At 42.3% G+C, this 128784-nt stretch overlaps 3 protein-coding genes across 3 annotated transcripts; 2 read left to right on the top strand and 1 right to left on the bottom strand.

The window, feature by feature from the left end:
* The first annotated feature begins 9021 nt into the window (after nucleotides 1–9021).
* LOC311143890 (leucine-rich repeat flightless-interacting protein 2-like) lies at nucleotides 9022–106381 on the top strand. The gene is made up of 14 exons (XM_084179760.1): nucleotides 9022–9654; nucleotides 30277–30363; nucleotides 57528–57578; nucleotides 71177–71323; nucleotides 77271–77441; nucleotides 91408–91500; nucleotides 91708–91800; nucleotides 93728–93820; nucleotides 93969–94116; nucleotides 103216–103265; nucleotides 103567–103684; nucleotides 103899–103978; nucleotides 104102–104206; nucleotides 104639–106381. Exons 1-14 carry the CDS (start codon nucleotides 9565–9567, stop codon nucleotides 104762–104764), a joined length of 1452 nt encoding a protein of 483 aa, XP_084035886.1. The 5' UTR covers nucleotides 9022–9564; the 3' UTR covers nucleotides 104765–106381.
* Nucleotides 106382–106721: 340 nt separating this feature from the next.
* Nucleotides 106722–109667, bottom strand: LOC311143392 (tRNA wybutosine-synthesizing protein 5-like; the record flags this gene model as incomplete). Its single annotated transcript, XM_084179226.1, is given in 5 exon segments — nucleotides 106722–107058; nucleotides 107060–107087; nucleotides 107298–107414; nucleotides 107546–107609; nucleotides 109596–109667. Coding segments are annotated over 5 exon segments (618 nt in total).
* Nucleotides 109668–112763: 3096 nt separating this feature from the next.
* LOC311143891 (m-AAA protease-interacting protein 1, mitochondrial-like) lies at nucleotides 112764–117376 on the top strand. The gene is made up of 5 exons (XM_084179761.1): nucleotides 112764–113111; nucleotides 113381–113452; nucleotides 114324–114450; nucleotides 115898–116048; nucleotides 116339–117376. Exons 1-5 carry the CDS (start codon nucleotides 112785–112787, stop codon nucleotides 116415–116417), a joined length of 756 nt encoding a protein of 251 aa, XP_084035887.1. The 5' UTR covers nucleotides 112764–112784; the 3' UTR covers nucleotides 116418–117376.
* The last annotated feature ends 11408 nt before the right edge of the window (nucleotides 117377–128784 follow it).

The following is a 128784-nucleotide window of genomic DNA, read 5'->3' on the forward strand; positions in this document are numbered from 1 at the left end:
AGTCAGCCACCAATTGTACAAGTTCTCCCACTTAAAAAGATGAGAGAGGCCTGTAATTTTCATCATAGGTACACGTCAACTATGACAGACAAATTGAGAAAAAAAATCCAGAAAATCACATTGTAGGATTTTTTATGAATTTATTTGCAAATTATGGTGGAAAATAAGTATTTGGTCACCTACAAACAAGCAAGATTTCTGGCTCTCACAGACCTGTAACTTCTTCTTTAAGAGGCTCCTCTGTCCTCCACTCGTTACCTGTATTAATGGCACCTGTTTGAATTTGTTATCAGTATAAAAGACACCTGTCCACAACCTCAAACAGTCACACTCCAAACTCCACTATGGCCAAGACCAAAGAGCTGTCAAAGGACACCAGAAACAAAATTGTAGACCTGCACCAGGCTGGGAAGACTGAATCTGCAATAGGTAAGCAGCTTGGTTTGAAGAAATCAACTGTGGGAGCAATTATTAGGAAATGGAAGACATACAAGACCACTGATAATCTCCCTCGATCTGGGGCTCCACGCAAGATCTCACCCCGTGGGGTCAAAATGATCACAAAGACGGTGAGCAAAAATCCCAGAACCACACGGGGGGACCTAGTGAATGACCTGCAGAGAGCTGGGACCAAAGTAACAAAGCCTACCATCAGTAACACACTACGCCGCCAGGGACTCAAGTCCTGCAGTGCAGACGTGTCCCCCTGCTTAAGCCAGTACATGTCCAGGCCCGTCTGAAGTTTGCTAGAGTGCATTTGGATGATCCAGAAGAGGATTGGGAGAATGTCATATGGTCTGATGAAACCAAAATAGAACTTTTTGGTAAAAACTCAACTCGTCGTGTTTGGAGGACAAAGAATGCTGAGTTGCATCCAAAGAACACCATACCTACTGTGAAGCATGGGGGTGGAAACATCATGCTTTGGGGCTGTTTTTCTGCAAAGGGACCAGGACGACTGATCCGTGTAAAGGAAAGAATGAATGGGGCCATGTATCGTGAGATTTTGAGTGAAAACCTCCTTCCATCAGCAAGGGCATTGAAGATGAAACGTGGCTGGGTCTTTCAGCATGACAATGATCCCAAACACACCGCCCGGGCAACGAAGGAGTGGCTTCGTAAGAAGCATTTCAAGGTCCTGGAGTGGCCTAGCCAGTCTCCAGATCTCAACCCCATAGAAAATATTTGGAGGGAGTTGAAAGTCTGTGTTGCCCAGCGACAGCCCCAAAACATCACTGCTCTAGAGGAGATCTGCATGGAGGAATGGGCCAAAATACCAGCAACAGTGTATGAAAACCTTGTGAAGATTTACAGAAAACGTTTGACCTGTGTCATTGCCAACAAAGGGTATATAACAAAGTATTGAGAAACTTTTGTTATTGACCAAATACTTATTTTCCACCATAATTTGCAAATAAATTCATTAAAAATCCTACAATGTGATTTTCTGTATTTTTTTCCTCATTTTGTCTGTCATAGTTGACGTGTACCTATGATGAAAATTACAGGCCTCTCTCATCTTTTTAAGTGGGAGAACTTGCACAATTGGTGGCTGACTAAATACTTTTTTTTCCCACTGTACTTTGTCAGAGAAGCTGTAACTGGACCGTAACTTATTACTTACTAAAACTGTTGTTACACTGTAAGGTTTTTATTCTAAGATAAATGAAAATGGTCTGTTATATTCCATTATATTCTTAAAATATATGTTGACTGAATATGCCCAAGTGATGTCTCCTAAATTAACAAGTTGATGACGAAGCCATGAAGCCTCCACTACTAAGCACAGATTTAAAAAGAAATACAAATTAAAGTTTAACATATTTTCAATACCTGAGCTATTTAATGGTGTTTTATTTATTACATTTACTTGTGGAATGTTACCGAATACAGTTGAAGTGGGAAGTTTACACACACCTTAGCCAAATTAAACTCAGTTTTTCACAATTCCTGACATTTAATCCTAGTAAAAATTCCATATCTTAGGTCAGTTAGGACCACCACTTTATTTTAAGAATGTGAAATGTCAGAATAATAGTAGAGAAAATTTTTTATTTTAGCTTTTATTTCTTTCATCACATCCCAGTGGGTCAGAAGTTGACATAAACTCAATTAGTATTTGGTATCATTGCCTTTAAATTGTTTAACTTGGGTCAAATGTTTTGGGTAGCCTTCCACAAGCTTCCCACAATAAGTTGGGTGAATTTTGGCCCATTCCTCCTGACAGAGCTGGTGTAACTGAGTCAGGTTTGTAGGCCTCCTTGCTCGCACACGCTTTTTCAGTTCTGCCCACACATTTTCTATACGATTGAGGTCAGGGCTTTGTGATGGCCACTCCAATACCTTGACTTTGTTGTCCTTAAGCCATTTTGCCACAACTTTGGAAGTATGCTTGGGGTCATTGTCCATTTGGAAGACCCATTTGCGACCAAGTTTTAACTTCCTGACTGATGTCTTGAGATGTTGCTTCAATATATCCACATCATTTTCCTTCCTCATGATGCCATCTATTTTGTGAAGTGCACCAGACCCTCCTGCAGCAAAGCACCCCCACAGCATGATGCTGCCACCCCCGTGCTTCACGGTTGAGATGGTGTTCTTCGGCTTGCAAGCGTTCCCCTTTTTCCTCCAAACATAACAATGGTCATTATGGCCAAACAGTTCTATTTTTGTTTAATCAGACCAGAGGACATTTCTCCAAAAAGTACAATCTTTGTCCCCATGTGCAGTTGTAAACCGTAGTCTGGCTTTTTTATGGTTGTTTTGGAGCAGTGGCTTCCTCCTTGCTGAGCGGCCTTTTAGGTTATGTCAATATAGGACTCGTTTTATTGTGGATATAGATACTTTTGTACCTGTTTCCTCCAGCATCTTCACAAGGTCCTTTGCTGTTATTCTGGAATTGATTTGCACTTTTCGCACCAAAGTACGTTCATCTCTAGGAGACAGAACGCGTCTCCTTCCTGAGCGGTATGATGGCTGCGTGGTCCCATGGTGTTTATACATGCGTACTATTGATTGTACAGATAAACGTGGTACCTTCAGGCGTTTGGAAACTGCTCCCAAGGATGAACCAGACTTGTGGAGGTCTACCATTTATTTGGCTGATTTCTTTTGATTTTCCCATGATTTCAAGCAAAGAGGCACTGAGTTTGAAGGTAGGCCTTGAAATACATCCACAGGTACACCTCCAATTGACTCAATTTATGTCAATTAGCCTATCAGAAGCTTCTAAATCCATGACATCATTTTCTGGAATTTTCCAAGCTGTTTAAAGGCACAGTCAATTTAGTGTATGTAAACTTCTGACCCACTGGAATTGTGATACAGTGAATTATAAGTGAATTAATCTGTCTGTAAACAATTGTTGGAAAAATTACTTGTGTCATGCACAAAGTAGATGTCCTAACCGACTTGCCAAAACTATAGTTTGTTAACAAGACATTTGTGGAGTGGTTGATTAACGAGTTTTAATGACTCCAACCTAAGTGTATGTAAACTTCCGACTTCAACTGTAGATAAGAACAATAGAAAGAAAAATCTGGTGGCACTGGTAAAGAGTCTCTTGCCGAGTTTAGGGACTTTAAACATATTCATAGATATTTGCGAGGCATGTCACTTCACCCATCTCTTTGCATAACCCACCACATACACTGTGTTCTAACCACATCTGGATGGATCCATAGCGAATTACTATGGGAATAAATATCACTGAATGACAGAAATATTGGAATAAAGTAGGTTAATGCAATTGAAGGCAACAAATTGTTGCATACTGAAACACCCAAAGTCTTCCAATTGTTATAATAGGATTTGAAGCAATAGCCTACCCGCATGGTCAACTATTTCAGTACCGTTTCGCGCTGCTTTGAGACAAGCATGGGGACTGGTCTTGATAAATAATCAGATTTTTATTTTCACTGAATCTCCGTTTGGGTATTGGTTAGCCTACAATTAGGGTGTGGAAATGTTAGGATTATTTTGCTCTTCACTCACAGTCGCTTAGTAGCCTAGCCCTACCACCCGACCGATCACGTTGTACAGAGACATATTTTCCCGACGGAAACTCTGAGGCCTACATAGGCTACTGTAAAATGCATATTTGTTTTTCTTGGAATAGAAACACCAAAATATTATTCAATTTAATCGAGCTCAATTTCTAACAGTATAAACAGCACAACAAATACAATAATAATTTACAAACAAATTATAATCAATCCCATATAGTCTGTTCTAACAAAAAAAGGTTTTAAAGTCTCTAGTACAGCCAATATTAAAAACAGTCAAATGAATTCAATGGCTTTTGCCGACATGTTGCGATTTATTCATTGTTTAATTATTCAAGGCTCCCTTTGTTATTTTGTTTTATAACTGAAATGCTTGACATGTATAAAGACATGGATGACTTGTATGCTGTGTGATGGCATGCACTAATTAATTAATGATTGATTGATATACAGTATATTGAAGTAGGCCTTTATGCCAATAAGTAAGTTATGCTCAAACAGCTACAGTAAACTGGACTCTTAGGCATACAGCTACATATCATTTCGATAACTTAGCTTCTCAAAGATGCCCTCTGGTGGTCAAACTAGCATTAATGGCAACAATGGCTGACAGTAAAATACTATCACTTCATGCACACCAACATGGCATACCATTCCGCAGCACACTGCAAGCTGTGCTGCAGTATAACACAACTTTTAAAGGAAGAACCACTGTAGGTAGCCCCACTGTTGTTGGACAGTAGTGCTTGTCAAACCAGCATGGTCTCATAGACTAAACGTAACATAGTAAGGGTAAATCTGTAACGCTCAAATTAGTGTGATATGTTACGTTTTGTATGGTTACATAAGAGAGATGGTTACTTAAGGCAAAAATGAAAATAGGGTGGCTGGTCGAGGTGGATGGGTGGACGTATAACGTGAATGTCTAGCAATTCAAAGGTTGCGAGTTCGAATTTCATCACGGACAACTTTAGCATTTTAATTAATTAGCAACTTATCAACTACTTACTACTTTTCAGCTACTTTGCAACTACTCAGCATGTTAGTTAACCCTTCACCTAACCCTAACCTTAACCCATTTAGCTGACCCTTCCCCTTTAACCTAACTCCTAAACTTAACCCTAACCCAGCTAACGTTAGCCATTTAGAAAAGGTTAACCACATAGCTAGAATTTGTAACATATCATACATTTGCAAATTCGTAACATATTGTACGTTTTGCAGGTTCGTAATATATAGTACTTTTTGCAAATTCGTAACATATTGCATGAATTGTAATTCCTAACATATCATACAAAATGGGTGATGGACATCAAGAAATTAATACATACCATACGAAATGTAACATATCATATTAAATGGAGTGTCTCTGATTTAAGTACAGAATAATACGAAATGCTCTGAGACCAGGTTGGTCAAGCGGGAGCTAAAGACACTGTGTTGTGGTGTTGTTGCCGTTCATGCCTGTCCCATTGAGTAGTCCCACAGTTGACAGTGCATATCAGAGCAAAAACCAAGCCATGAAGTCGAAGGAATTGTCCGTAGAGCTCCGAGACAGGATTGCGTCGAGGCACAGAACTGGGGAAGGGTACCAGAAAATGGCACATGACAGCCCGCTATGAGTTTGCCTAAAGGCACCTAAAGGACTCTCAGACCATGAGAAATGAGATTCTCTGGTCTGATGAAACCAAGATTGAACTCTTTGGCCTGAATACCAAGCGTCACGTCTGGATGAAACCTGTCACCATCCCTACAGTGAACCATGGTGGTGGCAACATCATGCTGTGGGGATGTTTTTCAGCGGCAGGGACTGGGAGACTAGTCAGGATCGAGGGAAAGATGAACAGAGCAAAGTACAGAGAGATCCTTGATGAAAACCTGCTCCAGAGCGCTCAGGACCTCAGACTGGGGCGAAGGTTCACCTTCCAACAGGACAACGACCCTAAGCACACAGCCAAGACAACATAGGAGTGGCTTTGGGACAAGTCTCTGAATGTCCTTGAGAGGCCCAGCCAGAGCCCGGACTTGAACCCGATCGAACATCTCTGGAGAGACCTGAAAATAGCTGTGCAGCGACACTCCCCATCCAACCTGACAGAGCTTGAGAGGCTCTGCAGAGAACAATGGGAGAAACTCCCAAAATACAGGTGTGCCAAGCTTGTAGCGTCATACCCAAGAAGACTCGAAGCTATATTTGCTGCCAAAGGTGCTTCAACAAAGTACTGAGTAAAGGGTCTGAATACTTGTGATGTGATATTTCCGTTTATTTTTATTTTTATAAATGTGCAAAACTGTATACAAATCTGATTTGCTTTGTCATTATGGGGTATTGTGTGTAGATTGATGAGGGGAAAAAACAATTTAATCAATTTTAGAATACGGCTGTAACGTAACAAAATGTGGAAAAATTCAAGGGGTCTGAATACTTTCAGAATGCACTGTAGTACGACAATGAAGGTTGTTTCAATGTGAAATACAAAAAACAAGTGAGTCAGTTGACTCCCACTGGGAACAGACATCAAGTCAACCTGTTCCCAGTGGGTGGTTACTACTTTATTGTTGATTATACAAAACAAAAACGTGTACACAACCATCAGCAAATATCATACACTTGCATGTCCTGCAGGAATTAATGGCCTGGTTGTTTTATGTGGTTTGTTATGAAAGATTTAGGTAAAACCTAATATTGGCCTGAAGGAAAATGTGTGGTTTTACCCTGCAAAACAGGTATGGTGATATTGGATTGGAATTATATCAAAACCATTAAACAAAAAACCCTATTTTTGATAGTGTATTGAAACAAGTCCTCTACAACTAAGAACACGTTTTTAATGGTTTTTAATTCAACCCTGTGTCTATTCAGTGAAGTCTCTCAAGTCTAGATATCTCTCAGGTTCCTTGCAAGACATGTGACCAACACCAGAGGGAGGCATTGCTTGTAGGCCAAGTAGATTTATGAGCCAAACGTTTTGAGAGATTTCCAAGTTTATGGACAGTGTTCCAGATTCCAAAAACTTTAACTACACTTCTAAATATGTTATTGTCTGGGTTTTATTACTTCTATGATCAAGTCAATGAGTTTAATGGACTTCCTATAGTGATAATAGTCAAATAAGGCAACATGGACTCAACCATTACTCAATAGAATTTAAAGGGATACTTCAGGATTTTGGCAATGATTTTGGCATTTTTAATTCTCTGTGTCCAGTATGAAATAAGTTAGAGGTAGTTTTGCGAGCTAATGCTAACTAACGTTAGCAATTGCGCTAGCGCTAGTTAGCAGCTTCCTTCATACTGCACAGAGATATACATTATTTATCAATCAGTTCATCTGGGCTGCAGTTGAGAGGGTCAAAAGCTTCAAGTTCCTCGGCGTGCACATCCCTGACAACCTGAAACGGTCCCTTCACACAGACAGCATAGTGAGGAAGGTGCAACAGCACCTCTTCAACCTCAGGAGGCTGACGAAATTAATCTTGGCCCCTAAGACCCCACAAACTTCTACAGATGCACAATTGAAAGCGTCCTGTCGGGCTGTGTCACTGCCTGGTACGGTAATTGCAACGTCTGCAACCGCAGGACTCTCTAGAGGCTGGTGCAGTCAGCCCAACGATTCACCAGGAGCACACTGCCTGCCCTTCAGGACATCTACAGCACCTGGTGTAAAGGAAGGCCAAGAAGATCATCAAGGATCTTAGGCAGCCAAGCCACGGCCTGTTCACCCCGCTTCCATCTAGAAGGCGGAGACAGTTCAGGTCCATCAAAGCTGGGACCGAGAGACTGAGAAACAGCTTCACCACTAGCTTCACCAGTACCCTGCCCTGATCCTTAGTCACTGTTCTAGACAGTTACCAACCGATACTCTATCCTGCACCTTATTGACTGCTGCCCTATGTACATAGAGTCATTGAACACTGGTCACTTTAATAATCTTTACATACTGTTTCACCCACTTTATATGTATATACTGTAATCTTGTCATGGCTCATTCTATAGAATTTGTAATTTTTCTGGATTATGTCTGTATTTGTTTTATTTATTGCTAGGTATTACTGCACGGTTGGAGCTAGAAACACAAGCATTTCGCTGCACCTGCGATAACATCTGAAAATCTGTGTACACAACCAATAAATGTTGATTTGATTGATTTGATATGACTGGGGAAGTAGATACAGGGCCTCATTGCCAAATTCCTGAAGTATCCTTTTAAATTACAATGTTACCATATTTTGTTTATGGCTAGTCTACAATCTGAATATTACTTGAAAAGCACATTATATAATTCCAAATAAATACAAATAGGCCTACCCCAATCACTGTTAAGATACTTCATAGGAAATGTATTGAATGAACATGGAGGGGGAAAAAATATACTAATGTTCTATAGAACATCATTTTCACAACAAATTGGCACTTTTGAACATAAGTGGATCAAATATAATGTTATTGTTGTGAAATATGCATAGCCATTAGTCATAGTCTACGCCTTTAAGAAGTACACGATAAGGTTTGTTTTTAGCGCTAGAAGCTCATCATTAAAAATAGTGGAGGGGTGTGAGAGAGTGCGATAGTCCCATATCCCTCGCCCAAATGGCAATTTGTTGACTGCCTGCATGAGCCCCAGAACATTTATTTAAATTTTTTCGCTCATGGCGTCATCCGAGACTGACTCAACTTTAAAGTCGCTACATGGTCAATCTATGTCTGCACTGGCCATGCACCATTTACGGTGATACGGACTCTGCAGAAGTCAGGGAATTCACACTTATCGCGTTTCGCGAGGAAGCGCAGAGCTGTTGTGAAGGAAGTTGTCAAGACAGTGAGTTTGTGTTTATAAAGGACATCCCGCCCTCACCAACCGTCAACCAATCATGTCAATGCGGAGCTATACGGAGCCCTCCACATTGTCACAACATTCGAGAGGTCACGGCGATGTGGTACGAAGATTGATTTGGCCTCTGGAGGCTCCGCTATTGCGTCACACCCGTCATACGAAGCCTCAGACCACTTTTCGGATCAAGCATCTATTTGCTTTAAAGCCTATTTTGACAGCATTGCGTCTCTGTCCAAGCTGTTCACCAAGTGGATTTATAAAGAGACAATTAAAAATAAGTTAGATTTTTAGTATTTGTATATCTTTTTCTTCTTACATAGCCTCTTAAATTATTTTGATTCCATATCTGAATAGATATATTTGCAGTCAAATTATCTTTATGATGCGTGTTTACCAGGTTTTCAACTATTTGTGAATTCCTCTGGGCAGCTCACGTGTTACAAATGTGCGGATTCGATACAAAGGACTGCAACATTTGTTACAAAGTTGCAATTTAGCTTTTGGATAGAAACCTCACAGGAAGAGGTCTTGAAGGCGGATGTAACCCAATGACCAATGTCGCGAGCGGTAACGAACGGTTTGCCAAGTCATTTGTGATTTGACAAATGTTCCTCCCAACATTGTGACAGGCTAGTTGTACTTTCTTTCCTTGAGACGTGCTTTGGATTTCTCTTCAACATTCAACGAATTGGACCAGTAGCCTAATTACCGGGCAGAATCCAAGACATGGGGACTCAGGGCACCGGACGTAAAAGAAATCCCAATAAGGACAGGTCGACGGCCGAGGATGATGCCCTTAATCTCATCGCAAGAGAGGTATGCCTTTTATATTAGAAAACTATACGGAAGGCAACTGGAAGTAGTGGATATTTCACACAGTTATTGCTTCACCTTTGGCATATATGGTAAAGTCAGTAGAACCAATGTCCACTTGACAGTTCGTATTATTTCACCCTCATCTTGTTCCCTCCCCTTTCACCCAGCTGGCAGGAATATATTTTGGCTGCACATTCAGTGCCTTCAGAAAGTATTCATACCGCTTGATTTATTCCACATTTTCTTGTGTTACAGCCTAAATTCAAAATTGATTAAATCGTTTTTTTCCCCCACACCTATCTACAGACAATACCCCATTTAGATATTTTTGCAAATGTATTAAATGAAATACATAAATATCAAATTTACATAAGTATTCACACCCCTTTGCTATGACACTCTAAATTGAGCTCAGGTGCATCCAATGTCCTATGATCATCCTTGAGATGTTGCTACAACTTGATTGGAGTCCACCTGTGGCCAATTGAGTTACAGTTACAGTTCATATAAGGAAATCAGTCAATTATAAATAAATTCATTAGGCCCTAATCTATTGATTTCAATTGACTGGGCAGGGGCATAGGCCCACCCACTGGGGAGCCAGGCCCAGCCAATCAGAATGAGTTTTTCCCCACATAAGGGCTTTATTACAGACAGAAATACTCTTCAGTTTCATCAGCTGTCCGGGTGGCTGGTCTCAGACGATCTCGCAGGTGAAGAAGCCGGAAGTGGAGGTCTTGGGCTGGCGTGGTTACACGTGGTCTGCGGTTGTGAGGCCGGTTGGACGCACTGGCAAATTCTCTAAAACGACATTGGAGGCAGCTTATGGTAAAACAAAAATGAAATTATCTGGCAACAGCTCTGGTGGACATTCCTGCAGTCAGAATTCCAATTGCACGCTCCCTCAACTTGAGACATCTGTGGCATTGTGTTGTGACAAAAATTCACATTTTAGAGTGGCCTTTTATTGTCCCCAGCACAAGGTGCACAGGTGTAATGATCATGCTGTTTAATCATCTTCTTGATATGCCACACCTGTCAGGTAGATGGATTATCTTGGCAAAGGAGAAATGCTCACTAACAGGGGAGTAAACAAGCCTTTTGTGCATATGGAACATTTCTTGGATCTTTTATTTCAGCTCATGAAACATGGGACCAACACTTTACATGGTGTGTTTATATTTTTGTTCAGTATAGAAACACACCTGTTTATATAAGGTTCCACAGTTGACAGTGCATGTCAGAGCAGAAACGAAGTCCAAGGAACTGCCCGTAGATCCCCGAGTTAGAATTGTGTTGAGGCATATATCTGGGGAAAGGTATAAAACACTTTCTACAGTGGTTGCCATCATTGGGAAATGGAAAAAAATATGGAACTACCCAGACTCTGCCTAGAGCTGGCCGTCCGACCAAACTGAGCAACCGGGCAAGAAGGAACCCAATGACCACTCTGACAGAACTACAGAGTTCCTTAGCTGAGATGGGAGAACCTGCCAGAAGGACTTCAGTCTCTACAACACTTCACCAATCTGGGCTTTATGGGAGAGAAGCCACTCCTGAGAAAAAGGCACGTGACAGCACGCCTGGAGTTTGCAAAACGGCATGTGAAAGAGTCTGAGATCATAAGGCAAAAGATTATGTGGTCTGATGAGACACACATCTTACTATTTGGCCTGAATGCAAAGTGCTATGTCTGGAGAAAACCAGGCACAGCTCATCACCTGTCTAACACCATCCCTACCATGAAGCATGGTGGTGGCAGCATCATGCTATGGGGATGCTTTTCAGCGGCAGGGACTGAGAGACTGGTAAGGATAGAGGGAACAGTGAATGGAGCCAAATTCAGGCAACTCCTTAATGAGAACCTGCTTCAGTGCAAACGACCTTAGACTGGAGCGAAGATTTACGTTCCAACAGGACAATGACCCCAAGCATACAGCCAAAGCTATGCTGGAATGGCTTCAGAATAATAATGTGAAAGTCCTTGAGTGTCCCAGCCAAACCCCAGACTTGAATCCCATTGAAAATCTGTGGAAAGTCTTGTAGATTGCTTTTCACCGTCGCTCCCCATCTAACTTAGCAGAGTTTAAGAAAATCTGCAAGGAAGAATGGGAAAACATTCCCAAATCCAGATGTGCAAAGCTGATACAGACGTACCCAAGATGACTCAAAACTGTAATCAAAGGTGCTTCTACAAAATATTGACTCGGGCGTGAATACTTATCTAAATGAGATTTCTGTATTTAATTTTCAATACATTTGCAAAAGTTTCTAAAAACATGTTTTCACTTTGTCATTAATGGGTAATGTGTGTAGATGGGTGAGAATTTAAAAAAAATCAATTTTGAATTCAGGCTCTAAGAACAAAATGTGACATAAGTCAAGGGGTATGAATACTTTCTGAAGGCACAGTATGTGTACAAGGAAATAAAGTATAGCCTACAATATGCCTCAAAAGTTAACATTTCCTCCTCATACTACATTGGTTTGCTTTCCTCTAGCAGTCTTGCCAAATTATGGGTTTGTTAGTTCACAGTTCAGGGTTGCCTTGGATGCAAATTGAAATGGTGCCAGACAAGTGCCCAACATAAAGAACAAAATGGGGTCTATGAATGACTGAGTCAGTGGCTAACGCTAATAACTGTATACCGTAATTTTCAGACTATAAGCCGCGCCTTTTTTCCCATTTTTCGACCCTGCGGCTTATATAACGGTGCGGCTAATCTATGGATTTTTACAGCTAACGGCCACTAGAAGACCTCCTAAATCTATGGATTTTACAGGTTACAGTCCACCAACTTTAACTCTATGGGCTCTATGACCGGTCCGCGCCCCTCACCTTTAAGCGGCGGGCTCCAGCAGGAAAAGCTGGAGGCCGGAAAAGAGTGAGACAGACAGCGAGCAAAAGTAAAAGTGGAACCGAGAGTGGTACGAGAGACAGAACGAGAGCAAGACAGACAGACATTACGAGAGCGAGACAGTTTGTCTCTTTCCCGACAATCCCCTCTGTGCACGAACCCTTACATATGGTAATTAAACATTAAAACACCTGCGGCTTATAGTCCAGTGCGGCTTATAGTGCGGAAAATACGGTAGTTTTAGTCCTGCTTTTGTGCACAAAATCACTGAGATGTTTAAATTCCCCTTGATGGATGTAGACTAGGCTACATATTCTAGGATCAGGTGGCATTGATCACAACTATCCTATTTGTGGCCATGTTAATGAAAGTGTAATAAGAAGTTAGTGCTAGATGTGTTAACCTGTGAGAATCCCTTCAGAGTAAGGTTTAGTCTTGGCAGCAGTTACATGCGGTCATTGGCTGTTGGTTCTGACAGGCGCTGAAGTCATGTTGTGAATGGCTCACTCACTCTTCCTGGTGGACCCGCACTTTGTCTCTTTATGTTAAATTCAAAAGAAACTCTGATCCAGCACACTGGTGATATCGATGCCCTGATGAAGGTCTATCGAGACTGAAACGTTGGTAATAGATCCATTAGATCTGTGGAACCTCAAGATCTCCAGTGTGCTGGAGTTTCTTTTCATTTTAACATTCCATTTTCTCCATGCACCGTAATATGATAGATGTGCGAGGTATAGGCCTACGTTCTTTAATCAGTCCCTTTGTGTTGTCATACCTCTCAACTCTTTGTTAGCTTTAAATGTACGTTTTTAATTTCTTAAATTGACAGTGCTTGACAGAAATGTAGTGTGCCTTGGCTACATGAATGCTCTGCATGAAGTGTGATGCCTCATGCCACTGATTTTGTGAGGGGGCACTGCTTTCACATTTCAACAATCTCTGGGTCTTCAAGACCTCTCTGTGTGACGCACACAGGCTGAATCTAGCACTTGAAATGCAGTCCCATATGGTAGGGTATCCACAAACTCTGCCCAGAGTTGGTGAAAACACGCTTTGGTGATGAAATTTCACTTCCTTATGTTATACAATACATTTTACTAAGACAAATATGATTCTTCATGTTCTGAATTATTCAGTGGGGTCTTCCTCTAACATATCATTAACATTATATTCAAAAAGTCGGATTTCGTAACCTAATACATCCGATAATAAGCACCGAGCTCTTGCAGAAACTTTAGAGGATTTTACATGTTGTGGTGGTCGTGACAGGAGCTTTGAAAATAAAAACCTTGCAGTACATCTTAAGACACTGTTTTGGTAATACAGCTCAGGCAGTTTTAGAAGTACATGACTGGAGGGTGTACTACTTCACCAGTGTGCTCCCTCTAATAGAATGGGACCTGCAATGCACAACGGTAGGAACACCACTGTTGAATAGAAGGAAGTGTGGTCTGTTCAGACTCATACCGGATGTTGCATCAACTTTTCATCTCACCTCACACACCAGACTCTCACTCTAGTGACTGCTGCTTCATCATTACCCTTGCCAAGTCGGTAGCAGTTGGCTATTTGAATGTTATACTTTTCCGGTATCAAGTTAGCAGACTGCTATTTACTTTGCAGTCTGGGGGTATTTTGTCTTGGTTTACACATTCCTGCAGTTTTAGTAATTGTTGCTTGCTCTAGTCCATGTGCAGTGGGCAGAATGTGCTGTAGTTGGTGTAGTCTGCTAGTTGTTTTTAGGGTTTGATAAATACCGTTTGTCAAGGGGCAGTTCCCTACAGCTGCCCTTGCACATTTCCTGAGGTATAGTTTGGTTAAAAAAAACTGTCATTGGACAGTTTGCTGTTGTCGTTGGAAGGTAGCTTGGTGTAGCTTCAGGACAGTTAGCTAAAGGCAGTATACTGTAACTGCTATACATAGTCAGTAAAGAGAAAATACTGTTCCTTTTTAAGTGCAGATAGTGTCCCCCACTGGCAGCCCTCTGACAGGATGGTATGTCAGTCCTGATGAGCTGGCCGATTCTGCTTTAAAAAGGGCTTTAAATATAGAAAGACCGTTAAAGATCAGCTGTTACTGCACACTGCGTTCAGATTGGGTCAGTCGCGGGGGCTAGGGGTCTAATGGCAGAAGTCTGTAGCTAACTGGTCCACCTGGAAATGACCACTCCATGGAAAAGTCATGGCTAATGGCTCTTCGGTAATAGAGCCTTTTTTAAGTGCAGGTTTCGAGGCATCAGGTGCTTGAGCTGTTGAGGTGGTTCAACTGTGTTTTCTTTCTTCACGGTTGTTGTGCAGAGCAATAACATGGGTGCCACCGTGTGCTGTGATCACCTTCCGTTCAATGTAGCCTATTCTGCGGTCAACTAATTTCTTGACCGCAACGTCACCCTGTAAAACTTACACAGGGACCTTGGTTAGACATCAAGTACTAGCCTAATTTGATTAGTTTCCAGAGTCCAGACCCTGAATTGAGATTTGAATTTCCTAAATGGGGGGTTTTAGCAAAAGTTACAATTAGTCACATTGTGATCTTGTTTTTATCTGTCTGTATAGGTGTCCTACATCCTGCAGTTGTAGTTAAATAGTAAAAAGTGTGAACATGTTCTGAATCATCTGAAAGCAAGCATGTTGAAAACCTGTCTTACTACTGTCAATGAGGATATGAGGATATATGGATTATGTCTGTAGAAGGCGAAAGCTTTAGTGCAGGTGGAGGTGTGTAGGTTGAATGACCATGGGTACTCCACTGGGGATGTCTTTCTCAGTGATAGTGAGGGAAGATGAAACTATTGAAACCCAGAGAAAGGGTCAAATAAGTTCCCATTCGTCCTGCTGCACCTGCTTGACACTTTCTTTACAAACCGGCATGTCTTGGAGTGCTGTATCATCTTTGCAGGATTACCATTCACGAGAGGGGTGGACAGAAATATAAATGCAGGGCATTCTCTGACCAGGCCAGTCTCGCTGTGTCTGTATCGGCGCTGATGGCCTGTCGAGGATTCCGTTGAAGTTGGTGTGTTTTGTCTGAGTGCGGTCGGGAGACAAGGTAAGCCGCTGATTAAGTTGCTAGGTCAGCGTTAAGTGACAGACCGAGGGGCAGTGGAGCGATGAGGGGGAGAATCAAGTGTTTAGCGAGGATTAGTCTGGGACTCTGAAGCAAGCAGGGGCACAACCCACCGTCTTCCTTAATCTGGCTGTCATCAATGGGACTGGCCAGATAATTGGCAGTCCCACACGTGTGTAGGCTAACCACACAAATGCACGCAGTCAAGTACATATGCACACACAGATAAATGCAGAGATTTATTTCACAACTGCATACACACGGACAATTAGGCTAAATTATAAAACAATGAGCTGTCATTTCACTCCTGTTTGAACTCCAGCATTTCCAAATCCATTAGTTAAGCTAAAAAGTATGCCAAATAAAGAAGCAGACTGAGGCTCACACAAACATGCAGATGCAAACGTTAATACTTCTAACATTTCCTCCATATGTTGAGACATGGATGAGTGGGTTTGGTTAGCCTAACCTGCTCTGACCCCGAAAAGGGAAGTCTCCATATATGAAGGCACTGTGCTTTGGCATCCTCTTGGTGACATCACACACAAGGCCCGTAGAGATTGTTATCACAAACACATTCCTGTTTATTTGCTTCTACTGGGCTCCCTCCAAATCCGGGGAGCACAGTTCATTGGTCAAAATCTCTGAATTATGATTGGTTTGTAGGAAGGAAGAAAAGACATGTCAAGAATAAACAGGACTGTCAGTGCTGTAGAGGTAATTGTGTCATATTGCCTAATCAATCCCCTCATCATTACAAGCAAAGGCATGTGAAAAATTGACTTGCCGCACACAATATCTGATAGGTTGAATTTGATCTCTATGTAGGACAAGGATTTTAAGATGAGGGAAGATTATTTTATGAGCATGGCTTATTTCTATTACAGCATATTGGATGACTGTCATTCATATTCCATTTACCCAGCTCAATGTAACATCGATAGGTTTAAGCTACTACATGATACTAACATTTTCCCAATACCGCCTTGCACACTCTTGCCTGCATCTAGCTGATCTAGGGTGTACTCCACAGTTGCAAATGAGAGTTGATATTGGACAAATTCAGGTATGTTTGTCCCCGTTTTGTTTAAGAAATGTTTTTTAACAGAATCGGCAGAATGAATACACCCCTGATCACATGCAAAAACAGTTCACTTTCATAGCAGCCACATAAAAACAGCATGATCACTTTGCTCTTTGTATATATAATTCCTTCTTGCAACTATCTACACACTCTCCTCCTCTCACCTTTTCCCTTCACATTGTGGACTTCAGTGCACAACACATCAGCTGTCTGTCATGACCGCTAACACAGCCTAGATTGTTGTCACGTCATAGTCAACATAGCTAGCTACTAGAACTAACACGTTAGTAAACCCGCTACAATCATGCAGTACAGTGTACAGTCAGAAAGCAGTTTAGCAGTTACAGCGGCGGGCCCCGGTGGCAATAAATTAATAAAACCAAAAGCTTACTTTGACTTGGAAGAGTTCCAGTGTTGGATAGCCATAACCAGCTAGCTAACATAGCATCCCCTCTGTTTGAGTAGACTAAACTAGCTAGCTGTATTCAATAGCGAAGTGAAAGTTTAAAAAAAATACAACCAAATATAGATCTCTCGTGGTTGCTTCTTAATTTGTTCAAAACTGTTCAACTATTGTATTTCAACTACTCACAACATGTTATGCACTGCAGTGCTAGCTAGCTGTAGCTTATGCTTTCAGTACTAGATTCATTATCTGATCCTTTGATTGGGTAGACAACATGTCAGTTCAGGCTGCAAGAGCTTTGATAGGTTGGAGGACGTCCTCCGGAAGTTGTCATAATTACTGTGTAAGTCTATGGAAGGGAGTGAGAACTATGAGCCTCCTAGGTTTTGTATTGAAGTCAATGTACTCAGAGGACAGAAGCTAGCTGTCCTCCAGCTACACCATGGTGCTACCCTACAGAGGGCTTCTGAGGCTACTGTAGACCTTCATTGCGAAACAGTGTGTTTTAATCAATTATTTGGTGGAGTGAATATATTTAGTATAGTTTTATCTAAAAAGGAAAAGCTTTTTTTGTTTCACTATTTTTATTTTTATGAAATTCACTGAGGATGGTCCTCCCCTTCCTCCTCTGAGGAGCCTCCACTGGATTATACAGTGCATTCGGAAAGTATTCAGACCCCTTGACCTTTTTCCACATTTTATGTTACAGCCTTATTCAAAAATTGATTAAATACACATGTATCCTCATCAATCTACACACAAAAACAGAAACACCTTATGTACATATGTATTCAGACACTTTGCTATGAGACTCGAAATTTAGCTCAGGTGCATCCTGTTTCCATTGATCATCCTTGAGATGTTACTACAACTTGATTAGAGTCCACCTGTGGTAAATTCAATTGATTCGACATGATTTGGAAAGGCACACACCTGTCTATATAAGGCCCCACAGTTGACAGTGCATGTCAGAGCAAAAACCAAACCATGAGGTCGAAGGAACTGTCCGTAGAGCTCCGAGACAGGATTGTGTCGAGGCACAGATCTGGAGAAGTGTACCAAAAAATTTATGCAGCATTGAAGGTCCCTAAGAACACAGTGGCCTCCATCATTCCTAAATGGAAGAAGTTTGGAACCACCAAGACTCTTCATAGAGCTGGCCGCCCGGCCAAACTGAGCAATCAGGGGAGAAAGTCCTTGGTCAGTGAGGTGACCAAGAACACAATGGTCACTCTGACAGAGCTCTAAAGTTCCTCTGTGGAGATGGTTGTCCTTCTGTAAGGTTGTCCCATCTCTGCAGCACTCCACCAATCAGGCCTTTAAGGTAGAGTGGCCAGACGGAAGCCACTCCTCAGTAAAAGGCACATGACAGCCCGCTTGGAGTTTGCCAGAAGGCACCTAAAGACTCTCAGACCATGAGAAACAAGATTCTCTGGTCTGATGAAACCAAGATTGAACTCTTTGGCCTGAATGCCAAGTGTCACGTCTGGAGGAAACCTGGCACCATCCCTATGGTGAAGCATGGTGGTGGCAGCATTATGCTGTGGGGATGTTTGTCAGCGGCTGGGAGACTATTCAGGATCATGGGAAAGATGAACGGAGCAAAGTACAGAGAAATACTTGATGAAAACCTGCTCCAGAGCACTCAGGACCTCAGACTGGGGCGAATGTTCACTTTCCAACAGGACAACGACCCTAAGCACACAGCCAAGACAACGCAGGAGTGGCTTCGGGACAAGTCTCTGAATGTCCTTGAGTGGCTCAGACAGAGCCCAGACTTGAACCCGATCCAACATCTCTGGAGAGACCTGAAAATAGCTGTGCAGCGACGCTCCCCGTCCATCCTGACAGAGCTTGAGAGGATCTGCAGAGAAGAATGGGAGAAACTCGCCAAATACAGGTGTGCCCACCTTGTAGCGTCATACCCAAGAAGACTCAAGGCTGTAATTGCTGCCAAAGGTGCTTCAACAAAGTACTGAGTAAAGGGTCTGAATACTAATAAAAATGTGATATTTCAGTATTTTATTTTTAATAAATTCGCAAACATTTCTTCAAACCTGTTTTTGCTTTGTCATTATGGGGTATTTTGTGTAGATTGATGAGGGGGGGAAAAAACAATTTAATCAAAAGGCTGTAACATAACAAAATGTGGAAAAAGTCTAGGGGTCTGAATACTTTCTGAATGCAAATAGTTATACACAGTACATTTAGAGAAAACCAGAAGAAAATATAAAGGTGATTGTCACGCTACATTATTTAATTCTGAGTTTATCTCTGTATGCGTGGTGTTTTGGTAGCCTAGATGTTGTGGTTTACATTCCTGGCTGTTGACTGCGGTTGAAACATTGAGGATGGTAATAGCCTAGATTGCAAACTGCCTAAAAAGTGCCATTATTTTGGTAACAAATTGTTCAAGGTTGCCTTGGTTGCCTTGGTGATAAGCCTGTTTTGATGATAAGTGGAATGCATTTCCATCTCTTGTTTTGTGGTTTGATTGGCACGCTCCTCCTCCACCAAGTTGCACAAAAACACTTGTAAAAAGAAGCAAATCACTAGTGAGGGGAACGCCTATAACCGGGTGACATTACGGATCATCCCACCCCACCTAACATCAAATTTCCTATTTTTTATGTCCCTTTTATGCATCTCTAAGCTTGTTTCCCAATATCAGATATATTTGTTCCTTTGCCTATGTCAAATTATGAGAGGTTTACCACTGTGCAGCCCATTATCCATATTCCTCCACAATTTGCCCTCTGAGTCTGACTTAATCCTCAAACAACATTGCCTCCTAATTTCCTGCCGCTCACCTTTCCACCCTCTTTCCACCATCTCTCCACCTACGTAACTCCATGCCGTACCAACACAATGTCTGTCCATCAAAATCACTTACTGTACACAGGATAGGGTGGGAGATTCAGCGCGTAAGTTCATTCACACCAAAAAGTTCAGTGGTTAGCAGTACACTACAACAGTGTTTCCCAACCTGGGGTACTAGGAAGATCCACCGTAGCTTTTAGTACCATATTTGAGTAACTTCCTGTGTGGATAGATACTTCATACTTCGGCGACTTACCCCAACATGCAGTTGTAGGGAGTGGTGCAATATAAGCTGCTACTGCCTTAAATCTAATGCCACTGTGTCTTTCCTCCCTACCTTGAGATGAAAGGCCAGACAGAGTTATTTTGTTTCTCCTCAGGGAGGCCTGTACTGTGTGACAAAAAAACAACAAAAAAACATCTGGACAACCTTCCCAGAATGATTTTAAACTTAGTGACGCTCGTCTTGATCGCAGCCCCTTCCACAGTAGCCACAACCGCTTTTCTACCATATATATATCTATCTATCACTACAGAGTTCCAAACTGCCTCTGGAAGCAACATCAGTGTGTCCACTTTGTTCAGATGTCGAAATTAAGTGGCCTACCTTATTTCTCAGAATGAGAACGAGTTGCCAATGTCTTATATAATTGTTTTATGCTTATTGCACATTTTATAAAACACAGACTAGACAGCTAGTATAACAGTCTTTGGCTAAAATGCTTTTAGCGGTACTTGGTACTGAAATGCCGCGCGCAACAAACTGCATTAATTTTCCAGAGTCAATGTTCATTGAAACGCTCGTTTTAGTAGTGTCTGCTCGTTTTAGTAGTGTCTGCTCTGTTCATTTTAGTAGTGTCTGCTCTGCTCGTTTTAGTAGTGTCTGCTCTGTTCATTTTAGTAGTGTCTTGCTCTGCTTGTTTTAGTAGTGTCTGCTCTGTTCGTTTTAGTAGTGTCTGCTCTGCTCGTTTTAGTAGTGTCTGCTCTGCGCTTAATTTGAGTAGTTGTGACATAAAAAGGGTATCGTTAGAAAGGTTCTTCTCCTCTATTACAATATTACAATGTGTTTCGGCGTCCATATGACAGATTCTGTTGGACCAAACCACAAAAACAAATAGCGAGTTTAAACCGCTTTCAGAAAGGAAAAAGTGATCTCATCTTTGTTGTGGCAGGGGGAAGGGATCTGGGTGTGTCCTTTTGTTGATGCATGTTTCAAGTGGCTTGTAAGTTCCACACAATTAGACTGATGGGATATCATGAGTTGTATATCTTACACTGTTTTTAAAAATAATTCCCCTACAAAGGTATGTTTTCATCCATATAATTAATTATTTGACTGTGACGAAACCGTGAGAGAATATCGTTTTTTTTTTACCTCTGTGCTCAGTGACTGGGATTTAGTTTAGGAATATCCCGGAATTCAATCATGTTGTGTACTCTGGCTCTGTTTTTCCAAGCAGGCTGGTTCTCTTATCTTGCCACGTCTCTACGCAGGCCTATTTTGGTCATTTAAAAAGGTTAGCTTGTGGAAACAAGGAGTAGTTTTACCCAACACTGCTCTTTGTCTGGTTGTGACACTGTCTCTTGGTTAGTGTTTAGTCATAATTTTTAATCTTGATTTTCGGTTTCAATTTTGTATTTTATTTTATTATATGCATTATGTGGGTTGAATGCTGTAACAACACAGAATAAAACAATTAAGACAAGTCCCATGATGGTGACTGCCCATTACTGCTTATCACTTATTAACCATCATTTATTATCATTACTTTAATAAAATATTTCAGTTGTGTATATTACCTAAGTTTTATTTGATGACTTTATTATTTCATTCCAAGTCATCTTCTCAACTCTATAGAGCTGCTGCCTATGCTGTCTGACAAAATCACTATTTTAGTAGTTCTTCAAAGTAAATAAGGCATACTTTTACGGCTGCTAAATATCAACTACCAATCACTTAACTCATGTATTTTCAGGTAGAGATACCTCACGAAGCAACAGCTGCTCTCTATATCACTTCACAATCACGCATTTTTCTGTCTCTTCTGTAGCAGGCCTAAATGAAACACAGACCAGACAAGTAAATATGCAATGGATTATGGTCATTGTAGTTAATTGCCAGGTTTTATGTGCACAACTATGGATAATATTGTCCTGTTGGAAACTACAACTCCCTACTACATCGCACAGTTCAGGCTGGATCTGATTTATCTCTAGAGTGCAAGGTGCGCATTGAGCTCACAGAAAAAAACGAAGGGCTCTGCACTCTCTAAGAACTGTCAGCCAAGGGATCAGAGTGACACCCCTGCCCTAGAACCAGGAGACAGTTGCTGTGACACATGCAAGGCACTGAAGGCAGCGAGGCCTCATTTAAGAGCCATGGTGTCTGCTGGTTTTGCTGATCCCTCTTCGCAATCTAGTATTGATTTGATGTGGTGTCACCCACCACCACCAGGTTATGAATTGTTGATCAGACGTTAAGGATAAAAGCTAGTGTCATTGACCTTTCCACCTCTGCACATGCTCATATCTTTCACCTACTCGACCTCATGTTTTTTTCAGATCCCCTCGGAAGTGCAGCATGTTTAAGTGCATCCTATCTTAGATGCTCTCCATGCAAACTTGAACCCGTCGGCAATACCATCGGCATGCACTTTGGCTCTTACTTCTGACACCAAACATAGATAATTCTGGGGACAGGCAAGGTTAAGGTTCCTGCAGCACTTTGTTAAACGGCACAGAGGTGTGTGTCAGCGTCACCCACTTTTGATGCAGTGCGATGAACTAACTGGGTCACCAGAGGACAGTCACACCATTTGAAATCCAACTAAATTAGAGCGTTTTTGATAGAACTCGGGTCCATCTAGGTCTTAAAGAATAGCTGTGCAGGAGAGGAGGAGCAGAAGGAATGTCCCCCTCTCACGGACGTTATGGTATATAGTTATTTATTCTACCTGCTATGTGATGCAGGTTTTGTTGTATAGGTGTGTGTGGTCTACAGTGCACTGCAGGCCTTTGTATTTGTGCATAAACATGAAAGCCCAACAGAAAGATTGGGTGGGAGCATGTTGTTCTTTCTGAATAATATAGGAAAGGGTCTGTCACTATGACCGAGGTTGCAAGACCAAACTACTTTGGCAGCTTTCTAACTTCCTTCCTCTAATTGTTACACTACTTGAATAAACAATTAGTGTTTCAGCTAGATGTAAACCAGCTTGTTTCAGCTGTTCCTTTTACCCAGATGTGAACTTGCGATATTATTACCTTCACTTCAGGGACATCAACTACCACTTCTCTCTATGCTGATTGACTGATGTGACTGGGTGTGTAGCCGGGTGGGGTTAGCGTAATGCTTTGAGGTAATGACTATAAATGCTATTGCTATAGGCTAATGGCTGCATATAGTGCATTTATGGCTGCACTGACTGGGTTTTGACAAAGATGACGGGGTCAGTTGTTCCTCGACCAGCGGCACCAGCTGTTTCCAGGATCAAAGGTCATAGCTGGCTATTTCTGCTATTACCAACAACAGCAAAAATAATCTGAAATATATATATATATATATATATATATATATATATATATATATATATATACATACATACATACATACATACATACATACATACATACATACATACATACATACAGTGGGGAAAAAAAGTATTTAGTCAGCCACCAATTGTGCAAGTTCTCCCACTTAAAAATATGAGAGAGGCCTGTAATTTTCATCATAGGTACACGTCAACTATGACAGACAAAATGAGGAAAAAAAATCCAGAAAATCACATTGTAGGATTTTTAATGAATTTATTTGCAAATTATGGTGGAAAATAAGTATTTGGTCACCTACAAACAAGCAAGATTTCTGGCTCTCACAGACCTGTAACTTCTTCTTTAAGAGGCTCCTCTGTCCTCCACTCGTTACCTGTATTAATGGCACCTGTTTGAACTTGTTATCAGTATAAAAGACACCTGTCCACAACCTCAAACAGTCACACTCCAAACTCCACTATGGCCAAGACCAAAGAGCTGTCAAAGGACACCAGAAACAAAATTGTAGACCTGCACCAGGCTGGGAAGACTGAATATGCAATAGGTAAGCAGCTTGGTTTGAAGAAATCAACTGTGGGAGCAATTATTAGGAAATGGAAGACATACAAGACCACTGATAATCTCCCTCGATCTGGGGCTCCACGCAAGATCTCACCCTGTGGGGTCAAAATGATCACAAGAACGGTGAGCAAAAATCCCAGAACCACACGGGGGGACCTAGTGAATGACCTGCAGAGAGCTGGGACCAAAGTAACAAAGCCTACCATCAGTAACACACTACGCTGCCAGGGACTCAAATCCTGCAGTACAGACGTGTTCCCCTGCTTAAGCCAGTACATGTCCAGGCCCGTCTGAAGTTTGCTAGAGTGCATTTGGATGATCCAGAAGAGGATTGGGAGAATGTCAGATGAAACCAAAATATAACTTTTTGGTAAAAACTCAACTCGTCGTGTTTGGAGGACAAAGAATGCTGAGTTGCATCCAAAGGACACCATACCTACTGTGAAGCATGGGGGTGGAAACATCATGCTTTGGGGCTGTTTTTCTGCAAAGGGACCAGGACGACTGATCCGTGTAAAGGAAAGAATGAATGGGGCCATGTATCATGAGATTTTGAGTGAAAACCTCCTTCCATCAGCAAGGGCATTGAAGATGAAACGTGGCTGGGTCTTTCAGCATGACAATGATCCCAAACACACCGCCCGGGCAACGAAGGAGTGGCTTCGTAAGAAGCATTTCAAGGTCCTGGAGTGGCCTAGCCAGTCTCCAGATCTCAACCCCATAGAAAATCTTTGGCGGGAGTTGAAAGTCCGTATTGCCCAGCGACAGCCCCAAAACATCACTGCTCTAGAGGAGATCTGCATGGAGGAATGGGCCAAAATACCAGCAACAGTGTGTGAAAACCTTGTGAAGACTTACAGAAAACGTTTGACCTGTGTCATTGCCAACAAAGGGTATATAACAAAGTATTAAGAAACTTTTGTTATTGACCAAATACTTATTTTCCACCATAATTTGCAAATAAATTCATTAAAAATCCTACAATGTGATTTTCTGGATATTTTTTCCTCATTTTGTCTGTCATAGTTGACGTGTACCTATGATGAAAATTACAGGCCTCTCTCATATTTTTAAGTGGGAGAACTTGCACAATTGGTGGCTGACTAAATACTTTTTTTCCCCACTGTATATATATATATATATATACACACACACAGTGGGGAGAACAAGTATTTGATACACTGCCGATTTTGCAGGTTTTCCTACTTACAAAGCATGTAGATGTCTGTAATTTATATCACAGGTACACTTCAACTGTGAAAGACGGAATCTAAAACAAAAATCCAGAAAATCACATTGTATGATTTTTAAGTATTTAATTTGCATTTTATTGTATGACATAAGTATTTGATACATCAGAAAAGCAGAACTTAATATTTGGTACAGAAACCTTTGTTTGCAATTACAGAGATCATACGTTTCCTGTAGGTCTTGACCAGGTTTCCAGCGATTTTTGAACTTTTACTGTCGAAAAGTGATATGCCAAGTATAAATACAATGAAACACACACACGAAAGGATAAAAAAATATATGTTTTGAGCAAAATAGTGTTTTTTAGACAACTGCAAGCTTAAGCTTAAATGAGTAGGGCATTCAAGGAGCTGGTCTGATGGGAATCCGTGATGTCATTGGCCTCCCTCCTTGCTTGAGGAACAATAGAGAACAAAAGAGGAAAGGCCCCCCACTTGTGCTATGTCATGACTTACCTGGACCACCTATTGAAATGTACCTTTTTGTTAAGTAAATCAGGTGTTAAATGAGGTGAAAGGAGCCTGGAGTTCCACATTAAGCTAATTGATTGCACCCAAATTGTCCATTTTCAATTTATAGGCTTCATAATATTAAATAAATATAGTACCCAACGTCCAATTTGGACCAAACCTCTTCTTAACAATGATTTAAGATGTGAAGAATCCAAATAAATGGTCAAAAACTCACGCATCCCCCAAAACCCACACCAAGCCCACCCCAAAGGCCAGTATTCAGCATCAGTTCTCTTTGTTTGACAAGTAGGATGACGCTGTAGCTTACATTATTCTTAATTCATGGTGATGTTTTTTTCCCCTGCTCAGAGAAATTAGCCATTGAAGTCGCTTGCATTTCCCCCCATAAATTAGTGTAAAAGAACGAATTTTACCCACTAGATGCCGCTGTTACTGCCACACCATTTTATTCATTTTGTTGGTCTCTTGTGATTATTAGCTAAATGGATCACAACATTTTGTTTTGCAACTTTAGGTAGAAAACCAATATCTTTTGCTTATGATGAAAATAATTTGTGTCAAGCCAGTCCTCCATGAAAGCAATTTGGTTTCTCCTTCTCTTAGCAACCTAATGCTTCAACCCAACTCTTCTCGAATAGTCCAACAAATCTAAGAGGGCTATCCCTGTGGTGCAATTCTCATAGACTTTCCCTACATGCCCAAAAATGTGAAACCCTAATAAACCATTACATAGCACTCTTATGTTTTTCAATACAATTATTGGAAAACATCTCTATTGTTGTTTGATTAGTGACATTTACCATTAAATGCAAACCAATACCATTACCATTGCGAAACACTATACAGTCTGTATTTGGGACTTTTACCATTGAAGACCATTAGAGACCATAACATTGAAACCATTAGAACTGCTGTAGCCTAATGGTTTGCTTGTTCACCAGGAATGGTCTAATTAATCCAGACCGCTTTTGAAAGGAATAAACTACACACACGGGCCGTTCCCTGGACACAGATTAAGCCTAAGAGAAGGACATTTTATGTGTATTTGAATTTATTTCATGGAGCACTGGCTTGAATTGTAAGGATGACCACACCATGAGCAAAAGCTATTAGTTTTCTACCCAAAGTTGCAAAGGGTCCATTTAATAAACACAAGCGACCAGCAAAATGGATAAAAGGGTGTGTCAGGAACAGCTGCATCTAGTGGGCAAAACCTGGCACTTTCTCACTAATTTATGGGGGGAAATGCAAGCGACTTCAATGGCTAATTTCTCTGAACAAGAAAAAAATTAAACCTCACCAAATTCACTGAGAATACATTACATAGTATGAATAAACAATACTCCAAGCCGCAGCTTCATACTACTTGTCAAACTGATACTGGCCGTTGGGGTGGGCTTGGTGTGGCTTTTGGGGGGTTCCGTGAGTGGCTTTTGGGGGGTTTGTGGGTGACTTTTGATCATTTATTTGGATCCCCCCCATTACGTCTCAGTCATTTTTAAGAAGTGGTTAGGTCCATATTTGATGTTAGGTATTATATTTCATGAACATAATATGAATCCTATAAATTGAAATAGTCAATTTGGATGTAATCAATTGGCTTAATTTCTCAGTTAAAATGTTCTTTCAAGCATTCCTGCAACATTATTTTGTTATCTTAGAAACAGATAACTACAGAAACCATTTCAGAACAATCTGAGATGGTGGGTGTCATGGCTTGCTGAAATGAAATGGAATGACCCTGTCCTTAGCTTGTGAGCTACTTATGTGGTCGGAGTGGGACTTAAAGGGGATAGGCTAGGCTAATGGTAATGACAACTGCTATACCACAGGGCTCACAGGGGAAAACTGCCCTCGGTGGGATTTTAAGGCTCAAGCTAGCAGGAAATGTCATGCCACTGAGCTCTCTATGTAACTCATACTCTTCCCTGGGAGCTGACGAAAGATCAATGTGGCTTACTGGAGATCGGAGAAGTAAAGGCATTAAAATAGTGTAGTCCTATTAAATTAATGACCACCAATGATCCTGATGAACCCCTACTTGCCTCTTGGCATCGCTACCTGTTGTTCATGGCTGTTTACCACTTATCAGAAAAGGATTTCCCAGAAGTGGGTCTCACTTGGCAGCCTTCCATTTCTCTGGAAAATTATTCTGCGCCAGACGCTTTCAAGCGCAGACTAAGGCGGATGTTCTTGCCGGAATCTAATGTGTACTCCCTGAACTGACATTTACACTCCTCTAACCATTACTATGACATCCACCTTTCCTCAATGGGACTCTGTGGCCTCTGCCAGTGGTGTATGCTGTTACAGAAAAAAGGCTCTGTTCCAATCGAAAATGCATCCTTCCTCCATTCCTTAAAGTAATCCCTGATCTCACATGGTTGAATAGATGAAGGCAGGGCTATCTTTCATTTTACAGTGGCTTGTGAAAGTATTCACCCACCGTGGCATTTTTCCTATTTTGTTGCCTTACAACCTGGAATTAAAATGGAGTTTCTTCAAGTACAGTTGCAAAAACCATCAAGCGCTATGATGAAATTGGCTCTCATGAGGACCACCACAGGAATGGAAGACCCAGAGTTACCTCTGCTGCAGAGGATAAGTTCATTAGAGTTAACTGCACCTCAGATTGCGGCCCAAATAAATGCTTCACAGAGTTCAAGTAACATACACATCTCAACTGTTCAGAAGAGACTGCGTGAATCAGGCCTTCATGGTCGAATTTCTGCAAAGAAACCACTATTAAAGGACACCAATAAGAAGAAAATACTTGTTTGGGCCGAGAAACACAAGAAATGGACATTAGACCGGTGGAAATCTGTCCTTTGGTCTGATGAGTCCAAATTTGAGATTATTGGTTCCATCCGTCGTGTCTTTGTGAGACGCGAAATAGGTGAACGGATGATCTCTGCATGTGTGGTTCACACCATGAAGCATGGAGGAGGAGGTGTGATGGTGTTGAGGTGCTTTGCTGGTGACAGTGTCTGTGATTTATTTAGAATTCAAGGCACACTTAACCAGCATGGTTACCACAGCATTCTGCAGCGATACGCCATCCCATCAGGTTTGCGCTTAGTGGGACTTTCATTTGTTTTTCAACAGGACAATGGGCTATTTGACCAAGAAGGAGAGCGATGGAGTGCTGCATCAGATTGCCTGGCCTCCACAATCACCTGACCTCAACCCAATTGAGATGGTTTGGGATGAGTTGGACCGCAGAATGAAGGAAAAGCAGCCAACAAGTGCTCAGCATATGTGGGAACTCCTTCAAGACTGTTGGAAAAGCATTCCTCATGAAACTGGTTGAGAGAATGCCAAGAGTGTGCAAAACTGTCATCAAGGCAAAGGGTGGCTTTTTGAAGAATCTCAAATATATTTTGATTTGTTTAACACTTTTTGTTGGTTACTACATGATTCCATATGTGTTATTTAATAGTTTTGATGTCTCACTATTATTCTACAATGTAGAAAATAGTAAAAATAAAATAACAACTTGAATTAGTAGGTGTGTCCCAACTTTTGACTGGTACTGTACTTGAACGCAACACACACATCACAACTGCTGCTACCAGACTCTTAGTATACTGCACAATTGAAACGCTTGATCCCCCAATCCCTCCTTCCCCAAAACACATGTAAATACTCTACATGACCAAAAATATGTGGACACCTGCTCGTCAAATATCTCATTACAAAATCATGCGCTTTAATATGGAGTTGGTACCCCCTTTGCTGCTATAACAGCCTGCACTGTTCTGGGAAGGCTTTCCACTAGATGTTGGAACATTGCTGCGGGGACTTGCTTCCATTCAGCCACGAGCATTAGTGATGTCGAGCACTGATGTTAGGTGATTAGTCCTGGCTCGCAGTCGGTGTTTCAATTCATCCCAAAGGTGTTATTTTATTATTTCTAATTGTTGTCGAGAAGGAACCTGCAAGTAAGCATTTAATTGGACGGTGTATACCATGTGTATCCTGTATATACGACTAATAAAATGTCACATAAATATACAAACCGGAATACACTCACATGTAAATATAAACACATTATGTTTTCCATAATAGGCTTCTTAAATAAATTATACTGTAACTCACTTTGATAGTCATTTAGTCAGGTGCTTCTTTTACTCACATATCAGCCTTCCAAATTATATCTTGGTGTTTTAAATGTGGAATACTGCATTTAGAATTATTTTCATAATCAAGGGTTGCATTTTGTCCGTGTTTGCCTTTTGTATGTATTTAAAGACTGAATCATTGTGTGCCATATACTGTACAATATTTCAAAATAAGCAATATTGTGATATTAATGGAAGTCGATGTGGTTAATTTCCCAGCAGTGCATTGCAACATGCTGTAGTCAAACTGTTGGGAACTTGAGCCCTGTCTAGGAAAAGGATATCTGGTCACATGTTCATCCTCTCCATTAATAGATGATGATGGAGTTCATGCTAAACTAACTATCTCTCTCTCATTCTCCCTTGCTCTCTATTCCTCCTCCCTTTCCTTCTCCCTCTGTTTTCATCTTTCTCCCTAACTTAGGCAGAGGCCAGGCTTGCTCTGAAGAGGGTGGCCAGGGCAGAGGCCAGAGAAATCCGTATGAAGGAGCTGGAGAGACAACAGAAAGAGGTATAACTAGAGGGCACTACATTACACCCCAATACACACATAATGTACACACTTATGTTATAGAGCACATAGAACACATGCGCACAAACATGCATGCAAAATAGTATCCATACCTGCAGAACTTGTTCTCAACTGGCTTACCTGGTTAAATAAAGGTGAAATAAAATAAAAAATAAAAAACTTCAACACAACTACAGTTCCAGACGACAGACAAAACCAGACCAGGTGTAGTAAGGTACCTTACAAAGACTTGATCCCAAAATTACACCAAGCTTTAGGCACCATGACCCATGTCACATGACCAAGGAGTCGGGTCGGGAAGCTGTGTCTGTTATTAAAGACAAAAGGCATTTCCTGTGAACAGTGTTTTATTCTTAAACTGAGAGGCTTTTCATCCTGTGCCAGGGTGGGTCCAGAGGTCACCAGTGTTAATGGTGTACCATAATCTCCATTGCACTTTCCTGCACTAGAATGCATAGCTGGGAATTTCTACCAAACAAATTAGTCTACACTCTTAAGTCATAGTGCCTGCAGGCTGACCCCGGTTGCCAGTTGAACTGTGTCTCCTCCGACACATTGGTGCGGCTGGCTTCCGGGTTAAGCTGGCGTGTGTTAAGGAGCGCGTTTAGGCGGGTCATGTTTCGGAGGACGCATGACTCCACCTTCGTCTCTCCTGAGCCCGTTGGGGAGTTGCAGCGATGAGACAAGATTGAAATTGGGGAGAAAGGTGGGTAAAATACAAAAAACACATTTACATAAGTCTTCAAACCCTTTACTTTGAAGCGCCTTTGGCAGCGATTACAATCGATCAATCAAATGTTTTCATTAAGCCCTTTTTACATCAACAGATGTCACAAAGTGCTATACAGAAACCCAGCCTAAAACCCCAAACAGCAAGCAATGCAGATGTAGAAGCACGGTGCCTAGGAAAAACTCAGTAGAAAGGCAGAAACCTAGAGAGGAACCAGGCTCTGAGGCGGGGCCAGTCCCCTTTTGCTGTGCCGGGTGGAGATTATAACAATACATGGCCATTAAGGCCAGATTTTTCTCCAAGATGTTCAAATGTTCATAGATGACCAGCAGGGTCAAATAATAATCACAGTGGTTGTAGAGGTTGAAACAAGTCAGTACATCAGGAGTAAATGTCACTTGGCTTTTCATAGCCGGCCATTTAGATGTTGAAATAGCAGGTGCGGTAGAGAGAGAGAGTTAAAAAAACAGCAGGTCTGGGACAAGGTAGCATGTCCGGTGAACAGGTCAGGGTTCCATAGCCGCAGGCAGAAGAGTTGAAACTGGAGCAGCAGCACGACCAGGTGGACTGGGGACAGCAAGGAGGCATCAGGCCAGGTAGTCCTGAGGCATGGTCCTAGGGCTCAGGTCCTCCAGGAGAGGATGGAGGGAGAGAGAGAGAATTAGAGGGTGCATACTTAAATGCATAAAGGACACCGGATAAGACAGGAGAATAACACCAGATATAACAGTCTGACCCCCAGCCCCCAGGCGCATAGACTATTGCAGCATAGATACTGGAGGGTGAGACGTGGGGATCGGGAGACACTGTGGGCCTGTCCGACGATACCCCCGGACAGGGCCAACCAGGCAGGATATTACACCACCCACTTTGCCAAAGCAAGGCCCCCACACCACCAGAGGGATATCAACAGACCACCTATATCGTGACGTGACTTTCATTAATCTATTGACTGTTATTTATCGAATCAACAAACTATGTTTAATTGTTACCCGATTTAATTGTTACCCGATTTTAAATGAATCATGTAACAATTAACTCATATTTACCTGGAGCTAACCTTGCAGATAGCATTACTGGGTGATCTGAAAAGTCATAGTCAATCGATCAATAATATAATAATACTTTTAGCAAAAATGTTTATTTTTAATTCATAATCTGTAGAAGCAATGAGAATGGAAAGGTTAAGAACTTTTGTAAAACATCACAGTATGGTTGAAATATATATGGCAAATAGAAATCCTATATGGATGGTGTTAAGAGATAGATGGGAGGTGTTGAATGGAGTTGAAGGATGGGACTAATAACAAATAACAACAAATAATAACAAAGATAGCTAATAATGTAAGCATACTGTGTCCATAATAAGTATATAGGTTGTATGTTGGGAGCTTTTGGGAAAGAGCACAGTTAGAAAGATATGGCATATAAAAGCAAACCGGATGGACATCATGAAAATGATCGGAGAGGTTGAGAGTAGAAGAAGTTCAGGAGCAAAAACAAATAAAATATAATTATTGTAAAATTGACTGTGTCCATAAGGTGTAGATAGTACGTATAGGCTGGAAGTAGAGGCCTGGGCATTGTTGTTCACTAATTTACCCCAAGTAGGGAAAGGATGGCGGGGTTGAAAAGTAATAAAGGGGAGTATATATATATATATATATATATATATATATATATATATATATATATATATATATATATATATATATATATATATATATATATATATATATATATATATATATATAAAAACATGGGGGATTGGAAGTGATGCAGACAATTACATTGATGGAAGTTACAATCTATCTGCAATATTAAGCTGATCTACCCCCCCCCCCCCAAAAAAAAAAAGATAAAAAAAGAAAGAAAAAGAATTAACTCATTAGGAATTTGGAACACCACGGAAGAAGTTGTTTAACGAGTTACCATCTCCCGAATTAAACTCTTAGACATATATGTTATATATCGATAACAGTCACTTATTAATCATATCAGTCTCATTCTGAACGTCACATACTCCTTGATATCTACAGGAACCCTAACCTTATTGATGAATCAGCAATACACAAATTGGCATAATTATTTATTTATTAGCTAACTAAATAATAACACAGAATACATACATACTTAATACATGAGAAAGTCCCTAGCGGACTAACAACAGCATGACTGCTTGGTTATCAAAATGGGGGGGGTCAATAGGAGGGAGAGAGGGACAAATAGAGTCAAACTTATTGTACCTACTTTACATGCCAGCTGCAGACTGGTAATGCTATGGTCTAGTGAGTTTCTTCTTCTTGTATAGAGATTGAGAGTTTCAGAGTTTCTCACCATTTCAAATGTGTGGACTAACATCTCACATTTCCTGGTCTTAGAGTGTCAACCATTTGTAACGTTCAGCTCCCGCTGCACGTCGGCTGGTCTGTAGAGGTTCAACCATTTATAACGTGAGCTCGCCCTTCACGTCGGCTGGTCTTTCTCATTCAAAGTTCTAACCATTCTAAACGTGCAGTCGCCACTCTCACGTTTTCTGGTCTGCTTGGAAATGTAGTTTCCAAGGCTTTTTATCCTCGGGTAAAAAGGGGGTGTTCCATCACGCCGACACAATGTCTGTGCTCACTTGGGGCGTTACTGACTGGGCAACAGTTTAAGTATTTTCTCAATACTAAAGATCCAGGGGGAGAGTTCTCTCCTGCTTAAATTTACGACCCAGTGTTAAGGTGTCAAGACGGGCACAGACCCCCCTCTTCTGTGGGTGAGAGGGTCTGTTTTTGTCAGCCATTTGCCTAGCTGATCTGAGTCCTTTGATCCACTGTCAAGAGAGTCATGACACCTACTACCTTGAGACAAGGCTGAGTGTAGCCTCCTCCACTATACAAGCACGAGGGGGGCGACAAACAGGACAGGAAGATCACGTCAGTGACTCAACCCACTCAAGTGACGCACCCCTCCTAGGGCTGGCATGGAAAGCATCAGTAAGCCAGTGACTCAGCCCCCGTAATAGGGTCAGAGGCAGAGAATCCCAATGGAGAGACGGGAACCAGCCAGGCAGAGACAGCAAGGGCAGTTCATCGCACCAGTGTCTTTCCGTTTACCTTCAAACCCCTGGGCCAGACTACACTCAATCATAGGATCTACTGAAGAGATGAGTCTAAAGTAAAGACTTAAAGGTCGAGACCGAGTCTGCGTCTCTCACATGGATAGGCAGACCATTCCATAAAAATGGAGCTCTATAGGAGAAAGCCTTGCCTCCAGCTGTTTGATTAGAAATTCTAGGGACAATAAGGAGGCCTACGTCTTGTGACCGTAGCGTACATGTAGGTATGTACGGCAGGACCAAATCGGAGAGGTAGGTAGGAGCAAGCCCATGTAATGCTTTGTAGGTTAGCAGTAAAACCTTGAAATCAGCCCTAGCCTTAACAGGAAGCCAGTGTAGAGAGGCTAGCACTGGAGTAACATGATCCAATTTTTGGGTTCTAGTCAAGATTCTAGCAGCCGTGTTTAGCACTAACTGAAGTTGATTTAGTACTTGATCCGGGTAGCCGGAGAGTAGAGCATTGCAGTTGTCTAACATAGAAGTGACAAAAGCACGGATAAGCTTTTCTGCATCATGTTTGGACAAAAAGTTTCAAACCATCCACAGAGATGAACTGATATCTTTCTGACAGATGAGATCTAAACCAGGCAAGAACTTGTCCGTGTAGACCAATTAAGGTTTCCAATCTCTCCAAAACAATGTGGTGATCGATGGTGTCAAAAGAAGCACTAAGGTCTAGGAGCACGAGGACAGATGCAGAGCCTTGGTCTGACGCCATTTAAAAGGTCATTTACCACCTTCACAAGTGCAGTCTCTTTGCTATGATGGGGTCTAAAACCAGACAAGTCTTTCATATACATTATTTGTCTTCAGGAAGGCAGTGTGTTGCTGCACAACAGATTTTTCTAAAATGTTTGAGAGGAATGGGAGATTCGATATAGGCCGATAGTTTATTACATTTTCTGGGTCAAGGTTTGGCTTTTTCAAGAGAGGCTTTATTACTGCCACTTTTAGTGAGTTTGGTACACATCCGGTGGATAGGGAGCCATTTATCATGTTCAACATAGGAGGGCCAAGCACAGGAAGTAGCTCTTTCAGTAGTTTAGTTGGAATAGGGTCCAGTATGCAGATTGAAGGTTTAGAGGCCATTTACTATTTTCATGAATGTGTCAAGAGATATAGGATAAAAAAAACTTGAGTGTCCATTGATCCTAGGTCCTGGCAGTTTTGTGCAGACTCAGGACAGCTGAGCTTTGGAGAAATACACAGATTCAAAGAGGAGTCCGTAATTTGCTTTCTAATGATCATGATCTTTTCATCGAAGAAGTTCATGAATTCATCACTGCTGAAGTGAAATATATCCTCTCTTGGGGAATGCTGCTTTTTAGTTAGCTTTGCGACAGTATCAAATAGAAATGTTGAATTGTTATTATTCTCCTCAATTAGCTTGAGTCTTCTTGGGTATGACGCTACAAGCTTGGCACACCTGCATTTGGGGAGTTTCTCACATTCTTCTCTGCAGATTCTCTCAAGCTCTGTCAGGTTGGATGAGGAGTGTCGCAGGACAGTTGCAATTTTCAGGTCTCTCCAGAGATGTTCGATCGGGTTCAAGTCCAGGCATTCAAGGACATTCAGAGACTGGTCCCGAAGCCACTCCTGCGTTGTCTTGGCTGTGTGCTTAGGGTCGTTGTCCTTATGGAAGGTGAACCTTCGCCCCCAGTCTGAGGTTCTGAGCGCTCGGGAGCAGATTTTCATCAAGGATCTCTCTACTTTGCTCTGTTCATCTTTCCCTCAATCCTGACTAGTCTCCCAGTCCCTGCCGCTGAAAAACATCCTCACAGCATGATGCTGCCACCTCTATGCTTCACCGTAGGGATGGTGTTGGCCACGTGATGAGCGGTGCCTAGTTTCTTCCAGACATGACGTTTGGTTGAGTTCTGCAGAGATGGTTGTCCTTCTGGAAGGTTCTCCCATCTCTACAGAGGAACTCTGGAGCTCTGTCAGAGTGACCATCGGGTTCTTGGTCACCTCCCTGACCAAGGCCCTTCTCCCCCGATTGCTCAGTTTGTCTGGGTGGCCAGCTCTAGGAAGAGTCTTGGTGGTTCCAAACTTCTTCCATTTAAGAATGATTGGGGCCACTGTGTTCTTGGGGACCTTCAATGCTGTAGAAATGTTTTGGCACCCTTCCCCAGATCTGTGTCTCGACACAAACCTGTCTTTGAGCTCTACGGCCAATTCCTTTGTTTTTGCACTGTCAACTTTGGGACCTTATATAGACAGGTGTGTGCCTTTCCAAATCATGCCCAATCAATTGAATTTACCACAGGTGGACTCCAAGTTGTAGAAACATCTGAAGAATGATCAATGGAAACAGGATGCACCTGAGCTCAATTTCGAGTCTCCTATCAAATTGTCTGAATACTTATGCAAATAAACTTTGTTTATTTGTAATACATTTGCAAAAAATTATAAAAAACTGTTTTGGCTTTGTCATTATGGGGTATTGTGTGTATATTGATGAGGATTTGTATTTATTTAATCCATTTTAGAATAAAGCTGTAACGTAACAAAATTTTGAAAATATCAAGCAGTCTAAATACTTTCCCAATGCACTGTATGCTCTTTGACCCACTGAGAGAGCATTATGACATCCAGAGGATGTTGCCAGTCAGCAGAGCATCTTTCTTGAGCTGTGCACTAAGCTTATTTTCTGGTGTGTTAGGAGGACAGACCCATTTTCCCAATGATGTATATAAACCCTGGATTGATGATGCTATGTACAGTTGAAGTCGGATGTTTACATACACGTTAGCCAAATACATTTAAACTCAGTTTTTCACAATCCCTGACATTTAATCTGAGTAAAAATTCCCTGTTTTAGGTCAGTTAGGATCACCACTTTATTTTAAGAATGTGAAATGTCAGAATAATAGTAGAGAGAATGATGCTGCCACCCCCGTGCTTCACGGTTGGGATGGTGTTCTTCGGCTTGCAAGCTACCCCTTTGTTCCTCCAAACATAACGATGGTCATTATGGCCAAACAGTTACATTTTTGTTTCATCAGACCAGAGGACATTTCTCCAAAAAGTACGATCTTTGTCCCCATGTGCAGTTGCAAACCATAGTCTGGCTTTTTTATGGCGGTTTTGTAGCAGTGGCTTCTTTCTTGCTGAGCGGCCTTTCAGGTTATGTCGATATAGGACTTGTTTTACTGTGGATATAGATACTTTTGTACCTGTTTCCTCCAGCATCTTCACAAGGCCTTTGCTGTTGTTCTGGGATTGATTTGCACTTCTGCACCAAAGTACGTTAATCTCTAGGAGACAGAACGCGTCTCCTAACTGAGCAGTATGACGGCTGCGTGGTCCCATGGTGTTTATACTTGCGTACTATTGTTTGTACAGATGAACGTGGTCCCTTCAGGCGTTTGGAAATTGCTCCCACGGATGAACCAGACTTGTGGAGGTCTACCATTTTTTTGGCTGATTTCTTTTGATTTTCCCATGATGTCAAGCAAAGAGGCACTGAGTTTGAAGGTAGGCCTTGAAATACATCCACAGGTACACCTTCAATTGACTCAAGTTATGTCAATTAGCCTATCAGAAGCTTCTAAATCCATGACATCATTTTCTGGAATTTTCCAAGCTGTTTAAAGGCACAATCAATTTAGTGTATGTAAACTTCTGACCCACTGGAATTGTGATACAGTGAATTATAAGTGAAATAAATTGTTGGAAAAATGACTTGTGTCATGCACAAGGTAGATGTCCTAACCGACTTGCCAAAACTATAGTTTGTTAAAAAGAAATGTGTGGAGTGGTTGAAAAACGAGTTTTAATGACTCCAACCTAAGTGTATGTAAACTTCCGACTTCAACTGTATTTCAATTAAATGTTTCAAGGACAATGTCACACATATTTAAGTATTATTTGTTGTAGTGGGGACAGTGACATCAATTACCTTAAGTATTTTTATGTTTAGCTCACAAATCATTTAAAAGTATGCGTTAAAGTGTCTGTAATAGAATAAATGTGGCAAAAACGAATGTAGACATTTAATAAATGCAATTCAATAGCTCCCCACAAATGTTTTTTGAATACAGCACCCTTTTATCAGTCATCTAGTGTATATATAAACAAGGCAACAGTGATGCAGTGCCCCCACTTTGGGCCAATTGATATATTGCGTGTAACTAACACATTTCAGTCATTTGTTGTGACCACAGATTATCCATTATATTGACCAGATACTCAAGTGGCCGCTCTAGCAATGAAATGAAATGTCTTTAAAAAATGGAAGGCAGTTGACTCCTCCCGACTGCCTTCTTGTCCGAGTACCAGTCTCTTTAGCTAATCCACTCCCTGTACTCCATGTCATGTTAGCTAAAGAGACTGGTACTCGGACTAGAAGGCAGTCGGGAGGAGTCAAGATCAGGTGGGACCATTCTAGCCAATGAGAAGGCAGATACGCGTGTGAACAGGCACAACTCCGATATAAAGTATTTTTTCTTAAAGTTGCTACTGATCAGTACACTCGTAACAACCTACAGAACTTCTATTCGATCAAATGAGCCATTACATTTTTTGTTAACCAAACTCTTGGTAAAAACGGCACCTGCTGGAGAAAGATTTTTGGGCCAAGTTATCCCTTTCGCTTCGCCTCTTCTTTTCTGGTGTGACTCACAAATGTCAGTTAATTACTAAAGCTCCCTCCTTGTAATTTTGTAAATGCCGGATCTCTATGGCAAGACACATCATTCACCCAAGTTTTGTCAAAATCGGGCCAGTGCTGTCTGAGATATTGCGTGTGACTAACGTACGAACGGATGTAGACCGATCCACAGTCCCCTTCCAGATTTCATCGTGGAGGACAATCATTGCTCTGAAATAAGGTTCACCTGGAAGTCTTAAGCACTTAACCCCCACCTGAGCTTGACCAGTACTTGCACTGGCTGAACTTACCAATTAGCATCACTAGCACACTCGTTCAGTTGTCATATGACCATGGGCACATAAGTAGATTTGTACATTTGACACCTATTCTCTTAAAGCAATGGGGAACTCTCAAGCATGTTGCTTAGGTCCAATAGATGTTCACATTGTGTTCAGAAATTACTGTTGTTTGGGTTGGGGAGGTATTTGGATTGTTTTTATTTTGGCTGAGATTTGTATTTGTAGTGTCTGTAGGTTAGTTTCCCACTGTGAGATTAAGTAATGGCTCTGATTGGACCAAAGGAGATTGCAAGTCCCTCAGAGTCTCAGTAAGTACTCCATCAAGCAGGGCTGGGGTCAATTCCATTTTATTTGTCAAAATTCAATCCATGAAAGGGACATTTCCTATTATAAAATATTGGGTAATTTTCAGTTCATTAATTGAACAGAAAATTACTCTGAATTGGCTGAGTTGAAATGGACCCTATGCTGCCAAGGCTGAGGTTTCAATAGCTGGGTATCCATTTGGTAAATGAGTGACGTATTGTCTGTGAGGGACTAAAGCATTTAATTATGCTACATGCTGCCTGCTAGCTTTGCATCTCTCTTGGTTCTGCAGACTCAAGCCCCTTCTAGATTCATTAAATCACCATTTGGCTCGCTCTCTGCCAATAGAGGCTATAATCTCTAGATTTTGATTGTGTGTTCTGATGTGTTACATATGGGGTGATTGTGTCTTGCTGTGGTTTAGCACCTCTGATCCCTACCTAAGGGAACCTCACCTTTCTTGGGTCACTATTCTTAGACCACATTAATCCTACAGAGAGCTTTACAGTCACTGCTCACTCTCACTCCAACATTGCTACCCTGCACTAAGAAACCCTAGGTTTTTAGCTTAATTTACAGTATGATCATATCTACACTGTGATAGTACACTGAGTGTACGCTTTCCATGACATAGACTGACCAGGTGAATCCAGCTTAAAGTGATGATCCCTTATTGTTGTCACCTGATGTCACCTGTTACATCCACTTCAATCAGTGTAGAAGAAGGGGAGGAGACTGGTTAAAGAAGGATTTTTAAGCCTTGAGACAATTGAGACATTGATTGTGTATGTGTGCCATTCAGAGGGTGAATGGGAAAGACAAAATATTTAAGAGCCTTTGAACAGGGTATGTTAGTAGGTGCCAGGCGCACTGGTTTGAGTGTGTCAAGAGCTGCAACGCTGCAGGGATTTTCATGCTCAACAGTTTCCCGTGTGTATCAAGAATGGTCCACCACCCAAAGGACATCCAGCCAACTTGGCACAACTGTGGAAAGCATTGGAGTCAACATGGGCCAGCATCCCTGGGGAACTCTTTCTACACCTTGTAGAGTTCATGCCCTGATGAATTGAGGCTGTTCTGAGGGCAAAAGGTGGTACAACTCAATATTAGGAAGGTGTTCCTAATGTGTTGAACACTGTGTACATTTGTGAGTTATTTAGTGTACTATGATTTGAGTTTCCAGAGGTGTGGACTCGAGTCACATGACACACATATGATGACTTGAGACTCAACTTGATAGAAAATATAATAACTTGAGACTTGACTTGATCTTGGAACCTCAAGACTCTGGAGTTGACTGACTTGAGACTGATGACTTGACATTTTCTGGGCAGGTTTTGTAACGTTTTGTCTCATTTTGTACCACAGTCTCTGTGGATTACTCTCCACGCAGACAGTATCGCTCTTGCAACAAAAAAAACATGCAACAGATTGGCTAGTGAAACGCACACTTGGCCCACTGATCTGTCAATCAACACAAGTCGGTGAGCTAGCACAGTGAGAATGTTTTGGGGGGGTCACGAGTGTGAAACTGGGAAAAAGTTTTTTTTTTTCATACATATTTTAATAGGCTACATATAGCTTACCAATTATGATTTATATTTATACCTCAGCATTGGCGCGCAAAGGTGGGCACACATATAATTATATCCATTTCAGTAACCAGAAAGCGCTTATTTCATTTTCTCTGGTGTTGCCTGGCAAAAACAGAGTAGCCTACATTTACATTACATTTACGTCATTTAGCAGACGCTCTTATCCAGAGCGACTTACAAATTGGTGCATTCACCCTATAGCCAGTGGGATAACCACTTTACACATTTTTATTTTTATTTATTAAATTTTTATTTATTTTGGGGGGGGGGTAGAAGGATTACTTTATCCTATCCCAGGTATTCCTTAAAGAGGTGGGGTTTCAAATGTCTCCGGAAGGTGGTGAGTGACTCCGCTGTCCTGGCGTCGTGAGGGAGCTTGTTCCACCATTGGGGTGCCAGAGCAGCGAACAGTTTTGACTGGGCTGAGCCTACCTCATATTATCCATATAAAATAGTTTACCAATCTGCTACGGACACATCTTTGCCAGAACAATAGGCTACCTGGTAATTTCATTGATAATTTTCATATTTCAGATAGGCCTAGTTTGGGTGGGTTATAATTACCCGTATATACCTCAGTGGTGGGTACTGGCTATATGTCTAAAGATAGCTGTAACATCGCGCTACCTTCAACATTTTGACATTCCCAGTTGATATTGACTGCTAACATGAATGATTTCAGCTCAGAATGCAGGTTTAAAAGAGTTTATTTCTGTATCTTGCGTTTTTGAAAATGCATCACCGTTTAAGACTATATAATGACAGGCGTAGTGATTGTATGCATGTGTGTGCGAAGGGGGTTGCAAGCTTTGAATCACTCCTTTTTGGGGGTCGCGGGTCAAAAAGTTTGAGAACCACTGGGCTAGCAAACAGTTTGCTGATTTGCTGTACAACAACTATAGGATTTGGTGCAGCGCAAACATCAAATTGTAGCGAAAGAGGATTTCCATAAATATGCAGCACCAAAAATTGTGTGATCAAGAATATTAACTGTTTACTTTGAAAGCTCACCAGCAATGGGGCATCAAGCAACAATTACTAGCATAGGCCTACTGGTCTTTTGGTATGTCAAAATTGCTTGAAATTGATTGTTTGCATTTGGAATTTGTTGTTAAAATGTATTTCATAATCAAAATGTGTTGTAGCCTCAATAAATAGACAAAGATTTGTAGTTGAACAAGTCATTGCATGTAGGCTATATATATATTTTTTTTACTTGACTTGAAAAAACTTGTGACTTGCTGTTAGAATGTACGACTTGGACTTGACTCGAGACTCAACCCGTTCTACTTGCGACTCTGACCTTGTGACTTGAGACTTGCTTGTGACTCAAATAATAGTGACTTAGTCCCACCTCTGTGAGTTTGTCATTATATTTAGCATTTGTCCCATTTAGATGTGAAATATGCCAGCTATGAGACACTCAAAAGACACATGTGGTTGAGCAAATAGCACCGTCCCTGTGTTATGGTAGACATGAGCAGGCACACACCCCCTCCCGTCATACTCACCAGATTAACTGTCAGTGTTCAGATTAGTCTGGTCAGCCTCAAAGTAGCTTAGTGGGCTGTGCTCCTTAGTGAAGCCTCTAGTTGACTATCGGTGGTTTGTTTTGCTGCTCCAACGACGTTGCGTCTGAACAACACGAGCAGAGGGTGGCTATGCTTTCTACTACCATCCAGATGCTAACTTTAGGAGATATCCTTTTCAACCGGAGAAACTCTCAAGCCAGAAGAGTGGAGTACTAGCTGTATCTCTACAGTAGCGCCAACCTGAATCATCAGGTCGTTGTCGTTGTAGTGTCATCTGAGCCTCTGACCTGGGAACTTTCAACCTCCCTGATCCCATCTGCAAGCCAGGCCGTCATCATTGACGACGTCTGTATGGCACACACTAAGTTTGCATCGTGACGGCAGCAGGACGGCCGGGCGGTGGTTGGCGGGGAGGGGGATCCGGGCTGCCCTTAGTGGGCGTCCGGGGACCCCTCCAAATGGAAAGGTGAGCTCGGTATGTTTGAAGCTAGTTGGGACGCGAAGCGGGAGGTACAGTACCTAAGCTTATTGTGTGACTGTAACTCATCTGATTAATACATTTGCACTGAGCGAGGCAAGTTAAATATTTACGTGTTTATATACACTTGAAAAATTAAGTGACGCTTTTCGTTCTTGACGAAAAACGGACACGCTCTCTGTATAGTGATGTAGGTCATTATGTGTTGTACACATTAAAATGTGTCATGCCTAACTTTATCCGCAACATTATATTCCTTTTAGTGCGACTCGAGCCATTTCTTCCACCAGCAGTGCACACACAGTTTCTAAAAGGACGTTTTTGGGGCTTTTATTAATGTATTTTGGTCGCCCCCACAGTGCGGATGGCAGCCTCGGGTAGGACGAAGGGGGAGGGGTGTGTCTCTTTGTTAAGAAAAGCTGGTGCACGATCTCTAATGTTAAGGAAGTCTCAAGTTGTTGCTCACCTGAGTTAGAGTACCTCATGATAAGCTGCAGACCATACTATTTACCGATGCTGGCACTAAGACCGCACTCAACAAGCTGTAGAGGGCTATAGGCAAACACGAAAATGCGATTTTAATGCAGGGAAACTGAAATCTGTTTTACCAAATTTTTACCAGCATGTCACCTGTGCAACTAGCGGCGATAAAACTCTAGGTCACCTTTACTCCACACACAGAAATGCAGACAAGGCTCTCCCTCGCCCTCCCTTTAGCAAATCTGATCATCCTCCTGATTCCTGCTTAGAAGCAAAAACTCAAACAGGAAGTACCAATGACGCGCTCGTTACGGAAGTGGTCCGATGAACCGGATGCTAAGCTACAGGACTGTTTCGCTAGCACAGACTAAAATCTGTTCCGGGATTCATCCAATACCACATAAGTCACCGGCTTCATTAATAAGTGCATCGATGACGTCGTCCCCACAGTGACTGTGCGTACATATCCCAACCAGAAGCCATGGATTACAACCAACATCCGCACCGAGCTAAAGGCTAGAGCTGCCGCTTTCAAGGAGTGGGACACTAATCCGGGCGCTTATAAGACATTTGCATTCCGCCCCAACAGTTCCACAGATGATGCAATCTCTATTGCACTCCACACTGCCCTCTCCCACCTGGACAAGAGGAACGCCTATGCGAGAATGCTGTCCATTGACTACAGCTCAGTGTTCAACACCATCACTAAGCTCAGGACCCTGGGACTGAACATCTCCCTCTGCAACTGGATCCTGGACTTTCTGACAGGCCGCCCCCTAGGTGGTGAGGGTAGACAGCACAGCCACCACGCTGACCCTCAACACTGGGGCCCCTCGGGTGCGTGCTTAGTCCCCTCCTGTACTCCCTGTTCACCCACGACTGCGTACTGCGCACGACTCCAACACCATCATTAAGTTTGCTGAAGACACGACGGTGGTAGGCCTGACCACCGACGACGATGAGACCATCTATAGGGAGGAGGTCAGAAACCTGGCGGTGTGGTGCCAGGACAATAACCACTCCCTCAAGTCAGCAAGACAGGAGTTGATCATGGACTACAGGAAATGGAGGGCCAAGCACGCCCCCATCCACATATACCGGCTGTAGTGGAGCGGGTCGAGAGCTTCAAGTTCCTCTGTATCCACATCACTAAGGTGTTAACATGTTGTTTGCTCTTTTCCAAAAAAAGCTACCAAGGAAAGGTCTGAAAATAGTCCTGTATGTAGCCTTAGAAATAAGGTTAATGAAATCAATAACTTCCTAACATCAGATAACATTCATATATTAGCCAGGACAGCCCACTTGGAGTTTGCCAAAGACACCCAAAGGACTCTCAGACCATGAGAAACAAGATTCTCTGGTCTGATGAAACCAAGATTGAACTCTTTGGCCTGAATGCCAAGCGTCACGTCTGGAGGAAACCTGGCACAATACCTACGGTGAAGCATGGTAGTGGCAGAATCATGCTGTGGGGATGTTTTTCAGCGGCAGGGACTGGGAGACTAGTCAGGATCGAGGCAAAGATGAACGGAGTAAAGTACAGAGAGATCCTTCATGAAAACGTACTCCAGAGCGCTCAGGACCTCATACTGGGGCGAAGGTTCACCTTCCAACAGGACGATAACCTTAAGCACACAACCAAGACAACACAGGAGTGGCTCCGGGACAAGTCTCAATGTCCTTGAGTGACCCAGCCAAAGCCTGGACTTGAACCCAATCTAACATCTCTGGAGAGACCTGAAAATAGCTGTGCAGCATCGCTCCCCATCCAACCTGACAGAGCTTGAGTGGATCTGCAGAGAAGAATGGGAGGAACTCCCCAAATACAGGTGTGCCAAGCTTGTAGCGTCATACCCAAGAAGACTCGAGGCTGTAATCGCTGCCAAAGGTGCTTCAACAAAGTACTGAGTAAAGGGTCTGAATACTTATGTAAATGTGATATTTCTGTTTTTTATTTGTAATACATTTGCAAAAATGTCAAAAAAACTGTTTTTGCTTTGTCATAAGGTATTGTGTTGATTGATTTTTTTTTTATGTATTTATTCATTTAATATTTTTTATAGTCATTTAGCAGACACTCTTATCCAGAGCAACTTACAGGAGCAATTAGGGTTAAGTGCCTTGCTCAAGGGCACATCGACAGATTTTTCACCTAGTCTGCTCGGGGATTAGAACCAGCGACCTTTCGGTTACTGGCACAACGCTTAACCACTAAGCTACCTGCCGCCCCTGATATGGGGGAAAAACAATTTCATCAATTTTAGAATAAGGCTGTAACATAACAAAATGTTGATAAATCAAGGGTTCTGAATACATTCCATAGGCACTGTATATATACCAAAAAATATATGGGAGATTGGAAATCATGCAGAGAATTACATTGATGGAATCTACAGTCTATCTGCACTATTAAAGCTGATCTACCCCCTAAAATAAAAAAAATAAAGTAAAAACACTGACTGACTGGTGGGGTCAAAATGTGGTAGGCCTATGTCTGAACAGCGCAGCTAGTTAATTAAATGAAGAGTTACAGTGGACGAAAGGGTCAGCTCCGCTGATGGTGGAACTGAGAATCACATACCGGCCAAAGCATAGACTGCAGGGCTGAACGCGAGAGAGTGCTGTTAATTCTGCATTAGTGGTGCTGGCAAATGGACAGGCCAGTTAAACGAGAGGGGTAGGGTGTCTTTAGCCCTATTCGTACTAGATACGTTTTACCACGGGAGCTCAGGTAGTGTAATTATGTGCACTAGCACAAATCACCACATCCGTAATTTTAGTCCCGTCCGAATCTGCGATGTCAGTAATTTTTACTTGGCAGGAAGGTTATTAATCCCAGCCCTAAAAACCTACTGTTTTTCAGCAAACTACCAGGTCCTCTGATAATACTTATCCTGTGTGAATTGTCATCCCTGTGTTTTGAGGGATATTACAGAGTTTAACAGGTGGCGCACCCAGTTTGGGTAAGAACATGGGAACAAATGTATGCTTAAAACAAAGTTCTATGCATGTAGCCTACAGATGAATTAACTGTTTTGTCACATATCAACTTTCCTAGTGCCAGTCATCTCTTTTAAAAGATGAAGTGGATGATATTGTGCCAATGAATAAATTGACAAATACATCAGGTAATTAAATGTCTGCATAGCTTACAGTTCATGGTTCTTATTGATATGCATTATTATTTTGACTTTCTCCAAACTGAAGGCCATTAGGCCAATATTAGGCTATCCCTAGACATTTGAAATATCTTTACGCATAGAAGAGCCTCCAGGCTTCCGTCATAACGGTCAATTTTGAATGAGGAAAAAAAATAATTACAGTGTCAGTTTGGTAAAACTAATCCCGTCCGACTCGTCCACTAGAAAAATGGACATGCTGGTGTAATAATTATATAACCGACATTCTATAGCAAAACTAGTCCCGGGTGAATACAGTGGCTTGCGAAAGTATTCAACCCCCTTGGCATTTTTCCTATTTTGTTGCCTTACAACCTGGAATTAAAATAGATTTTTTGGGGGGTTTGTTTGTTTGATTTTGATTTACACAACATGCCTACCACTTTGGAGATGCAAAATATTTTTTATTGTGAAACAAACAAGAAATAAGACAAAAAAACAGAACTTGAGCGTGCATAACTATTCACCCCCCCAAAGTCAATACTTTGTAGAGCCACCTTTTGCCGCAATTACAGCTGCAAGTCTCTTGGGGTATGTCTCTATAAGCTTGGCACATCTAGCCACTGGGATTTTTGCCCATTCTTCAAGGCAAAACTGCTCCAGCTCCTTCAAGTTGGATGGGTTCCGCTGGTGTACAACAATCTTTAAGTCATACCACAGATTCTCAATTGGATTGAAGTCTGGGCTTTGACTAGGCCATTCCAATACATTTAAATGTTTCCCCTTAAACAACTTGAGTGTTGCTTTAGCGGTATGCTTAGGGTCATTGACCTGCTGGAAGGTAAACCTCTGTCCCAGTCTCAAATCTCTGGAAGACTGAAACAGGTTTGCACACAGGTGACACTTAGATTGCACACAGGTGGATTTTATTTAACTAATTATGTAACTTCTGACAGTAATTGGTTGCACCAGATCTTATTTAGGGGCTTCATAGCAAAGGGGTTGAATACATATGCACGCACCACTTTTCCGTTATTCGTTTTTTAGAATTCTTTGAAACAAGTTATTTTTTTATTTTCACTTCACCAATTTGGACTATTTTGTATATGTCCATTACATGAAATCCAAATAAAAATCCATTTAAATTACAGGTTGTAATGCAACAAAATAGGAAAAACACCAAAGGTGATGAATACTTTTGCAAGGCACTGTAGGGCTTTTAACACTAGAACCGCTGGGCTTCTCAGCCTTCAAGTAACCGCTAGAGAACGGTCATCCCCTTTTGCCTTCGTATCATGTATAATGTCACCGGAGGGGTTGGCTGCCGTTTTACGGGCTCCTAACCAACTGTACTATAATATTTTTTTTTTTTTTTGCATTGTTTGGAACAAATTTTGTTTGTAATGTTGCTGCTACCGTCTCTTTATGCCCGGAAAGCGCTTCTGGAAATCAGAACAGCGATTACTCACCTCGAACTGGATGACGTTTTTTTTCTTTAATGAGTCCGACACGAAGGATATACTGCTTTGTCAAGTCAAGGCCCAAATCCCGTCAATCTACGATTAAGACTATCCTACCAACGGCACATTAGAAACGGTAATATCTTATGTTTCACCGAGACGTGGCTGAACGACGACATGGAAAATATAGAGCTGACTGGCTTCTCCGTGTATCGGCAGGACAGAGCAGCTATGTCTGGTAAGACGAGGGGCTGGGGTGTGTGTCTATTTGTCAATAACTGCTGGTGCCCGATGTCTAATATTAAAGAAGTCTTGAGGTATTGCTCGCCTGAGGTAGAATACCTTATGATGAGCTGTAGACCACACTATCTACCAAGAGTTCTCATCTATATTTTTCGTGGCCGTCTATTTACCACCACAAACCGATGCTGGCACTAAGACCGCACTCAATGAGCTGTATAAGGCCCATAAGCAAACAAGAAAATGCTCATCCAGAAGCGGCACTCTTAGTGGCCGGGGCCTTTAATGCAGGCAAACTTAAATCCATTTTACCTAATTTCTACCAGCATGTCACATGTGCAACCAGAGGGGAAAAAAAATCATACAAAGCTCTCCCTCGCCCTCCATTTGGCAAATCTGACCATAATTCTATCCTCCTGATTCCTGCTTACATTCAAAAACTAAAGCAGGAAGTACCAGTGATTCGCTCAATACGGAAGTGGTCAGATGACGTGGATGCTATGCTACAAGACTGTTTTTGCTAGCACAGACTGGAATATGTTCCGGGATTCATACCACCTCAGTCACCGGATTCATGTATCGATGACGTCGTCCCCACAGTGACCGTACGTACATTTCCCAACCAGAAGACATGGATTACAGGCAACATCTGCACCGAGCTAAAGACTAGAGCTGCCGCTTTCAAGGAGCGGGACACTAATCCGGACGCTTATAAGAAATCCCGCTATGCCCTCAGACGAACCATCAAACAGGCAAAGCGTAAATACAGGACTAAGATTGAATCCTACTACACCGACTCTGATGATCGTCGGATGTGGCAAGGCTTGAAAAATATTACGGACTACAAAGGGAATCCCAGCCGCGAGCTGCCCAGTGACGCGAGCCTACCAGACGAGCTAAATGCCTTTTTATGCTTGCTTCAAGGCAAGGAACACTGAAGCATGCATGAGCGCACCAGCTGTTCCGGACAACTGTGTGATCACGCTCTCCGTAGCCGATGTGAGCAAGACCTTTAAACAGGTCAACATTCACAAAGCCGCAGGGCCAGACGGATTACCAGGACGTGTACTCAAAGCATGCGTGGACCAACTGGCAAGTGTCTTCACTGACATTTTCAACCTCTTCCTGACCGAGTCTGTAATACCTACATGTTTCAAACAGACCACATTAGTCACTGTGGCCAGGAAAGCGAAGGTAACCTACCTAAATGATTATTGCCCTGTAGACCTCACGTCGGTAGCCATGAATTGCTTTGAAAGGCTGGTCATGGCTCACATCAATACCGTAGACCCACTCCAAGTTGCTTACCGCCCCAACAGATCCACAGATGATGCAATCTCAATCTCAATCGCACTCCACACTGCCCTTTACCACGTGGACAAAAGGAACACCTAAGTGAGAATGCTGTTCATTGATTACAGCTCAGCGTTCAACACTATAGTGCCCTCAAAGCTCATCACTAAGCTAATTATCCTGGGACTAAACACCTCCCTCTGCAACTGGATCCTGGACTTCCTGATGGGCCGTCCCCAGGTGGTAAGGGTAGGCAACAACACATCTGCCACGCTGATCCTCAACACTGGGGTCCCTCAGGGGGATGTGCTTGGTCCCCTCCTGTACTCCCTGTTTACCCACGACTGCGTGGCCAATCACGACTCCAACACCATCATCAAGTTTGCTGATGACACAACAGTGGTATGCCTGATCACTGACAACGATGAGACAGCCTATAGGGAGGAGGTCAGATACCTTGCAGTGTGGGGCTAGGACAACAACCTCTCCCTCAATGTGAGCAAGACAAAGGAGCTGATCGTGGACTATAGGAAAAGGAGGGCCAAACAGGCCCCCATTAACATCGACAGGGCTGAAGTGGAGCGGGTCGAGAGTTTCAAGTTCCTTGGTGTCCACATCACCAATGAACTGTCATGGTCCAAACACACCAAGAAAGTTGTGAATAGGGCACGACAACATATTTTCCCCCTCAGGAGACTGAAAAGATTTGGCACGGGTCCCCAGATCCTCAAAACGCTCTACAGCTGCACCATCGAGAGCATCCTGACCGGTTGCATCACCGCCTGGCATGGCAATTGCTCGGCATCCGATCATAAGGCGCTACAGAGGGTAGTGAGTATGGCCCAGTGCGTCACTGGGGCGAAGCTTCCTGCCATCCAGGACTTATATAATAGGCGGTGTCTTTGGAAAGCCCAAAAAATTGTGAAAGACTCCAGTCACCGAAGGCATAGACTGTTCTCTCTGCTACCGCACGGCAAGCGGTACCGGAGCGCCAAGTCTAGGACCAAAAGGCTCCTTAACCGCTTCTACCCCCAAGCCATAAGACTGCTGAACAATTAATAAAATGGCCACTATTTACATTGACCCCCACCCCCCTTTGTTTTTACACTGCTGCTACTCGCTGTTTATTATCTAAGCATAGTCACTTTACAAATTACCTTGACTAACCTGTATCCCAGCACATTGACTTTGTATCGGTACCCCCTGTATATAACCTCATTATTGTTATGTAATTTTAGTAAATATTTTCTTAACTCTATTTCTTGAACTGCATTGTTGGTTAAGGGCTTTTAAGTAAGCATTTCACGGTATACAGCGCATGTGACAAATAACATTTGATTAGATTTTTTGATCAAATTCATCTACTGTGTTGTTATTAGGGGTGTGACAACCTAGCTGTATTCGTATCCGTAAATTGACAGTTGATACTCGTGATTAGAAAAAACAGAAGTGTTTTATTATGCCTAAAGCCCTATTTGGACGGGATTTGTTTTACTGGGGGAGGTCAGGTAATGTATTTACTGTATGTGCACAAGCACAAAACACAACATCTGTCATTTTAGTCCCGTCCGAATCTGCCATGGCAGTAACTTTTACATGGTAGGAGAGTTACAATTCCAGCCAGAATAACCTACTGTTTTTTGGCAAACTCCAAAGTCTTCTGATAATATTAATCCCGTGCGAATCGACATCCCTGTGTTTTTGAGAGAAATGTTTGACAGGTGTTGCTCGCAGTTTGAGCAAGAAAACAATAACTGATTCGATAAATTGAACGACGTGCTGCACATAGTCTATATACAAAGGGCCTACATGTATCAACTTTCACAGTGAATGCTTTTGTTTATAGGTTATGCGCAAATTAATTGAACATCGCCAAATGCATCAAAAAATATTGTGCCTAATGCAAGCATTGCTGTTAATAGATTGTGAAACAGCAGACAACTGAGCTAAACGTTTGGAAATGAAACGCATTTTAACTCACATCTGAAGACTGGGGGGCATTTAGGACGTCTTCTACTGCGGATCGCTAAAATATTCTAGTGATTATGATCACACTTCCTCAATTCAAATATTATGGCAACACTATACCAAAGATGGTTTAGAAACTTGGGAACCGAGCTCGAGTTATCAGTGTAGCCTGTTGTCGCCCGGACTTGTTGAAATATCTTCACACCTAGAAAAAAACCTCCAGGCTCCCATCATAACTATCAATTTATATATTTTTTTAAAGACAGAATTACACAGGGCAGTTTGGAAAAAAACGAATCCCGTCCGAATCCCGTCCGAATAACGGACATTTTGGGGTAATAAATACATAACCAATGTTCTCTAGTAATGATAGTCCCGTGCGAATAGGGCTTAAGTAGATGTTGGCAAATACCTATCTCTGCATATTTGGAGCAGCAGGTGCGTGTGTGTGTGTGTGTGACTGCGTCTGTGTGTCCTGTACTCAACTTGCAGCGGGCAGTCAAGGTTGTTGTCACTCAGACTGAATGCACATCAGCGTTTCTTCTTCTTTCCCTACTCTCGCTGTGCTTCTTAGATATTATGCACATTGATAGCTTACTAGCAAACATCCTCACCTATTGATTTATCATAGTAGCAGGCTAACAGGAGGCAGCAGCAATCTAAATGATCAGACCGAAACATGCGATGAGAAGTGATCGGGTGAAATATGAAGCGAGTGAACGGAGATGGCGTCAGGTGAAATATGAAGCGAGTGAACGGAGCAGCAGGATCAATGTACAGCCCACCCTTCTCTTTACACACAGGCAAGCTAGCCAGTTGATTTATTGAGAGCATGGTGCACCTCCCCACTGGTGTGCAGGGAGGAAGAGGAGGACGACACGCTGTTGCCTTGGCTGTCTCCTTGGCAGCAGTAGCTGCTTTATTGGTGTTCAATTCTTCATAATCATTACACTTTTGTTCTAAATTGGATCTCCCTACTCATCATTCAAATGTAAGTCTAAGGTCGCGTGCACGATTATCAGTTTCTATTGCCCATTCATCCATTGACGGTATTCATCCAGTGAGGAGAGAGATGCATTAGTGCCTGGGTACCTCGCCCAGCAGTGCATTTGTCTTGGGCCCCTTGGATTAGGTTTGAAAAAAACAACAGGTAAACAGGCTCTAAATACTTCTGTTTGTGACTTAAAAATTCTGACACCTGCACAATGTAATATGCAACTGTTTAGGAAAAGTCAGGGAAGGAGGAGGACGTTGCTTTCGAAATGGCAGATTTACTTTTTTGTACAAAATCAAACGTCAGGGGGCGTTAGCCTATGGCTGTTCTAGTGTTAAAACCATGAGGAGCATTGTTGGCTTGGTATTGGGGAGAGCTATTTTGTCTCAGCAACCACAGCTGGTAGACTGAGCTCAAAGGTACAGCGTATAGAACAGCTATTTGAAACCGGTTGTTGAACAAGATCGGAAGGAGTATCTCTTGTTTGGTTCGCTTGTTTGCTCACGTAGACGTCCACCAAGACCAGATCAAAAAGTTTGTACAAGTAAACAGGAAGCTATTTAGAAGAGACTCTTCAAACACTTTAAGGAACCGCCCATGGGGAGTTCATCAGACTTCTCTTGGTGATTGCAATTGCTAATGCATTTCATAATCAATTAATTCGTAAGCCTGTAAAAAAAATACTCGGAAAAGCAGAATATAGATTTAAGTTGTCCAAATGGACAAGTAAAAATATCACACCGAAATTATAATATCAATCAATTACTTAGATTAGAATTGCATCAGTGTCTTCTGGATGCGATGTGTTGGACACTTCTCCCAATCTCAGCAGAGCTCATGGGAGTAGAATGATTGTATTGTCTGAAGGACAAGTGGCTAAAAAAGTTAATGTCAAGCCCTGCTTCTATTTTGTGAATGCATCTCGTAGTGTCGTGGGATAGTTTCTTTAGGGCCTGTTTGGTCTCCATCTTTGTCTTTTGGAGTGTGTCTTGGACCATTTGAAGCTCTGGTTGTCTCACCTCAGGTCTATTTGCATTGAAAAATAACTGTATGTACCTGCTAACAAAGATGGCCGGTGCAGTTCTGAGTGAAAACAGTATTTGTCTGTGTACAAAGCTACTGTACCCATTGGTAACACTGACTGAAATACATGTAGTTTTTTTAGGATCTCTTTCTTCAAAGATAATTGAGAATATAGTCGGGCAATATTGGTGAATTATAGCAGAGTGTGTCGACATTGTCGCTGAGAAACAGGCCATGTTTTGGATCTTGTCAAAACATGACTTGACTTCAGACAGTGTCGCCTCTTGGGTGATTGCCTCTTGAAGGGCTCTGTGAGCAGTGGTCATGGGAATAGACACGCCTCAGGTGACACAGGCCATGCTACAGTTGAGATGCCAACACACTGTCACTAACCTCAGGGAGCCACGGACGGAAAGAATCCTGGTTACCCTGGCGACTTCAATCACATGTTCCCTCCCTGAGACCCTCATGTGAACTCTTAAGACTATCCTGGGGTCAGTTACCTTAGGCCTACCACACTTTGTCCATGGCATATTCCAAATTCCATGTCCCTGTCATTTAGCAATAACCTGCCACTGTGTGGACCTTACCCTAATTACTGTACTGCTCTCTCTCCTATGTAGCTTTACATACCATGTACAGCTTTACATTCTCTCTCTATCTCCTTTTTTTCCTTTCTCTCTCCCGGCCTCATCTTTTTTTCTATTTTCTTTCTGTTTACCAATGTCACTACTTGTTATTTTATTATTTCCCTTTGTGTCCCTGGTTCCTCTTCTCCATTGTTCTGGCTGCTTCTCCCGTGGTGTTGATCTATAGAGCTATCAGGTTCAGAAGGTAGGCTTTGTGCTACTTGCTTTTTAATTTATTTCCTGTACTGTTTTTCTACTTTCATTATCATCTTGTAAAAATGTGCTTGCGTTCAAATGCTAAGTAGTAAAAAAAAAAATGTTTTTACTTCAGTTTAGACATGCATTCCCGTATATATGTTAGTTATTTGTTACAGCAATTTCTATGACAATATAAAATCACCATGGTTAAAGCCATGGTTTAGAATACTAAGTACGTATAGCTAGATAATGATGAAAGTTTGATGAGCTGTGAGTGTCCTCCCTCCACCCTTCCTCTCCTCTCCCGCTCTTTCCTCAGAAATATTACGGCTTGGACAGCAAATTGGACAACAAATTGGACAATGTAGACAGTGAATGGGGACACATCACGCAATGGATGGTACAGTCGCCCCACGGTTTTGGGAGTCAATAACAAGAATGAATCTTTGACAAACTACGCATTGCCAAATGAATTAGCTGTACTAACAGTTGTGGAATAATCATTTGTTTTGATTAATGCATTAAGGAAATTTACTTCCACCCATTTTTAATATTCAAAACTGTTAATAATGCCAGAGGCAGTGGTATAATGTCAATGTTGTTAGAGTTGTTAGCCACAGGGCATAGCTGAGATTTAACAATGGGCTTTCCTCTCAAACCTATAAGGCATTTGCTTTTTGTCTTTATCCGAGAGGCTTTTGTGTGCAATATACCTTTTAGCTTAGAAATTCTAGAGCGGATTGTTGATTTTATAAGGCCGCACATCTAATGATAATCCACTTGTTCAGAAAATGTATGTGCATGTTGAATGGGTTTGGATCTGCATGTCCTATCCCTTTCGTGTGGACTGCATGGGCTTTGATTATCCTGTTATCCTGTACTGCCAAGCGATGATCTTATTATTGTACAGTTTTCCTGGAAGGTTTAGATCCACCAGACTGGACATTGTGTGATGTGTCTCTCTTGTCTTATTGTGGTTTTAAAAGACAAATACCAAAATGATGTGAAGGTATTGGATATCAATACAAAGTAACCAACCACAGCATGTAGGAGGGATGAGAACTGCAGTTGCAGGACAGAAGCTAATCGCTGTGTGCGTGTGTGTGTGTGACCATGTTTACAGCTTGAGTGGTTGGGTGACATGATTACTATCCATGGCCATAGTGATGTGTTGAACTGCATGCATGGCTGCCTAGGGAATGGATGCAGTGCACTTGACCATTGAGAATGGTTCACTTTCAAAGGTTAGCAGGAACTTGCCCTTCACTTTCAATTCTCCTCAGTTTAATAGCCACAGTGAGTTGAATTGGAGAAAAAAAGTGAGCATACGTGCTAGAAGTCCTCCTTTGGAATAATTGTGTGTGTTTTTGCATGCAAGTGTGCTCTTGTGAGTTTAAATGTGGGTTCTTGCTGAAACCCCTCTCTGACATGCCTATATGAACATCTAGGTTGACCTTTCTAGGTTTCACCTCCATCATCCCCTCGTCATTTGACCCTTGACATCTCTACCGCTGTCCTCTTTTTCTTTTCATTCCTCCAGGAGGACAGTGAGAGGTACTCTCGCCCCTCACAGAGACATACATTGGTGTGTATTCTTCTCCCCCTCTCCCTTTAAACCTTCCTCTCTCCATCATCTGAAAAAAAGCAGCTTTCATTTCTTTGAACCGTTACTGGAAACCTTAAGAACTCGGGTGCTGGAGAGTCACAATGTCGGCAGGCTTTTGTTGCAGTCAGACACTGATCCACTTGAGTCAAATGATGATCTTAGTATCCTATCAGTCAATACACTCCAATAGTGTTCCAAAATCCAATCCATACTAGCATACTATTTAGTATGGGTTGATCGCCAATACATCGCCTTATATCATGTAGTATGCTAGTAGGCTTGTTGGGATGTATGTCAAGTCATTCATGTCATTCAGTGTGGCCCACTCTGACTCCACTGCCCTGGGCCATTGAGCTGTGTGCTCAGGCACATAATCTGGGCTGGACAGCCAGTCGGGGAGCAGAGAGAAAGAGGTCAAAGGTCACAGTCGTCATTTACAGACCGAGGCGAGAAATCATATATCATTTCTGCAGTGTGTCAATTAACCATGTTAACCACCAGGGTTGGGGTCAATTCCATTTCAATTCAGGAAGTAAACTGAAATTCCAATCTTATTGTGTTTAAAAAAATGAATTGGAATTTCAGTTTACTACTTTAATTGACTGTTTACATTTTAGTCATTTAGCAGACGCTCTTATCCAGAGCGACTTACAGTTAGTGAGTGCATGCATTTTTCTTTCATACTGGCCCCCCGTGGGAATCGAACCCACAACCCTGGCGTTGCAAGCGCCATGCTCTACCAACTGAGCTACACGGGGCCAGTTCATCAACAAAATATTAATTTGATTCATCAGTGATTAACAGCAACTGTTGATGCGCAATAACCCAGATTACCTGGTCTTCATTTCAACCCTCCTATGAATTCTAGTAGTGTTCAAGAGTTAGAGTATGCCCCAAATGGCACCCTATTCCCTATGGCCCCTGGTCAGAAGTAGTGCACTATATTAGGCCGCGGAATAGGGTGTCATTTGGGATGCAACACTAGTGTGTGATGTCCTCCCTACTACCACTTGTAGAACAGCCAAGTGCGTCGTTAGATGCTTTTTTGCCCTCTCGCGTCACTTTATACACAGAAGATCTCCGCTAAACATAGAATCACATGGTTTATCCGTCTCTCTGTGACCACCGATAAATTCAGAACAAAGTTGACTACAAATACAAAGTTGCAAATGTCTTTGCAATTGATGCAAACAAGCGACGTATAAAATGATGCTTCAAATGAAAACCGAGATAACTGCATTAAACAGTAGGCTATAGTTCTATTTCAATCAAATTGAAATATGTTTCATGTTCAATCAATTGAGTTCTATTTTGCTACTTGTAGACTACGGTCTGTAATTTGTCTCAATATATTTCATGATGTGTAGCCTAACATGTGCCCAATGATGTTCCAAATCTAACCACATGCCAATATTAAACATTTTCTTCCAAATACAGATGATGTACTGGAAAATAAAACAAACTACTTATTTCTCCCTTGTTTGTTTCCCACACAGATCTCAGACGATGATGAGCAGATGTCGGTGGGCAGCCGAGGCAGTGTGAGGGTCAGTATCACTCAAACGCCGCCATCTTTATTTTCAAACCAATTGCACAAACTCTAACCCTGTTAGTTAAGAGACTTGAGGTAGAAATTACCCCTAACCTCAGATCCAGGATCAGATTTTGTAGATCCACATCCTAACTGTAACCATTAGGACAGTAAAAAAAACATCTGACCCTGGACCAGTGGTTAGGGGCAATTTCTATTAACTTGCGTAAAGAGGTACGCATGAGTGTTTCCATAGCTGCTCACAAGGGGGTTACAAGTACAACCCATCACTTGGTACTTAAACCCTTGGTGACGATGCTCTTATGTCATTGAGCAATCGGATCTTGATGCAATAGGGGCCTACGGAGGAGTGGTAAGAGCTAACCCTTGCATGCCATAATGGTCCTTTTGTCTGTAACATCGTTTTTACCATTTAAACTCTATTCAGCGCAAGGCAAAGATGGAGTACCAATACATGACAGTCTTCTTAGGAGAAAATGAAGTATACCTGAATCAGGCACCAATCATGCCCCGGTAGTTTTTGCTCTTAGTGACAGCAAAATAGCTTTACAGGAAAACCTACAAATTGTTTGGTTGGCTCATTATTTACATTGTTAACTCAAACCTTCCATCAGTTTGATTTAACTGCTGACGTGATAGTTACTAACAATGTGTTTAATATGTGTTTGGAAGATTGGATAGGTGTGCATTGCTGTGTTGGGTTTGTGTGTGTCTATGTGTGTCACAAACATTTGCATGGAGGACTAATTGTGTTGTTCAGACATAATGGTGTGTTTCTCAATGGAGAAAGTTGGCACGGCTGTGTGATGACACAAAGGCTGACTAATTTACATTTGTGTTCTAAAGTTGAGTTGCATGTTCTATTACCATTTACCGTCAGAACTACTAATGATTGCCCCGCTGAGCCATGTTTTTTAAGTTTTTTTGTGTGTGTAATTTTACCCCCTTTTTCTCCCCAATTTCGTGATATCCAATTAGGATCTTGTCTCATCGCTGCAACTCCCCAACGTGTTCAGGAGAGGTCACGGCCGGTTGTGACATAGCCTGGGATCTAACCCCAGGCTGTAGTGACACCGCAACACTGTGATGCAGTGCCTTAGACCCCTGCACCACTCGGGAGGCCCCTGAGCCATGTGTTTCGATGCTTATTAACTAAACAAGCATTTGTCTTAGGTCATTTTCACACATAGTTTCTTAGCTATAATTTGAATTAGAGTTTGATTATTTGTTACATTGTATTTTTTTTTCATTTGGTCTGGTGGGTTTAACATTGCCAAATGTCAAACAAACTAAAATGCCTAAACAAAACAAGTAATTTGTTTATTGGAGAATAATTATCACGTTAAATCCATCTATGATTATCAAGAAGCATAACTTGTGCGTCCCAAACGTCAGATTACTTTCGCTTTGGTCTTCCAACAACATGTGGGAGGAAACAGCGCAATAGCTGCTCAAACTGTGATGTGAATAGCCTATATTCAGTAGCCTAGATCCCCGGTATAGCCCCAGTCTCCCCTAATCTGCATCGGATGTGCTCATAAATGTGCTGCCACTAAAATAATGTTTGAGGTATCAAGTTATGGTATTGCGTGCATTTCATCAAACGCTCACAGTCAACCAATAATACTGCGTGCCTCTGAATATTTTCCTGTGTTTGGTCTGGACTGCGTTCTCACCTGCAGCGAACCGCACATTTTACATTTTAGTCATTTAGCAGACGCTCTTATCCAGAGCGACTTACAGTTAGTGAGTGCATACAGTGAGGGAAAAAAGTATTTGGTCCCCTGCTGATTATGTACGTTTGCCCACTGACAAAGACATGATCAGTCTATAATTTTAATGGTAGATTTATTTGAACAGTGAGAGAAAGAATAACAACAACAAAAATCCAGAAAAACGCATGTCAAAAATGTTATAAATTGATTTGCATTTTTATGAGGGAAATAAGTATTTGACCCCTCTGCAAAACATTACTTAGTACTTGGTGGCAAAACCCTTGTTGGCAATCACAGAGGTCAGACGTTTCTTGTAGTTGGCCACCAGGTTTGCACACATCTCAGGAGGGATTTTGTCCCACTCCTCTTTGCAGATAATCTCCAAGTCATTAAGGTTTCGAGTCTGACGTTTGGCAACTCGAACCTTCAGCTCCCTCCACAGATTTTCTATGGGATTAAGGTCTGGAGATTAAGGTCTGGGTGCTTCTTCTTGAGCCACTCCTTTGTTGCCTTGGCCGTGTGTTTTGGGTCATTGTCATGCTGGAATACCCATCCACGACCCATTTTCAATGCCCTGGCTGAGGGAAGGAGGTTCTCACCCAAGATTTGACGGTACATGGCCCCGTCCATCGTCCCTTTGATGCAGTGAAGTTGTCCTGTCCCCTTAGCAGAAAAACACCCCCAAAGCATAATGTTTCCACCTACATGTTTGATGGTGGGGATGGTGTTCTTGGGGTCATAGGCAGCATTCCTCCTCCTCCAAACACGGCGAGTTGAGTTGATGCCAAAGAGCTCGATTTTGGTCTCATCTGACCAAATCACTTTCACCCAGTTCACCTCTGAATCATTCAGATGTTCATTGGCAAACTTAAGACGGGCATGTATATGTGTTTTCTTGAGCAGGGGGACCTTGCGGGCACTGCAGGTTTTCAGTCCTTCATGGCGTAGGGTGTTACCAATTGTTTTCTTGGTGACTATGGTCCCAGCTGCCTTGAGATCATTGACAAGATCCTCCCGTGTAGTTCTGGGCTGATTCCTCACCGTTCTCATGATCATTGCAACTCCACGAGGTGAGATCTTGCATGGAGCCCCAGGCCGAGGGAGATTGACAGTTCTTTTGTGTTTCTTCCATTTGCGAAAAATCGCACCAACTGTTGTCACCTTCTCACCAAGCTGCTTGGCAATGGTCTTGTAGCCCATTCCAGCCTTGTGTAGGTATACAATCTTGTCCCTGACATCCTTGGAGAGCTCTTTGGTCTTGGCCATGGTGGAGAGTTTGGAATCTGATTGATTGATTGCTTCTGTGGACAGGTGTTTTATACAGGTAACAAGCTGAGATTAGGAGCACTCCCTTTAAGAGTGTGCTCCTAATCTCAGCTCATTACCTGTATAAAAGACACCTGGGAGCCAGAAATCTTTCTGATAGAGAGGGGGTCAAATACTTATTTCCCTAATTAAAATGCAAATCAATTTATAACATTTTTGAAATGCGTTTTTCTGGATTTTTTTGTTGTTATTCTGTCTCTCGCTGTTCAAATAAACCTGCCATTAAAATTATAGACTGATCATTTCTTTGTCAGTGGGCAAACGTACAAAATCAGCAGGGGATCAAATACTTTTTTCCTTCACTGTACATTTTCATAATGGCCCCCCGTGGGAAACGAACCCATAACCCTGGCGTTGCAAGCGCCATGCTCTGCCAACTGAGCTACACGGTACGAATGGAATTGGACCGAGACCACCCTTTTTGAGCGAACCAGGTGCTTTGTTTTGTGCGCTACAGAGTGCAGATAGAGTATTCACACCAGTCCAAACTAATGGAACTAAGAGGAAAACGCACCAGAGTTCGGAAGAACGCTCCAAACCAATTTGTTGGGAAAGCGTCCTTACAGTAGATGTTTACTTAATCACAATTATGTGTGTACACTAGTTTACATGGATATGCTTCTTAATAAAACCTATTTGAAACAAGCCATTACACTTTGTTATTATCATGGCTTTTCATTATTATTATTCATGTTATTACTTATAAATATTAATCAACAAATTAAGAAATGCCAGGTTGGAGAGGATCTGACACATTTTCGTATTGGCACAACATTAAAGAGTCAAAATAAAGATATATGCCTACCTTTTCCTTGTCTGTTGGCTTTTTTGCATATATATTTTTAATACAGATCCTATTTTGACACACAAAACCAGCCTAAGCTACTGAAAATAGGCATTTTACTAGATTAAATCATGACATCAGCATTTTATTCTTGTTAAAGAGATGGAGTCCAGACAGGCTACTTTAGGAAACGTTCTGATTGGACATATAGGCCTATAGAGAGAATCAGCGAACTCACAGACACACCCCAGTAAAAGCACCCATCAAGCAAAGCCACCAGCTTATGTCAGACACGAGCAAATGTTTATCCTTTCCTTAAAACCTATTTTAAAAAAACAGGCCTACCGTAGACCTTCAGAACGTAGGATATAAGCTAATGAATTGACAAGGAAAGTATGAAGGGGACAGCTATGCTATAGTATGAAGATGAAATTGTCAATCATTAAAATAGGAACTATTATAATTTCAATGGGTGTAGGAAAAAAAACGGACTGTGTTGATTTACTGTGTGAGGTGAAGAAAAGATTACTTAAAAGTCCAGCTGGGCACTTTCCTACATTTGACATTTGCGAGAAGCAGGCCAGTACTTCTACATTTACATTTTTACATTTAAGTCATTTAGCAGACGCTCTTATCCAGAGCGACTTACAGTTTAGTGAGTGCATACATTATTTTTATAATACTGTCCCCCTGTGGGAATCAAACCCACAACCCTGGCGTTGCAAACACCATGCTCTACCAACTGAGCTACATCCCTGCCGGCCATTCCCTCCCCTACCCTGGACGACGCTGGGCCAATTGTGCGCCGCCCCATGGGTCTCCCGGTCACGGCCGGCGACAACAGAGCCTGGATTCGAACCAGGATCTCTAGTGGCACAGCTAGCACTGCAATGCAGTGCCTTAGACCACTGCGCCACTCGGGAGGTCCTTCCTTCTATGTGTGCTCACGCGTGCGCACTGTCAACATTAACAGGACAGAGAAACCAGACACATGCTCATTGCTCACATGGAGCGCGTAAATTATAGTATGAAATAAACCAAAACTTGTTTCTCACAAGTGTAGCAGGTTGTGAACTCTACAAACAATGTTTCCACTCCGAGAATGAGAACGGTAAATTACTGTAATTGATACATGCATTAACACAATTAATGTAACCAAATGACAGGAATTAATGGGAAATTGCCTGTTTTACAAATGGCAGGCTACCACATGGGCATTCATAAAAGGGATGTAGCTCAGTTGGTAGAGCATGGCGTTTGCAATGCCAGGGTTGTGGGTTTGATTCCCAAGGGGGGCCAGTATGAAAAATAAACTAACTGTAAGTCGCTCTGGATAAGAGCGTCTGCTAAATGACTAAAATGTAAAATGTAAATGTAAAATCACCAATGGCCTCATGGTGACATCCCTTAGCAGTTTCCTTCATGTCATGCAGTTTAGAAGGACAACTGTATCTTTGTTGGGTGGTTTAATACATCATTCACAGCATAAATAATAACATAACCATTTTAAAAGAGAAATTCAATGTCTGATTTGTTATTGTTACCATCTACCAATGACTGCCCTTCTTGTAGTTAAATCTATGCTTGAAATCCAATACTTGACTAAGGGACCTTACATATGTAGTATGTATGGGGGACAGAGGAAAGGGGTAGTCAATAAAAAATCATTTATTTATTAGTCCATGTAATTATATTTTTTGTTAAGTCACATTTTTATTCTGAACTAATTTAGGCTTAAACAAAAGGGGTGAATACTATCACAACTGTTTTAGTTATTAGATTTTTTATGAATTTAACATTTTTAGAATTTTCTTTTCACTTTGACATTATAAACTATTTTGTGTAGATCAATGCAAAAAAAATTAACTAAATCAATTTCAATCCCACTTTGTCACGCAACAAAATGTGAAAAAATCCTTAAAATGCCCACTGTATAGGGAATATAATGCCATTTGGGATTCAGACACCGACTCAGCACTATTTTAAGCGCTGTTGTCTGAATCCTCATAGAGAATTATTTTATGGTGAGTAATCATGGAAAATATTGTAGTGCTAAAGTTCTGGAGCGGAGTTGATATGTTGAGTGAGACATAATTCCATAAAGGGAGACTCAAATTGTTAAAACCAAAAAAGGGATAGGTCTAAGCCTAGTTGCGTCAGTTTGGGATTTTCTTGGCTTTTGCACCTGTTTGCTTGTTTGACCCAAATCAATCATAAAGTAACATATGGCTAACATATTGATCAGTTGTTTGGTGATGATGGGAATCAATGAGGCGATTGCAAGGTTTCTTCCTCCGATCTTGCCTTGTTGCACATGTGTTTTTGTATTCTTTCTGTGACATCTGGTACAGTATGTCAGTAATTAGTGGGGGTGGCATGAGGGTAGCGAACAGCCTGATGGCTTTCCCCATGGGCGGAGAGAGCTCCTGACACACACCTTTACCCTCCTGTCCTCTCTTCCTCTCCTCCATCCCCCTCTCCCAGGGCTCCTCCTCCCTTTCACGGGAAAAGGACAAGAAGTCCAAGAAAATGAAAAAAACACAAAGATTGTGATGTATGTAAAAATGATCGAGGTATTCTTGCTCATTTGCGTGTCTTCTGTCCCTTACAAAGCAACAGTTATGACGATGGGTACAGTGCTATATACAGTCGGGTTAGTAGTGTCTTCAACCTGTAGTACCTGGCTAGTCTCCAGCAGGGCAAATGGATGGATGCCAATGGGTAAAAGTGGACATGTTTAATGTTGACTTCAGTTGGAACAAGTTAAATGGTCAGAAATGTGTGTGTTAGGTGCGTACGTTTTGTAAGGGAATTTCAGGATAGTGGGGTTTCCATGCCACACAATTCCATACTGTTTGTTTCCGTATTCCTTATTTCATCAATCCACTGTTTAAATTGACAATAAAAGGTCATTCTTGACCACATTGAACTATTCAAAGATACTTTCTTGTAGTTTCTTGACTGTTCCTTTTGTTCAAATTTGGATTCAGTGAGGGAAGTTATGGTTATGATTTCGCAGACAGAAGGGTGCAATTTTGCATGGTGTGCTCACTGTGCTGTAGTTAGGTGCCCTGCAGTTCATTAGGCTCTCTCTGTCTCTCCTCTTCACCCACTCTCAGAGCTTCAGACTCAGTGATGAGAGCACAAGCAGAGTCTCTCGCTCCTCCAGACTAGACCTGCAGCTGGTGGGTTCCCTCTCTCCCTCTTTTTCCTTTTCCCTATTTCTTTCTTTCATAATTCTGGTAATACAGCCTTAATTTATTCTGCCAATAAAGAACCATTTGAATTTAAATGAATTGATCTGAAGATGGTTAACTCCGCATCTTCCGCTTTGTAAGGAAATTAATTGTGGCAGAAATGTGGTCTGTTTGATAGCAATGTTTTCTTAAATGTTGTTATAGAGTTGTAGACACCAGGGTTTATTTCTCTCTCTCCTCTCCTCACCCACTCTCAGAGCTCCAGACTAACTGATGAGAGCATTAGCAGGGTCTCTCACTCCTCCAGACTAGACCTGCAGCCGGTGGGTGTCGTGTGAATGACTGTGCATTAATACTTTGGTGTTTCCTACAGATGCTGGATCTCACTTCTGACCCCAATTGTATTGTGCGATGTGTGCATCTTACTTCATGCTCACTCCTTCCTCTTCTTCTCTCTTTCTCCGCATGGCTTGTCCACTAACCATCGAGTGATATCTGCAAGTCTGACTCCTCTCACCTTGTGTGTTTTTCTTCCAGTTAATCTGGGTGATTTTTGTTCTTCACTTGTGTTGCTTTAACACTCTCTTTAGAGTAGCCACCTTTAGCTTTAAATAGATATGTTCTCTTGTTCAGCATTTATGCCAAATTCATTTATGCCAGAAGTGTTTGACATGAGTTTGACTTGGCATGACTCGGCATGGTTTCATTCATAATTCTTACAACTTTAGAAATAAACTGTAAACTATGTGAATGTGAAGTTACGGCTGCAGAAATAATGGAAATGGACATACAGTATAGCTCAGTATTTGAATTATTTATTTTATATTTATTTTATACAGTCAATGGTGTCAATCATTTCGTACCCCACTGTATATCATGATGTTGACTAGGAGCATGTTTCCACCTACTTTTGTAGTATTGTTGTGTGGAGTTCCCCTGAATGGGATTGTCATTGGCCAGTTAACTTTTCAACAAAACACATTTGGATGTAGGTTTCTTAGTAATTTCTGTTTCCTCTCTCTTGCTGTGTTGCTTGTTATCTTTCAATCCCACCCCATCTTTCTCTCATTCTAGGCATCCTATGCTTCCTCTGACCTTTACAGCAAAAATGGTCTGTCCTCTCCTAGACAACAACAATTTTCAGGTCTCTCCAGAGATGTTCGATCGCGTTCAAGTCCGGGCTCTGGCTGGGCCACTCAAGGACATTGAGACTTGTCCCGAAGCCACTCCTGTGTTATCTTGGCTGTGTGCTTAGGGTTGTTGTCCAGTTGGAAGGTGAACCTTCGCCTCCAATCTTAGGTCCTGAGCGCTCTGGAGCAGGTTTTCATCAAGTATCTCTCTGTACTTTGCTCCGTTCATCTTTCCCTCAATCCTGACTAGTCTCCCAGTCCCTGCCGCTGAAAAACATCCTCACAGCATGAAGCTGCCACCACCATGCTTCAACGTAGGGATGGTGCCAGGTTTCATCCAGACGTGACGCTTGGCATTCAGGCCAAAGAGCTCAATCTTGTTTCTCATGTTCTGAGAGTCCTTTAGGTGCCTTTTGGCAAACTCCAAGCGGGCTGTCATGTGCCTTTTACTGAGGAGTGGCTTCCATCTGGCCACTGTACCATAAAGGCCTGATTGGTGGAATGCTGCAGGTGGTGGTTGTCCTTCTGGAAGGTTCTTCCATCTCCACAGAGGAACTCTGCAGCTCTGTCAAAGTGACCATCGGGTTCTTGGTCACCTCCCTGACCAAGGCCCTTCTCCCCCGATTGCTCAGTTTAGCCAGCTCTAGGAAGAGTCTTGGTGGTTCCAAACTTCTTCCATTTAAGAATGATGGAGGCCACTGTGTTCTTCGGGACCTTCAATGCTGCAGACATTTTTTGGTACCCTTCCCCAGATCTGTGCCTCAGCGCAATCCTGTCTCGGCGCATCTACGGACAATTCCTTCGACTTCATGGCTTGGTTTTTGCTCTGACATGCACTGTCAACTGTGGGACCTTATGTAGACAGGTGTGTGCCTTTCCAAATCATGTCCAATCAATTGAATTTACCACAGGTGGACTCCAATCAAGTTGTAGAAACATCTCAAGAATGATCAATGCACTGTATATGCCACCTCTAACACAGACTTTGCCTACGGTCACCTAAATACTTTCTTTTCATCACGAGATCTTCTTGAAAATAAACCACTCTGTGGTAAACAAGAAGTTCTGATTGTACTTACTGTATAGTAGCAATCACTTCACTTTTGGCTGTTCCTATTTTACTGGAGAAGTAACTGCGCTGGAGAAGCCCGGCTAGGATTATGTCACTGTGCCGTGTGGACTAGCAAGCATGACTCTGAGAGCACTGCCTCAAAAAATGTAATATTGTTGTGTGTGTGTGTGTGTTTAACATCCGATCCCACAGCTGCAGGGCTCTTAATATGAGGACAGCCTGTACAGTGGGTCTCGAAGGGTCATCGGCTCCAGTTCTCGTGTAAGACTCCCATTTGGGCAATTCCATGGTAACAGAATTGTGCCGAGACTCCGATTTTTCACTTAAAATGTATGCCAAACAAAAAACATTGATTTCAAAGTTTAACAAACCATACAACTCTAAGGACTACCTTGAACAATTTACACTGAACATTTCACAAAACACATTTACTGGAAGAACTGTGCAAATGCAAAGTTTGGTAACAGAATTTTGGTAAAAACTCACTCTGTTTTTTTTTTGTCCACGTCTACACTAAGTGAAGTGGATTTACACCCGTTAACGGAATTGTGGTAACGGAATTTCATCATGGGTCCCTGATCTGTACTACACAGAAATACATAATTATGGATATGAATGTCATTCTCTTCATGGTGATGTGTCTTAAGTAGGTACACAAAGGTATAAATATGTAATGTCTCCCTTTGCATATTTGGGTATTATTCTACACACTAGCTATTATTTTAATGAGCTCTGCCCCCAAACAATACCAAATTTGGTTGGACCGGACCAAAGCTGAACCAATCATAGACTTCTATGTTTCACAAGTTTGGACATCAAAGTACAGTACTGTACAGCTACAGAAGAGTAGAGTACATTATAGTGTACTTAACTAGTGTGCTCTACTGTGTACTGTACTGAACTCTACTGTACCTAACTATACTCTACTTTTATTTGATGTGCTGTACTCTACTGTACTGTGCTCTCCAAACTTGTGAACGCAACTGTGGTTTGTGACTACTATGATTTCCCATTGTAGCCAATTCCATAGCATAAATTCAATTAAGATTTTCGAGTTTTAATCACTTAATAATTGTTTTCAGTAAAAACACTAACTAATTGATAGGTCTACCTTTACTTGTTACTTCTATGAACTTTCATTATCCTCTCTCCTCATGAGGGAGAGAAATTTAAAAATATCTTAAAGATATGTTGGTTTTTGGTAATGGAATTTCAAGGCAATGTTTCTTAAACGTACAGAAGGCAGAAAAAGTTATCCATTAGTTGTGATGTAATTGAATAACCGTGATGTAATTGAATAACCGACGGTTATGGATGAACACCGTCATGAAAATAAAATGACAGTCCGTTTAAATAGGGCTACAGTATTTTTTATAATTTTTTATTAACTTTATTTTCATATAGATAAACTTTACCGTACGGCCCATCATTGGGGCTAAGCTTCCTGCCATCCAGGACCTCTATACCAGGCAGTGTCAGAGGAAAGCCCTAAAAATTGTCAAAGACTCCAGCCACCCTAGTCGGACTGTTCTCTCTGCTACCAGACGGCAAGCGGTACCGGAGCGCCAAGTCTAGGTCCAAAAGGCATCTTAACAGCTTCTACCCCCATGCCATAAGACTCCTGAACAGTTCATCAAATGGCTACCCAGACTATTTGCATTGTCCCTCCCCCCCACCCACCCCCTCTTTTACGCTGCTCCCACTCTCTGTTTATTATCTATGCATAGTCACTTTAACTCTACCTACATGTACATATTACCTCGACTAACCTGTGCTCCCGCACATTGACTCTTTACCGGTAACCCCTGTATATAGCCTCGCTACTGTTATTTTACTGCTGCTCTTTAATTATTTGTTCTTTATTGATGTATTTTTTACTTAACACCTATTTTTCTTAAAACTGCATTGTTGGTTAAGGGCTTCTACACCTTTTTTATTCGGCACATGTGACAAATAAAATTTGATTTGATTTGAAGTGGACAATGCGCCAGTCCTCTCCAACCTGGCATGGTATAATTTGCTAAGGAATATTTTCTTAATTTATAGACAAATCAACGCTGATCAGGCCCGGTCCTGGCCGATATGCTGCCCTAAGCGAGACAAAAAAAATTGCCGCCCTCCTATCCCTGCAATGGAGAATAGTAGCCTAGGCCAGGGTTTCCCAAACATTATTTCTCTCATTACCGCATCCTCTCTGTGAAGAACAAATGCCAATGCCACTGTCATTGAATGACCGCAGCAGCAGGGTTTGTGACGTTATGCATGCACGTGTGACGTGTGTGCGTTCTTGTGTGCTTGCACATTGATGATGGTGTGTGTGTGTGTGCCATCCCCAGCCTTCAGAGTACAGTAGTTATCGTGGCACCAACTCCAGGGCATTCTCCAAGGCCATCTCAGACCGTGCCAGCCCAGTGGTGAGCACCCCTCCTCAGTCACACTGTCCAACCATTGAACCTTATAAGAGTGACATGGCCATTTAACAAGCATAATCACAGACTTGACTTCTTTTACAGTGGACTAGTCATATTGTCTTAAGAGTTCAAGTAAACCTTCATAGTTGTACTTCATGTTTTTTTCAGTAAAGTTTTATTCATGGTGATATAAGACTTGATATAAAGATGTGAATGGTTTACGCATTGGTTTCTGTCATTTAAAATGCATATCTGCTAAAGTCTTTGTCCATTGCAATTCAATTATGTCTATGACGTTGACAATTGGCTCCTGATTTGCTTGTTCAGTCCATAAGCAATTAATTGAGAATTGGAAGGGCAACAGCAATCAATTGAGGCAATCTTTCACAATAACCACCATCATCTCAAAGGGCTTCGGTTAATTTGTTAGTGATGATTGGCAAAGCATTACAGGATGATGCTGCGTCATGCCAAAATACATCTCAGAGATTGCCCTGTGCCTTTGGGATTGTGTTTTGTTCGACACAACAGGGATAATAGTAGATAAATAGATAACTGGCATCTTTCAGATGGAGATTATAATTGTTACAGAGAAAGTGATGTCTGCGACCCAGTTCAGCCTTTTGCTGTAACTTATATTTGTGTAGAGAGGTTACCCAGAAAAGCCACTAGTTTGAATTGTCAACTCGGGGCAAATATTTTATTAACCAGTGGCAAGACTATGAAGACTAGTTGACGTCTGGTACACTGGGACATCCTACCTTTACATATCATCAAACTTTAAATTCTTTATTTACAAGAATCCATTTGCATGTGGGCTACTGTGTATACTGTCTGGGATGCTCATTGGTCTATACAGCTGTAGGCGAATCCTTGTTCCTAGAGTCAGTTTGACACAGATTCTCAGCTTAGCCATTATTGTGTGTTCATTCATACATGTGTTTTGGTTGGAAAGGGGCAATGTACATGAGTATTAGGGCTATATAGAGAGCTCTGTGTTTATGCGTGTGTGAGAAAGATTTAGAGAGTGACCTCCCTGAAATATACCTTGTCCCATTGCGCCCTCTGGTGGGCCACTAGGATGATGACCGCAGCTCTGTGGCCAGCTTCCTGCGCAGCACGGCCACCGGCAGTAGCCTGCCCAGAGACCTGGGTCACATGACAACCCCGATTTAACCGATGTGAGTGGGGCGCCACTGCCAGGGCATGGCAGCGTGGTCTCAACTCACACAGAGAGACTGGCTGCTTTCGTGTGGAGTTGGAGGGTAGACTTAAAGAGACTTGGATTCAGCCTGGATTGTGCTGTCAACTCCTACTGTATGGTCACTGTCACGCCTGGAAGATGGGGAAGAGGAGACTAACCTTAGAAAGTACTTTTAGAACTGATGAGATGTCATCAACACTGGCACTAGTTAATAAAAAAGATAAATTGCTATTCTATAGAATTCAGTTGGATGGTGTGTTGTAGATTAAACAAAAGAGTGTTGTAGAATGGGACAAATGGGACTAACAACACTATGGTGTGTGTCGTGGGCTAGAACTACTTTTGACTCAACTATTTTCCAACAACTCCTGTAACCAGTATTGATGCTGATTGATACTCATATTCACTTCCCATGCCTAACATAGCATGTCTAATACTAAGGACAGTTTGATATGCCATATGTAATATGTCACAGTTGTTGTGACCGATCATAACACTGAACAATGCAAGGGACTGAAGTTCACAGACCGCTCTGATTATCTGACAATTAGGCATGCACTCTTAACTTACCCAGCAATTGTTGTGTTGCAACAGCATTTCAACTGCTTGTGGTTTATGATTGGATGGAAAGATTGCTGACTGTCCCCAGGTCATTTCTCGATTCATTGTGAATCCATGGCCCTCTGACCCACTTTGGCCCTTTTAAAGGCATGATGTGGCCCCTATTCTATCAGTATGTCTCCTTTGTTCCCAGGTGGAAGATGACCTGGAAAAGGGATCTCGAGCCGCTTCCACCCTATCGGCAGCTACCCTCGCCTCGCTCGGCAGGTCTTCCTCCCGGAGAGGAAGTGGCGAAACGTCGATCACAGGCGACACAGAGACCTCCATACTAGAGATCAAGGTAAAGGTTAGAAAGCCATGGGCATTCTAGCACCCTCTTCCATCACTTCCACTCTTTAAGGGCCCATCCCTGTACAGCACACACTGCTCTGCACATGTCATTCTCTACCTGTCATTGTGCTCATCACTTCATCTATCGACCCTGTCGCAGCATGCTTCTGTCTCTTTCCTCACCCCTTCCACGCTCTTCACCCCAGGAGATTCATGAGCTGACGGATCAGATCCAAGATGTGGAGTCAAAGTACATGCAGAGCCTCAAAGAAGTCAAGGTACACTACTTGACTGACCCACCCCAACGTAACCCAGCCTGCGGCCCTGTTAATATTCATATGGTTTTAGTCTTCCCTTCCCTAGCTTTTGAGCTGACCAATGATACTACTTTTAGCCCATAATAGTTTTGGACCTCCTCAGAATTAACCAATGGTAGGGTTATACTTAAAGTAGTTGAGAGACTCCTATTAAGCAATGATAAGTCCTAGCGACTAATGTTTAATGAATGTTTTAGACTTATTTTCTTGCCTATCCCTTTTCAACTACAGATAGTTTTAGACTTCTACCTTGCTATTAAATGGTTGCATGAGGCTGGGACCCCTCTAATCGTTTACTAAGGTAATAGATGACCTGTGATTGCTGTCTAGTGATGTTGAATGTCCAGATCAGCATGATATTTGGCAGAATTATAGTGCCACATTTTATAGTGTTATTGTCAGGCTAGATGGCTAGATGGGTTTCAGATGTTTTCGGAAGATGGCAGGGACTCTGCTGTCCTAGCTTCAGGGAGAAGCTGTTTCAACCATTGGGGTGCCAGGACAGAGAAGGGCTTGGACTGGGCTGAGCGGGAGCTGCCCTCCCGTAGGGGTGGGAGGGCCAAGAGACCTGAGGTGGGAGAACGGAGTGCTCGGATTTGGGTGTAGGGTTTGAGCATAGCCTGACGGTAGGGAGGGGCAGTTCCTCTTGCTGTTCCATAGGTAAGCACCATGGTCTTGTACTGGATGCGAGCTTCGACTGGAAGCCAGTGGATTGTGTGGAGGAGCGGCGTGACATGAGAGAACTTGGGAAGGTTGAAAACCAGGCGGGCTGCTGCGTTCTGGATAAGTTGCAGGGGTTTGATTGCACAAGCGGGGAGTCCCGCAGGGGCGGGTCACTGCTTTTAATGTTTACAGAGAATGACAGGGTGTTGTCCAGGGTCACGCGAAGGCTCTTTGCACTCTGGGAGGGTGACACTGTGGAGTTGTCAACCGTGATGGAGAGGTCTGAGTGAACAGGCCTTCCCCAGAAGGAAGAGCAGTTTTGTCTTGTCGAGGTTGAGCTTGAGGTGGTAGGCCGACATGCAAGTTGAGATATCTGCCAGGCATGCAGAGATGTGTCAGAAGGGGGGGAAGGAGAAAACTAGTTGAGTGTCATACGCATAGCAATGATAGGAGAGACCATGTGAGGATATTATGGAGCTGAGTGACTTGGTGTATAGAGAGAAGAGGAGAGGGCCTAGAACCGAGCCCTGGGGGACACCAGTAGTGAGAGTACATGGTGCAGACACAGATCCTCTCCACGTCACCTGGTAGGAGTGGCCTGCCAGGTAGGATGCAATCCAAGAGTGTGCATAGCCTGAGAAGCTCAGCCCTGAGAGGGTGGAGAGGAGGATATGATAGTTCACGGTGTTGAAGGCAGCGGATAGATCTAGGAGGATGAGAACAGAGGGGAGAGAGTCAGCTTTGGCAGTGCGGAGAGACTCCGGGACACAGAGAAGAGCAGTCTCGGTTGAGTGACCCGTCTTGAAGCCTGACTGGTTAGGGTCAAGAAGATCATTCTGAGAGAGATAACGAGAAAGTTGATCAGAGACAGCACGCTCAAATGTTTGGGAAAGAAAAGAAAGAAGGGATACAGGTCTATAGTTTTTGACGTCAGATGAGTCGAGTGTTGGTTTCTTGAGGAGGGGAGCAACTCGGGCCATTTTGAAGTCAGAGCGGACGCAGCCAGTGGTCAGGGATGAGTTGATGAGGGAAGTGAGTAATGGGAAACGGTCTCCAGAGATGGTCTGGAGAAGGGAGGAGGGGATGGGGTCGAGCGGGCAGGTTGTCGGGCGGCCAGACCTCACTAGTCACAGGATGTCATCTGGAGAGAGAGGGGAGAAAGAGGTCAAGGCATAGGGTAGTTATGTGTGTGTGAGACCAGTGGACTCAATATGCAGAGTGAATGAGTAGTGGATGTCATAGGATGCGGAAAGGGAGAAGAGTAGGGTCGAAGAGGCAGAATCAGGAGACAGGAGGGAGAAGGATTTAGCAGAAGGTAGAGATGATAGTATAGAAGAGGAGAGAGTAATGGGAGAGAGAGAGCGAAGATTGCAACGGCGCATGACCATCTGGGTAGGGGCTGAGCGGTTAGGATTGGAGGAAAGGGAGACAGAAATAGAAACAAAGTAGTGATCAGAGACTGGAGGGGGTTGCAGTGAGATTAGTAGGCAAGCAGACTCTAGTATAGATGAGGTCAAGTGTATTGCCTGCCTTATGAGTTGGAGGGGATTGGGAAAGGGTCAAAAGAAGCAAGGAGGGGAAAGCAAGAGTTGGAAAGAAATTTATCGGACAGACGTCGGGAGGTTGAAGTCACCAAGTACGAAGAGCGGTGAGCCATTATCACTCCTAGAGATATCAGGAGTCCTCTAGCTATAGATTGAAGCACACTGAGATGGAGCCTGAGAAGCTGGTTATATACACTCAGAAAAGAGATGAAACCACTCCCCCTGCAATACAGCCACTGATTACCAAAACAAGTTACAAATTGTGACATGTTTCAGGAAACTAGGCGTATGTCATGGGTCACTACTTCACAGGAGAGCCATTTGAACGTAAACATATATATTTTATCAAAATGAATTTCTGGGCAGAAATGCCTTCTGGAACATGTGAACTTTCATTTGCCTTAATAACAGTCTTGTATGCCATCTGTCAATACGATTAAAATTGTAAAATTACGAGCCTAGTTGGTTTAGCCACAGAAAAAGACATCAACCTTCCCGCTAGCCATGATTGGCTGAGATAATGATTGGGCTGGACATGCCGAGAGATGAGTTCGGATGGGTCTGCCATATGGCATGCTTCTGTCTATGTGTGCTGGTCAGTATGTGTAGGTAATCCTGTCTAACGCTGCTTTTTGAAAAATGTATCACATCTACATCTACGTCATTTAGCAGACGCTCTTATCCAGAGCGACTTACAGGAGCAATTAGGGTTAAGTGCCTTGCTTAAGGGCACATCGACAGATTTTTCACCTAGTCGGCTCGGGGATTAGAACCAGCGACCTTTCGGTTACTGGCACAACGCTCTTAACCACTAAGCTACCTGCCGCCCTATAGTAGAACTGCATAAGTGTTGCTCTCCACTTTCTGGAGGACCGAGTTTTGAAATAAGTGGAAATAGAGTATGATAGCTAAGGAGATGGAGAAAACACCTGTCTCCGGATTACATCTTCAAAATAAGGGCAACCATGGCATCCGTGACAGGGAGAGGCGTCCATCCATGATGTTTACGGGTAAGATAGTTAGCTAGCTATATTTTCAGATATTACACGTTTCTAATTTTGACAGAAAGTCGTTTTCATTTGAAGTTAGTGTACTGTTAGCTAGCTAGCTAACGTTAGCTGGCTGGCTCGCTAGCTAACAATACGTGTATGATCTTATTATACGTATCTCAGAGCAATTTGCTTTGCTAGTTATAGCCTAATGTTAGCTAGCTAACATTGAACCTGGTTGGTTAGCTACCTGTAAATTCATGCAGGTAGTAACGTCATGAGTTGGGATTATGGTTCATTGTTTACTTAGCTAGCTAGCTACATGTCTTAACAAAAGACTCCATTATGCAAGTAACCATTTCAATAGAATGTCACTGCGACAACAGTTGATAGACGTGGCTGGTAAATTTGCTCTGGCTATCTACTCCGATTTCAGAGCACTCTCGTCTGAGTGTGCCAGAGCGCAGAATAACTGACGAATTTACGAACGCTCAACACCCGTTGAATATGGCCGGTGTCAGTAAACGTTGGCAAAAAAAACTTAAATTGTTTGGCAGCAGCACATTTGCAGTCACCAACGCTCTGGATAACATAAAAACAGCCTAACCAGCTCTGCTAGGGTGAATAAAATGGTCAGTGAGCTGTTCTCTCATTTGTGTCTGGAAGTAGCTACCAAGCTAGCCAACGTTAACCAGTTAGCTTGGGTGCTTGACTGTTGTTGTTAGGATAGAACGCTCGGATCAACCCTTAAAGAGATTGGTGGGGCTAAAGCTTAAAAGGGTGTGAACGATGCTGAATGGGTTTAGTTAAATCTAGAATCGGCTTCCTATTTCGCAACAAAGCCTCCTTCACTCATGCTGCCAAACATGCCCTCGTAAAACTGACTATCCTACCGATCCTTGACTTCGGCGATGTCATTTACAAAATAGCCTCCAACACTCTACTCAGCAAATTGGATATAGTCTATCACGGTGCCATCCGTTTTGTCACCAAAGCCCCATATACTACCACCATTGTGACCTGTACGCTCTCGTTGGCTGGCCCTCACTACATATTCGTCGCCAAACCCACTGGCTCCAGGTCATCTATAAATCACTGCTAGGCAAATCCCTGCCTTATCTTAGCTCATTGGTCACCATAGCAACACCCACCCGTAGTCTGCGCTCCAGCAGGTATATCTCACTGGTCATCCCCAAAGCCAACACCTCCTTTGGCCGCCATTCCTTCCAGTTCTCTGCTGCTAATGACTGGAACGAATTGCAAAAATCTCTGAAGCTGGAGACTCTTTATCTCCCTCACTAACTTTAAGCATCAGTTGTCAGAGCAGCTTACCGATCACTGCACCTGTACACAACCCATCTGTAATTAGCCCACCCAACTACCTCATCCCCCATATTGTTATTTATTTTGCTAATTTGCACCCAAGTATCTCTTTTTGCAAATCATCTTCTGCACATCTATCATCATTATTGCCTTACCTCCATAACTTACTACATTTGCATACACTGTATATAGATTTTCTATTGTGTTATTGACTGTATGTTTTGTTTTACCCCATATGTAACTCTGTGTTGTTGTTGTTTTTATCGCACTGCTTTGCTTTATCTTGTCAAGGTCGCAGTTGTAAATGAGAACTTTTTCTCAACTGGCTTACCTGGTTAAATAAAGGTGAAATAAAAATAAATAAAAGACAAACACAAAGAAAAGCTGTCCAGTAGGTACCAAAACATTCAAAGGCCATTTTCTCGAAAGTGAGGTTACAAGTTTATCAACTTTCAAATCAGAATTACTTTCCCATTGTTCCTCAAATGCATTGTATGATATACAATTTTTTCGCTCTGTGTCTCTGCTTTTATCCATTGTAAAAAACACAATTTCAAATTTTGCTACATAAGACCGAATCAAGGCGGTTGGTCCCTATTGCCCCTGGTTGATGTGTCAACAACTATCTGCAAATTATGAGCAGTCAGCAGTTCACACACCCAAGTAGGCCACTGGGAAGACAGGCAGAACTTAAAGTAGATGGCCTTAGCTAGCAAAAAGACAGTACTAGAACACAACAGATAAAGACAAAAAAATTATACTTATCACTCCTGGAGATATCAGGAGTCTTCTAGCTATAGATTGAAGCACACACAATAACCCCACTGGCATGCGGTGGACAACTTTTGCTTGGGTCTAACATCATTACATAATTTCCCTAAATTCAAATGATGTCCTTGGAATTCTTTCCATTCTCTATCACATTTCTGACCTTTCCTCCCAGTTGAAACCATCCGAATGAGTACAGAGAATGGAAGTGGCAGCGTTTGATACAGTACCCCTTTGGATATTGGTGTGTGTGTCTTTTATGGGTGTACGTGTTTGTTACTGTATGTCTGCGTTATGTTGTCCGTATGTGTGTTCCCATGTGCATACACCAACAGGCATCTCTCTTCCTTTAGGATTCCCTAGTGGAGGTGGAGGAGAAGTACCGCAAGGCCATGGTGTCCAATGCCCAGCTGGACAATGAGAAGAACAACCTGATGTACCAGGTGGATACGCTGAAGGACTCGCTCATGGAGCTGGAAGAGCTGCTGTCCGAGTCACGCCGCGAGTATGAGGGGAGGACAAAGGTATGGGAGAGATTAGGAGGAGGGAAAGCTGGAGAGATGGAGAGGCAGAGAAAGGATAGGGCCAGATTAAGAGAAATATACAATTACAGTAAGATAAAAGATGAGGGGGAAAAGAGGCCAAATTAGTAGAGAAAGGGGTAGGCTATAGAGGAGGGCGATATTAGGTGAAAACTGGGATTGACGTTAGCCAAGTGGTGCCTTTTGGAAACTATAGTTGGCTGAAAAGACAAAAAAAAAAAAAAAAAAAAAAAAAAATATATATATATTTTTTATTGAAAATGAAAAAAATGAAAAAATATTAAAAAATATACTCTGAAAATTAAGAATTAAAAATTAGAAAAAAATTATTTGAAGTGGTTGTCCTACTGGCTATCATAAGATGAATGCACCAATTTGTAAGTCGCTCTGGATAAGAGCGTCTGCTAAATGACGTAAATGTAATGTAAATGTACTAATGCAATAATGGAGGATTATATACATGAACTGTATAGACATAATTTCCAGGTTTTTTTCTGGATCAAAAAGGGGCTTAGGGGGTGGACGTGGCAGGGGGTGTGGCAATGGGTATGGTCAGCGCAGCTGAAGTTTAAAGAACATTTTAGAGGCCCCCATCTTGGCGGTGTAGAGAAATTTTGCAGTTTTGAATGTCCAATGCAGTAAGGTGCTTAATTGTTACCTAGGCCTTCATGGTCCTGGGTAACAATTAAGTACCTTACTGTGATTTTTTTCAATTAAGATGGTCAAAAATAAACAAAAATAGCTTCTTAGCAAAGAGCAATTTCTCAAGCAATAATTTTGCTAGGACTGTCTGGGAGTGGTTTGCGTGGGGAGGGGAAAACTGAAAAATAGCTGTTATTGGCATAGAGGTTTGGAACTCTATTTCTTATATTTATTAACTAATTTGCTGCATGTTGATGTCATCATGGAAGGCCAAAACTTCCTCCCACTAAAACAGGCTGAAATTTCAGGTGGTCTATTCAAACAGCTCTTACACTAAAAGGGCATCATTTTTAACAGTATTATTCCAACCACATAGTGTGGAAATATACATAAAACACAGGAAAATCTTGTTTTTGACTGCATTGGAGCTTTAAAGCAAATTGTATTTGATTCTATATATTCTGCCATGCCTTTGTTAATTTTCTCAAACATAATAACAAAATCAATAATGCTTATTTCGTAGTCTTTGTCATTTTCAATTCTCCCTGACTGTCTAGCCTTTATTTTGGTGATTGTTAGTTCTCAAAGATTATATTATTTAAGATTACTAGCGGCACCCTGTCCATATGGACAGTAAAAATTAATTATTACATTTAATGCAAATTAAAAATGTGTTTATCTGTTCAGCTATTTGGTCTCTGGATATACCAATATTCTCAGCTCCGGAGCATTTAAAAAAAAACACCCATAGGCCAACTATTCACTATTATTCTACAATATAGTAAAAGTTTAAATAACCTGGAATGAGTAGGTGTTTCCAAACTTTTGCCTGAAGGTGTATATTTAAAGAGGAAAAAAACAGTAGAGGAGGGCTACAGACATAGATTTTGTTAAAGAAAAAAGTTGTAATTTAATTTAACATGTCCAAGCAAGAATGCATGATAAAGATATGTTGATGTACAATACCTAAACCAGTGGGTTTGACAATTAGGCTATTGTTGCTATAATTTTACTGTTGAAATATGGCTCCAGAATTGCAGATGGATTTTGTTCAATAGACATTAATTTGCTTACATCTTTGTGTTTACAAATAGGCTATCACATAAGCTAATTCACTTGTGGCTAATCACTGAAGAAAGGGAAACCAAAACCACAACTGACCAAATCATGAAAAATAAAACACTCATATCTTGATTAGATAAGTATTCAACCCCCTGAGTCAATACATGTTAAAATGTATTTGGCAGCAATTACAGCTGTGAGTCTTTCAGGGTTAGTCTCTAAGAGCTTTGTATTAGCCCATTATTCTTTTCATAATTTTTCAAGCTCTGTCAAGTTGGTTGTTGATCATTGCTAGACAGCCATTTTCAAGTCTTGCCATAGATTTTCAAGTGGATTTAAGTAAAAACCGGAACTAGGCCACACCGGAGCATTCAATGTCGTCTTGGCAGTGACGATTTTAGCATGTACAGTGAGGGAAAAAACTATTTGATCCCCTGCTGATTTTGTACGTTTGCCCACTGACAAAGACATGATCAGTCTATAATTTTAATGGTAGGTTTATTTGAACAGTGAGAGACAGAATAACAACAACAAAAATCCAGAAAAACGCATGTCAAAAATGTTATAAATTGATTTGCATTTTACTGAGGGAAATAAGTATTTGACCCCTCTGCAAAATATGACTTAGTACTTGGTGGCAAAACCCTTGTTGGCAATCACGGAGGTCAGACATTTCCTGTAGTTGGCCACCAGGTTTGCACACATCTCAGGAGGGATTTTGTCCCACTCCTCTTTGCAGATCTTCTCCAAGTCATTAAGGTTTCGAGGCTGACGTTTGTCTACTCGAACCTTCAGCTCCCTCCACAGATTTTCTATGGGATTAAGGTCTGGAGACTGGCTAGGCCACTCCAGGACCTTAATGTGCTTCTTCTTGAGCCACTCCTTTGTTGCCTTGGCCGTGTGTTTTGGGTCATTGTCATGCTGGAATACCCATCCACGACCCATTTTCAATGCCCTGGCTGAGGGAAGGAGGTTCTCACCCAAGATTTGACGGTACATGGCCCCGTCCATTGTCCCTTTGATGCGGTGAAGTTGTCCTGTCCCCTTAGCAGAAAAACACCCCCAAAGCATAATGTTTCCACCTCCATGTTTGACGGTGGGGATGGTGTTCTTGGGGTCATAGGCAGCATTCCTCCTCCTCCAAACACGGCGAGTTGAGTTGATGCCAAAGAGCTCGATTTTGTTCTCATTTGACCACAACTCTTTCACCCAGTTCTCCTCTAAATCATTCAGATGTTCATTGGCAAACTTCAGACCGGCCTGTATATGTGCTTTCTTGAGCAGGGGGACCTTGCGGGCGCTGCAGGATTTCAGTCCTTCACGGCGTAGTGTGTTACCAATTATTTTCTTGGTGACTATTGTCCCAGCTGCCTTGAGATCATTGACAATATCCTCCTGTGTAGTTCTGGGCTGATTCCTCACCGTTCTCATGATCATTCACTCCACGAGGTGAGATCTTGCATGGAGCCCCAGGCCGAGGGAGATTGACAGTTATTTTGTGTTTCTTCCATTTGCGAATAATCGCACCAACTGTTGTCACCTTCTCACCAAGCTGCTTGGCAATGGTCTTGTAGCCCATTCCAGCCTTGTGTAGGTGTGAGGTCTACAATCTTGTCCCTGACATCCTTGGAGAGCTCTTTGGTCTTGGCCATGGTCGAGAGTTTGGAATCTGATTGATTGATTGCTTCTGAGGCAGGTGTCTTTTATACAGGTAACAAGCTGAGATTAGGAGCACTCCCTTTAAGAGTGTGCTCCTAATCTCAGCTCGTTATCTGTATAAAAGACACCTGGGAGCCAGAAATATTTTTGATTGAGAGGGGGTCAAATACTTATTTCCCTCATTAAAATGCAAATCAATTTATAACATTTTTGACATGCGTTTTTCTGGATTTCTGTTGTTGTTATTCTGTCTCTCACTGTTCAAATAAACCTACCATTAAAATTATAGACTGATCCTTTATTTGTCAGTGGGCAAACGTACAAAATCAGCAGGGGATCAAATACTTTTTTCCCTCACTGTACATCTTGGTGGGGCAAAAAAATAAATAATTGGATGCATGCCAGCAAAGCCACTACACAACACTAAACAATACATTAATTGCACTATAATGGTGACAAACGGTGCCCACAAACTGTTAGGGCCTACATAAAGCTGTCCCAACAGCAGTCCCAACATCTTACCACTGCTACACCTGGCTATCAGTGGAGCCTTGTCTGGCAGCGAAACAGTTCATTCAGCCTCATTTACTGCTTGAAAAAAAAAACAGACAGTTGAAGTCAGAAGTTTACATACACCTTAGCCAAATACATTTCAACTCAGTTTTTCACAATTTCTGACATTTAATCCTAGTAAAAATTCCCTGTCTTAGGTCAGTTTATTTTAAGAATGTGAAATGTCAGAATAATTGTAGAGAGAATGATTTATTTCAGCTTTTATTTCTTTCATCACATTCCCAGTGGGTCAGAAGTTTACATACACTCAATTAGTATTCCTCCTGAAAGAACTGGTGTAACTGAGTCAGGTTTGTAGGCCTCCTTGCACGCACACGCTTTTTCAGTTCTGCCCACAAATTTTCTATAGGATTGAGGTCAGGGCTTTGTGATGGCCACTCCAATACCTTGACTTTGGAAGTATGCTTGGTGTCATTGTCCATTTGCGACCAAGCTTTAACTTCCTGACTGATGTTGCTTCAATATATCCACATAATTTTCCTTCCTCATGATGCCATCTATTTTGTGAAGTGCACCAGACCCTCCTGCAGCAAAGCACCCCCACAGCATGATGCTGCCACCCCCGTGCTTCACGGTTGGGATGGTGTTCTTCGGCTTGCAAGCTACCCCTTTTTTCCTCCAAACATAACGATGGTCATTATGGCCAAACAGTTCTATTTTTGTTTCATCAGACCAGAGGACATTTCTCCAAAAAGTACGATCTTTGTCCCCATTTTCAGTTGCAAACCGTAGTCTGGCTTTTTTATGGCGGTTTTGGAGCAGTGGCTTCTTCCTTGCTGAGCGGCCTTTCAGGACTCGTTTTACTGTGGATATAGATACATTTGTACCTGTTTCCTCCAGCATCTTCACAAGGTCCTTTGCTGTTTTTCTGGGATTGATTTGCACTTTTTGCACCAATGTACGTTCATCTCTAGGAGACAGAACGCGTCTCCTTCCTTGTACAGATGAACTTGGTACCTTCAGGCGTTTGGAAATTGCTCCCAAGGATGAACCAGACGTGTGGAGGTCTACAAAATTTCTAATGAGGTCTTTTGATTTTCCCATGATGTCAAGCAAAGAGGCACTGAGTTTGAAGGTAGGCCTTGAAATACATCCACAGGTACACCTCCAATTGACTCAAATGATGTCAATTAGCCTATCAGAAGCTTCTAAATCCATGACATAATTTTCTGGAATTTTCCAAGCTGTTTAAAGGCACAGTCAATTTAGTGTATGTAAACTTCTGACCCACTGGAATTGTGATACAGTGAATTAAAAGTGAAATAATCTGTCTGTAACAATTATTGGAAACAGTACTTGTGTCATGCACAAAGTAGATGTCCTAACCGACTTGCCAAAACTATAGTTTGTTAACAAGAAATGTGTGGAGTGGTTGAAAAACGAGTTTTATGACTCCAATAGCAGGCTAGTGATTGCTTTGCAATGCTTGCAGTTAGCCACTGCCACTGATTCCTTCCAAACCACTCATTGTTGAATTTGCGATTTCCAACTTGTTGTGTAATGTTTATGTCCAATGAGCACCGATACATTTTATCTATAATTTCTCTTCATTATTTATATGCATATGACAAGGATTAAAAAGGATTTGCCAGTAGATTGTCGACTTGATTCATGATGATGACTGCTAGCTAAGATTTTGAAAGTATGATGTTGACATGATCCGTCCAATCAAAGCTACTGTAGATGTAACGTGATTTGACGTCATTTTATCTGTGGCCAATGACCTTGTGCCTTCTTGGATGGGCACTTCTAATGTAACTCGATGGCAGCACCCAAGGAGCTTGAATTTTCGAGGTCTACCCTTAGACTTGGCGGTGACGTACTGTCCCCACGAGTGACAGAACACTGAGCTAATCATGGCGCAACTAGAGAACATTACCAACACCTACGCTCCGTATTTTCCGCTGGCTGCCCCACCACTACAGAAAGCACTGAGCTAGGCTGAAACACCTGCATTTTGGAGCTGCCTTACTCAAGAAAGCAAAAAAGAGACCATGTTTGTATGCGCCTTTATTAACTCAATGATTTTTAAAAAAAATTGCAAACTGGTATCTGACACGTATTAATGCCAAAATAACATGCAAAAAAGGTAAGCCCCCCCTCCCTAAAGTGTGGGGTTCAAAACAGGTGGGGCTCTGCTCCACCTGCCCTGAATGACGGGTTGCCACTGTGTCTTAAGCAACTCCCGTGTATATTTGGCCATGTGTTTTAGGTTATTGTCCTGCTGGAAGGTGAATTTGTCTCCCAGTTGAAAAGCAGACGGAACTAGGTTTTCCTCTAGGATGTTGCCTGTGCTTAGCTCTACTCCGTTTCTTTTTATCCTAAAAAACTCCCTAGTCCTTCCGATGACAAGCATACCCATAACATGATGCAGCCACCACAATGCTTGAAAATATGAAGAGTGGTACTCAGTGATGTGTGTTGGATTTTCCCCAAACATAAGGCTTTGTATTCAGGACATGAAGTCAGTTTCTTTGCCAAATTTCTTTGCAGTTTTACTTTAGTGCCTTATTGCAAACAGGATGCCTGTTTTGGAATATTTTTTATTCTGTACAGGCTTCCTTCTTTTCACTCTGTCAGTTAGGTTAGTATTGTGGAGTAACTACAATGTTGTTGATCTATCCTCAGTTTTCTATCACAGCCATTAAACTCTGTAACTGTTTTAATAGCACCATTGGCCTCATGGTGAAATCCCTGAGCGGTTTCCTTCCTCTCCGACAGCTGAGTTAGGAAGGACGCCTTTATCTTTGTAGTGACTGGGTGTATTGATACACCATCCAAAAGTGTAATTAATAACTTCAATATGCTCAAAGGGATATTCAATGTCTGCTCTTTTTTTTACCCATCTGCAAGTAGGTGAGTGCCCTTCTTTGCGAGGCATTCTCTCTTTATGTAGTGGTTTGTTGTCTCTCTTGTTGTGATGTGTGTTTGGGCCTATATATATATATATATATATATATATATATATATATATATATATATATATATATATATATATATATATATATATATAATTTATTTATTATTATTTTTTTGTCCCCGCAGGAGGCCTTTTGCCTTTTGGTAGGCCATCATTGTAAATAAGAATTTGCTCATCAACAAGAAGAAGCACATTAAGGTCCTGGAGTGGCCTAGCCAGTCTCCAGACCTTATTCCCATAGAAACGCATCTGAGTAGGTTTCTATTGTGCAAGACTCAGCCGGTACTCTACACAGACCGGTGTGACATAACCAATCAGAGCTGCAGTAGACCTGTATGCAAATCGACATTGCCATATCTGGATCTGTACCATTTACTTTGAACCAGACTTTGTTTACAGCTGTGGTCTTGAGTAGATGTGCTTGTTTTGAGATCAAAGCAAGAGCTGCATTTTGCCATGTGTGCACATTTTGTTCATATCCTTTGCTAGTTAGTGAGTTATTAGCCCAGTTATATATCATTTGTAGTCAGCAATAGGGTAGTGATTGTTTCCTACAAGAGCACAAAACTTGTAAACAGGTTAATGTCAAGCCCTGCATGTTTTTTTCAAAAGTCTCATGGAATGTAGGCCTACATTGAACACCACACATTGGCTGCTACTGTAGGCTGAATGATAGAACAGCTAGAAATGCCAAGAGTGTGCAAAGCTGTCATCAAGGCAAAGGGTGGAAACTTTGAAGAATCTCAAATATTAAATATATTTTGATTTAACACTTATGGTTACTAAATGATTTCATATGTGTTATTTCATAGTTTTGATAGCTTCACTATTATTCTACAATGTAGAAAATAGGACAAATAAAGAAAAACCCTGGAATGAGTAGGTGTGTCCAAACCTTTGACTGGTACTGTATATATATACACATGTCAAAAATGTTATAAATTGATTTGCATTTTAATGAGGGGAATAAGTATTTGACCCCCTCTCAATCAGAAAGATTTCTGGCTCCCAGGTGTCTATTATACAGGTAACGAGCTGAGATTAGGAGCACACTCTTACAGGGAGTGCTCCTAATCTCAGTTTGTTACCTGTATAAAAGACACCTGTCCACAGAAGCAATCAATCAATCAGATTGTAGACCTACACAAGGCTGGAATGGGCTACAAGACCATCGTCAAGCAGCTTGGTGAGAAGGTGACAACAGTTGGTGCGATTATTCGCAAATGGAAGAAACACAAAAGAACTGTCAATCTCCCTCGGCCTGGGGCTCCATGCAAAATCTCACCTCGTGGAGTTGCAATGATCATGAGAACGGTGAGGAATCAGCCCAGAACTACACGGGAGGATCTTGTCAATGATCTCAAGGCAGCTGGGACCATAGTCACCAAGAAAACAATTGGTAACACACTACGCCGTGAAGGACTGAAATCCTGCAGCGCCCGCAAGGTCCCCCTGCTCAAGAAAGCACATATACATGCCCGTCTGAAGTTTGCCAATGAACATCTGAATGATTCAGAGGAGAACTGGGTGAAAATGTTGTGGTCAGATGAGACCAAAATCGAGCTCTTTGGCATCAACTCAACTCGCTGTGTTTGGAGGAGGAGGAATGCTGCCTATGACCCCAAGAACACCATCCCCACCGTCAAACATAGAGGTGGAAAAATTATGCTTTGGGGGTGTTTTTCTGCTAAGGGGACAGGACAACTTCACCGCATCAAAGGGACGATGGACGGGGCCATGTACCGTCAAATCTTGGGTGAGAACCTCCTTCCCTCAACCAGGGCATTGAAAATGGGTCGTGGATGGGTATTCCAGCATGACAATGACCCAAAACACACGGCCAAGGCAACAAAGGAGTGGCTTAAGAAGAAGCACATTAAGGTCCTGGAGTGGCCTAGCCAGTCTCCAGACCTTAATCCCATAGAAAATCTGTGGAGGGAGCTGAAGGTTCGAGTTGCCAAACGTCAGCCTCGAAACCTTAATGACTTGGAGAAGATCTGCAAAGAGGAGTGGGACAAAATCCCTCCTGAGATGTGTGCAAACCTGGTGGCCAACTACAAGAAACGTCTGACCTCTGCGATTGCCAACAAGGGTTTTGCCACCAAGTACTAAGTCATGTTTTGCAGAGGGGTCAAATACTTATTTCCCTAATTAAAATGCAAATCAATTTATAACATTTTTGACATGCGTTTTTCTGGATTTTTGTTGTTGTTATTCTGTCTCTCACTGTTCAATTAAACCAACCATTAAAATGATAGACTGATCATTTCTTTGTCAGTGGGCAAACGTACAAAATCAGCAGGGGATCAAATACTTTTTTTCCCTCACTGTGTATGTATATATATATATATATATATATATATATATATATATATATATATATATATATATATATATATGCCAGTACTGGCTGGATGTCCTTTGGATGGTGGACCATTCTAGATACACACCAGAAACCGTTTTGTGTGTGTGTGTGTGTATATGTGTATATATATATATACACACACACATACAACGGTTTCTGGTGTGTATCTAGAACCGTTGTATGTGTGTATGTATGTATGTATGTATATACAGTGGGGAGAACAAGTATTTGATACACTGCCGATTTTGCAGGTTTTCCTACTTACAAAGCATGTAGAGGTCTGTAATTTTTATCATAGGTACACTTCAACTCTGAGAGACGGAATCTAAAACAAAAATCCAGAAAATCACATTGTATGATTTTTTAAAGTAATTAATTTGCATTTTATTGCATGACATAAGTATTTGATACATCAGAAAAGCAGAACTTAATATTTGGTACAGAAACCTTTGTTTGCAATTACAGTGATCATGCGTTTCCTGTAGGTCTTGACCAGGTTTGCACACACTGCAGCAGGGATTTTGGCCCACTCCTCCATACAGACCTTCTCCAGATCACTGGGCAATACGGACTTTCAGCTCCCTCCAAAGATTTTCTATTGGGTTCAGGTCTGGAGACTGGCTAGGCCACTCCAGGACCTTGAGGTGCTTCTTACGGAGCCACTCCTTAGTTGCCCTGGCTGTGTGTTTCGGGTCGTTGTCATGCTGGAAGACCCAGCCACGACCCATCTTCAATGCTCTTACTGAGGGAAGGAGGTTGTTCGCCAAGATCTCGCGATACATGGCCCCATCCATCCTCCCCTCAATACGGTGCAGTCGTCCTGTCCCCTTTGCAGAAAAGCATCCCCAAAGAATGATGTTTCCACCTCCATGCTTCACGGTTGGGATGGTGTTCTTGGGGTTGTACTCATCCTTCTTCTTCCTCCAAACACGGCAAGTGGAGTTTAGACCAAAAAGCTCAATTTTTGTCTCATCAGACCACATGACCTTCTCCCATTCCTCCTCTGGATCATCCAGATGGTCATTGGCAAACTTCAGACGGGCCTGGACATGCGCTGGCTTGAGCAGGGGGACCTTACGTGCGCTGCAGGATTTTAATCCATGACGGCGTAGTGTGTTACTAATGGTTTTCTTTTAGACTGTGGTCCCAGCTCTCTTCAGGTCATTGACCAGGTCCTGCCGTGTAGTTCTGGGCTGATCCCTCACCTTCCTCATGATCATTGATGCCCCACGAGGTGAGATCTTGCATGGAGCCCCAGACCGAGGGTGATTGACCGTCATCTTGAACTTCTTCCATTTTCTAATAATTGCGCCAACAGTTGTTGCCTTCTCACCAAGCTGTTTTGCCTATTGTCCTGTAGCCCATCCCAGCCTTGTGCAGATCTACAATTTTATCCCTGATGTCCTTACACAGCTCTCTGGTCTTGGTCATTGTGGAGAGGTTGGAGTCTGTTTGATTGAGTGTGTGGACAGGTGTCTTTTTATACAGGTAACGAGTTGAAACAGGTGCAGTTAATAAAGGTAATGAGTGGAGAACAGGAGGGCTTCTTAAAGAAAATGTAACAGGTCTGTGAGAACCAGAATTCTTACTGGTTGGTAGGTGATCAAATACTTATGTCATGCAATAAAAATGCTAATTAATTACTTAAAAATCATACAATGTGATTTTCTGGATTTTTGTTTTAGATTTCGTCTCTCACAGTTGAAGTGTACCTATGATAAAAATTACAGACCTCTACATGCTTTGTAAGTAGGAAAACCTGCAAAATCGGCAGTGTATCAAATACTTGTTCTCCCCACTATATATATATATATATATATATATATATATATATATATATATATATATATATATATATATATATATATATACAGACAGTGGGGTAAAAAAGTATTTAGTCAGCCACCAATTGTGCAAGTTCTCCCACTTAAAAAGATGAGAGAGGCCTGTAATTGAGACAAAATGATTTAAAAAAATTATCCAGAAAATCACATTGTAGGATTTTTAATGAATTTATTTGCAAATTATGTTGGAAAATAAGTATTTGGTCAATAACAAAAGTTTCTCAATACTTTGTTATATACCCTTTGTTGGCAATGACACAGGTCAAATGTTTTCTGTAAGTCTTCACAAGGTTTTCACACACTGTTGCTGGTATTTTGGCCCATTCCTCCATGCAGATCTCCTCTAGAGCAGTGATGTTTTGGGGCTGTCTCTGGGCAACACGGACTTTCAACTCCCTCCAAAGATTTTCTATGGGGTTGAGATCTGGAGACTGGCTAGGCCACTTCAGGACCTTGAAATGCTTCTTACGAAGCCACTCCTTCGTTTCCCGGGCGGAGTGTTTGGGATCATTGTCATGCTGAAAGACCCAGCCACGTTTCATCTTCAATGCCCTTGCTGATGGAAGGAGGTTTTCACTCAAAATCTCACGATACATGGCCCCATTCATTCTTTCCTTTACACGGATCAGTCGTCCTGGTCCCTTTGCAGAAAAACAGCCCCAAAGCATGATATTTCCACCCCCATGCTTCACAGTAGGTATGGTGCTCTTTGGATGCAACTCAGCATTCTTTGTCCTCCAAACACGACGAGTTGACTTTTTACCAAAAAGTTCTATTTTGGTTTTATCTGACCATATGACATTCTCCCAATCCTCTTCTGGATCATCCAAATGCACTCTAGCAAACTTCAGACGGGCCTGGACATGTACTGGCTTAAGCAGGGGGACACGTCTGGCACTGCAGGATTTGAGTCCCTGGCGGCGTAGTGTGTTACTGATGGTAGGCTTTGTTACTTTGGTCCCAGCTCTCTGCAGGTCATTCACTAGGTCCCGCCGTATGGTTCTGGGATTTTTGCTCACCGTTCTTGTGATCATTTTGACCCCACGGGGTGAGATCTTGCGTGGAGCCCCAGATCGAGGGAGATTATCAGTGGTCTTGTATGTCTTCCATTTCCTAATAATTGCTCCCACAGTTGATTTCTTCAAACCAAGCTGCTTACCTATTGCAGATTCAGTCTTCCCAGCCTGGTGCAGGTCTACAATTTTGTTTCTGGTGTCCTTTGACAGTTCTTTGGTCTTGGCCATAGTGGAGTTTGGAGTGTGACTGAGGTTGTGGACAGGTGTCTTTTATACTGATAACAAGTTCAAACAGGTGCCATTAATACAGGTAACGAGTGGAGGACAGAGGAGCCTCTTAAAGAAGAAGTTACAGGTCTGTGAGAGCCATAAATCTTGCTTGTTTGTAGGTGACCAAATACTTATTTTCCACCATAATTTGCAAATAAATTCATTAAAAATCCTACAATGTGATTTTCTGGAAAAAAAAATCTCAATTTGTCTGTCATAGTTGACGTGTACCTATGATGAAAATTACAGGCCTCTCTCATCTTTTTAAGTGGGAGAACTTGCACAATTGGTGGCTGACTAAATACTTTTTTCCCCCACTGTATGCAGTACCAGTCAAAGGTTTGGACACACCTACTCATTCCAGGGTTTTTCTTTATTTTTATTTTTACTATTTTCTACATTGGAGAATAATAGTGAAGACATCAAAACTATAGTAACCAAAAAAGTGTTAAATCAAAATATGAGGGAAAAAACGATTTAATCCATTTCATGCCAAGCGTCGGTTGGAGTGGTGTAAAGCTCGCCGCGATTGGACTCTGGAGCAGTGGAAACGTGTTCTCTGGAGTGATAAATCACACTTCGCCATCTGGCAGTCCGACGGACTAATCTGGGTTTGGTGGATGCCAGGAAAACGCTACCTGCCCGAATGCATAGTGCCAACTGCAAAGTTTGGTGGAAGAGGACTAATGGTCTGGGGCTGTTTTTCATGGTTCCAGCTAGGCCCCTTAATTCCAGTGAAGGGAAATCTTAACGCTACAGCATACAATGACATTGTAGACGATTCTGTGCTTCCAACTTTGTGGCAACAGTTTGAGGAAGGCCCTTTCCTGTTTCAGCATGACAATGCCCCTGTGCACAAAGCGAGGTCCATAGAGAAATGGTTTGTTGATATCGGTATGGAAGAACTTGACTGGCCTGCACAGAGCCCTGACCTAAACCCCATCGAACACCTTTGGGATGAATTGGAACCCCGACTGCGAGCCAGGCCTAATCCCCCAACATCAGTGCCTGACCTCACTAATGCTCTTGTGGCTGAATGGAAGCCAGTCCCCGCAGCAATGTTCCAACATCTAGTGGAAAGCCTTCCCAAAGAGTGGACGCTGTTGTAGCAGCAAAGCATCTGTAGTAAGCCCTTTTGTGGGGAAAGACTCATTCTGATTGGCTGGACCTGGCTCCCCAGTGGGTCGGCATGGCTCCCAAGTGGGTGGGTCTATGCCCTCCCAGGCCCACCCATCTCTGCGCCCCTGCCCAGTCATGGGAAATCCATAGATAAGGGCCTAATTATAATTGACTGATTTCCTTATATGAACTGTAACTCAGCAAAATCTTAGAAATTGTTGCATGTTGTGTTTTTATTTTTGTTCAGTATATATTACGGTGTATGGATTTAGGCGATCCAGAAAAAAATGGATTTCATTGGCCGACAAATCCCAGAATCCCTAAATTCATAGTGTACATCAACCTTTATCCAAATTGATTTCATCCACAACTAATGTAGCTATGGCAACTTCCTGGATTATAAGGCAGCTGTTTAGGGCCAAAATGATCACTGCATATTGTTAATCCATTCAAACATCTCCTCTGTTATCTCTCCCAGGACTTTGAGCGTGAGAAACATGCCCACGGTGTGCTCCAGTTCCAGTTCAACGTGATGAAAGAAAAGCTAAAACAGAGCGAGGAGTTATTAACGGTGAGTCCTCCAAGGCATCCTCGAAAGGAAAAACCCAAGCTTGTCAGGACAGCCAAAACGACCTTAACTGACACCTTTCAGTTTTCTTATTTCTGAACTTCCCTGTCTCCTCAATTGCATGCTGATCTTCTACTGTTTTCACTCCTCTCACACACTCTCTCCCTCTCTCCTATTTGTTCCATCATCTTCTGCTTTTCTGCTGTCCAGGAGATCCATCAGTTGCGTCTCAAGCAGGACAACTTTGTTAGGGAAATATCTGACCTGCAGGAAACAGTAGAGTGGAAAGATAAAAAGATTGGGGTATGCCCTGTGAACTCTGACCCATTCGCTTTGTTAGTACATTTGAAGTCGGAAGTTTACATACACCTTAGCCAAATACATTTAAACTCAGTTTTTCACAATTCCTGACATTTAATCCTAGTAAAAATTCCCTGTTTTAGGTCAGTTAGGATTACCACTTTATTTTAAGAATGTAAAATGTCAGAATAATAGTAGAGAGCTTGATTTATTTCAGCTTTGATTTCTTTCATCACATTCCCAGTGGGTCAGAAGTTTACATACACTCAATTAGTATTTGGAAGCATAGCCTTTAAATTGTTTAACTTGGGTCAAACGTTTCGGGTAGCCTTCCACAAGCTTCCCACAATAAATTGGGTGAATTTTGGCCCATTCCTCCTGACAGAGCTGGTGTAACTGAGTCAGGTTTGTAGGCCTCCTTGCACGCACACGCTTTTTCAGTTCTGCCCACAAATGTTCTATAAGATTGAGGTCAGGGCTTTGTGATGGTCACGCCAATACCTTGACTTTGTTGTCCTTAAGCCATTTTGCCACAACTTTGGAAGTATGCTTGGGGTAATTGTCCATTTGGAAGACCCATTTGCGACCAAGCTTTAACTTCCTGACTGATGTCTTGAGATGTTGCTTCAATATATCCACATAATTTTCCTTCCTCATGATGCCATCTATTTTGTGAAGTGCACCAGTCCCTCCTGCAGCAAAGCACCCCCACAGCATGATGCTGCCACCCCTGTGCTTCACGGTTGGGATGGTGTTCTTCAGCTTGCAAGCCCCCCCCCCACCTTTTTCTTCCAAACATAACGATGGTCATTATGGCCAAACAGTTCTATTTTTGTTTCATCAGACCAGAGGACATTTCTCCAAAAAGTACGATCTTTGTCCCCATGTGCAGTTGCAAACCGTAGTCTGGCTTTTTTATGGCGGTTTTGGAGCAGTGGCTTCTTCCTTGCTGAGTGGCCTTTCAGGTTATGTAGATATAGGACTCGTTTTACTGTGGATATAGATACTTTTGTACCTGTTTCCTCCAGCATCTTCACAAGGTCCGTTGCTGTTGTTCTGGGATTGATTTGCACTTTTCGCACCAAAGTACGTTCATCTCTAGGAGACAGAACGTGTCTCCTTCCTGAGCGGTATGACGGCTGCGTGGTCCCATGGCGTTTATACTTGCGTACTATTGTTTGTACAGATGAACGTGGTACCTTCAGGCATTTGGAAATTGCTCCCAAGGATGAACCAGACTTGTGGAGGTCTACAATTTTTTTTCTGAGGTCTTGGCTGATTTCTTTTGATTTTCCCATGATGTCAAGCAAAGAGGCACTGATTTTGAAGGTAGTCCTTGAAATACATCCACAGGTACATCTCCAATTGACTCAAATGATGTCAATTAGCCTATCAGATGCTTCTAAAGCCATGACATCATTTTCTGGAATTTTCCAAGCTGTTTAAAGGCACAGTCAACTTAGTGTATGTAAACTTCTGACCCACTGGAATTGTGATACAGTGAATTATAAGTGAAATAATCTGTCTGTAAACAATTATTGGAAAAATTACTTGTGTCATGCACAAAGTAGATGTCTTAACCGACTTGCCAAAACTATAGTTTGTTAACAAGAAATTTGTGGTGTGGTTGAAAAACCTAAGTTTTTCAACCAACCTAAGTGTATGTAAACTTTCGACTTTAACTGTACATGTTCACTTTGATAGCATTTGGTGTATGCGAGTGTAAACCCCCACACATAATTGTGATTTGTGGTGTTAAAATACACTTGTTCACTTATGCAGAGAAGTTGATTCTAGCCAAGTGCATGAATACTTGAAACTGTATACTGTACCCTCACTTTCTCTATGCTCACTTTCACTTCCTTCACCCATATCATCCTTCGTTCTTCACCTGCACTTCCTCCTCCCCACCAATGGGGGCACTTCTCAGGCCTTAGAGCGGCAAAAGGAGTATTTGGACGCCATCCGAAATGAACGAGATGAGCTCAGGGATGAGGTGGTCCAGCTGAAAGATATTCTGAAGGTACTTTGTCATCTCAGGGGAGTCAGAGCTCTGAATATGCAACAGTGGACCCTGAAACAGGGTTTATCTATTGCAGTTATGCAGCTATAATTTACTGTTGTGAGACCCAAAAGCCTGTCATCACAGTCTGTGTTCATGTCCTACCCAGAAACATGGAATTGTCCTTGGACCTGACCTGACCACCAATGGGGAAAAGGTGAAGGTGGGAACTGAAAGGTCAACTAGTAGAGATCCAGCTTCTCAATTGGCTCAGGACTCCCAGACGTCACCCACAGAAGGAGGGAACATCATGCTCGGTAAGCACCATTACTGGACAAATATTGCTGTATGTTGTAATCATCTCTTGCTTACCTCATAGCTTTGCCAAATTATAGCTAACTTGAAAACTTAAATCATGCCCACACCTGATCTAATGCAAACCTGTATACGTAACATGAGTTTGGTTGACTGACACTGTTTTTTGGACTTCTGCAACTAACTTTTAAGCTTTCACTACTGATTCTCCTCCCAACCCATTGCAACCCCTACACCTGATTCATTTGAACTAATCCATCTGAACCATGATTTAAAGCACATGGTTTAAACACCCTTGTTTTGGTGCCATAATGTGTATCCTACATAGTGGTTTCATATTGAGAGGGTCATATGGCTGTCTGATTTGTGGAAATGAGCATGACCTTGTGTTTATATTTTCAATTATAAACTCTCTGCGTCAACCTGATTTAATGTCAATGGTGTTTGAAGTGTTTGCTGTGGTGTTTTACTTGGTGGTTTTACACCAGAGCATTACACAAATCAAAATGAATCAATGAATTAGTCCATTAATTGGGTTATTCAATGTAGGATACATGTATTTGTTGACATGTAAATGCCATGTCAGTGTCTTCATTAAGGTTTTTATCACATATTTTCTTGTAAATGTTTTTTTGGTTGTGTCGAAAGTCACAAACCTGTAAATTTCTGGCCAGTCTCAAAGCAATAAACACCACAGCAGACATTTCAGAGTTTAAGATTTGCAGCTTGCCAAAGTTTGACGTACCAAGGTGCCTCTGACCTTCTCATCTGCTTTGACAATTCATCTGGGATCAAGAGCTTTGTTTTTGTGATCTCCTGCTATTCTTCTTCCCTTTCCTCCTTCTCTTCCTTTTAGGTTTGATTTTGGCCAAATTCTTTCAAATTCCGCTTTGCGCTAATTGGTCCAGCTTCAACTGACAGATCTTGATCATCAGAAAAATTACAATACTTGAAACACCAGGCCACAGTGTTTGGCCTGTATCACACTCATGTTCTCCCCTCATGGTCTCTTAGGCAGAGCTCAGGAGATGGAACTGGGAAGTAGAGGAGATAAGGTGGTGGATCCAGGAAGGTCAAGGCAGCAAGTGGAGACACATGAGGCGGTTCAAGAGAACCATCTGACCTCGCCCACTTCCTGTAGCCTTGCTGGTGTTTCTGAAACCAAAGCATCTATGGAGGCTCTGCCATTCTCGCCCAAATTGGGGGATGAGGTTGAAATTGAAAGCAGTAATGTCAACAAAGACTCTGACAATGGCATACCAGTAGTAGAGGTCAAACAGGGACCGGTTTGTGATTCTGAGGTAATTGTGGTTGTAACAGGTCCTGAGGAAGAGGTTACAGGAGAGGGGGAGGGGTACGAACCAGCAGGCATAGAGGGGACAGGGCAAGGGAGAGTAGAGGCCACAAACAAATGGGAAATGGGAATAAAAAATGACAAGGTAGATGATATGGAGACCAAAGTCACCAAGAGTAGTGATCACACCAAAGAGACATCCGCAAAAGAGCCTACCTCAGAATATGGTGCAGTAGTTGAACAACGTAATATAGCATCGAGTAAAGAGGTTTTGAAAAGTATAGACTCATGTCCTCAGCCTAGGGAAACCATTGAGGACACCATGAAAAATGGCACACAGATTAGCCAAGGGACTGACCATGATACTAGTAAGAGCCCAATAAAATCAAAAGATAAGTCTCAACCTAAGCCTCAGAAAACGAAAAAAGCTGAAGTGTTACCAGAGACCACTGACATGCAGCCACAGGCCCAAGGAGGCAAGAAGAAGAGGAAGAAAGGCAAGAAGGGAGAGACACAAGGTGATGAAAAACAGGGAGACGATAACAAGAAGAGCAAAACAGAAAAGGATGTGGACTCAATCTTAACAGATAAGGAGCCAGTAGCGGAGCTAGTAGAAGGAGTTATCATAATAGAGACACAGCAGCTTCTAGAGGAGGGGACCGGTAGTTCACCGGATCGAGAACTCCAAACCCTTAAAGAAAAAGTACAAACCATAGCTGAGGAGGGATGGAACCTGAAGGAAGAACACCAACTAGCAGAGGACCGAGTAGAGGTTAAGTGTGAGGAGCCTCCCATTGAAACCCCAGAAGTATCTCTGATTGACCAAGCTAAGAGTGAGGAAGTTGTCAAAAAGAAGAAAACGGAAAAGGACAAACAAAAACCTCCCATGGAATCAGAGAAATCGGAAAGCGAGAAATCAGTATTATGCCATGAGTGTGACATTGGGATCGCTGATCCTGTTGACCAGCAATGTATAACCAAGTGTATAACCAGTGCTGATAACCCTAAGGAGAAATTAGAATCCACAACAAATACTGGTACCCAAAAAGACGAGTCAGGGTACACAACCAACCCTGATAACTTTGTAGACTGCCTGAACTCTTCAGCTGACCCAAAATGTCCATTGGACTTGAAAGAGTCCACTGCTGGGAATTCAAACAATGTCAAAGAAGAAGATGCAATCAAGGTCTCAGTTGAAGAGGCTCAAACAATCCAAGACACAAAGAAACAGGGAATTAACTTTCACAGTCCCATAGTTCTAAGACCGGAGCTCGAGAAGAGCATGGTACCTGAAGACCTTATCGCCAATGATGGTGTCACTACTCACCCAGACCATGTTACCGAAAATGCCATAAAAGACCTGAAAGCGGCAGGTCAGGATGAACAAAATGGGAGCCCAGATGAGTGTAAAAATGCACTTGAACATAAAGACATTTCGATAGCACTGCCAGCAAATGTAGATAAATGCACACATTTATCAGGAGAGAACTGTGGCACATCACTCAATAGCAACTGCCCTGCTGCTGAGACCATAAGACAGCTTGAACAATTGGTGGGTCTACCTGGTTGTCCAGTCGCTGACAAGCACTTAGATGAAAACAACAAGCCAGAAACACTTGATGGAGAAAATGCATCAAATGGAGGGATCTCCACAGAGACCGAGCTGAATGATACAGAAACACGACTACAGGACCCTGTAGAAGAAACTCCGGAGACAATTGACTCTTTTAGGGAACAGGGCCACAATGAAAGCAGACCATGCACCATGGTGGCCGAAGCAGAAGAGCAAGATGTTCCCACTGAGGCCAATCTAGAGGTTAACAAGGTACCTGGACCCAGTGAGCAGGGGAATGACGAGGAGGGGAATGATGATATAGATGAGGAGGGTCAATCATTTGACTTTGACGACCTAGATTTGGTGGTTTCTGCAAAAGTGTTTCCAGTAAAGTCCCAAGAGGAGGTTAGCCAGGAGGTGAGAATGATGATTGAAGGCGACAAAATAGAGGTAGAGCCAGGTAGAGAGATGACAAATAAGGAAGAGGAGGACGGGGACAAGTCAACAGGCAAACCGCAGGGCACAGTAGAGGGAGTTAGCACAATAGTGGCAAAGCAGCCACTTGAAGGGGGGTCAGATGGTGCACCAGAATAGCTCCGAAGCCCTGAAGAAAAAGCACAAAACAGAGTTGAAGGACAGAATGCCAATGAAGAACAACAACTAATCACAATACAGGAAGTGATTAGTGTAAAATACGAACAGAAAGACATTGCAGAGGGAGTGTGTGTGACTGTTGAACCACAATGTGTAGGAGAGAGTAAGAGGCTGCAGAATTCAACAGAGTTAGATTATTTGCCAGTAGAGGAGAGGAAAGAGGCAATCCAGTATGGGTCACAGCAGGGTAGAAGATAGAGTAGGCAAAGTACGGATTCAGCAGGGGGCGACGATGAGCAATCTAGGACAGGCTCGAAAAAGGGAAGCAAGAAAGGAAAAGGCAAGGGGAAAGAGGACTGTCGAATGGCCTAGTCTTTACGTCTGCCCTCAATATAAACAACTGCAAATATTTATGAAAGGAATTGCAGAGTCTGAACTACTAGAGCCGAAGCACCTTCAATTCAGATTTATTCCAAAGCTATTATTAGATATATGTATGTGGGTATTTTAGCTAATTTCGATTAACCCTTTACACTCGTACCTGTATACAGGTTGAAAATTGCAGATTTGGGCACTAATAAGCCCCTAAATTGGGCTGTACAGTAACATGCGATACATGACGTAAGAGCTCTGGCTCTGCGCTTCACATCACTTTATGGAACAGCCGTTCAGAACTTGAGCACTGCGTACAAAAATAATTTCCCCCCATCCCTTCCGGTAATTGGGCAACTTTTGCAAATGTTTGGTTGTCTGGTTGAGGAAAATGCTCTAAATTAAGATGACTCTATGTATTTTGAAAGATGAGACGTTGAGGTTCATAATAAATAACGCTTTGGTATCATACAAGCAAGCCAAATGTGCACTTCAAATTTCCAATTCATAAAACTCATGTCATATACAGTGTCAATGTTTATGATCACTATGTTTGATGTACAGTTACAAGATAACATGGTGTCATACCCTCGGTTGTTCTGAAGAGAATGAGCTTATGTTTATTGTGAAGCAAATTCGCCGGGGCACATGCCCCTGAATTCAGTCATGACTCCTTTCTACGCGCACCAAAGTTTATCTGAATTGCCTTGTGAAAGCCTAATACTATAAGATTGTATTTTATAACTTAGCTTGTGTGATGGCGGGGATGAAGGGTTGTGTTCCAAATTAAACAACTATAAGTGTGATTGCTCTAGTTCCTCAACGGCACAGCTAGGAGAGCTCAAAAAAGTACCTTGTAGTTGAAGACTCTTCTTTGAGTAATAAAAGTGTATTGAAAATTGCTTAGGAACTGTACACACTTTGGAGAGGTGTGTGTGGCCACTTGGAGACACCAGTTAGTCCTCTCACTCAAACCCTTGTAACGTTTTGGTCTTATGTTGCACCTACCCCACATTTTCCAGGAATAGTCTTATGTTACTGAATGTATCCAGAGTATTTTCAGTTTTCGTTAACAAATGCGGTGAAAAGTACAGTAAATGTAAAATGCACATAAAATCAGTGTAATGTTTTTGGATTCAGTCTTGTGTCAGGTGAACTGTTGTGTACTCACCTTTAGTCTAATAACTATCCCCAAACTGTTCCCTTTCAATTGCTACCATGGTTATGCATTTCATATTTCTTCTGTAAGAAACGTTTCAATTTATCCCTATCCATATAGGCCAATTCCTACGAGTGTAAAGGGTTACACATCATTTTTTTGAGGTGAAATGCTGTGCAGAATGGTCTTCAATTGTCTTGAGATTTTGTTCTATATTATCTTAAATAGATGTTAATGTGCATGACATCCTGCAGATCAACATGAGTAACATTATGTTGTGTAGACAATATTGCAGCGGACTATATATTTATTTTGTAACTTCTTTAAACTATGCTTATGTCCCTGTATTATTATTGTCCTTTATATTGTACTGTTATTGTCCTTTATATTGTACAATGCGTTTTCCTATGTGAAATGCACCATGAGCGTTTTCCAGATGTTTTTTGCTTAAGTGTTTTGGGAAGTTGGTCCTAAAATGGGATGGGTAATCTTACCATGCAGGCTTTTTCCCCCCAAATAAGCAGTAACTCAACTGATTCAACTAAGAAAGCCTTAATTGAAAACGAGTTGTAGTAGTTGATAAGTAGAATCCATCAGGTGTGTTACTGCTTGCCTGGAACGCATTGGCCTAGAGGCGGCAGGTAGCTTAGTGGATAAGAGAGTTGTGCCAGTAACCGAAAGGTCGCTGGTTCTAATCCCCGAGTTGACTAGGTGAAAAATCTGTCGATGTGCCCTTAAGCAAGGCACTTAACCCTAATTGCTCCTGTAAGTCGCTCTGGATAAGAGCGTCTGCTAAATGACGTAAATGTAAATGTAAGGGTACTGTTATGATGAGTTTCTCTGGCATCAAGTAATTCAGTATGCAAGAAGATACTTAAACACTTACATGGAGAGTTGATGCAAAGTATTTAATATTGTTGCCCCTCGTTATCTGAATGCCTTACATAGAATACCTCTCAGTTTATATAATGCTTTCCGAGCTAATTCCATCCAACATTTGCCAACCATTATTGAATGTCACTCCTCACCACAATAGTATCACCCTATATGGTATTGTGTTGCACCCTAGTCAGGATATTCCATCACGTACTCCTTCTAAGATTAGCACCAGTGGCCCCCCCAGCTATCTTGGCACACATACCTTCTGGCACCCACCAGTGACAGAAATAAATACATGGAATGTCCTCATCCTCCAAATCCTATGCAGCTCACAATATCCAATATTAACTAATCCTGTATAAAGACGTAATATCAGGTACATTGCCCATACTCTTGTATAAATCTACAGCACCTATATAATGTATTAATATAATATTGATTGATTGATTTGAATGCATCTATTCAAGGCACGATGTTACATCGAAATGCATGATAAAGCATCTATATATTGTGCAATTACCAAGAGAAACAAATACTGTAGCAATTGATTGCACATCATTTATTGTAATAAATAATTCATCTTCACAATGTCAAAAGGTTACCCAGAACTAAAAAATATTTACTAGCTTGGTGGTGTAGGTAGGAAAAGGCGTTTAATTAAGAAAAAAACTAACAGATGGGATTGTTTCAAGTCTCTCATGCCATAAAATTGGCTGGAAAATCCTCCTTGTTTCAAGTCAATTCCATTTAGGCTATATCAGGTGAAATCCAAGCCCTGGGCTATTATGTGCAAACTGTAGAATTGCCTCGGAAAGTATTCAGACCCCTTGACTTTTTCCACAGTTAGTTACATAACAGCGTTATTCAAAAAAAAAATGTTTCACATCTACGAGGAATGTCATCATCGAATATTGTAAGAGCTTTCATTGTCCAATCGACATACAATACCCCATAATGACAAAGCAAAAACTGATTTTTAGAAATGTTTGAAAATGTATTAAGAATTAACTAAAATCACATTTACATAAGTATTCAGACCCTTTACTCAGTACTTTGTTGAAGCACCTTTGGCAGCGATTACAGCCTCGAGTCTTCTTGAGTATGACGCCACAAGCTTGGCACACCTATATTTGGAGAGTGTCTCCCATTCTTCTCTGCAGATCCTCTCAAGCACTGTCAGGTTGGATGGGGCGCGTCGCTGCACAGCTATTTTCAGGTCTCTCCAGAGATGTTAGATCAGGTTCAAGTCCGGGCTCTGGCTGGGCCACTCAAGGACATTCAGAGACTTGTCCAGAAGCCACTCCTGTCTTGTCTTGGCTGTGTGCTTAGGGTCGTTGTCCTGTTGGAAGGTGAACCTTCGCCCCAGTCTGAGATCCTGAGCGCTCTGGAGCAGGTTTTCATCAAGGATCTGTATTTTGCTCAATTAATCTTTCCCTCGATCATGACTAGTCTCCCAGTCCCTGCCGCTGAAAAAAATGGTGCCAGGTGTTCTACAGTCGTGACGTTTGGCATTCAGGCCAAAGAGTTCAATCTTGGTTTCATCAGACCAGAGAATCTTGTTTCTCATGGTCTGAGAGTCTTTAGGTGCCTTTTGGCAAACTCCAAGCGGGCTGTCATGTGCCTTTTACTGAGGAATGGCTTCTGTCTGGCCACTACCATAAAGGCCTGATTGTTGGAGTGCTGCAGAGATGGTTGTCCTTCTGGAAGGTTCTCCCATCTCCACAGAGGAACTCTGGAGCTCTGTCAGAGTGACCATCGGGTTCTTGGTCACCTCCTTGAAAAAATGTCTGCAGCATTGAAGGTCCCCAAGAATACAGTGGCCTCCATCATTCTGAAATGGAAGAAGTTTGGAACCACCAAGACTCTTCCTAGAGCTGGCCGCCTGGCCAAACTGAGCAATCGGGGGAGAAGAGCCTTGGTGGTTCCAAACTTCTTCCATTTCAGAATGATGGAGGCCACTGTATTCTTGGGGACCTTCAATGCTGCAGACATTTTTTGTTACCCTTCCCCAGATCTGTGCCTCGACACAATCCTGTCTCGGAGCTCTACGGACAATTCCTTCGACCTCATGGCTTGGTTTTTGATCTGACATGCACTGTCAACTGTGGGACCTTATACACAGGTGTTTGCCTTTCCAAATCATGTCCAATCAATAGAATTTACCACACGTGGACTCCAAACAAGTTGTAGTAACATTTCAAGGATGATCAATAGAAACAGGATGCACCTGAGCTCAATTTAGAGTCTCATAGCAAAGGGTCTGAATACTTATGTAAATAAGGTATTTCTGTTTGTTATTTTCCATAAATTTGCTTACATATCTAAAAACCTGTTTTCGCTTTGTCATTATGGGTTATTGTTTGTCGATTTTGATGAGGGCAAAAAAATTTGTTAATCCATTTTAGAATAAGTCTGTAACGTAACAAAATGTGGGAAAAGTCAAGTAGTCTGAAACTTTCCGAATGCACTGTATGCCATGTGTGCTGAATTCATATAATGATATGACAGCTAGACAAAATGTACAGAGTGTAAGAATATGACTCCCTTGATAATCTCTGGTCTAAATGTTTCTTCATGTGCACTTTTTGTAAGGAAATACCTTGACCCTTTTCCTTAATGAATAAAGTAAGTCATTACCAGCTTTGAGAAAGAAACTGTAGTACTTATGCATTATTGTATAATACTACTTATGTAGTGGTGTCTGCCTGTCAGTAGAAGTCTCATTGACGCACAAACAAATCTCTTAGGTTCATCTTCCCTCATCCATTCGCTGTTTAGCATAATAATGCCCTAGAGGTTGAGTGTCCTCCTCTCCACAGTTTCTGCATGCTAACCATAGCCCCACCCCTCACCTATCCTCTCCCAATGGACACCTGCTCCATTGCATGCATAAAGGGACTCTAAACTCCTCCCACTCTGACTCAGCCCCTCCCTGTCCATGTACTTGGCTCCTCCCAACCCTGGTATGTCAACATTGGTTTTACATTTGTTTTACAAGTTGTTCTTATGATTGTTCTTGCATGAGCGTAATGAAATTGTGTAATAATTGGGTTATAGATGCTTACTCATAAAGTTATACAGATAATGGTGAGAAGTTCTGTGAGACTTTGAATGTGTATTTAATGTACATTTAATGTGAGACTGTTACTGTACTGTAAGCAGTTGTCCAATCTTGTTGCAAACATTCTCTGTAGTACTGAAGTGAAGCAGATCAGCACTAAATCTCCATCTGCCTGTGTTTCTTTCAGAGATCCGCCTGAGGAAGCTGGTTGACGAGCGGGAGAACTTGATAGGACAGGTGAGGAAGGACATCCATCCATAGTATGTCTGGGTCACCTATTACGTTAGCTGAACTCCCCAACTGAATTGTCTACGTTTGTGTTGCTGCTATTTCTTGTTGTTTTTATACGGCTGCACTGAGCTGCAGCTAAATTGTGTAGAGATTAACTGACGTTAAATCATGCTGGGTTGAAATGATAAGCCGATAAACCGAGGTGGCATGGGTGGCTGGACTAAATTGTGAAGTCACTGTACAATGTGAAGTCACGCACTTACATACAGATGTTTTAACTATGTTCTGAATGTGGTCCTCCCTATAGGTGAAGAAACTGAAGGCCCAAGTAGAGCAAAAGAAACCGAGGAACGGGACTGAGGGCCCCAGCCCCGAGGGCGAGTTACTGGAGAACGGCACAGACCCGCACATACAAGACCTGCAGAGTAAGATCCACAGCTCAATGCAGGCTTTTTGGTTCCTTGGCATCTGACACACACCTGAAATATTATAACATTGTGTTGTGACCTATGAAATTAATTACTAAAGACACAAATTAATATGTTAGTCCTAACAATGTTATTTCAATAGGATTCAAATGCAGTATCTACTGCATTGGCACTTCAGATCTTGTTTTATTTCCCCCCCACACATTTGCAGGAGATGCTAGCAGGCAACTTAGTGACCTGAAGTACAAACTTGTCAAATCAGAGCAGGAGGTGACCGCTTTGGAACAGAATGTAAGTGTACTGTCATTAACCTGGTTGATTGCAGAGCGATAATCATCACAGATACAGTTACTATTAATTTGACTCGTTATTGGCTGAGATTCTCATGTACTCTATCCAATCACCAATCTGCAGGTTACCAGGCTCGAGGTTCAGGTGACCCGCTACAAGAGTGTGTCAGAGAACGCTGAGAAAGTGGAGGACGAGTTGAAGGCTGAGAAACGCAAGCTGCAGAGAGAGGTATGGCCCCCAGCTGTCAGTCATGTGGCTTGAATCAAGCTCCTATGCAGAGACCAGATGTCAGGGGCCTGCAATCTTTAGAACATTGCTTCTGATGATAGAGTTTAAATGTATAGAATTACATGTGGAAGAGAATAGAATGGAATAGTTTACCCCTCCTTTCCCGGGAATTGTGCACTAATAGACTTCCCTGTATGGATTTAAAAGGAATGGACTAATGCTTTGAAATCTTAGGGGTAGTGAACAAGTGCACACTTTTGGGAGAAGGGGGAGTAAGGGAATTGGGCTATAATGTACATAATTTCTTGTATTTTGTAATACAAAAACATTGGAACAGTAAGTTACTAATTCATTGTTGATCTTGAATTAGAGTGTCTCTGATTAAAGTTGAATGATTGATCTTTGTTCTTTCTGTTCCTTCCTTGATGGCAGTTGCGGTCAGCGCTGGACAAGATAGACGAACTTGAGTCGAACAACAGCCACCTCTCCAAGCGGCTTGATAAGATGAAGGCCAATCGTACCACGGCACGACTCCCTAACGATGACCTGCCAGCATAACTCTGCCCCTATCCGGTCTGTCCACCAATGGCTGCCCACGTAGGAGGGAGTGTCCCGCCTTGCATTGGGCTCTCCTCTCCATCTGCTTCGCAATCTTATGAAAATAACCTTGAGAAATTTGAGTTATCCTAATCGCTGAAGCACACAACACAGAACACAAAAATGCGCAATGTGCCATTTTCTTCATGTCTTTTTCTTTGTTTTTGTTTGTTTTTCCAATGATGAGAATTCTTCATAGTTATATATGACACAGTAAATGACACCCAGAAAGCCCCTACCAAGCACTACTTGCCGGGGAAAGTGGTAGTCTGTGTGCCTCACTTCCTGCTACCAGGGGGTGGCGCTGCTCTGCACCAGAGAATTGTAGGAAATGCGTGCTACAGGGGGGCAACTTGGGACTGGAGGGGGTTCTTTGGACCGCGACTGGCTGCTTGGGCTACATGAATGTCCTATCCACCCACCATCCCCAGTGTACAGACTAATACTGAATATCCCTCTGTCCGGAACCACCTGCCGCCTCACTCAACCCACGTTTACTAAACAGAGAGGACATGGCCTGAAGTCTTAGTGGACTGAACTGAACTGGGTTAACATGGTGTGCTGTGTATGTGAGAGCATTTCTTTTTTATACACACCCAACCCACTCTTATACCCTGCATTTCTCTCTCATCTGTGTCCTAAAGCCAAAGTATGAGCACATTTTACCGTGGTTGGGTGTGTATGTTTGTTACCTGTTGTGTCTCTTACGTCCAAGGGCTTGTGTAGTCGATAGGCCATGGAAGGTTGTGTGTGCATCCCACCTTCCCAGGCTACACTGTCTCTATTACCACAATCAATATAATAATTGTCACACGAACAGAATGTATTTACCTGCCCATGTGATTTCACCCGTTTTCTACTTCAGATGTATTAAGTGTTTTTTGTTGACAGATTTGTCTTTGAATGTACCCGGGTCATGTTCATTAGGCACCAAACAGAATAAATTGTCAAACAGGGAGGGACTACCTGAAATTGTCCAATAAGATACGCTCATTTTCGTTTTCCGTTGCCATTTTGCTACAGTGTGCCCTAATGAACAGAACACAGTTGTTAGGTCCTAAACAGCTTGAATAAACTAATGAACCAATCCACTACAGCCACAGCTTTGAGTGAGGCTCAGAGCAGCCAATGACATGAAGCCTGCGTATCCCCCCCCCTCCAATCTGGTAGAGCCCCATTGAAGTTTGTCTCAGGGTAAATCTCAATTGCATACGCCTTGCGTCCTCTCCCCTCAAAACCCATTGGATGAGAAAGCCAGAGGTCCCTCCCCTCTGACCTCCTCCAATGGGTTTTAAGAAGGAGGTGAGGAGTATGCAATTGAGATTCTCCCTCAGTCTCAAGCAATATGTAGAAAGTCACTGGTTGGCCTGCCACCTCACATGCTCTTGCTTGTTGAGACATGCTAGTGCTGATGATGCTTATGGTGATGAAATGACTTCACAAATGGGGAAGGGAATGTTGGTAGGAGACCCCCTCAAACACACACACTCTGGAGAGAACCTGCTTCACTGTTTACAAAGCTTTAAAATGTTTGTAAGGAGACTTAAGGAATTGCAATAAAATGTCCAACCATACTGTACCGGCAGCTGTGTTTAAGTAATTTACCTCCAATAGATGAGTGATTGCTGTGCCCACTTTCAATTCTTCCCATATTCAATGACATTCAACATGAAGGAAAATATAATTTATGATAAGCTGGCTCACTTAAACACACACGCTTCTTTAATCTAAGGTCCATGGTGCCTCCAATTAATATTTTAAAGCTACTCATGTGGCAGTCATGTGAGCCTACGATTTGGAAAGAAGTGGGAATTTCATGTTTCAGTTGTGTACTCCAAGGCAGTGTCCAGAAACAACCCCTACCGCCTACCCCTTATGTACCTATTAAATCCTGTCAGACGTATTAATACACTTGTGTCTAGGGGGTAGAGATTGTTTCTGTACATGGACTGAGTTTCAGAGGAGCATCCTCTGTCGGATGAGCTAGTGGGCTGCAGGGAAACGTAGTGTCCGACTTGCCCCGTGCCACCCTAGCGGGCAGGGAGGAGTATGCAAGGCTCTGGATGCATAGAACCATGCGGCAGACGTAGAAGTCCTGATAGTCCGGCTGCAGTTTGTTCAGAATGTGTAGTGCCCTCTCCAGTGCCTGAAAGGCCCGAGCGGCTGCCACAGGGTCCTTATTACCATAGGGTTCTTTCTTGTCATAACTTTCTGCAGGCAGGTGGCGCCAGAAAATGTTGAGACCCACGCCAAACTAACGTCAGGGTGTTATGGAACCACAGGGCTGAAAGAGAGGGAGGATATTGAACTGTGCACACGGATTTACTACAGTGTGTAGCTAAATACATTTACAGTGTAGATTCAGGCAATTACACTTGTTACCCAGGAAATTTCAATTCCATACTATTTTTTATTGGGCCAAATTTAATTTAATTTAATTTGTTTTGACTCGAGTGTAATCATCACTTAATTTAATCATCCTGTCTTCCAATACCGGGGATGAAGAGCAAGTCTCCAGGTTCCAGCATACACTCGTACCGCCGAGCCTTCACAAACTCCGGGAACCGCCCCAGGTCTGGAGAGTCTATGTCCAGAACCTCAGATTTGTCACCTGATACAAAGTTAGAGTGAAAGTAAATAGACAGGTATACATGTAGACATTTTTCTGTAGTTACTGTGGAAGTATTTTTTTGTTTTAAACCTGACACAAGGAGCTAGAATCTCCCCCCCCAGAGGTCTCACCTGACAGGTAGAGGTGCAATGCATCCTGGGGGCTGTAGAGCACCACAGGCTTCCTCCCTGTCACCTGGGTGGGACAAGATGGCGGAGTGAGCGGTCACATTAAACTGAGCTCCTGAACTTTAAATTTAATTCAAGCCCTAATTTGAGTTTGACGACGAACACAGTTAAAATTACGTTTCTTACTGTATTTTTTTTCTTCTTTCTATTAGTTTGTTGGTTTACCGAACATCACTTTTCCACTTTGTTATACTCCAAGACTAGCTAGCAAGAAATCAGCGTTAGCTAGCTAGCTAGTAACATCAGCTGAGATGGAAGCTAGCAAAAATGTAGAGGGAGCTGTCGTAACTGAGGTGGATACTGTCAACTATATGGAAGATTTTTACACTCCCCCAGAAGTAACGGTACCGAGGTCGGAGGAATTCGTCTTCTGTACAGGTGTCCAAATAACCCCTTCGAAACCCCCCCAACCTGAAGAGACTACTTTGGAAGTATGCTTGGGGTCATTGTCCATTTGGAAGACACATTGGCGACCAAGCTTTAACTTCCTGACTGATGTCTTGAGATGTTGCTTCAATATATCCACATAATTTTCCTTCCTCATGATGCCATCTATTTTGTGAAGTGCACCAGTCCCTCCTGCAGCAAAGCACCCCCACAGCATGATGCTGCCACCCCCGTGCTTCACGGTTGGGATGGTGTTCTTTAGCTTTCAAGCGACCCCATTTTTTCCTCCAAATATAACGATGGTCATTATGGCCAAACAGTTCTATTTTTGTTTCATCAGACCAGAGGACATTTCTCCAAAAAGTATGATCTTTGTCCCCATGTGCAGTTGCAAACCGTAGTCTGGATTTTTTTATGGCGGTTTTGGAGCAGTAGCTTCTTCCTTGCTGAGCGGCCTTTCAGGTTATGTCGATATAAGACTTGTTTTACTGTGGATATAGATAATTTTATACCTGTTTCCTCCAGCATCTTCACAAGGTCCTTTGCTGCTGTTCTGGGATTGATTTGCACTTTTCGCACCAAAGTACGTTCATCTCTAGGAGACAGAACGCGTCTCCTTCCTGAGCGGTATGATCCCATGGTGTTTATACTTGCGTACTATTGTTTGTACAGATGAACATGGTACCTTCAGGCGTTTGGAAATTGCTCCCAAGGATGAACAAGACTTGTGGAGGTCTACCATTTTTTTTCTGAGGTCTTGGCTGATTTCTTTTGATTTTCCCATGATGTCAAGCAAAGAGGCACTGAGTTTGAAGGTAGGCCTTGACATACATCCACAGGTACACCTCCAATTGACTCAAATCATGTCAATTAGCCTATCAGAAGCTTCTAAAGCCATGACATCATTTTCTGGAATTTTCCAAGTTGTTTAAAGGCACAGTCAACTTAGTGTATGTAAACTTCTGACCCACTGGAATTGTGATACAGTGAATTATAAGTGAAATAATCTGTAGGTAAACAATTGTTGGAAAAATTACTTGTGTCATGCACAAAGTAGATGTCCTAACCGACTTGCCAAAACTATAGTTTGTTAACAAGAAATTTGTGGAGTGGTTGAAAAACACGTAAACAACGTTTTTGTGTAGGAAGTTCACCTGTGGGACAGTGGATACATGAACATTCACTTCACAATAACTACCTTTCTGCCTAAGGTACTCCACTGTCCACTTGTCCAGGCATGGTCCAAGACCTACATCTCTCAGCACCACTGGTCTTCGCTGCATGAAAGAAAACCAGACCAAGCTAGATCAAATGGACAATGCAGATATGCATTCATCTAGCCCGGGTGGTGAGGGTAGGCATCAACACCTCCGCCGCACTGATACGCAACACAGGAGCCCCCCAGAGGTGTATGCTCAGCCCCCTCCTGTACTCCCTGTTCTCCCATGAATGTGTGGCCAGAGCCCTGGCGGAGTAGTGCCAGGAAAATAACCTCTCCCTCAACATCAAGAAAAAGAAGGAGCTGATTGTGGACAACAAGAGACAGAAGAGGGAGCACAAACTTCTACAGAGGCACCATTGAGAGCATTCTGTCGGTCTGCATCACCGCCTGGTAAGGCACCTGCACTGCCTTCAACTGCATGGCTCTCCAGATGGTGGTGCGGTCCGCCCAACGCATCATCGGGGGCCTGGTGCGGTCCGCCCAATGCCTGCACTCCAGGACATTTACAGCACTCGGTGTCAAAGGAAGGCCAAGAAGATCACTAAGGACCTCAGTCACCTGAGCCACGGACTGTTTACTCGGCTACCGTCTGGCAGACGGAGACAGTACAGGTGCATCAGTGACAAGACGAGACAAAAAAATAGCTTCTATTACCAGGCCATCAGGCTGTTGAACAGCCATCACTAGCCGTCTACCAGGTGATACACACTCACTCACACAAAACACACACCTCATACTCACAAACACACACACAGACAACACTGCTGTACCATGTCATAGAGACATTGAACCAATGGCCACTTCCCATTTTACACTGAGTATTTAAATAGGTACTGTATTCCCGATTTACAGGTAATTCTAATATTACTACTAATGTACTTTGTATTTAGTTACACTGTTTATACACACCGCATATTTACAGTGCATTCGGAAAGTATTCAGACCCTTTCTCTTTTTCCACATTTTGTTACCTTACAGCCTTATTCAATTGTTTTTTCCCCCTCATCAATCTACACACAACACCCCATAATGACAAAGCGAAAACAGGTTTTTAGATTTTTTTGCCAAATGTATTAAAACTTTTAAACAGAAATACTTTATTTACATAAGTATTCAGACCCTTTGCTATGAGACTCGAAATTGAGCTCAGGTGCATCCTGTTTCCATTGATCATCCATGAGATGTTTCTACAACTTGATTGGAGTTCACCTGTGGTAAATTCAATTGATTGGACATGATTTGGAAAGGCACACACCTGTCTATATAAGGTCCCACAGTTGGCAGTGCATGTCAGAGAAAGAAATAAGCCATGAGGTGTCCGTAGAGCTCCGAGACAGGATTGTGTCAAGGCATAGATCTGGGGAACGTTTTTTTCTGCAGCATTGAAGGTCCCCAATAACACAGTGGCCTCCATAATTTTTAAATGGAAGAAGTTTGGAACCACCAAGACTCTTCCTAGAGCTGGCCGTCCGGCCAAACTGAGCAATCGGGGGAGAAGGGCCTTGTTCAGGGACGTGACCAAGAACCCGATGGTCACTCTGACAGAGCTCCAGAGTTCCTCTGTGGAGATGGGAGAACCTTCCAGAAGGACAACCATCTCTGCAGCACTCCACCAATCGGGCCTTTATGGTAGTGGCCAGACGTGCCATTTACTGAGGAATGGCTTCCATGACAGCCCGCTTGGAGTTTGCCAAAAGGCACCTAAAGGACTCTCAGACCATGAAAAACAAGATTCTCTGGTCTGATGAAACCAAGATTGAACTCTTTGGCCTGAATGCCAGGCGTGACCATCCCTACGGTGAAGCATGGTGGTGGCAGCATCATGCTGTGTGGATGTTTTTCAGCGGCAAGGACTGATAGACTAGTCAGGATTGAGGGAAGGATGAATGGAGCAAAATACAGAGAGCTCCTTGATGAAAACTTGCTCCAGAGCGCTCAAGACCTCAGACTGGGGCGAAGGTTCACCTTCCAACAGGACAACGACCCTAAGCACACATCCAAGACCAGACAGGAGTGGCTTCGAGACACGTCTCTGAATGTCCTTGAGTGGCCCAGCCAGAGCCCGGACTTGAACCCGATCTAACATCTCTGGAGAGACCTGAAAATATCTGTGCAACGACGCTCCCCATCCAACCTGACAGAGCTTGATAGGATCTGCAGAGAAAAATGGGCGAAACTCCCCAAATACATGTGTGCCTGTAATTTAATCAATTTTAGAATAAGGCTGTAACGTAACAAAATGTGGAAAACGTCAAGGGGTCTGAATACTTTCCGAATACACTGTATATACTGGATTCTTGACATAGCTCACTCTAATATAGCCCAATAATGGACTAAAGGAGCCTAATGTTTCTCCTTATATTTAAAAGCCAAATACTCCATCTAAATGTGAATCGATTCTCAATTGCAGTAAGGTTCTAGAAACATACAGTCAATTCCTCTACTTTCATATCACATCAAACAGCAAAATACACACTTACTGTACAGTGTACACTGTTTGAAGGCGTCCGTCTTCCATTTACACACAGGTGTTCGGAGACGCATATAGCTAATTAGCACAGGTAGTCCACTCTGTCTTCCCTAAACAAACTCAACATGGAGATATGGTGGTGTGGGAAAACTAACCCTATAAAGTGTATAAATGTAACCTTTTTTTTAATTTTATTTTTATATTAGTATTATTTGTCACTGATATGAAAGATAAGGTCCTTATGCTTTACCGCTAGCAATGCGTGTTAATGTTCAGACCGAGTGTTGGGGCTCTCTCTTAACAAAACTCCCCCTAACTCTTCATCCAATGACTTTTGTGTGTAATGCAATGGAACAGAATCATGATCAGGGGCTAACTTTAATATATGTATGTACTGCTGTACATATCATTCTTAGTATATCTTGTGTACATTTTTTCCTTTGTACATACACATAGATTGCATTTTGATTACTGTTTCTGTGACATTTGAGTTAATTGGATTTGCGCAGAAGTTCTTGATTTCAAGTTTTTTTTATTGTACTTTTTGTAGATTTTAATTATTTGTGTACTTGTTTGACATTTTACTGCATTGTTAGGAGATAGTAGCATAAGCATTTCGCTATAACATCTACTAAACTGTGTATGCGACCAATAAACTTTGATTTGATTTAGCAAGATTTTTTATTTCCCAGAGATGTCTTACAATTGGATAAATGTCTCGTGTGGAAAATTGTCTTTATCCAGTCCTGTAAAGACAGGGACTGAAACTTTCTCCTGGTGTTCCATTACTTAATTTTATAGACGTGAACTCGACAGTGTATATTATGCTGGAAGTTCTATATGCGAGCATGTATCAGTGTCACACTATTTACCTTCCGCAAAAATGGAACCATAGTAGCTATCAGTGGGTGAATTTTGTGTTGTTTATTTTACTTAAAAATACAAAGATAAAAGACATGCATGTTCATATCAAATATCTTAAGTAAAGTACAAATTAAGTAATGTATGAATTATATCTCAAACGTTCATGCTTTTCGATGTTATAGTAACCAAGTAATGTGTACCCATGTTTGCTATCGGATGATGCAGACTGAAGGACCGAGATGCTGTTGGAGGAGAAGATGGCGCTGCCCGTGTTAAGAGGTTGCTACTGTAGCAGGCCGCCTTCAGTACTGAGTCGTTTCTTGAAACCTGTGCAGCCCCAGTCCAACAAGACTACTCGCCTGGTTCCAACTTTGTCCGTTGGTGTTGTGTCCACAGTCCGACCTTACAGCTCTGATCGAGGTGGAGGTAAACAAAACCAGAAAGTGGTTGTGGTTGGCATCCCCAACCCTTTCATATGGTTCCGAACCAGAATATACTACTTTTTGATTCGGGTCTATTTTGACAAGGAATTCAAAATCGAAGAATTCACAGAGGGATCGAAACAGGTAGGCTACAATCCGTGGAATGAGTGCTCTAGCTAGTGGAAGCTAGTTAGACCAGAAATACTTCATTTCTTAAAGTAAGCCTGGCTAGACACATCCTATCTAGCCAAGAGAAACAACGTGGGCGTTACTGCAAGCCAAGTTTTGTGCACAATCCAGTTCTTGTTAAAAAAAAAATCCCCTTCTAATCATGAACAGTTAAACTTTTTCCTTAGTGCATCTTACGTAATTCTTACGTTGTGTTATAGCTCAAATATCATATGTTGTTGCAGGCATTCTCCCATGTTTCAGGACTGTTGTCAGGGAGTCGATTTGAGTCTCTTGAAGGTCTGGTTGCTAAAGACGTGAGTATTATATTCTTAGACATTTTTGCACAAATCATTTTAGTGTAGCATTGATAGGGGAGCTGCTAGTGGGTTGGGGGTGGCAGCTAGCCCTAGCAGTTTAGAACATTTTAACTGAAAGTTTGCTGGTTGAAATCCTCGAGCCGACTAGGTGAAAATTATGTTGATGTGCCCTTGAGCAAGACACTTAACCCTAATTGCTTCTGTAAGTCGCTCTGGATAAGAGCGTCTGCTAAATTAGGGGTTCCCAAACTTTTTCACTCAGGCCCCCCTTCCAGCATTGGGGAACATCCCGCGCCCCCCACGTCTATTTCTATGGGCACAACCACTGTTCATGACACAAACTGTTCACACCCCTCTTGTTAGTTTTTTTTGTTGCAGTTTTAAAGCGAATTTTCTTGCAATTCTATACATTTTGCCATGTCTAATGTGTATTTATGTGATATATGAGTGACTCAAACATTACAACATATTCTATGGGCTAAAAAACCTAGCTAAAAAATGTTAGCTGACATGAGCTAGTTGATCTAGACATTTCTGGCAAGTTATAAATGGCTCTTTAAGGCAGGGTTTCCAACACTCGGTCCTGCCCCCCCCCATTCCACCCACCCCACCCTTCCGGGTGCACAAGCTGATTAATATAATCAAAGCTTGATGATGAGTTGGTTATTTAAATCAGCTGTGTAGTGCTAGAGCAAAAATCTAAATGTGCACCCAGGAGGGGCCCAAGGACCGAGTTTGGGAAACCCTGCTCTAAGGTGTACCCCCCCCCCCCCTAAATGCTAAATGACAAAAATATCAATGTCAACCGCATTATCTGCTGGCATTAGGCCCTTTCTCATATTTCCTCTCTCCATTTTCTCCCTCACAGCTGATTGCAAAACTGGAAGAGAAATGTGCTCTGCTCCCTCCCAGCCACCTACAAGCGCTTTCTGCAGATCTGGAAGACGTGATGTACACAACACCAGGGGATGTTGGCATCTATTATGATGATGAAGGTAAGAGCCAGGTTATGTCTACACAGCAAAAAACAACAACACACTAAACCACCTACTCCTTTACCATGACTGATCATTTCTGATGTCAACAGTCAGTAATATGTTCTAACTAAATGTGGGTGGATTCCAATAAAATGATGTATTTCCTTCTGTATTGACTTTGATTGCATATCTGTAAGGCTTGAATAAGTGATTGGATTAGTAAGCACTGTGCCATTTCATTTCAGATTGGCAAATGGGAGCTCACCAAGGGAAGGGAATGAGTTATCACAGTAGTCTCATTCACCAGAGCCTGTATGCCTGGTGTGCAATACATTAATTTGACATAAGCACTGAATGACCTGGCATAGGTGTTTTTAGGGCTGGCACTATTACTGTATAACCGTGTAACTGACGTTTATGGATGAAGACTGTCATGGAAATAAAATAACCGTAAAAAAAAAAAAAGGAACGAACAGCTGATCGAAGACAGCCAGCATTCGTGCGGTTGAGTCTGTTTCTGCGGTAACGTACTATTTACAACATGATGAAACTTTGTTACTCCTTGCTGAAACAAGCAACGCCCCCCTCCCTGCAGCAGCACACATAGCAATAGAATGGATACTAAACTAGTTAAATGTCTTACCTGTGATTTAAATGTTTTCCACACACATATAGCTACTGTACGTGTAGCCTACTTGGACTCCGGGACCCCACAATTTCCCACTCTCCCATGCTGAATAGCCTGAAGCCACAGGGCTCTTCTTGCAGGCCCTATTTCCCTAAGTGGGAGCATTCCAAACCATAGGTCGCAATTTTGACCTGGGTATTGAACAACACAGTAGCTTTTCGGCATGTTTTGTTATTTCTGTATAACAAAAAACACTGGGGATCAATGGGAAAGACATTTTGTTTTCTCCCATTTGTGGGCGTGGTCGAAGGGAATTTGTTATTATTACGTGAATATCGACAGAGTATTGCTGCCTGGTATTGTTATGCAATAATTTCCATGGTAATGTAAATGTTAATTCAAATTAAGTTAACATGGCTCATGCAATGGAATGTATTTTTTGTAAGGTCAGTTGAGTTGAATCAACAAATCACAGCGCATATTGATGGGTACACTTCCTGCTTTTATCTTCAACCTAGCTTTTACTTCTTGATTTTACTTCCTGCTTTGCTCCTATGGGAACACTTGCAATAGCCGCCAGTTCACCCATTATGCCATCATTGACTTGAATGAGGACGCCCGTTCTATTCATTCTATTTCTATTGCCGCACATGCAGTAAGGAAAGGAGGAGAGGAGAAAATGAGCGTATACATTTTTTATAAGCTATTCAAACAGTTATAACAGTGACCGCTTTCATTTGGCTGACCAATAACCGTCATCCAAAATGTCATGACTGTCACAGCCCTACTGTAGGCATTTTGTTGTTGTTCCAAGAACATTTCTCTCTATTCTTTCAGGGCGGAAGTTTGTCAGTATTCTGATGCGGTATTGGTATCTAACAAGTGCCCGGTTGCCTGAGGAATCATTGGAGGGAACACGCATCTTTCAGGTGGCCATAGGTGGTGAGGGTGCGCCGGAGACTAAGAGACTGCTCACAGCCAACTATGAGTGAGTTTTTTGTTGTTGTTGTTAAAGTACAATGTGTCACAGTTGATTTAATGGTCTGCAGTTGGAAGTGGCTGTGATAAAGCAATTCATACTAAGTATCTCTCTGACAAATAGAAAGCACTAAGTCTGCAAACAGTCTCTCTGGGATGAGCCCACTCTTAGATCCTAGATCTGTTTCCAAGGAACAACTACCTGTAGTAACCTCATTTGCATGACTGTCAAATGTCTCACGTGCTTAATGTTTAGACTTCCTGTTTAACAACCCTTTTATCCATCATGGCTGTTTGCAGATTCCAAAGGGAGTTTACTAAGGGTGTGCCGCCGGACTGGACCATCACCAGGATAGAGCACTCCAAGCTGCTGGATTAAACTGGGATTGAATGGAGATTATAGGGGGAGATGGAGAGCGGTAGAGAGTCAGAGAATGGAAGACCATAGTTCCTCCTGACCCTACAAGAATATCCCCCCCAACTGCTAAAATTCTGAGATGCCCCTCAGGAGCAAAATGCCTCTCAAACTCAAGACCAGAAAAGACATGGGGAATATTTGGTGCAAACTTTCTATCTGCCAGAAGTTACATACTATCCACTGTAGAAAAAGAACAAAAGTCAAACATTTCTGTTCGTAGCTGTACTATTGTACGGAAGTCTGTGCAAGACCAGGTTGCTGAGTTTTTCACCCTTGTCTCAGGCAGCACTGCAATCAGTGGTCAAAACTAGGCTTTGTCAGTTCTGCCTCTAAGGCCTGAGATTCATTATTTTGTTTAATGGGGAGGGTAGACAAGTGGCATACAGACAAAACTGAATGAGCTCCGTATTGAGATTCTGTAGTCAGTCTTCGATCTGCTGCTGTCCACGCTTTGGTATGTTGAAGTAGAGCGCCCACACAGACTAAAGAAAATGTCACACTTTATGATTCAGATATAACTTCTTTTTTTAAAGTATGCCCTGAGCAAACTTACTGTAACCTCCTTGTACTCCTGCATTCACACACTCAATAGTTATGTAGAGAGGATGAAATCCAACAATGCCATAAAATTACTACAGCTACTGTTTCCATTTCTTGAGATGTGCTCTGTCACCAGAATAGTCCATCATCTGAAAATAAGTGATAACCAATTACTATTGGTCACTGAAAGTAGATATGTGTTATTTTGTACAGTGGGTACTCTTCTGTGTGCACATGACTAGTAGTGATGCGATTTCGTTCCCACTGACACACATGAAAAGTGTGTGTGTGTCTGTAGAAAACTGCTCACTCAGTCCATTGTGCAATGGTCTTTGGCAGTCACACATTCTTATAAATCAATAAACATTTGTTGCAATGTGTTTTGTGCTTTCCCTCCCAAAAAATCTATACTGAAGTTTGGTAAACATGCAACATACATGCTAATATTATATACATCAATATAATATGGTTTACATATGCTTCAAATCAAATAAAACCACATTTTATTGGTCACATACACATATTTAGCAGATGTTATTGCGGGTGTAGCGAAGTGTTTGTGTTCCTATCTCCAACAGTGCAGTAGTATCTAACAATTCACAACAATACACATCTCAAAGTAAAGTAATGGAATTAAGAAATATATAAATATTAGAACGAGCAATGTCGGAGTGGCATTGACTAGAATACAGTATATACATATGAAATGAGTAAAACAGTATAAACATTTTATTTATTTAACTAGGCATGTCAGTTAAGAACAAATTCTTATTTACAATGACGGCCTCCTATGGGGACGGAGGCTGGAATAAATAAAAAATATATAGGGCAAAACACACATCACGACAAGAGATACAACACTACAGTGGGGAAAAAAGTATTTAGTCAGCCACCAATTGTGCAAGTTCTCCCACTTAAAAAGATGAGTGAGGCCTGTAATTTTCATCATAGGTACACGTCAACTATGACAGACAAATTGAGATTTTTTTTCTCCAGAAAATCACATTGTAGGATTTTTAATGAATTTATTTGCAAATTATGGTGGAAAATAAGTATTTGGTCACCTACAAACAAGCAAGATTTCTGGCTCTCACAGACCTGTAACTTATTCTTTAAGAGGCTCCTCTGTCCTCCACTCGTTACCCGTATTAATGGGGTAACTTGCTATCAGTATAAAAGACACCTGTCCACAACCTCAAACAGTCACACTCCAAACTCCACTATGGCCAAGACCAAAGAGCTGTCAAAGGACACCAGAAACAAAATTGTAGACCTGCACCAGGCTGAGAAGACTGAATCTGCAATCGGTAAGCAGCTTGGTTTGAAGAAATCAACTGTGGGAGCAATTATTAGGAAATGGAAGACATACAAGACCACTGATAATCTCCCTCGATCTGGGGCTCCACGCAAGATCTCACCCTGTGGGGTCAAAATGATCACAAGAACGGTGAGCAAAAATCCCAGAACCACACGGGGGGACCTAGTGAATGACCTGCAGAGAGCTGGGACCAAAGTAACAAAGCCTACCACACTACGCCTGGCACACTACGCCGCCAGGGACTCAAATGCTGCAGTGCCAGACGTGTCCCCCTGCTTAAGCCAGTACATGTCCAGGCCCGTCTGAAGTTTGCTAGAGTGCATTTGGATGATCCAGAAGAGGATTGGGAGAATGTCATATGGTCAGATAAAACCAAAATAGAACTTTTTGATAAAAACTCAACTCATCGTGTTTGGAGGACAAAGAATGCTGAGTTGCATCCAAAGAGCACCATACCTACAGTGAAGCATGGGGGTGGAAACATCATGCTTTGGGGCTGTTTTTCTGCAAAGGGACCAGGACGACTGATCCGTGTAAAGGAAAAAATGAATGGGGCCATGTATCGTGAGATTTTGAGTGAAAACCTCCTTCCATCAGCAAGGGCATTGAAGATGAAACGTGGCTGGGTCTTTCAGCATGACAATGATCCCAAACACACCGCCCGGGCAACGAAGGAGTGGCTTCGTAAGAAGCATTTCAAGGTCCTGGAGTGGCCTAGCCAGTCTCCAGATCTCAACCCCATAGAAAATATTTGGAGGGAGTTGAAAGTCCGTGTTGCCCAGCGACAGCCCCAAAACATCACTGCTCTAGAGGAGATCTGCATGGAGGAATGGGCCAAAATACCAGCAACAGTGTGTGAAAACCTTGTGAAGACTTACAGAAAACGTTTGACCTGTGTCATTGCCAACAAAGGGTATATAACAAAGTATTGAGAAACTTTTGTTATTGACCAAATACTTATTTTCCACCATAATTTGCAAATAAATTCATTAAAAATCCTACAATGTGATTTTCTGGATTTTTTTTCTCATTTTGTCTGTCATAGTTGACGTGTACCTATGATGAAAATTACAGGCCTCTCTCATCTTTTTAAGTGGGAGAACTTGCACAATTGGTGGCTGACTAAATACTTTTTTCCCCCACTGTACATAAAGAGAGACCTAAGACAACAACATAGCATGGCAGCGACACATGACAACACAGCATGGTAGCAACACAACAACATAGTAGCAACACAACATGGTACAGACATTATTGGGCACAGACAACAGCACAAATGGCAAGAAGGTAGAGACAACAATACATCACGCGAAGCAGCCACAACTGTCAGTAAGAGTGTCCATGATTGAGTCTTTGAATGAAGAGATGGAGATAAAACTGTCCAGTTTGAGTGTTTTTTGCAGCTCGTTCCAGTCGCTAGCTGCAGCGAACTGAAAAGAGGAGCGACCCAGGGATGTGTGTGCTTTGGGGATCTTTAACAGAATGTGACTGGCTGAACGGGTGTTGTATGTGGAGGATGAGGGCTGCAGTAGGTATCTCAGATAGGGGGGGGTGAGGCCTAAGAGGGTTTTTATAAATAAGCATCAACCAGTGGGTCTTGCGACGGGTATACAGAGATTACCAGATTATAGAGGAGTATAGAGTGCAGTGATGTGTCCTACAAGGAGCATTGGTGGCAAATTTGATGGCCGAATGGTAAAAAATATCTAGCCGCTCGAGAGCACCCTTACCTGCCAATCTATAAATTACATCTCCGTAATCTAGCATGGTTGGATGGTAATCTGAATCAGGGTTAGTTTGGCAGCTGGGGTGAAAGAGGAGCAATTACGATAGAGGAAACGAAGTCTAGATTTAACCTTAGCATGCAGCTATGATATGTGCTGAGAGAAGGACAGTGTACTGTCTAGCCATACTCCCAAGTACTTGTATGAGGAAACTACCTCAAGCTCTAAACCCTCAGAGGTAGTAATCACACCGGTGGGGAGAGGGGCATTCTTCTTACCAAACCACATTACCTTTGTTTTGGAGGTGTTCAGAACACGGTTAAGGGCAGAGAAAGCTTGTTGGACACTAAGAAAGCTTTGTTGTAGAGTGTTTAACACAAAATCCGGGGAGGGGCCAGCTGAGTATAAGACTGTATCATCTGCATATAAATGGATGAGAGAGCTTCCTACTGCCTGAGCTATGATGTTGATGTAAATTGAGAAGAGCGTGGGGCCTAGGGTTGAGCCTTGGGGTACTCCCTCGGTGACAGGCAGTGGCTGAGACAGTAGATGTTCTGATTTTATACACTGCACTTTTTGAGAGAGGTAGTTAGCAAACCAGGCCAAAGACCCCTCAGAGACACCAATACTCCTTAGCCGGCCCACAAGAATGGAATGGTCTACCGTATCAAAAGCTTTGGCCAAGTCAATAAAAATAGCAGCACAACATTGCTTAGAATCAAGGGCAATGGTGACATCATTTAGGACTTTTAAGGTTGCAATGACACATCCATAACCTGAGCGAATACCAGATTGCATACCAGAGAGAATATTATAGACATCAAGAAAGCCAGTCAGTTGATTCTTGACAAGTTTTTCCAACACTTTTTATAAACATGGCAAAATACAAATTGGCCTATTACAGTTAGGATCAGCTTGATCTCCCCCTTTAAATAAAGGACGTACAGTGGCTGCCTTCCAAGTAATGGGAACCTCCCCAGAGAGGAGAGACAGGTTAAAAAGGTCAGAGATAGGCTTGGCGATGATAAGGGCAGCAACCTTAAAGAAGAAAGGGTCTAAACCATCTGAACCAGATGTTTTTTTGGGGGGTCAAGTTTAAGGAGCTCCTTTATCACCTCAGACTTCAGGGAGAAACTTTGTAGCGGGGCAGGGGAAAAAGAGGGATGAGCATCAGGGCTAGTCGTATTAGAAGGGGTGGGAGATGAGGAAATGTTGGACGGGCAATGAGGCATGGCTGAGTCAAATAGGAATCCTGACTTCATGAAGTGGTGATTAAAGAGCTTAGCCATGTAACAACCACATCATCAACATTAAGGCAGCTGTGAGGAGGAGGGTTTATTCTCCAGGTCTTTAACCGTTTTCCAGAACTTCTTGGGGTTAGACCCACAGAGAGAGAACTGCTCCTTAAAGTAACTACCTTTGGCCTTCCAGATAGCCTGAGTGCACTTATTTCTCATTTGCCTGAACGAGAGCCAGTCAGCCTGAGTATGCATGTACCGAGCCTTTCGCCAAATGGAATTCTTGAGGTGGAGTAACTCTGCCAGATCACGGTCGAACCAGGGGCTGAAACGGTTTTTAATTCTCATTTTCTTTATGGGGGCGTGTTTGTTAACAATACCACTGAAAATATCAAAAAAGAAGGTCCAAGCATCTTCGAGAGAAGGTCAAGCTGATTCTATACCAATTTACAGAGGCCAGGTCATGAAGGAAGGCTTGCTCATTCAAGTATTTTAGCAAGCGTCTATGACAAATCAGGACAGGTCGTTTCACTGAGCAGCCATTATAAACACAGGCTGTAAAACAGTGATCACTAAGGTCATATACAGAAAACACCAGACTGATACCTATCAGGATTATTTGTGAGGATAACATCAAGGAGAGTAGCCTTTTCTGGGTGTTTGGAGTCATATGTTGTGGGATTGGTAATAATCTGAGAAAGTTTTAGGGAGTCCCATTGCTTTAGGACTTGGACAGGTGGTTTAAGCATGTCCCAGTTTAGGTCACCTAGCAGGACAAATTCAGCTCCAGGAGAGAGTTTAGGGCATTTAGAGTACAGGCCGGTGCTGATGGTGGACGATAACACCCAGTAACAGTCAACAAAGAGCTATTTGAAAGTGTAATGCTTAAAACCAGCAAATCAAATTGTTTGGGGACAGACTTGGTGGAGACAACCGAGCACTGAAGGTGTTCCTTGGTAAAGATTAACACTCCACCACCTTTGGAAGATCTGTCTTGCCGAAAAAGGTTTTAACCAGAAAGGTTAACATCAGTGTTCAAAACACTCTTTCTTAACGTGACCAGTGTTCCATGTCTCAGTACATAGGGCAGGAGCCTCTAAGGTGCAGGTTTGAGTAACCGGGTGGTAGCTGGCTAGTGACAGTGACTAAGTTCAGGGCATGGTACTGGGTGGAGGCCGGCTAGTGATGATATTTAACAGTCTGATTGCCTTGAGATAGAAGCTGTTTATCAGTCTCTCTGTCCCAGCTTTGATGCACCTGTACTGGACTCGCCTTCTGGATGATAGCGGGGTGAACAGGCCGTGGCTCAAGTGCTTGATGTCCTTTATGATCTTTTTGGCCTTCCTGTGACATCGGGTGCTGTAGCTGTCCTGGAGGGCAGGCAGTAGCCCCCTCTGAAGAGCCCTGCGGTTGCAGGCGGTGCAGTTGCCGTACCAGGCAGTGATACCCCATTTTTTTAGCTATATCTTAAAAATGCATGAAGAAAAATGAGCTTTTTGGTCTTAATTTAAGGTTAGGGTTAGGCATAAGGTTAGCAATGTGGTTAACTAGAGTCGATGTCCACGCCCGCATGAACATTTTATTAGAATTTTGAAATATCCATATAAAAATCCTGTTTTTTTATGGGCTGCTTCTCAATCTAACGCATACGCCGATGCTGGCCTTCTGGGGTGGTGTACCTAATAAACTGGCCGGTGAGTGTATATGGAAGTAGTTTAGTGCCCCAAAAAAGGTGTTAAAAATGGCAACAACAAAAAGAAAATCCTTATCTTTCTTATATCCCTCAGATATAGGACAGACACTTCAAAACAAACTTCCTTTTGATACATTTTTGGACTATATGTTATGTCATATATAAATAAGTTCTTCATTGCGTTGCTATGGGCTAATAATATATTTTTTAAAATGTTTTATATATATACAGTACCAGTCAAAAGTTTGGACACACCTACTCATTCAAGGGTTTTTCTTTATTTTTACATTGTAGAATAATAGTGAAGACATCAAAACTATGAAATAACACAATCATGTAGTAACCAAAAAAGTGTTCAACAAATCAAAATATATTTTATATTTGAGATTCTTCAAAGTAGCCACCCTTTGCCTTGATGACAGCTTTGCACACTCTTGGCATTCTCTCAACCAGCTTCATGAGGTAGTCACCTGGAATACATTTCAATTAACAGGCGTGCCTTCTTAAAAGTTAATTTGTGGAATTTCTTTCCTTTTTAAACTTGAGCCAATCAGTTGTGTTGTGACAAGGTAGGGGGGGGGGGGGTACACAGAAGATAGCCCTATTTGGTAGTCCATATTATGGCAAGAACAGCTCAAATAAGCAAAGAGAAACGACAGTCCATCATTACTTTAAGACATGAAGGTCAGTCAATACGGAACATTTCAAGAAGTTTCTTCAAGTGCAGTCGCAAAAACCATCAAGCGCTATGATGAAACTGGCTCTCATGAGGACCGCCAAAGGAATGGAAGAATAAGAGTTACCTCTGCTGCTGAAGATCAGTTCATTAGAGTTACTAGACTCAGAAATTGCAGCCCAAATGAATGCTTCACAGAGTTCAAGTCTCAACATCAACTGTTCAGAGGGGACTGTGTGAATCAGGCCTTCGTGGTCGAATTGCTGCAAAGAAACCACTACTAAAGGACACCAATAATAAGAAGAGACCTGCTCGGGCCAAGAAACACGAGCAATGGACATTAGACCGGTGGAAACTTGTCCTTTGGTCTGGAGTCCAAATTGGAGATTTTTGTTTCAAACCGCTGTGTCTTTGTGAGACGCGGTGTGGGTGAACGGCTGATCTCCGCATGTGTAGTTCCCACCGTAAAGCATGGAGGAGGAGGTTTTATGGTGTGGGGGTGCTTTGCTGGTGAAACTGTCTGTGATTTATTTAGAAATCAAGGCACACTTAACCAGCATGGCTACCACAGCATTCTGCAGCGATACGCCGTCCCATCTGGTTTGGGCTTAGTGGGACTATCATTTGGTTTTTCAACAGGACAATGACCCAGCACACCTTTTTTTATTTTTTTATTTTATTTCACCTTTATTTAACCAGGTAAGCCAGTTGAGAACAAGTTCTCATTTACAACTGCGACCTGGCCAAGATAAAGCAAAGCAGTGCGATAAAAACACAGAGTTACATATGGGGTAAAACAAAACATAAAGTCAAAAATACAACAGAAAATATATATACAGTGTGTGCAAATATAGCAAGTTATGGAATTAAGGCAATAAATAGGCTATAGTGCAAAATAATTACAATTAGTATTAACACTGGAATGATAGATGTGCAAATAGAGATACTGGGGTGCAAATGAGCAAAATAAATAACAATATAGGGATGAGGTAGTTGGGTGGGCTAATTTCAGATGGGCTGTGTACAGGTGCAGTGATCGGTAAGGTGCTCTGACAACTGATGCTTAAAGTTAGTGAGGGAGATAAGAGTCTCCAGCTTCAGAGATTTTTGCAATTCGTTCCAGTCATTGGCAGCAGAGAACTGGAAGGAATGGCGGCCAAAGGAGGTGTTGGCTTTGGGAATGACCAGTGAGATACCTGCTGGAGCACATACTACGGGTGGGTGTTGCTATGGTGACCAATGAGCTAAGATAAGGCGGGAATTTGCCTAGCAGTGATTTATAGATGGCCTGGAGCCAGTGGGTTTGGCGACGATTATGTAGTGAGGACCAGCCAACAAGAGCGTACAGGTCACAGTGGTGGGTAGTATATGGGGCTTTGGAGACAAAATGGATGGCACTGTGATAGACTACATCCAATTTGCTGAGTAGAGTGTTGGAGGCTATTTTGTAAATGACATCGCCAAAGTCAAGGATCGGTAGGATAGTCAGTTTTACGAGGGCATGTTTGGCAGCATGAGTGAAGGAGGCTTTGTTGCGAAATAGGAAACAGATTCTAGATTTAACTTTGGATTGGAGATTCTTAATGTGAGTCTGGAAGGAGAGTTTACAGTCTAACCAGACACCTAGGTATTTGTAGTTGTCCACATACTCTAGGTCAGACCCGTCGAGAGTAGTGATTCTTGTCGGGTGGGCGGGTGCCAGCAGTGTGGGCAGTGGGAAGCTGGGAGGAAGTGCTCTTATTCTCCATGGACTTTACAGTGTCCCAAAACTTTTTCGAGTTAGTGCTACAGGATGCAAATTTCTGTTTGAAAAAGTTAGCCTTTGCTTTCCTAACTGCTTGTGTATATTGGTTCCTAACTTCCCTGAAAAGTTGCATATCGCGGGGGCTATTTGATGCTAATGCAGTACGCCACAGGATGTTTTTGTGCTGGTCAAGGGCAGTCAAGTCTGAGGAGAACCAGGGGCTATATCTGTTCTTAGTTCTGTATTTTTTTGAATGGGGCATGTTTATTTAAGATTGAGAGGAAATTACTTTTAAAGAACAACCAGGCATCCTCTACTGACGGAATGAGATCTATATCCATCCAGGATACCTGGGCCAGGTCAATTAGGAAAGTCTGCTCGCTGAAGTGTTTTAGGGAGCGTTTGACAGTAAATGAGGGGTGGTTGTTTGACCGCGGACCCGTTACGGACGCAGGCAATAAGGCAGTGATCGCTGAGATCCTGGTTGAAGACAGCGGAGGTGTATTTAGAGGGTAAGTTAGCCAGGATGATATCTATGAGGGTACCCATGTTTACAGATTCAGGGTTGTACCTGGTAGGTTCGTTGATAATTTGTGTGAGATTGAGGGCATCTAGTTTGGATTGTAGGATGGCTGGGGTGTTAAGCATATCCCAATTTAGGTCACCAAGCAGTACGAACTCTGAGGATAAATGGGGGGCAATCAATTCACATATGGTGTCCAGGGCACAGCTGGGGGCTGAGGGGGGTCTGTAGCAAGCGACAACAGTGAGAGACTTATTTCTGGAAAGGTGGATTTTTAGAAGTAGAAGCTCAAACTGTTTGGGCACAGACCTGGATAGTATGATAGAGCTCTGCAGGCTATCTCTACAGTAGATTGCAACTCCACCCCCTTTGGCAGTTCTATCTAGACGGAAAATGTTATAGTTGGGGATGGAAATTTAAGAATTTTTGGTGGCCTTCCTAAGCCAGGATTCAGACACTGCTAGAACATCAGGGTTGGCGGAGTGTGCTAACGCAGTGAATAACTCAAACTTAGGAAGGAGGCTTCTGATATTTACGTGCAGAAAACCAAGGCTTTTATGGTTACAGAAGTCAACAAATGAAAGCTCCTGGGGAATAGGAGTGATACTGGGGGCTGCAGGGCCTGGGTTAACCTCTACATCACCAGAGGAACAAAGGAGGATTAGAATAAGGATACGGCTAAAGGCTTTAAGAACTGGTCTTCTAGTGCGTTGGGTACAGAGAATAAAGGGGGCAGATTTCCGGGCGTTGTAGAAAAGACTCAGGGCATTATGTACAGAAAATGATATGGAAGGATATGAGTACAGTTGAGGTAAACCTAAGCGTTAGGTAACAATGAAAGAGATAGCATCACTGGAGGCACCGATTGAGCCGGTCTCAGCGTGTATGGGGGGAGGAACAAAGGAACTATTTGAGGCAGTTTGAGAGGGACTTGGGGTTCTACAGTGAAATTGTATAATAAGAACTAACCCAAACAGCAATAGGCAAGGCATATTGACATGGTAGAGAGGCATAAAGCAATCACAGGTGTTATTAGAGAGAGCTAAGACAACAACTGGTAATGGCAATAAAGTTTGGGCTGAGGCTAAACAGAATAAACAGGACAGGGTACCGTGTAAAGGAACAGTCCAGCAGGCATCAGCTGTGCAGCTGAGTGATCATAAGGTCCAGTGAACAGCAATATGTGAGTCCGAGAGCAGTTTGAATTGGTGCTAAAGCACAGCGAGCAGGAAGCACGGCTGTTGTTTGCGTGTGCTAGCGGGCCGGGGCTAGCCGATGGATCTTCGTGGTCGACGTCGTAACGGGAAGCCTGTTGAAACCACATCAGACGATTTCGTCTGCAAACCAGTCGTGTTGGATCGGCGGGGCTCAGTGTCAACACTAGGAGGTCCCGTCCGGTTGACAGAGAGGTAGATAGCCGGGAGACACCTACAGACACCTACAGACTGTGTAAGGGCTTTTTTACCAAGAAGGAGAGTGATGGAGTGCTGCATCAGATGTCCTGGCCTCCACAATCCCCCGACCTCAACCCAACTGAGATGGTTTGGGATGAGTCGGACATGAAGGAAAAGCAGCCAACAAGTGCTCAGCATATGTGGGAACTCCTTCAAGACTGTTGGAAAAGTGCGACTGCACTTGAAAACACTTTCAAAGTTATTGAAATGCTCCGAATTGACTGACCATCATGTCTTAAAGTAATGATGGACTGTAATTTCTCTTTGTTTATTTGAGCTGTTCTTGCCATAATATGGACTTGGTCTTTTATCAAATAAGGCTATCTTCTGTATACCACCCCTACCTTATCACAACACAACTGATTGGCTCAAACACATTATGAAGGAAAGAAATTCCACAAATTAACTTTTAACTAGGCACACCTGTTAATTGAAATGCATTCCAGGTGACTACCTCATGAAGCTGGTTGAGAGCATGCCAAGTGTGTGCAAAGCTGTCATCAAGGCAAAGAGTGGCTATTTGAAGAATCTCAAATATAAAATATATTTTGATTTGTTTAACCCTTTTTGGTTACTATATGATTCCATATGTGTTATTTCATAGTTTTGATGTCTTCACTATTATTCTACAATGTAGAAAATAGTACAAATAAAGAAAAACCCTTCAATGAGTAGGTGTGTCCAAACTTCTGACTGGTAGTGTATATATATACTTTTTTTGTTTCATTGTAGGAAATAAAAGACTGTAAAAACAGCAGGAAATCAGCTCCAAGTGATTTTAATTTAAGAAATATGTTGCCAAGTATTCCCACACATAATAGAGAGACACGTGATTGTATACAAATGTAAGTAAGGTTTGAAATCATTATGTTTCATGCGAACATTATACTGTATCTGTTTGGGCTTCTTGTGGTCAATTTGCAGTCTACAAATTATTTGTAATTGTGATCCGCCCCCCGACCATCCGCTCAAGAACAAATCGGCCAGCGGCTGAATCTAGTTGATGATCCCTGGTTTAGAACGTTGTCTCACCATCAAATATGGTAGAGAGAGGAAGTCCAGTCGCGGGTAGTGGGAGAGGATGGAGCTAGGTGAAACCAGGCCAACATTCTGCTAATTTTCTCATTGATGAAACATCTGATCTCAATAAATTGTTCTGTTCCCAAAACTGCAATCTGTTACGAACACAGCGCACAAAGCTTTATAGACTTGATGCTTTTCCAGAGTTTTAAGGAATAGTGTTGTTTAGGACTGCAAGGTCGAATTGAGTTTGTGCACACGCGCACTTCACGGAGGAGGCGTTCCCTAACGTAAATATGCAAATATTTGCTACAACGCGCCAATAGGATCTCGCTAGCTCGTGCTGGGCTTTACCCACCTCCTTGCTTGTTCTGCCCACTATGTTTCATTTCCTCCTA

This window comes from Coregonus lavaretus (assembly GCF_964263955.1).
Source record: "Coregonus lavaretus genome assembly, chromosome: 16".
Classification (NCBI taxonomy): Eukaryota; Metazoa; Chordata; class Actinopteri; order Salmoniformes; family Salmonidae; genus Coregonus; species Coregonus lavaretus.

Excerpts from the sequence above, each read along its gene's own strand:
- LOC311143890 (XM_084179760.1), top strand. The coding sequence starts at position 9,565 with ATGGGGACTCAGGGCACCGGACGTAAAAGAAATCCCAATAAGGACAGG. Across the intron at positions 57,579-71,176 it reads GCAGCCGAGGCAGTGTGAGG|GTGGAAGATGACCTGGAAAA; the intron begins GTCAGTATCACT and ends CTTTGTTCCCAG. Across the intron at positions 104,207-104,638 it reads AACGCAAGCTGCAGAGAGAG|TTGCGGTCAGCGCTGGACAA; the intron begins GTATGGCCCCCA and ends CCTTGATGGCAG.
- LOC311143891 (XM_084179761.1), top strand. The coding sequence starts at position 112,785 with ATGCTGTTGGAGGAGAAGATGGCGCTGCCCGTGTTAAGAGGTTGCTAC. Across the intron at positions 113,112-113,380 it reads TCACAGAGGGATCGAAACAG|GCATTCTCCCATGTTTCAGG; the intron begins GTAGGCTACAAT and ends ATGTTGTTGCAG. Across the intron at positions 116,049-116,338 it reads CTGCTCACAGCCAACTATGA|ATTCCAAAGGGAGTTTACTA; the intron begins GTGAGTTTTTTG and ends GGCTGTTTGCAG.